This window comes from Oratosquilla oratoria, chromosome 7, assembly GCF_046742065.1.
Source record: "Oratosquilla oratoria isolate Oo_2021 chromosome 7, ASM4674206v1, whole genome shotgun sequence".
NCBI classification, from domain to species: Eukaryota; Metazoa; Arthropoda; class Malacostraca; order Stomatopoda; family Squillidae; genus Oratosquilla; species Oratosquilla oratoria.
In genome coordinates, this window is record NC_134783.1 from 34,836,001 (window position 1) to 34,980,179 (window position 144,179).

The 144,179-nt window shown below is 39.8% G+C and overlaps 6 protein-coding genes across 10 annotated transcripts in view; 3 read left to right on the forward strand and 3 right to left on the reverse strand.

Moving 5' to 3' along the window:
• Nucleotides 1–8,906, forward strand: part of LOC143026785 (serine/threonine-protein phosphatase PP1-gamma catalytic subunit B-like) — a 22,659-nt gene extending 13,753 nt beyond the window's left edge. Inside the window, exons 6-7 of the mRNA XM_076187558.1 lie at nt 1–52; nt 354–8,906. The exon at nt 1–52 is cut by the window's left edge and continues 92 nt beyond it. Coding sequence (XP_076043673.1) covers nt 1–52; nt 354–386 — 85 coding nt within the window. The 3' untranslated portion in view covers nt 387–8,906. The remainder of the gene's footprint in view (nt 53–353) is intronic.
• Nucleotides 8,907–12,339: 3,433 nt separating this feature from the next.
• LOC143027053 (endoplasmic reticulum membrane protein complex subunit 7-like) lies at nt 12,340–26,550 on the reverse strand. The gene is made up of 3 exons (XM_076187944.1): nt 26,249–26,550; nt 16,872–17,034; nt 12,340–16,478 (listed from the first exon to the last, which is right to left on the reverse strand). Exons 1-3 carry the CDS (start codon nt 26,458–26,460, stop codon nt 16,167–16,169), a joined length of 687 nt encoding a protein of 228 aa, XP_076044059.1. The 5' UTR covers nt 26,461–26,550; the 3' UTR covers nt 12,340–16,166.
• A 5,075-nt stretch (nt 26,551–31,625) lies between these two features.
• Nucleotides 31,626–61,178, forward strand: LOC143027055 (lambda-crystallin-like). Of its 3 annotated transcripts, XM_076187947.1 has the most exons (11): nt 31,658–31,752; nt 31,818–31,874; nt 38,802–38,883; nt 40,528–40,633; nt 41,117–41,199; nt 41,988–42,113; nt 45,451–45,608; nt 45,706–45,848; nt 57,833–57,975; nt 58,200–58,332; nt 60,307–61,178. In XM_076187947.1, the coding sequence occupies exons 3-10, from the start codon at nt 38,827–38,829 to the stop codon at nt 58,275–58,277; spliced, it is 894 nt and encodes a 297-aa protein (XP_076044062.1). In that variant the 5' UTR covers nt 31,658–31,752; nt 31,818–31,874; nt 38,802–38,826; the 3' UTR covers nt 58,278–58,332; nt 60,307–61,178. The 3 variants fall into 3 exon arrangements, with proteins under 3 accessions (XP_076044061.1, XP_076044060.1, XP_076044062.1); XM_076187946.1 differs by lacking the exon at nt 31,818–31,874 and having other exon boundaries at nt 31,626–31,752; nt 60,304–61,178; XM_076187945.1 differs by lacking the exon at nt 31,818–31,874 and having other exon boundaries at nt 31,626–31,752.
• Nucleotides 61,179–72,221: 11,043 nt separating this feature from the next.
• On the forward strand, nt 72,222–107,823 carry LOC143027056 (lambda-crystallin-like). 3 transcript variants are annotated; one of them, XM_076187949.1, is made up of 10 exons: nt 72,222–72,422; nt 87,793–87,874; nt 89,147–89,252; nt 89,756–89,838; nt 90,636–90,761; nt 100,428–100,585; nt 100,676–100,818; nt 104,746–104,888; nt 105,123–105,254; nt 106,478–107,823. In XM_076187949.1, the coding sequence occupies exons 2-9, from the start codon at nt 87,818–87,820 to the stop codon at nt 105,198–105,200; spliced, it is 894 nt and encodes a 297-aa protein (XP_076044064.1). In that variant the 5' UTR covers nt 72,222–72,422; nt 87,793–87,817; the 3' UTR covers nt 105,201–105,254; nt 106,478–107,823. The 3 variants fall into 3 exon arrangements, with proteins under 3 accessions (XP_076044064.1, XP_076044063.1, XP_076044065.1); XM_076187948.1 differs by lacking the exon at nt 72,222–72,422 and adding an exon at nt 82,791–82,920; XM_076187950.1 differs by lacking the exons at nt 72,222–72,422; nt 87,793–87,874 and adding an exon at nt 82,827–82,920.
• A 23,806-nt stretch (nt 107,824–131,629) lies between these two features.
• Nucleotides 131,630–132,860, reverse strand: LOC143026914 (uncharacterized). The gene has a single exon (XM_076187698.1). It carries the CDS (start codon nt 132,804–132,806, stop codon nt 131,631–131,633), a length of 1,176 nt encoding a protein of 391 aa, XP_076043813.1. The 5' UTR covers nt 132,807–132,860; the 3' UTR covers nt 131,630.
• Nucleotides 132,861–136,783: 3,923 nt separating this feature from the next.
• LOC143027057 (arylalkylamine N-acetyltransferase-like 2) overlaps nt 136,784–144,179 on the reverse strand; it is a 39,096-nt gene continuing 31,700 nt past the window's right edge. Inside the window, exons 4-5 of the mRNA XM_076187951.1 lie at nt 141,012–141,158; nt 136,784–140,850 (exon numbers count right to left, since the gene is read on the reverse strand). Coding sequence (XP_076044066.1) covers nt 140,587–140,850; nt 141,012–141,158 — 411 coding nt within the window. The 3' untranslated portion in view covers nt 136,784–140,586. The remainder of the gene's footprint in view (nt 140,851–141,011; nt 141,159–144,179) is intronic.

The following is a 144,179-nucleotide window of genomic DNA, read 5'->3' on the forward strand; positions in this document are numbered from 1 at the left end:
GGCTGTGATGGCAGTTAGCGAAGACCTGACCTGCTGGTTTAGCATTTTACCGGTAAGACACCTGGACCTTGAAATGATCATCGATTTAACGTTCGTTCATTGCTTACATTTTTTTTTTTCTTAGCTCAATCGTAGAAATAAAGAACTTTGATCAAGTTTTAAAGCTTCAAATTAAAGATTATTTGAGATTGTTTTCTTGCATAACACATGAAACCCATGTAAAGAATCAACAGATGTAGATGATATGAACAGTCCTCTAAGAAATATCAAGTGCATTCTGCTATACTGTACTTAAAAATACAAGAAATTCGTGAGCTCGGTATTAATGACGTTTTCCTTTTTTATTCTTTCAGCCTGACAGAAGGCGTGTTTACATCAAGAAGTGAAATTCTTGGTGGTGATTTGTTGGGATTTGCTCCTTGTGCTGCATGTTGTCCCAAGGTGTGCAGTCTTGTGCTGCTGCCTTGGGGAGCTTTCGGCACCATCAGTCAGTATTGAGCCGGCCAGTCTATTCAGTGTACCAGTTGTCAGTGTAAATGTGGGACTGAATGTAGTAAATGCAGAGGAACGGTAGATTAACAAAGAAGATGTAATTAGGAATAGGAGAATAATTTTATCATGACCAAGTATTGTGATGCAATAAACGGTCAAATGGAGATTTACCGAATCTTGACAGTGTCAACAAGAAGCAACAAGCCAGCACCTTTGCAGCCTCCGCCCGTCTCGACGTAGTCAAGATCTCATCCTCAAAGGTTCCTCGCCGATTGTGTTCAGTGCAATTGGCTTTTCTTTCAGTACGTTGGACGGTCTGCCAGCCTCACGCCACCAACCAAAGAATTATTCCGTGGTCATGGCTTCCGCTGCAGTAGCAGTCTGTCTTATCTGTTAGTTCATCATCAGTATTGGGAAGATTGGATTGCGCACCAACGACTTAATCCTGTGCATCCTGAACGTCAGTCGAAGACACGTGGAGGGTAAGGATAAGCTGGCAAGGGCGAGGAGTAGGAGTAGGAGTAGGAGGAGTAAGGACGAATGAGTGAAGGAGCGAGCTGTGTAGAGAAGAAGCATCCGTCAGGTGAGGTCGCTGCGAGTCTGTACAAGAACACAACAAAAAAGCACACTATATAATCAACAACAACGTACAGCCTCGCTGGCCACGATGGGACTGCACCTTCTGCGTGCATCACACACCCATTCATCGGTTTTATATGTTACCATTTCGCCTTGTATGTATGTACAGCCCACGCACATGCATTCACATGTATACAAACACACGAACACACGCGTCTGTGCACGTGCAATAAAAAACACACACACCAACACACAAACAGTAAAACATTATTGGAAATATTAGACGTTACCTCGGGGCCTGGTGGAATCTTAGATTGAATACGTAAGGAATGCAGAAACAAACTTGCAGAGATTCAAAATCACTAGACGAAAGAATAATACCTCAAGTCTGGAAAAGAACTAATAGAGTACTAATCAATAAAAGATAAAATAAAGATAAGAAACTGAGCTACAGACTAGTGTCACGGATCTGCATAATAGATGAATAATTTGAAAGAATTGTTAAAAATATGTGGGTAATCATAATTGTTAAATTGTAGAAGATAGATCCTGAAGAGAAGGATAGTTTTGTGGATAATCAACTCTGTTTCAAAACTGGAAAATCATGTATATTAAATATGATTAATTTTTATATATACCAAAAGCTTTTCCCCCTTACAAGGGAGGTAGCCAAAGTCAAAGGCATAAATCCACTCCCACCCATTTTAATTTATACTCAAGAGTTGTTAATGTGTTACAGGAGAAAGAGGATTATGAATATTTGGACCTAGAGAAGGTATTTGACTAGAATCTCACAATTGAACTTCGCGGAAGGTATAGCATATTAGAATACTCAGAGTCCCACAGGGTTCTGTTGTGGCACCTGTAATGTTCTTGATATATGTAAATGACATTATGAAAGGTACTACAGCCTATGTTAACATGCTTTGAAATTTTGTAAAGAGCGCGAGAAGTGTAAAAGATATGGGAGACTTAAGTTTCAAATACAAGATCTGAACAATACAATACATGGAGCCAACCGTGGAAAATGAACATTAACGTCAAAAACAATAATAATTATTGGAATGGGATGAAGGTTAGAAAAATATAATTATCTAATTACTTTGTGTGAAATGAATAATTTAGAAAACCAAAACAAGAGAAAAATATGAGTGATTTTTTATTCCTTGTCATCTGACAAATATAAGTAAAATCGTGGATGAAACATACAGATTTGACAAACATAAAATTGTTTTTTTTTTCAATACATGGACGAGATGATGAAAGGAAAAAAAATCATAGAATGCTTTATCCACCCTAGACGGGAAAATGCATCAGTGATCTTCGATAAGGTAACATGTATAAACAAGATTGAGACAATAGAGAGATCAGAGACCAAATTGGTTCCCAGTGCTGATGGGGTAATCAAGTGTTCAGTGTCTCGCATTGTGGGTCCAAACCCCACATTTCTCTCCGATCCCCAGCATTGACTGTTACCTGGCCCATCAGTCCAAGTGCATTGAACAAAGGTGACGGCTTCGACCGCAGCTACGCGGCTCCAGGCTTACGAGTAGGTTCCTTGCCTTACCTTTGCAGATAAAACGTTCGAAGAGGGACAGAAACGAATAGACATGTCACCACTGAAAGAAAGAAGAGAGACAAAGGCGACTTGATGGTGGCGTTCAGGTCATTAAAGGGAACAGGTAAGACCAAGAAAGAAGATATTTATGTGTTGGGATGGGAGAGGCATGTAAAGAAAGGATGTCAAAACACAACTCTTCGTACAGATGTGTCAACTTCTGAAATAGTTTAGATGACATAGTCTAAGTTGAAACCATAAACGAATAAAAAAATACGTATAATCGTTGAAAAAAGCGACAGGACCCCTCGAGTGTTGCCCCTTTCTTTTAAATCACAACTGAACAACCACAGTAATGTGAATGCACACAAATACATGCGTACACACACGCATACAAACACACACACACACACAAATGCACATGCACATGCATACACAGCTTTCCATTCAGTTGCATAAACTTTGTTGAAAATTTAAAACAGAAAATAATTGAATAAAATTATAAATTAATTTAAAGCCAAGTTTGGCATATGGAGACTAAGAAAAGGGCACCCCCAAATATTCTTCTCCTTTCAATTACGATTAGGTGAAATTGGGTAAAAAAAAAGCACACACACAAGCACACATGCACACAAGCACACATGGAAACACACACACAAACACACAAACGTTTTTATGTTCATGAAAAACGAAATTCAAGAGGAATGCCAATAGTACTGCATATGATACAGGGGCAGAGAGAGAGAGGAAGATGCAAAATATAATAGGAAGAGAAAGAGGAGGAGAATAATAAAGGGGGTGTGCAGTTGCTGAAGAGAGATCTAGCGGTGTTAAAGTATGTTACACAAAAGAGCAACATTTGGCGTCCGAGGCGGGATGGGAAGTAGTGCGCGACAGAGGAAAGGAGGAGGGAGATTCCTTGCCTTGGGTAAGTAATGGAGAGGATAAGGAAGGGAGAATTGATAGGAAACAAAGAGAGCAGTTAGAAATAATGTGAAATCTAACCGCTCTCATTCTAAGAAGAGATCAGAGATGGAGGGAGGAATTCTAATCCTAGAATAGAGTAGATAAAAGGGAGAAAGTAGGACGGAACTGTGGGAAAAGAAGAACGCTTGTCTAAGGATGTCAGGAAACAGTTTTTCGAACGAATGTGTCAAATCTTGGAATAGTTTAGAAGATGACAGAATCCAAGCTGAAAACATAAACGAAATCAAAAGTACGTATGATAGTTGCTCAAGTCTGAAGCGAGATGTGAGGAACTCACAAAGGCTTCGTAAATCAAAAGTGAATCAGGTCTGGAGTAACAAGTAGTATCATCTGGACAGATGTTCTTGAGTGGTGATGTTTAGAAAGAAAGAGGGAAATCTTTGGGAATTAGTACATTAATTTTCCCCAGTAGGGAACAGGGTATTAGTGAGGCATTTGTTTTCGGGAAGCTGACGGAAAGAAAGAGGAAATCATGGAGAAAGGTAAATACTTGAATAGAGTGAAGAAGGTTACACAGGCTAATAGGAAAGTGAGAATAAGGAAAAAGACACTACAAGCTAAGTTTCGGAAGCAGTCAAATAGCAGAGTTTATATATATATATATATATATATATATATATATATATATATATATATATATATATATATATATATACAAATAGGTTATACAACGACTCTCGATTCTAGAGGAATTTGCCTGATAGGAACAAACCACTGCAGTGGAAGAGAAAACGGTGTAAACAAAAACGATAAAAGGTAAAGAAATTAAGCAATGATCAGGACTTTTTTGCTAGAGTAATATATTTCTTATTTTTTTCTTAGATTCGCACGAAAACTATTCTCCCTACCTAATTTCCCATGTTTTGAAATCCTGCTCCGAGGGTAAAAGGTTCCTTATGACTATTCTCTCGTAAAATATCAGTTAAAATATAAACATTGGCAATTCGCACCCGCCAAATGTAGCTCAAGCTCAATTCATCAAACACAGCCTAATTCTCTGACCCATCTCTCTCCCACTCAACCTCTTTGTCCCTCTGCTCACCCACAACACATTTCTCGGCTGAATCCGAAACACCACTATAGAATAGAAACTCGTCTTCTCTTCCTAAACAACAAACCATCTGTCTCCACAGATCTCCCTCACATACATATGCATATGCAAACACTTATATACATACATGTATGCATGTACGAACTTAAATAAAAACACACGCATACATTTGTTTGCTACATATCTATATGAACAGTACATATTTGTGTGCATGTGTGTATTTGTTACACATGAGAATACATGCGCACAATAAGTGTGTATGTTTGTGCGCGTGCGGAAACCTAGTCGTCGAAAGCTTCTTTATATTGCATAATGACTTTTTCAGGTCTAGTGTTTTTTTGTAATATTCTTTCACTTGCCAAAGCGTCAAGGAGAACGTGTAATAGTTTGCATCGGCGTATGAAAATGATTATTGAGACTAAGACTGTGCAAATGCCAAACTTGCTAAACGCTGCATGGGTAGATCATTCTGATCTTGAGTCTACCTGTCCACCTGTAATTATGAGTGAAATTATTTGTTATAAACTAGTAAGCATAATTAAAAAAAGATGGACAGATCAACCCCGGGCATGTTTCTCAATTATAATTAAGTTGTGACCTTGTCTTGCGTTGGCCACAACTCTCCATCCAGTACAAATACTATTAGATTAAGAGTGTGAATCAGATGAGGCTGTATACACATAGGTTGCTTGTGGAAAACAAGGTGATGGTGGTTGCATTTTGTGCAGCGTCCAGTAGAAGTAGGGGCATAGTTGACAACGACATTAGGCGCTACGATGACCACCCAAAACTGCGTGTATCGGAGCTGCGTCGTCACAGCACCCTACACGGCAACAGTCGCCTCGCCCCACCCCCCGACCTCACCCCTACCCCTGCAACTTCTTCCGGCCGCCATGCCGAATCTTTTCGGCGGGAAGATCGGTCTGTATGTGAGTAGTCCTTGCGCGCCATGCAGAGTTGTGTCACAGTTGACGATGGACGGATTAGGTTGGAACCAAAAGGATCGCCGCAAAGGCTGCCTGTAGGTCGGCGCCAGATTTCGTGTTGGAGTCAGGCAGCAAAGATGGTTACAGTTTCATGTACTTTTAGACAGTCGGCTCATCACCAAGTTGAAGCCTTCGCCCTCGTCTTCGGAAAGTTCTCATTCTTTCCTCTAGCCCCACCCATCCCCTACTCAACTCCCTCAACAATGGTCATCGATTCGCAGCCACCTGTTCTCCTCACAACCACCCAGGATCTTCCCACATTCTACAGAAATTTTTGGTCAATGATTGTCATCTTTACCTCGACATCGGCCGCATCTCCTCCTGTATTTCCTCACTTCTTGAGCGCTACCCACAAGTTGGGTCGAATGCCTTTGATGTAGGAAGACGGGGTTTTGCATGCGGCTCAGACCAGCCCAATATATTTTCAGTATTTATAGACCATGAGTACTCTACACTGCAAATGCTACTTGTGGATATGGTGTCCCTTAGTGTGGCTTCTTCAAGGGTACAACAAAATTATTCTGTTTCCTTTACCTCTCGTCAACCCTCAGTAAAAAAATATGTATACACAATTTATATTTTTGAGTCCCTTCCCCCCCCCCCCCCCATCTCTCTCTCCACTGGACCCGTTTTCTTTACCAACGCCTCCAGAGAGCCGCTCACCCCCGCCCCACTTTTTCCGGCGCTTGCCAGAGGCACGGCAGCCTCTAACTCCGCCACTCCCCGCGTGTACGTTGCTCATGCCGATTTAGAAAAACTTTGGCCGCCAAGTAGTCAGGCAGCGTAGCCAGTGTGCTTCTTTGCCAGCAATCACCGTTAGCTACAGGAGAATTTGTATGCTATTTTTGTCATAAACCAATCGTGAGCTGAACTGTAGTAATAGCATATTTTTGCATATTTGTTTCATAGATTTTGTGTACTGTCATGATAGGATACTACCTACTGATTTACCTGGATAGCGTAATCATTAATCTTAAGTTTAGTTATGCCATACTGATTAGGAAGCAGGTGTTTTCATGAGGCATCGCTTGCGCTCCGTCATATGTCTAAGGGCAGTCAGTGTGTCATCCACGGGGTTGCAGCACCATTTGCCAATGGGTCACTCACCTAACACCCCCATAAGGCTTGTGTCGAATGCTTGTGCGTCCCACGGACTAGCATTTTTTTTACTTACGTCTTGTGCCAATATTTATCGTGCACGGACAGACAAGTATTTTCTCGTGTGCCAATATCTATTGCGAGAGCTGTTATTGGAGTGTCGGCCTGTCATCATTCACCACCCACACCAATCCTCGTGCGCACTGACCTCGACATTCCTAAGTACCAAAAATTTCCCCTTCTTCATCATTTTCCGTGACATTTTCGTTCACTAGCACGTCTCACCTTTCCTTCGTCATGTGTGCGTCTTCATCGTTCACGCGTGCATGTTTTCTCATGACCATCTCACCCTCACACGTTCCTTATGTACCCCCAAAACTTTTTGCATTTTTTATACATCCAATCTCATTGTGTACCCCGTTTCCTACACCTACCACCATTGTCGTTTTCACTGTCTAGCTCACATCCACACCACCATCACACGTTTGCCATGCTTGTCTTGTCCTGACTCCCCTTCCCTCTCGTATCTTGCCTTGGCACAGCAGCCTTGCCAACCATCTAGCTGCAATCCTCACTTGCCAAGACTATGTTTGCTGTCCTTTTGAGCTTACGTAGTTTGGCTATGGCCTCGAGCTTGACTTGGCCTGCGTTTGAGTAGCCTTGGTGTAGCGTAGCGCACTCGCCACGCGCACAAGTCCAGCAGCTAGTATGCAAATCGTTGTTGCATTGGCGGATCGCCTCAATACTCTGCCTTCCTTGTTCTCAATCACATTTTTCTGCCAGGGTGATAACTGTGCTCACTTGTCAGATGCAAGTGTATGTAAATGTATTTTAGTCTTTACACTTAAACTAGTAGCATTTGAAGCATTCCATTCTCTTCAGTCTGACAGCAAAATTATTGCATCCTGCTGTCGCGTATTCATTCCGCTGCGATGTACATAGTATGCAGTCACGCACATACATATGATCATGTCAACATTTCAATGCTTTTGTACACATTCACATTTCATGACTTAAGCTAAAAAGTTTACTTGTCTTGCTGACTGAGGTTCATTATGACTTTGAAAGTGAAGAAACAAGGTTGCACAGTTTGTTCGAAATAAAATAAAATAAAATCCGCCTATGAAAAGTAGTAAGACTTTCTTACAAAAAAATAGCGCCTCGTATCCAGGACAGTAAATCCTACAGTGTGCCCAGAACTCAGTGCACAGCTTCTCTGTCAATGCTGTAGGAACGGTGACCCATTGACCAAGTCCTTTTCTTACTCGTGTAAAGTGGTTGAACAAATCACGCATGTCATTATGCACACGCATGCTGGCCTCCCTCTGTCTTATCACACATTTGCAAACTCGGGTCAGGATGATAAAATGTTTAGCACTTCTGATACCCACTGTTGTCCGACATTAGCAACATTCTAAGCACTGTCTAATTACCCGAGTGAGTGAAACTTGCAGGGGCGATATGACGCCACCTGACATGGCTGCACCGCTGTCGACATCACCTCGGGATCCGCTGACGTACGTTGTACCCACGTTGATCACTCAATCTGCACTGCACAGTCTTTGAAAATAATGGATGTCCCACTTTCAATTCAAGTGTTTGTACGGGCCTAGCTGCTGCTAAAATTCCTCAAGTGATTGTTGCCTTTAATTTTTCACTTTAAAAAATTAATACAGAAAAGGGTATGGGCTTCAGACTGGACACCATTGAGCTTTCGTTACTCTGTGGTGTACGGCAGTTTCATGCTCTACCGTATATTTTTGTCCATCATCGTTATCACCTAAGTATGCGCGACGATCTCTCCCACTCCCTGTCCTTTCCCAACGGCCTCGTGGTCACAGTTCGGTTTCTCCTTCATCTACCCGTCACCCTCTCCCGTGTTTCTAGCACACTCCATGCGACGTATGCTGCTGCTGCTGCGCCAGCACCATCCTGCGTCTGTCCAGGACGTTGCCGTTCTGTACTCTTCTGCTATTGGTCGTACCAAGTTAGTTTGCTTTGTACTTCACATCTCATGTTTGTACATTTGTATATGTAGCAGAGACTTGTGTACATAGTATACAGTAACTTGTAATAATTGTACGGATGTGGTCAAGTCAGAGAGCTTAGTATGACAGTATGTAGTTTGGTAGCCGAATAAAAAAATTGCACCCTCGATGTTGGTTTCATTTCCCCTTAATCGAGTGACTGACTCGCTAACCTTTGACACCATGGCATGGCTAGGTCACGTGAAAGAATTACAGGGATTATGAAAAACGGGTCCTGTGAACCACTTCACGACTAACCTAGGATTTTGGAACACAGCTATCTCAAACTACAAGAGAAGAAGCAGCGTAGATGTAAGGTATCTGGATATCCAAGTCCCGCCCATGGCTGAAAATTAGAACATCACTGCACTACAACTCCGGTGGGCTAGGGATTGTGTGTTCGTCTGTGTAAGTTCGCAGCATTACCCACAGATCGGGCCATATATGAGCTCTGAACTCTCATACTAGAATAGCTGTCGATGACGAGTCCACCACGTGTTCCAAGACCGCGGTGAATCCCTCAAGCTTTTACACACACACACACACACACACATGAACTTTTTAGCTGACGATGCCAAATTACTCAAGAGAGTGAAAACAGAGGAAGATTGCAGATCGCTGTAGGATGACCTGGATAAAGTATGGGAATGGAGCCGGAAATATGAAATGAATTTCAACATCAAGAAATGTAGCATAATGGAATTTGGAAGAGGCAAAAATAGAGTTTCGGAAAAATATACGATTAGAAACAGTAGTCAAAAAATAAACTCAAGAGAGGAACCTAGGAGTAATCATCTCAAGTGACTTGACACCTGACAAACATGTAAATACGTTATTTGGAGAGACCTACAACTTATTAAGATAAATGAAAGTGGCCTTCGACTACATGGATGAGGAGATGGTTAAGAAAATAATCATTACATTGATAAGACCGAAACTAGAATATGCTATATCAATGTGGGCATCTAGCACAAAGAAAAATACAAGAAAATTAGAAAGAATCCAAAGAGCAGCGACAAAAATGGCACCCACACTATCAAATTTGACATATGAACAAAGATTGGAAAAATTACAGTTGTCAACACTGGGGCAGAGAAGGGAAAGAGGCGATTTGTTGACCATTTTCAGAATTATGAAAGGGATGGAAGTTCTCGATAGAGATGACCTATTAAATTGGGACAAGAGAGAAACAAGAGGACACGAAAACACACTAAAGAAAGACAGTTACGGAAGAGATCTGAAAACCAATAGTTTCCCACACAGAGTGATCAATGTCTGGAACAAATTGAACACTGAAACAGTGAATGCCAGAACTATACACGATTTCAAGAATAAACTAGACGTGGAGAGATACGAAAACGGGTTACAGCGAGCATAGCTCCAGTCCCGTAAAATACAACTAGGTAAATACACACAAACAAACACACACACACAGGACCCATTGAGCGTTGCTCCTTTCCTGTATACTATACCACATTTAGGTGAACACACATACACACACTTCAGTGTTGGCCGTCAGACAGCAAAGAAGTTTCCAAAGCGCCTGGGTGCAATTAAAAGGTCGAAGAACAATACAAGAATCCCGTCAAATGGTATACTGAGCGATAGTTAAGATCAAAATAGGTGATATACGACTCAGTGTTGCGAGTGATTAATAAAAGTAGTGATTGTCAAAAAATACAACAAAGCAGGGAGGATGATATAGAAATAAGTGGTAATACAGCGTAGCGAAGGAAACAATATAGAATTAACAAAAGGTAAGTGAGAATTACGTTACAAACATGGAAACTGGAAGAGTCCAAATCGGTTGTTGACGACGGAGAGCTACAGGACAACAGATCTGGCATATTACAATTAGAATTTGAGCAGATTATATGAACAAATGGTTGTGACACTGTATGGGGCGGAGACTTGGAATTTAAGAGAGGCAGAAAGGAGAAGCTTGAGTGTGTTTGAGATGAAGTATCTGAGAAGTATGGTGGGGTTACAAATTTGGATAGAGTGAGAAATGAGAACTGGAGTGGAAAGGGAGATGGCAGATAGGGCTTATGAAACCTTATTGGGATGGTTTGGGCACATGAAAAGAATGAGTGAAAAGCAGAGGTGGGTGGAGTGAACTTGTAGGGAAAACCATGGATGGGATGCAAGGAGCTTTGGGCAAGAGGGAATGTCTTTTGAGCAAGGAAGAAGGCAGGTGATAGGTGGAGTGGTGAGCTGTTGTGTATGGATATTTTGACACAGCCCAAAGGGAATTCCATCTTCTCTATTTTCCACATGAGGGGACAAGGAGGGAGGGTTGCTGTGTAAGTGAAGTGGCCCTGCTTGGGATGTGATCTGTCTCACTGCATTGCTTCCAACACAGGTAGTGGGCAGGAGACAGTGATGAACCTTCATCCACGAGGAGCTAAGATGAGTGGGAAACAATGGGTGGTGGATGGAAGTGGAATGGGTGGGAGTAGGAGCATGCCTTGGCTGCCTACATAGATACAAAAATTGTGTATATACACAATAGATATACACACCACCAATGATCGGTACTTTTATGTGGTGATCCTGCAAGATGGACAGTGAAGCTGCCAATTTTCCAAACCCATCAACCCCCTCACCTCCATCAGGAGGTGCATCCCTAAGAGTATGACACACGGTCTCCAGACTGGGCCCCAAGATCTGTCAACTTTCTTACTTTTTCCACACGAAGGGAGATGACAACTAACAACTGCACCCCTTCCAGCCAGTGACATGGAAACATTGTCAGCCACTGTAGGACTGCAGGTTTTTCACTTTGTGAAATTTGAGGCAACAATATACATACACATGTATATGGGAGGTAGCCAGGCAAGGCATGAATCCACTCCCATTCACCAACTCATTTTATCTCCTCATAGATGAATGATCATCCTGGTCTCCTGCTCACTGCCTGGATCAGAAGTGATACAGCAAGACACATTGAGTGGAAAATAGAGAAGGGGAGAAATCCCTTGGGCTTGTGTCAAAATATTATCCATACATATCCATTCACCACTTACACCTATGCCTTCCTTCCCCTCATGTTCAAAGGCCTTTTCACCCCATCAATCCTCATTTTTGGTCGTCCCCGAAGTTCACTCAACCCATCTATTTCCGTGCTCTTTTTGTTAACCTTCTATTATTCATTCCATGTGCCCTAACCATATAGACACACACACATACTCATTTACAGTATATCTTAACATCATGAACTTCCCTCTCAGAGAGGGCAAGTCAGTGCCACCTTATGGAAGGCTTTTTGAAACAGGAATTTAATGTAGTACTGTATGTCCTTACTATGAACTTGCTGCCAAAGCAGAGCTTGATCCACCTCCACATAACAGTGCTTTAAACTACTTGACCAGCAACTATCCAGTATGTGCACACATATTGGGAGAGATTTAGAGGTAAAGGAAAGGCATTGTACGCACATTATTTTCATTTTAACTTCTGAATGCTAATATACCAATATAAAGGCTACTTCAAACCACAAAATATTTCATTTCACTTGTACTTGATTTTAGAAAGAACTAAAGTGAATAAAAAAGACTAAAGTCACAATCACAATTTAATCAGAGCATAGAATAAAGTCAGCACTCTATAATTATAAAGCAAATTCATTGGTTATGATCTCAGTCAACCACCTAAAACTGTGACAGCATATAACAAGAGGGAATATATCTATGGTCATATACAGAAACAAACAATGACAACTTCCCACAAAAAGTTCTTTTACATGTGAACATACACACTTCAAGTGCTACAGATCATTTTACAATAAAGATACTGAAATATGGCATCATACATTGTAACATCACACTCAAGACAAATATTTGCATTCCTTTGGAACTCTTCCCTGTAAGCACCTTTTCTTGAAACAATATAAACTACTTGGTTGGAACTACATTTTTTTTTTTTTTTTTTTACTACAATTCAGGATTACTACAAATTTTGCAGTTCTTTTGGCCAAGGGAAATGTTTGTGGACACCCATTAACTTTGGAAGAAAACTCATGTGCAAAACAGTTTAGTATATTTTTTCATCACTGCTTGATTTAACCAATATTTAGTACATACTGAACTCCAGTGCGCAAGTCTACAAGTGACATAAAAAGTTACCATTCTTCCTTTTTTCTTGATAGAGGATATTACATCAAATTATTTACCTGTAATAATTTTAATCACTTCCACTATCTTATTGCAATCCATAATCAGTTTATTCTACACTCATAAGTTCTTTTTATGACCACTGCCACATCTGTTCTATTAAGCTTTATGGTCTTGATATAATCTGTATTGTATTTTGATTACTCTTAAATGTCAGTTAACCAAAAGGATGTGTAACAACAACGAAAGGTCATTAATTTAAATCAAACTTAGGTGACACAAAACTTATGAAAATACCCTGCAATAAAACAAAGGTTATTAATGAATACTCCCTACTTCAAAAACCATGAAAATCCTATTCCAAATCTTGGTTTTTAAAAAGATAAAGACTTCCATGTACAGCATCAAACTGTCTATATACAGCACCTCCTTTTCATTTTCTTCTTGGGTCTTGAATATCTTTATGCATCATATTCAATACCAGCAGTGTAAGCAAATTCCTTTTAATTTTTTCTTTTTGGGTCTTAGAGACATCATATCTTAATAAATTTGGGATCTGATTTTCTTTTTTTTCTATATTCAATACCTGCAGTGCATGTCCTGGATTGCCTTAGAGTACTATTTCATCTCAAAAGAATGAAGTTCAGAGTACAGTAAATAGTTGGTCCAATACTTTGACAAACCTGGCTTACCAATTCCCTGCAAAATAATGAATTCTAAAAAAAAAAAAAAAAAAAAAAAAAAAAATATATATATATATATATATATATATATATATATATATATATATATATATATACACACACACAATAATAAATTCAGTTTCAATAACCAGATCCTACCTGTGACCTAGTATCCTACAGCAGGAAGTACTTCAACTTTATGTAAAATGACTAGTTCCCTGTACATTTTCAAATAATCCATTATTCACCAATGAAAGTAATCAAATACTTTTGTATCCCATCATCTTTGTACTATTAAAGATGTAAAGTTCCTACACCATCACCACTGAAGTCTTGTATGACATGAGGAAAAAAAAAAATCTTTGGTACCACTCCCAGAATCCTCTACTTCTGAGAACTACCAAATTCATCTTCTGATACTGTCATGTAGAAAGGGAGTAGAGAACAAGGCAAAATTCAAAACATATTTCTGCATGGCTGAAAAAGTGATTACTAATCATGGTAGTACTTAACACACATGCTTTGTATAATTTACAAAAATAAAAAATGTATATAAAAAAGAAAAAAAATAATAATAATAAAAAATTCAAATCTTTGCTCTGATAAACATCAGCAGCTAAAAAGGTGTCAAAATCTGGAAATAACATCTGAGGCCAACTACTCTCAGGGTATGAGCTAAGGAGCAGAAGATATGCTCATGCTATCTCAGGTTTCACTAACTGGAAACCTGTGGCTAACAGTAGCCATCAAGGGTCTTTAGACCCTTCCAGATATCTCTAGGAAGAAAGACTTCCGTTTCTGATTATTAGTGTAGGTCTGTTTCTATGTCCCCCAGCTGATAGGGGAGCTGTCACCAACTGTTAGACCACAAGTGAAAATGCTGAAGAAAACTTAAGTCGACAGAAAGACCTTGGGTCACCTAGAAAAACCTTACAATGAAATGGTTCATACAGCAATGTTTATGAGACTGGATTAAAAAATGTTGCTTAGTTTCACTGACTGAAAACATACAACCCCATGGTGGCTGGCAAGGGGCCTTTAGGGTCTCCAAAAGATCCGAGAAAAAAAATAAAGGACTAATATACATGTTGTCCTAGAACGAGTTTCTATGTCACCTGCCTACAGTAGTTGGAGTTGCTGAACAATCACATTTATCACCTCTCCTTATGTGAAAAGGTAAAGAAAAGAGATCATGGGCTGAACAAGGGTTGAACATCTGGATGGAAATGCGGATGTTTACAAGTTTTGAAAATGGGTGGCAGAGATAATTCTTTCCAACATCCTTCTTGTAAAATCACCTCATACAGGTACCCACCATTGATCCCAAGAGACTGAATATGTATGGGGAGAAGTAAACTGCTCGGAGTATTGAATAAAATTAATAATAAATAAATAACCAAATAAAGGAATGGCATATGAAAAACTTGCATAACAGACAGTGATTTGGATCTGAGGTGGTTTTAAAAAATGGATGTACTATATTTCATGGTGGGCTCTTCACCTTCTTTAGTATTTAAATGGATGGAACTTTTAAATCATCCTATGACCAATTCAGAGCAGTGAAATTATGGTGAAAGACTGAGAGCTGTCTGAATATCAAGTGCTTATCATTGATATATGTTACTGGGAGATAGTAGTATACTACATAATTAATAATCTATGGAGAGATTTGTGAAACAAGTAAAAGACAAGAACAAATGTCAAAAACAAGGAAAAGGATAAAAACCAATAGAATTTCAAATCAGGAACAATACATATATTTAGATCCTTGGAGGCTCATAAAATGGTATATGTAGGAATGGCAAAAGAAATGGAACACACGACAGATAGGTGGCAGGAGCACTCAGCATTGATGATGGTTATGAAGACAATAGTGCTGCATGGCAATGAACTGTTGACATTATATGTAGTAAAATCACTGGATAGTGTAGAAATATGTGTGGAGTAAGGAAAATGGACAATGTACAAAATTGGGGGGTGGGAGTTAAGAGAAAAATACAGAGGTGTATAAAATTATGATGAAATGAACTAAACTCTGATAAGGTGGTTTGGACATGGAGAAAATGAAAGGGGGCAAGAAATTCAAAGGTGCAGCACAAGTGTATAGATAGTAAAAGACATGATATAAATGTGGGGTAGGCAAACACTATGAAGTACAAATGAAAATACTAAGGGGAGGAAAAGAAACGGGTTGACAAGAGAAAGACTGTATATAGGATGGATTATGACCTACAATGGGAGGAATTAAGTAACTGGGAATGAAGAGTTTATTATTATTATTACTTTATTTATCTATTTTTTTTTTTTTTACTCTTACTGGTGAGGAAAATGGCCCCATCCATCCCTGTTACTGTTTTCTGGGTTAAGAAGACCACCCTCACTGAGGATGGATTTGGCTACCCCCCCACCTTATGCAGGAGAGATGCCAAGGATGAGAAAACAAAACAATATATACATATATATATATTTAACCCCCTTTCTGTATCTTTCTCCCACAAAGAGTCAAGGCATACTTTGACTCAATCACCCACCCCCTTACAAGGGAGAAAAGGCTATTGGTATATACATACATATATCTATATGCAAAGCACACTCAATTTCTATAATTTCCACTATCTTTCTTTTTCCCTGTCTTTGCCTTCTTTGATTGTTGTTGACTTCCACCTGCAAATAGTGAAGTCATGATCTCCGAGAGTTCTGGGGTGTCCATTTTTGGCATCTGTAGCTGTTCCATCTCTTTGCGGGTCTCAGGATCATTAAGACGTGGAAGAACCATCATGAGGAGGAGAGGCAGTACAGTGACCAGAACCATTGGGTTCATGAGGAAGTCTGTTAGACGCCACTGTTCACGCTGCACAAAGTAGCGATATGGACCAGATGCTTTTAGACGCAATGGGTAAGCCACCTGAGAGAAACATAAATATGCATTTACTTCATACATTCCATTCATTCCTTCAATGCTATTACTAAATTTAAAGTTCATTCACAACATTCATAGGTAAGCCTTACATCACAGCTTAAAAACATAGGGGTAAATGTGGCTTACATTATTCTGGTTTACTAGGGTAAGTCTGGAAAAGGTATGAAGTTTCATGACCTAAAGGTCAGCTGGCTCCTTAACATCTAAAAACAAAATCTTGGCAAACAACACTAACTGCATTTATCATATTCATAAATCTATATGAAAAACAGTCCTATCTGTTAAATACTGACACTAAGCACCATAAATCTGATAAGAGCACATACTATAACAGCAGGATTCATAAAAAAAAAAATACTGAAACTTTAACTGACTTACCGGGGTGACCTGTGATGTTTGAATGTTGTTGAGGACTCTAGCTCTCATTTTTCCTTTTGAATTTATATCTACCCTGACAGGTTCAAACATAAAGGTAGGGTTCATCACTTGAACTACATAAGAACCTGAGGGTACATTGTTGATGACAAAACTTCCATCTTCTCTGTTGGGAATAAAGGTAAAAATTTATGTTATAAACTGTATTTATACAATATCATTTCTACCATTATACTGGTAGTTGTTATGGGCAATGGTAAATCAGCACTTATATACTTGAACAATTTCACACCACCAAGAACATATAAATAAACTAGCAAATAGAAATAACCTCCTCAGAAAACTAACCCACACTAGTTGGGGAGCAGATCCCAAAACTAAAACAAACAACTTTGGCATTATGCTACTCCACTGCAAAATATAGCTCACCAGCTCAGGCAAGGTCATGCCACACACACAAAGTTTTTCCAGAACTGAACAAATAATGCACATTAAAAGCAACACCCCTACCAGCTTTATACAGACTAGCTGGTATTGCACTGCCCTGCATCTGATGAGATACCAAAGCAAGAATCAAAAGACACAAACAACTATATTATCCCAGTACCCATCATATGGACATCAGTAAGACGACTACAATCTTATAAATGTTTCATAACAATGGAGGACCCAGAGCAAACAGGTGGCCTACAGAGGGGAAACGTGGAGGAAGAGTGACCACTCTCCATCCAATGAGGTGCTATCAAGACCAAATGAAAGCCTATCCAGCAGAACAACTCTCATCATGAAAGATTGGATAACTCTAAACAGAGCAAGAGCTAAAGTCAGCAAAACTGGAGAGAATTTCCACAAGTGGGGACTTGTCACCAGTGCTGGGTGTCCCAGTGACAAAATATCCAAGGCTCTGGACCATCCTCCATGGGTGCCCACAGGGACCCTTATGCTCAGACGTAGAAACACCTGAAGGAAGTAAACGACATTGCTTTCCTATGGATATAGTAATGGTGTGATAAGATACGATGATTGTACATTATCTTATACTTTACATATTGATTCAGTTAGTCAAGGGTAGGTCCACATGAGGGCACAATTTTCTTTTATTTTGGGAGTGTCAGTGTCCTGTGTCATGAGTTTTATTTTGTGGAGTATTCAAAGTTTGGATGGGTGGAGGATGGGTCCATGACTTAATTAGCTACCTCCCTTTTAAGGGGAAAGAAACCTTCTGGTATAGATTTATTAGTTAGGAGTCCTAATTTTTTGTAAGAAGCTGTGAAAGATAGATATTGGTATTTTACATCCAATCAATCCAACTGTGGAAGAAATACAGTCAAGTTCATGGAAAGATCTTGGGCCTGGTGTAGAGACAGAGTGAGATGAAGGTGAGGTGGATTGATGAATTTTGAAAATGGCCAGCAGGGAGATGATTTTCTCTGCCATACATCTTGCATGACCAGTAACAGATACACACCAATCACTGGTCTCACTTCTATATAATCAATCTGTTGTCCTAGGTCTCTCCTCTAGGAGACACATGGCTCCCAGGTAACCAGCAATGGCCAATGGACAGTTCCATAAATCACTCAAAGAAGAAATATTGTGTTATTGCCTGGGTATGGCTCAGGTAGGGAAGTGTAAGATGAGGTATTCAGCATCCTCTGTGTGATGGTTGTATCTGGGGCAATTTGTTTTTGTGGCCATGCATTAAGAACAACAACAGAATTCATCAAAACTAACCCAATAGTTCTACACGCAGAAACCAAAATCCTTCACATAGGATGTCATATGAAAATGATAGGTACACACCTCTATGCTAGAGCCCTCAATTCCACTCATCCATCCCATTACATCACAAAGCACCATCAGCTAAACATCACAAAAATGCACACCAGCAGTTTACCGTTCACATATATAACCTACTATCTGCACCATATAACACATCCACACAAAAAGTCATGACCAGATCTGAAAAACAGCTTTCAAAACAGACTAAGTCAATAGTTCACAAACCCCTCCAAGACATCAGCACCATGGAAAAATTCCTTAAGAAGTAAGACAGCATCTAGCTCCTATCCAGTAACACCATGCATGAATTTGAGTCAAAGTATGTTAGAAAATTAGAGAATAGGAGACAAGACCCAAAAAACATTGCTCCTTCCTGTATAATACAATTAGGTAAATAAATACCACAAAATAGGTCTGGCCACAGATTCAAACTGCCCTAAATACAACCACCACACAGAAGACAATGAGCACCTCATCCTACACTGGTTCCAGAGCCATAGAGACTGACACATACTTAAACAATTAGAACTGTCTGCTCTGGTAAAAAGAAGTCTTTCTGTGCGAGGTCTATAAACTCTCATGTTTGAGACAAGTGAAGGACACCTGAAAGTAATTGAATAATGTGAACTATAATTGTAAAATACCAGAAATGATTGTTTACATAATTACACTATGCCACTTTCTGCAACATACCATTCCAGGAACCATACCATGTTATAAGCAATTGTGAGCTGACATACCATTCTCAAATAATTTAGCAATGCTCCACAAATAATTAGATAACTACCATATATACTCATGTATAAGCAGTTTTCATGTATAGTGTGACCCCACATATTTTTTGGTAAAGAAGCTGATTTTTTCATATATCTTAGGTAGAATACAATTCCAATTTTTGAACATTACTAATAGGCCTACCATAGATGAAATTTACAATGCTGGTCATCATTCTAGATATATTTCATTACAAATAAATGTACATTCTTTTTTTGTACAAAGGTACGGTAAATATTCAGAAGTGCACACCTACACAATATAGCAATAGAAAATGATTAAGTTTGTCAATTATAATACATCAATGTAATATGTGATTTTCTTGGTGGAAATCAATAACAAAAAATTTGCTCAAACTGAATTATTAACAAAGCCGCGGTCGTTGAATGATACGCCATGTCTGTTTTGATAGATGCCGAGGTTGAAGAAATGAAAGGATAAATTTGTCTCTTCTAACCTAACCTAACTACCTATGTAACTTAACCTATATTTAGTAATTTGGTACCTCAAATTCTAAAGATTATCCAAGTCATTGTCAAGGATGCTGACAGCCTGATTATTATTGTACCTTGGGCAATTAACAGAGGACAGCAGAACCCTTGGTCCACAACATGAAAGCCATCATCTAACTGACAGTGACTGGAATGGACAGACAGACAACATGGCATCTCAACTGTATCCTAGCGGTTTCGTTTGTTACTAGCTTTGCTTGTAGCAGGGTTTTTTGTTATCTATTTCTGCCAAGAAAATTGCATCTTATGTTCATGTATTACAATTTACAAAATTATTATCTAATTTTCTAATGCTATATCGCATAGGTGTGCACAATTAAAATAATACCACATACCCCAAAATAGTCAGAAAAACTACTTAAAAATTCTGATACGAATGAAGATTTGATGTACTTTTGGTCACCAAAAATGCATGAATCTTAGAAAAACTTTCAAAAACATTACCTGCGTACAGTGCAACCCCCTATTTTTCAAGTAAAAAAATTAATCATAAAAATATTCACTATACATGAATATATATAGTATTCTTTCCAAACCCCTACATAAATGGTGCTCAATGGTCAAAACCACAAATAAAATAATTCTAAAATTCTTGTACTTGAAGATCAGGAAACATTCTCTGATCAGATCAAATACAGAAAATATGAAACTCAAACACAATGCAGTGGTCCCATCCAGTAACCTGATATGCTACCCTGTCTCCTCCCATGCTCAACAGCAAATTAAATTACCCTTGCAAGGTAAAATTCCAATAGCATGCAAATACGGATATCAAACATGAAACTTGCATTATCCAATGTCTCCTAACCCAACCATTCTAGAGAAAAAAATTACCTTTCATGTGCAAAAGTGAAAAATGTGTTTAATACTGGAACAGAACTGCATATTCAGACTAAAGTAATTTGGAGTTTAAATTATAAAATTGATTGTTGATAATTTATCTGGTATTTTATGAAACTGAATGGGAATCCTGGAAATTCCATCTGCAATCACAATTACCTCTCTCATCCCTCTAGTGACTTAGAAAATAATATTCTATGCCATCCTAAATATTTACAATTCATGTCATGTTTAGCAAGGGAGCAATAATAGGGATGGACAATTCCAGTTTTACAGTAGCTGCCCAGTGGGATCCTTTGGAGCAACTCATGGTTGCCTGCAGGTGAAATCTGGGTGTCCCAGGCACGTGGGCAAATTGTCCAACCCTGGATATGGGAAGTATATCATGTTGCAAGATAGGACTATTATACTCCAGGAGTGCCATACTGCATTAGTATTGGTCCACTGATACAGTCTGAATGACCCAGATGTACATGCATAAACCAAGGCTTTTTCCCCCTTACAAGGGAGGTAGCCAAAAAGAAAAGGCATAAAATCATTCCCACACATTTCATCCCTAAATACACTCCACTCCCCTCCACCCTCCCTCTTATCTTAGCACCTCCTGGATGACGGGTCATCCCTGCACCCTGTCCACTGCCCTGGGTCAGAGGCAGTGTTGCAAGGCACAGCACATCCAAAGCAAGGCTGCTTCATTAAATTGGCGACCCCCCTCTCCGTCTCCCCATGTAGAAAAGGAGAAGACAGGGAGAAATCCCTTCGGGCTGCATCAAATTTTGCTCACACATACTACCTCACCCCCCATCCCCCAACCCATTCCACCTCATGCATCACAACATCATCCATATACAACCATTCTCCATTCACCCCTGTCTTCTGTCCTCTCCCATCCTTCCTCCAGATGTAGTTTGAATAAAAAAAGTCTATTTGCTCATCATCTGGGTAAAATTGATTATTCACTCCTTTTTTTTATAAAGTCAGGTCATTCTGACACACTGCATTATGACTGGCTATTATGGCACATGTGCAGTGAAATGAAGTGAACTGGGAGCAAAACATCACCTTTGGGTAATTACAAGGATGTTTGCCAGTATAATTTTTTTTTAAATCACTACCAACGTTAATATCGATAAGAATTGCAGCTGTGAGACCAGCAACATCTTTACAATATACCAAAACACTCATCTCAATTTTTTAAAAATCACTACCAACTTTACTATTAATTTGTGGTACTTATATATAGGGTTCAGAATACTCAGAATGATAAGTGATAGTTGATGATATAGCTAAGAATTGCTGCTGTGAGACCTAACCTAATCTAACCTAACTCTTAGGAAATAATGAGGTAAATTTTTGGAACTGTACACCTACATGATATAGCAATAGAAAATTTAATATTCATTTTGTAGTTTATAATACACCAACATAATATATATTTTTCTTAGTGTAAATCAATAACAGAAAAACTTGCTAAGAGCAATACAGTAACAAATGGAGCCATGACAACTGCTTGAGACTTCATCTTCATTTTGACAGATGCAAAGGTCACTGAATTTAAAGTATGACAAATCTGTCTAACCTAACCTGCATTTAGTAAAGCAGTACAGTGAGTCCCCGTCATATGGTACATATGTGTTCCTGAAAACCTTACCGCAAATTTAAATTACCGTATACCGAACCCAAGTTTCGACTTATGGCTGATGTACCTTCTCCCTGCTCTTTCCTCTTCAAAATATCTAGTTTTACCTCCAAAACACGAGCGGATACCGTATGATCTATATCCGTGTATTTTTCTTACAATAAATAGAATCAAGGGTAGTATTTACCAAATACCGTAACTGTGAATTTACTGGATAAAGAATTACCATATAAGGAGGACTCACTGTACCTGTAATTCTAGAGGTATTCAGGGTCATTGTTGCTAGGGATGTTGACAGCCGGTTTTGGCATCCGATCAGATTGTGGGGTGTAGAGGAGTTTCATAGCTTGAAGAACATGAAACTCAGCTCCATAACACTGTTTTAAAAATATGTAGCATGGTAACGTCATTTGGTAAGATAGAACACCGGGTACACAACATCAACGCCATTGTCAAACTGTCATTGACAAACCTGGACAGATGACACCATTTGATCTTGAACCTATCGTCATAGCTCCATTCAGTTGTGTATTTGCTTTTGCCATGTTTTTTTTTCTGCCCAGAAATATATTATGTTGATGTTTTATGATTTACAAAGTGAATATTTGTCTATTGCTACATCACGTAGGTGTGCACTTCTAAAAAAAAAAAAAAATTATAATTAATTCATTTTAGAAGTGCACACCTATGTGATATAGCAATAGAAAGTTAATTATTAATTTTGTAAATTATAATACATCAATGTAATATGCAATTTTCTAGGTAGAAATCAATAACAAAAAAGTTGCTAAAACCCACTTACTAACAAATGAAGTTGCAGCACTTGAATGATACACCATCTTTGTTTTGACAGATGCCAAGGTCGGAGAAATGAAAGGATGATAAATTCATCTATTCTAATCTAACCTATCCTATATTAAGTAATTTGGTACATCAAATTCTAAAGATTATCTGGGTTGTCGTCATCATCACATGCCGACGGCCTGATTATTATTGTACCTCAGGGAATTAACAGATGATGGCAGAACCCTATGTTCTCTCATAAAGTCCAAGGAAGCCCTATTGTCTTTGTAACAGCACTTATCAATGTCACCTGGAGTTGGTGAACACCCGGTCCACAACGTGAAAGCCATCGTCTGACAGTGACTCGACTGGACAAACAACACCATGGCATCTGTAGCTAGGTCAATATGAAAATGGAATTCCTGATATTTGAGCTGAAGTAGTTCTCATGGGATGGAAAAAGTCGCTATGAGTATAATGCAATTTGATTTATCCATCTAGCTGTCCTAGTTCTCGAGATATTGCATTTTGAATGGAATTAAATCGGGCCTATTTTGTCCGAGGAAATCGGGCCGAAACGTGCGGTCTGACTGATCGCCGATCAAACGTAAACAATGACGGTTTTTACTGACAGGCACAATTTTATATAAAAAATTAGCATATGGTTGCATTATTTGACCTATTTTCTATAAGATGTGTGATTTCCATGTAATTTGATCATATAATTACGTTTTTATCCTCTGCAAAATTACCCACCACAGCTACGAATACCGTAAAATTACATGAAAATCACACATTTTAAAGAAAATAATTTGAATAATTCAATTATATGCAAGGTATTACGCTAATAACCCAATAGTAACAAACTTAATAGTGTAGTTTGATCCATACCACCAGTGATCATAGATAGCGGGCAGGACGAATCGTAGCTGTGGTCCGTAATATTACGGAGGATGAAAACGTAACTTCTCTTCGATCAAATTACATGAAAATCACACATTTTAAAGGAAATATTTAAAATAATTCAACTATAAGTCTATTACACTAATAACATAATAGTAAGAAACTTAATAGAGTGAAGTTTGGTCCATATCACCAGTGATAGATAAGATGGCGGGATGGATGTTGATGTTGTTATCCGATAATCCGACCCGATAGAAAAAAAAACTAATTTTAACAACCAATTTCTCAGCTCTACCGTAACATACTGACTTTATTTTGGTATTAGAATAATCCACGATACTAGTAGTTTTGGTTAATTATGGTCAGTTGCCCGCACAATAAATTTGTTAGCTCATTTTTTACGTTGAAACATATACCAATTTTTGATATACTGCTGAATGCAGGCCGCCATGTTTATCTAATGTTTTTATTGACCGACATGTAACTGATGATGTGAATGTTTGAAATTTATTACGATCGTAGTAAATACACTCACGCAACATTTTTATTAATTAAATTTCCCGCGGTATGTAAATTTGGCCGTTTGAACGGCGTGCGCATAAAATGACGCGCTATTGTGCTCGTCATCGACGGTGGCGCCTCTGGTGGTGTTTGACCTACCTAGCATCTGGACCGTATCCTAGTCTAGTGGCTTTGTTCACTAGATTTGCTTGTAGCAAGTTTTTTTGTTATTTCCGCCAAAAGAATTACACATTATGTTCATGTATTACAATTCATAAAATTAATGTTTAATTTTCGGTAAATCTTTAGTTTCGACCAAGGGAGGAATATAGCAATAGAAAATTAAATGTTAATTTTGTAAATTAAAATGTATCAACGTAATATGCAATTTTGTGTGCGGAAATGAAAATAAAAATACCTTGCTACAAACTAAATATGCTAATGAACGAAGTCAGTAGCATAGGATCGGGACGCCATGTTTGTTATGGTAGATGCCGACGTCGAAGAAATGAAAGGATGATAAATTCATCTAAGGTAAACTAAACTAAACTAACCTAACCTGTAAATCTTTAGTTTCGACCATGGGAGGAATATAGCAATAGAAAATTAAATATTAATTTGCATACTCCATAAGCTCAGAGAGTGGTTAAAAAGCCCACCAACGTCTCTCACCATGACGACAACAAGGACAAGCCGGATGATATCTAATTTACAGGTAATGATTTATTAAACACAGGTTAGGTTTGTTTAGTTTAGTTTAGTTTATCTTAGACGAATTTATCATCCTTTCATTTATTCGACGTCGGCATCTACCATAACAAACATGGCGTACCATTCGTCGTACACAACTTCGTTTCTAAAGAAATGTTTTAGCACCTGTTTGTTTGTCATTTCCACATACAAAATTGCATATTACGTTGATACATTTTAATTTACAAAATTAATATTTAATTTTCTATTGCTATATTCCTCCCATGGTTGAAACTAAAGATTTACCTAATTTTCTAATGCTATACCACATAGCCATAGGTGTGCACAACTAATACCAATGATAATATTCATCTTAATATGAAAAAAAAAAAAAAAAATGCCATGACTATCAATTTGTGGTAAATATGTATGGGGGTGCAAAAGAGGTGATGACAGCCATATACTCGCAAACATCATAAAAACTTCTTTTGCTTTACAATATCCCCACAAAATAAGTAGTTTGTATTTTTACTTCCTTGGATGGGTATTTAAGAATTTTCGTCTCATTCGCACAGCAGGTTAGGTTAGGAAATTACTAGTTTCTGCCACTGCCCGCCCCCACCCACTAGAATCCCCATTTCCCCAAGCTCATTGTTACTTGTAGTGGAGGGAGGGGGAGGACCTCAGAAAATACTGAGTAAAATGAAACTTCACAAATTCCCTTGGATATTATTAGTTTGTAATTCCTTATATGGATTTAATCAATACATTCTTGAAAAAAGTAGTAGGAATAAATGGTCCTGGGAAACCCTGTAAGTTGTGAATATGTCATATGATGATGATCCGAAGATTTCGAAATATCACGAAATAATTGAAAAAATACGTTCAGAGGTAAACAACAATGTACTAGAACGATGAAAATTACTAAATTCATACTTTTCACATATCCTAGTTACCTGAGGAAGCCGTAATTTCCTGCATTAATGAATACTTTCGTTGTTGCAAACCAATCAGCAGGCCCTACGGAAGAAGAATCGGGTCGTACCACACGACCTTCTATTTTGTATCGTCCACCTCCAGAGCCTCCTAAGTCTTCATCTCCTTCTCCTCTAGTACTTTGGAGAAGCAGTAAGCCAAGAAATAATACTATGAAGTCTTTACAACCCATATTTGGATTGGTGTTTGACGTTGGCAATCACAAGGCACTATCTCGACACCTCTCTCCAATGTTGACTTCGTCGAGAAATGGCAGCTGATCACGCAAGACTCGAAAGAAGTAATCGTACAATAAAGATAAAGTGTCGTTTCTCACAGATACATTCTGTACATTTTATTCGCTCTTATTGTATAACACCTTACCACTACATCTTTATAAACTGTTTCTATTTACTCTCATAAATTCTTCAAAATTTAATTATTCAAAGTGGCTGTTCTTGAATGTGACGAGTAGTATATTTTCTTGGTAGCTTTGCGAGAGGAGGGGGGGGGGTATTTTTGCTTTATAGATAATATCTTGTTCCTGTGTCTCCCCAACTTTTTCAAACCTCTCAAATTCTTATAAAATTCTTACGCTGATTCATATTCCGTTGCCTGTTGTGGTAAATCCTTCCGCGTGTCCATAACTCTGTACGGGAGTACATTATTTATGTTTAATATTGTTCTTGTTTTGTAGATCTTAAAAGAAAATATCATTAAGGTCTGTTGCAGCTGGAACATTCATAGACTATGATCCGCCTCATACAGGGTGTCCCAACAATATATATTAAAAAATGTAACCTTGTCAAGTCCATTGGTCCACGTTATTATCAGTTCCATTTGAAAAATGGTGGTCATCAATTTCAAACCGATGACAAAACCATTTTCCAGTCACAGTTGATGATAACGAATTGATTTGGCAATGTTACGAAATATTTCAAAGAGTGAGTACGTCTGTATATATTTGGGGGTTTCCTCCGGGTAACATCGTTGCAGTGACACCGTGGCCACCGTCTTATTTCATGTATGATCTGTTTCGGACCATCTGCAAGATTTTGCATGTTTAAGTTACAAGCAAGTGATCGATTTCATTTGCCATTTCCTATGTTGTTATACAAAATCCAGCGATATGCGTTTCGTCCCTAGAATCAGAAACCAGGAACACTCAGCAGTTTGAGGTGAGGAGCCTACGGCAGGAGGCGCTGAATAGCTGTGGCCGAAGCTTTGGCTATTGAGCCAAATAGCTAAAGGCCAGGGTTGGGAACTGGGGAGGAGCGCGGGTTTCGAACGCACAATTAATCAACTGCGAGACCAGCACGCTTCTGATTACGCCACCAATGCACACTATAATTAGTTAAATAAATACATACATACATACATGCATATATATATATATACATATATATATATATATATATATACATATACCAAAGGGTTTTCCCCCTTATAAGCGAGGTAGCCAAAAACAAAGGCATAAAAAACACTCCCACCCATTCCATCCCCATTACACTCCTCTACCCTCCACCCTCTTCCCTCCCTCTTATCTTGGCACCTCCTGGATGACGGGTCATCCCTGTAACTCGCCCACTGCCCTGGGTCAGAAGCAGTGTTACAAGACACAGCACATCCATAGCAAGGCCGCTTCATTAAATAAACAAACAAATAGATAAATAAATAAATAAATAAAATAATATTTCTAGTTCCAAAGCAATGGAGACTGACACAAATAGGCAGTGTTGTCACGGACCTCTGGTAAACCCAATTGTCTTATCGTGTGAGGTACATACGTAATTATTTCCTTCTGACACATAAATTTCACTGGAAACCATTGATGGACGTTTTCATAAAATTGGGTGGTTTGTATCACCTTTAAACCGTCCTCACTTCAGCTCAGATGTTGGCCCAATACGGGGGGGGGGGGGCTTATGGAATGCACGTTTCTCACAGGTAGTTTGATTCCGTTTTTCTGAGGGTTCTTCTCTACCTGGCGAATCTCAGCCTCTCCCTGTCATCTGCAGTATTCTTTTTTTTAATTACCTTATGGTCATGATATTGGTCTTTAGAATCCAGTAGCTTCCTGTGGAGAGGAAGTGTCACACGTCCCGGAGTATGGGTGGGGGTGTTCGGGAAGCAGAAGGAAAGGTAATACACCAAATACTGTTTATTATGTTAGGTACACGAGAAATGGGGAGTTCAGAGTTGATGGTGGAATAAGGGAGAGTTTTGAAAAGTATGAAAAAATATCGGAATACACGCCTATTTATATTCAGTTCTTGTTTTATGGAGAGAATCTGCAAACTACGGTTGTAACAACGTTCAGCAGGAACTCTACTGTTGGAACCATACTCATCTAGCGCTTCTCTCGCCTTTGAACTAGCTTAATAGGATTATTTATCCAAATTAACCATATCAGTGAACAATTTATAAATGGTCTGGAGGCAAAGAGGGTGAAGCTGCGTCAACTTGGGGATACTTGAAATCGACGTCAACGGTTTACATGACGGAGTGGGAATGCGAACGTCATTGCTTATCGAATGCGTTGTTCGCACATGTAACACATATTTTACAAGCGCTGTTGAGTGAAGGAATCAAGTAAATGTCTTGGGGGAATAAAAAGTTTCATGAAAAATAAGTATCTGGGGCAATGGTGGATCGGGTGGGGGGAACTGAGGGGCTAAAGCCCCACACCCACAAATTTGTTCTCTCAGTACCTCGTTGTAGAGGTCGTGAAACCTATCACGTGTACACTGGTATATAGCAGAAAGCAGTATTACAGTGGCAGAAGTATATTCAATACATGATTGAGGGTAATTTTTTTAAATGTAAGATTAAATATTACTTTTGCCTAATATTCTGAAAAAAACTAAAGTGAGAACATATACTTTAATTTATATTCAAAAACATCGCATTCGTGCTATAGAGTACATCTCTTTAAAAAACTCATCTATATTTAGAAGATTCAAGTGAGCACACACACATCCCCTCCAAGCGTCATCTACGTTTGCAAAATTCAGGTTAGTCTCCCCGCCCTGATTTTTATCCTGGACCCGTCACTGATCTGGGGATGGATGCAACAGGAAGTTACAAAAGGGTAATTGTGCAAACGATACTATGAGACAGAGACCTGGAATTCAAAGGAAGGAAAAAAATTGAATGTGTTTGAGATGAATTGCTTGAGAAGTATGGTGGGTGTTACTAGGGTGGATGGAATGAAAGATGAGATGAGGAGGAGATCCGAATTAGAAAAGGAGCTGGCAAATAGGGTTAATGACAGAATACTAGGATGGTTTGGGCACATGGAAAGATGAGTAAACAAAGACTAGTCAAGAGGGGGGGGGGCGAGAATGAGATGAACAGCCGGGGTGGAGGGCGGTTTGGTTAAACGGGGAATTAGTGTTGAACAGGTAAGGGAGAAGGAAGGAGATGGGAATGGAGAACAGTTGTGATTGGACAATAAATTTAAGCGGATCGAAAGGATTTCTCTCTCTCGCTCTTTTTTTTTTTTTTTGCACGAGGGCACGGGTAGGGAGGACTCTCGGATCACATGAAGAATCGTTTCCCCAGATTTCAACAGGGTGACAATTCTTTATGTGGGCTATCCTAGGGTGACGATTCTTCATATGGGCCATCCTGGGTTTACGATTTTTCGGTTGTATAAGTTGATGACAATAAGCATAACCCTCATTCAACCTAACCAAGCCTAATCTTTATTCCACTGCTGATATTCGGCGTACCGGGGTGGCAATTCTTCAGGTGGGATCTCATGGGGTGATGATTCTTCATGTGGGAGTTCTGGGGCTATAATTGTTCATGTGACCCGGATTGCCTTGTAAATGAAACTGTAGGATCATTCTGTGGATATGCTTTGTCTCGTTGCATTGCTTCTGACATGGGCAGAGGGCGGGGGGGATGGGGGGATGACCCTACATCCACGAGGTGCTAAGATTACAAATGGGAGAGGGATGGGTGTGGGTGGGAGCATGCCTTTGCTGGCTACCTATCTCATAAGAGAGAGGAAGCCTTATATACAAAGGAGTAGTGCCAGTGAAACGCAATAAGACTAGATCCAGGAGATTGAAATAATGAAGCCTTTACAAAATATGTCGCTTAAGAGTTTTCGCCAACATTTGTGCTTATTACTTTAATGTTTTAACCATAAATAAGGAACGATGATACAGCTGTTGACGTGAATTCCCTATGCGCATGAGCTGTAATGGTATCCTCGGCAATCGAAATTGTAATTTCGAACTATGTGTTATTTCTTTATCAGTATTTGATGTATTTGATTAATTGCCAAATAAAATTATTATTATTATTATTATTATTATTATTATTATTATTATTATTATTATTATCATTATTATTATCTATAATTGTGGCATAACTAAATATATATGACGAAATGCGTAACAGTAACAGTTACATTTACTGTTTGTAAAACTTGCTCAAATTAGCAGTTTTGCGGTTGCCATAAGGACGGCACCATCACATTTTAGGACTTGGCGACTGTCATATACCGTTTTGCAGGAAATGGGACATTCCTATACGAAACTGCTTCTTAGAAAACCAAAGAGTACGACTTTCTGAAAAATACCACATATTTTTTCGGGTTAGCAAGTACGTTATTTTTCCCCTCTGCTGGGAATTAAGACACGTCCTTATACTGAAACTTTGGTTCTTTCCAAAAACGTAATTCTGTGGGCAATTTGTTTTTGTATTTTTTCGCTCCTTGAAATATGTTGATCAACAAATAAAATAACATTGAATAAAATAAACGAAATAGAATATAGTAAGATAAAAAACATTTGAGCTCTGTGAAGTTTGTTCATAAACCTAATTATTACTGTACAAACAAATAACAAAAGGCCCTTTCCATCTTTCAAGGGAGAAAGGGTATTGCATATCCTAGACATACATCTAACCTAACATGAATTCCATTCTTTGCTTACTTTAAAGTAGAATAACAAAGTGCGAAATCATATACAGACTAGAACCATTCTAGTTTATTGATTCTCACGTTTTTTCTGTTATATTGATACTACTGCTATCTCAGCTCTTAGTATATATGTACTGTATTACTATTTAGTTGTCTCTGGCCGGGAGTTTGCATATATGTTTAATAACTTTTACATTCCCGAATACTCGCCTTCCATATGCAGTAATATAGGCTTACCCTTATATTCATCAATCTATACTTAACATAAAAATACGCAATTTAGAAGTTTGGACATAACAACTAAACCAGATAAAGTAAACGTAAAATTACGTTTTAAACATCAAATTAACATATAAATATATATTTCTGAAAGATATCTGTAGCGTAACTTATCTTATCGGACACATTTATTCTATATATAATTGTAGTGTTCGTGTTCAGCTGCGACACTTGCACCTGAGTCAGTTGAAGCTGTGGAACGACGGAGGAACACGAGAATAACAATATAATAATCATGTCTAAGTCCGAGAAGATTGGCGTATTGGGCAGGTAAGAACATAATTTGATTGTAATTTGTATAGTTGTTATGAGTTTTTAATATTTTCATTCTGTAGGATCACAGCCGTCGTTGCTTGCCCACTTGAGTAGTCTGGAGGCACCCTGGAGGTTAGGCAAGTATTGGTAATTCTGTACAATATCACCGCAACAATAATAATTTCCTACCGACTGTTACTAAGGAAAAACATGCCGGCAGGAGACCTTTTGGTCCATAACTAGGTCAGATGCGGAAAAAATAAAATAGATAAATGAATAAAATAAATAAATAATTATAAATAATAAATAAAATGTAAATGATATATAGATAGAGAAACAAAAGAAAACAAACAGGTAGTTAATAATAACTAACAAAATACAGACACTAAAGCATATTTCTTATCTATAAACGAATCTTAAAACTTGGTGCATTGCAGTACTGCCTCTGCAGGAAGCTTTTTCCATTCATTTTGTACACTGTCGGCGAAGTTATTCCTACACTTTTCCAAATTAAACCAACTTCGTAACAGTTTAAGACGATTATTTCTTGTTTGATTCGCAGTGTGAAAGTTTCGTAATTTTTTGTTGTAAGTTCCATTTAGAATATTTAAAACCTGTATCAAATGACCCCTGAGTCTACACTTTTATTAGGGAAAATAAATTAAAATGTTTTAGTAATTTCCTTATGATTTGTTACTGATATTTGAAATCAGTTTTATGGCTCGCCGTAGTGCCGTTTCCAATCTGCCAATGCGATTCTTTGGTAATACGGATACAGAATATTGCAAATGTGGACGAACTAACGATTTATACAGCTTATTAATGACAGATTGACTTTTAAAACCAAAAGATGGCGCAATCAGTTTTAGAACCTTATTTGCTTTCTCCAAGGCGGAAATATACTGCTTAGATGATTTGGGATCACCAGTGATACGCCGAGATCCTTCTCACGATCCAATTTTGTTAACAACTTTCCAAATAACTTGTAATCGTACATATTTTTATTTTTACCTTTGTGCATGACCTTACATTTACTCGTTAAACTTACATTTCTCCTGTGGTTGCCACAGGGGAATAAAATGTGAAATACACGAAAGCTCTTGGGAATTTCGTGTTTCTTGTTTTCCTTACTGGTTACCACCAAATTATTGGATCACGTGACAAGTTTGTGATTTATTTGCATATATATATAATTATATATATATATATATATATATATATATATATATATATATATATATATATATATATATATATATATAATTAAAGGGAATTGTGGTTGATAAAAATGTATACACGTTCACTGGGACCCATTCAGTGTTGTACAAATACTTTCACAGTGGAGATGGGTTGCACGCAAAGTTTCGTGTACGTGTAATTCGAGCATACAAATATATAAGAAAAGTTGCCCTACATCTTTTTTGATGGCACAATCGGTAAAGTCACTATCACTGGTCACGTGCTAGCGGAGGTTCGAGTCCTTGGCTATACCACGTTTCAATTTCTGCATGTTGGCCTCTATAAGTCTCTCAATGTTGATGGCTTATAATTAAAGTGACTTGTGGTTTATAAAAATGTATATCTGTCCACTGGGACCCATTCACTGTTGCACACACACACACACGCGCGCGCGCACACACACACACATACACACACACACACGTATATATATATATATATATATATATATATATATATATATATATATATATATATATCAATAAATCAAATCAGCCATCTTGAGTTCAAAGGCATTCATAGCATTCCATGATTTACACGACCGCGCCAACTTCTGCCTCATCACTCTTGCAAACTTCTCAATATCGTCTCTCCACGCTTCCCATCTCGCGGCGTCTACTCAATAACACACTTGCTCATCAGTGGTGCAACATCAGTCCTTCGCACTAACTTACCTGCCCAATTCCACTTATTTTACCACCTTCACAATATCTTTCACTCCAGTCTGCTCTCTCACCCAACTTGCTCTCTTTCGGTCTCTCAGCGTTATTCCCATCGTTGGCCTCTCCATTCTCCTCTGCGCAGTACTTAGCTTTGTTTCCATCGCCTTCGTCAGTTTCCAAGTCTCACACCCGTAGATTATTGCTGGCAGAATGCATTGATTGTAAACTTTACGTTTCAAGCATTAAGGTAGAGAGCCGCTCAGGATTTTATTGTACTTACCAAACACTTTCCAACCAATTGCAATACGTCTTTTTATTTCGTTATCATGATCTTTTGTCACGTTCACCATCAGGCCTGAATTGTTATACTCTTCAACTTCTTCAAGACTCTCACCATCGATTATAATCTCTTTACTTTGAACTTTCGTGTTGAGCATTACTTTGGTTTTGGTCTTATTCATTTTAAACCTACTTTGAGACTTTCCTTGTTGATCACTCATCATATCTTGCAAGTCTTCTGCTCTCTCTGAAATAAGAGTAATGTCATCCGCAAATCATAGGTGGTTCAAATATTCGCCATTAATCTTCAAACATTTCTCTTCCCAACTCAACCTTCTAAAAGGATCTTCCAAGCAAGCTGTAAATAATTTTGATGAAATTATATCGCCTTGTCGTATTCCTTTCTCGATCTTGACCTTTTTCTGCATCTTTATATAGTCGAATTATAGCGGTTCCTTTCGCATAAATCTTTTCTAAAACCCTTATCTGCTTGTTTGTACCCTGATTGCGTAGCGAGTTTAGTATTGCTATTTGTTCTACTGAGTCAAAGGCCTTCTCGCAATCTACAAAAGCTAAACAGAGAGGTATATTGTATTCTGTCCTTTTCTCGCTTAGTTGGTTCATCGCCTGCAAATGGTCTAGCGCCGAGTATCCGCTTCTAAAGCCTGCCTGTTTTCTCGGTTGGTTTCAATCTAGAACTTGACTTAGTCTATCTGTAAGGATCTAGGAGAATACTTTATGTACATTTGATAGCAAGCTAATCGGTCGATAGTTACTAAGGTCTTGGTCTCCTTTTTTATGAAGCAATATCACTATAGCATTGCACCACGATTAAGAAACGCTTTCTTGACGTAAGCTGGTGTACAACTGAGCTAGCTTAATATGAACTTCTTTTCCTGCGCCTTTCAACAGATCTATCGATATGCCATCTTTCCAAGGTGCTTTTCCTCGTTTCATGTTTTTAGAGCAAAATCTACTTTGTAATCTCAGGTGCACTACTAACGTCTACAGATGAATTTACTGACTCAACTACAGTCTTCGACGAGTAAAGCTCTTGGTAAAATTCTACTCTTTTTACCATTCTGTCCCAGCATTTAATTATTCATCCATTTCTATCTTTCAAACATATAGTTTGGTGTTTTCCTAAAGCATGTCTGCGCTCGGTTCCTTTAATACTTTTACTTTTCCGAATATTTTATTGTTTAGACAAATGGAAAGTGAAACGCTTGAAGTACTTATAAGCGTTCACAGTTTTTATTTCACAGGATCAGATTAGAACACACTAGCCACTTATACCCCTCCCAAGGACTCGCTTTCGAATCGCTAATCGCGTCACCCTAGCATGGAATGGCGTGCCCAAACGGTTGCTTACAATAAATTTTATAATTATTCCTTGCACACAGAAATCATGTTGTCTAGTTCTTCCATTAAACTCTCCAGCCTGTGGTTTTCTGAGAAAGTTCTTATGTTGTAAGTATAGATCTTCATTTTCTTCATGTTGTTTAATGTCCAAGACTTGGATCTGCTTGGACAGTGCTTACTCACATTCGGTGGCACACTGCCCGTAAGCACATGAGGCAATGCGGTTGGACCTTTAGGAGACGATGATCCAACAGGAACGCCTGGTTTTGTTTTGTTTGTACTGTTCATGTTTGCTATGAAGGGCTTTTGGCAGTAATCTCACCTCCATGCCAACTAGTTTCTGGTGAGATATTTCTCTGGTGTCACCTTATTATATTTGATGAGGCCGTATGTATCTATAAGGTTCCCAATGGTCCACGTCGTCATTATGACGGTACCTCATATATATCTTCAGATTGACCTCTCATTAACGGACACCGCATTAACGGATATCGGATGCAACGGACAAAATCCGCTGGTCCGGTCCGACAGTCTAAATTTCACGGGTAGGGTGAATGCGTCCGTTAGTTCGGCGTTTGTCCGCTGAGTGGCTGATGACGTGATGGCGCGCACTTTGTTTTGTTTACTAGTTAACAAGATCGTGATCGGTGTGGACGTTTATTAGCTGTGTTTGCGGTATTTTCGCAAACCCAAGATGTCGGAGGTGCGCCAGGCTATTGACACGCTCATATCTTACGTTGATCTATCTGCCAACGGTGACGTTCAGGCTTATTATGAACATTTGCGCACTTTAAGAGAATTATTGATTCGTGAACAGTATCAGAAAGGGAAACATTAATATGTATGTACGTATACTATGATTTTATAGAACTTAAGAGGTGATCTCCCCCACAATACACAAAAAAAAAAAAAAAAAAAAACACTCCAAATCAACGGGACATTCACATCAACGGACACCGTTACCCCTCTTTTAGTCCGTTAATGAGAGGTCAATCTGTATGGGGAATTCCCTTGTTCGCTAGCAGGGACGAATCATATTTTCATGAATTTGGCGGCATGTGTTATTGTGAACGACGATTCATACCAACATAATTTCTAATATTTCTGTTATTATTTGCGTGAAATTTAGGTAGTGAGGCAGACTTTTCTGGTGACAGTGAATCGAAGAAAAGGAAAGCAATCACCATGTAAAGTAAAAGTTCTTATTTAGGCTGGATCTGACCAACGCCGAAAATCTGTATACGATGTTGCGTAGGAATAGAACTGCGTTGTCCTGACCTTCTGCATTTAATTATAGGACTAAGATTCGAAACATTAAGTCGTCTGTGCCTCCTGTCTAGCTAAGAATCATGTTGAGTAAATACCGACTTTGTAAAGAGAATCTTTGGTACTAAGTGCAGTCGGAGAATGATGAGAGGTTTTGTCGGACAACTTTAAATCAAACGAGCGTCTACTCTGAGAATTAAGCCCTGTTGACATGATAGTTCGGGACATGTTATCATGGTCTAACGGTTCGACAGACACGTGTGAAAGTGTGAACGGGATATTTAGGGTTTAACCAACGTGTCCGACAACCAAATACCCCGTTCACACGTTCACACATCACTTTAAACACGTGTCTTTCGAACTGCGTTCGACGAACCGTTATAGACCGTGTAAACCCCCTCATACTTGTAATGATAGTAAAAATGCTAATAATAACAACAGTGATAAAAATAATAATGATAGTAGTAGTAGTAATGGTAATGATAAGTATATTAATAATGATTACAGTAGTAGTATGATAAAGAGAATAGTGATAATGCGTAATAAACTAATATGCTGGCACACCGAAATAGTGAATACATTTCTAACGTTGAATTTGCAGTACCAGGAAAGGTTTCCGCATAGTAGAAGCGAGTCAAGAAAACATTCAGTTAATCTCCAGGCTTAAGCTTTTAAGCCTTTGTATTATTCGAAATAGCCGATTAGTTACAACATACTCCAAGCAACATGAAATACTAACCAGGTTCATTCTTCAAGGTAGCAAAACAATTGGCGGAGGAAGACAAGTTGCAGGGTTTCTCATTTCTCACAAAGAACATAAAAAAATTGAACATCTTCCTCACATTACAACTATTATAAGACATTTTACCTCAATACAGAAATTTGCCAAGTGTGTGTGTGTGTGTGTGTGTTGGGTGGGAGCGGGTGGGGGTACTGCTTACCCTCCGAAGTTAAGTCCGAACTCTCAGGACTAGTTCGCTTGTCTTGGGACGAGAAAGTTTCTTACAGTAGTTAGTCGCAGTAGATGTCCCGGAAGAGGCCTTTACCAGGCCTGTACATCCCGCTCAGAACTCTGCTACTATTGTGGCAGCAGTGGCATCGGCATGTGCGGAAATTTGTTGATATTGTATTTTTGCTTTAAAATTTAAATATAGCTCCTGACCCTTCCATGTTTTGTCGAAGTTGTTCAAATTCATCAATTGATGTGCGTTTGCAGATGGTAGTTGCTGACGATTCTGTCAAAAGAAAACAGCATGTGGGGAAGGAGCCTTTATTAGTTCGACGTTTCGATTGTGAGAGCATTATATGGTGTATTACATATGCACCCTAATAAGCGAAACGTTGTACCACCAATGGCTCCGTCCTCATATGATGTTTTTTCATTATTTTGCATTTTCGCTCAGTCTAAAATACTGCAGAGGACCTACTACTTTGAAATCACACTACATCGTTTTAGTTCACCTTTCGATACTTCCTTCTTCATACCTTCTACTAAGTATCCAACACCCTTCTCCACTTTGTTGGTAGATAGATCAGCGTGCATCCTCTACAAGCACTATGAACTGCCTAGGAACAGACCACCCGCTCGTGCATGATCGCTCTTTGTGGGAGGGGGAGAGATGTCTGTTGGGAAATGAAATGATGGTCGTGTATGAAAGGGAGCTATTGCCCCTGAGCACTAACATCTCACAGAGAAATAGGTAACACCCCTATGATTCTCGATCTGCTGACCGCGAACGCTACTGTGTTCTGGCAGTTTTACCATTGTGGAGCAAGACATCGCTCATGAGTACTGACTCTTTGTAGGCGTAAGTCTACTATTTTCAATGTGAGACCATTCATCAGTTAATAGTGATGAACCTACTTCAGGAGACACGTACTAGATGGGGCCGAAGCCGTCACCTTTACCCTTTCATGCGCTTGTTAAAAACAACTTTGTATTTTGTGTGTAAATACAGGTAGTGACTTTTACCATAGCTTAAGCGTGTTTGTAAACTGTGGTAAAATACACTACCTGTATGCACAGAGTAGGCTGTTGCCGGTTACCTAAGGGCCGCGGGTCTTTGCAAGTGAGACCAGGGAACAATAGATTGATTGTGTGTGTATATACAGAGTACTAATTTTAATGTAGAAATATATATATAGATTCTAATGTAGCTCTTGACTTATCTTATTTCATATGGTATTTTTTATGTGGCTTTATTAAGAAATGTTACTTACATCACTTGATTTAATAATAAAAACTATCTTCTGCAGTGGTCTCATTGGAAGGAGTTGGGCAATGCTGTTTGCTGGTGTTGGATACCAGGTTTACTTGTATGACATCAAAGAATCACAGGTATAGTTATCCATGTTTGATTGTATAGTCATATTTGATCCAAGTGATAAATTTCATTTTAAGATAGATATGTTTTCATGACCATAGAAGATCCAGTAATGTTGTAAAAGAAAAATGAAGGATGCATATGTAGTGGTATTTGTTTATTTATTTATCTATATTTATGTGTATTTTTTTTAGTGGAATTCCATTCAACAGTTACAATTCATCTCCAAGTAGTCTATACCAGATGATCAGACCTATCTTTAGCAACACTTTATCAAAACTGCCCTCAATGTACTTTTAATGTACCAAAAGTAGTATTTAAGTAGACAAGATAAGGTTGACAAATTTGCTATGCATGTATGGATGTCATTTGTGTTTGATTCTTCCAGAGATGATTGTTTCAAATAGCATATATGTAGTAGAGAGGAGCAAAAATGGTCAGTATGATACAGCCTTTTTTTAGCATCTTATGTGTGCAGGAATAGCTCAATAATCTATACCTGTGCCAATATTCCATCAAGTTCTGGATATATCAGATGGTACTGTAGACCAGACCATCAGAATTTGGGGTTTTAGCTGGATGATGAAATATGGGTTGACTTTTGTAATTGCTGTTGTTCAGTTCTTAGATTTTGCAAATTTGAAGTTTATGTTAGAGAAATAGTTGTTAAGGATGTTGCACTGTTGTTCCGATGATAGTACATATATTATTCTAGGTTATTCTTATATCCTTTTTTTGTGTTCTTCAGATTTGTTTGGTCACCATTAGTTCCTGTGTTATTTCTCTTAGTTTCTCTTCATGTAACTTGGTTAGAGACTTCTTTGTTTAATAGTTACATTTGCTCCTAATACAGTGAATGGTTTCCTGAAGGTCACAGGTCTTGTGCAAGAGAGAAATGAAACAAGATATCAATCTTTTCCTTTACTCTTGATGTTAGGCTCTTTCCTTTAATACTGTTTCTACTGTTTATTAATAAGATGGTCTCTAGTGTATAGTTTGGGAAATATGTTTATTTTTCTGTAGTCTCAGGTCATGTCTGATGAATTGTGTTTATGATATGTTCTGTAGCTCAATCTGTAGATATGAACTAGTCTTTGAAGTGGTGAGGGTAAACCAACTTTGGCTGTTGGGTCATGCTGTGGAGTGTTGTGTATTGCTGCATTACTTCTGACCCAGGTAGTGGGTGGAAGTCAGGGATGACCCTTCATTCACAAGGAACTAAGATAAAAAGGGAACAAAGGGTGTGGAATGGGTGAAGGGTAGGTGAATGCCTTGAATAGCTACCTTCCTTGTAAGGGGGAAGAAGCCATTTGGTATATACCATATAGAGTATTTCTTATTGAGCATTGTATTTATCTTGTGATTCAGCTGTATGTGGGTGTCCTTTTTCCTCTGTAGCATCTCATGTAGGCTTCTCACAACAATGCTGTGATGTGGCAAGTATTGTCAGATTAATCTTCATGTCAAGCAAAAGGAATAATGGCTTTAAAACTGGTGAACTGCAGATTATATATGTGGTAAATTGATATTAATTGCATTATTGCTTTATTTTTATTTTACAGTAAGCTTTATATAAGTATATAATTCTTATACACTAATATAAAGTTTACTGTAAAATAAAAATAAAGCAATAATCAATGTTACATTTCTAATCTCAGGTTACAGAAGCACTTGCTGATATCAAGAAGCAGTTAGAGAACTTGGAGGCATCAGGTATGCTACGTGGAAGCACCTCTGCCCTTGAGCAGTTCAAGTGTATCAAAGGTAGAGTATTGTATGATTTTTTCTACTTTTACTTCCAATTACTTATCTGCTAGTAATAAACAGGGAAAGATATTTCAGTTATGGATACCTGCTTGTTGTGTTCCTGCAAAATGGACAGCAAAGAGACCTGTGAACTTCTTCACCTCCATCTTAAGGTGCAGCACTGAGGGCCTGATACTCAATCTCCAGACTGGGCTCAAGCTCTTTATTATCTTCAGCTGTATTGCTTCTATCTTTTCCCATATGGAGAGGTGACAGCTAGCAACTGCACAGCCAGTGATATAGAAATAGTCTTACATTAATTCAGCACAGGCAACAAGCCAAAGTTTCTTCCCAGAAAGATTTATGGGGGGTCCTGAGGACCATTAGCAGTGACTGTGGTATTTTGGTTTTCCAGTCAGTGAAACTTGAAGCAACAATTATTATATAATTCCAGAGAGCTCTTCCTTTTCTCAATAAATGACATAGTTATATCTTTTACAGGTGTGAGTAACATGGCAGAATGTGTAGCCAATGCTAAACATGTACAGGAATGTGTACCAGAAAATCTAGATCTCAAAATAAAGGTACTGCACTGTATTTAGAGGAAAATTTATATTTGAGGGAGGGGTGAAATCAGCAAAAGAGGAGAGGGTAAAGGGTGTAGATAGACAAAAGCTAATGAAATTGAAGGTAATAAGGGGAAGGTGGCTTGGGTATTTTAGAGATTTGTTAAATGTGGAGGTTAGGGAGGGTGTGACAATGCATTCTTGATCATGCCGCCTCTGCAACAATAGTATTGCCATTGGTGCACTCTACATATCTGTATCAACAGGTAGGATATTGGATTCAATGAATTTTTATTTATTTATTTTTATTATTTTTTACTTATATTTTCTTTTTCTTTTTTTAATAACTAGCATTTTCTTGTGGATAATATCATGCTGAAAATGTAGAGTTATAGACTTGGGAAAGGAGAGATAGGAGCAGTGGCAGATTGTGAAGTGGGTGGTAAAGGAAAGATTTAAGGAGGCTAGCAGAGGGGAAAGAATAGAATTTAGAAATTATCGTTATTCATATTTAAATAGAAATTATTGTAATCTCCAATAGGAAAAGAAAGCAGCATGACTGGTCTATAGGGGTTGTCACTTAAATTCCTGAAGTATTGCCTAAAACTTAAGCTGTCAACACTCAGTATGGGGAATAGTTACAGTGAGGTAGTAAATGTATAAAGTATGCAGGAACTTAATAATGTGGGAAAAAAGGACATGCTGAAAAGTTAGGTAATGAAGAAAACAGGCTAGATCAACTTGCCATAATAGTAAATGATTTATAGACTGCTAGACATGTGTTGAAATTATGTTTGTGTTTTCAGGTGTTCAAGGAATTAGATAAGCTAGCTGGCCCAGACACAGTCCTCAGTTCATCTACATCTTGTCTCTTGCCATCCAAATTTACAGATGGTCTTGCACATAAGGAGAACTGTATTGTTTGCCATCCAGTAAGTCAGTTACATAATTGTTTATTGGATACACTCAAAGCCTGATGATTAGTAATCAAATAATGCAAACAGTCTGATCCACAAAATGTTGAGAGTTCATGAATCATTAATAAAAGAAACTGTAGGTAGGTTTTTATTTTAAAATTAACTAGTACATATATATCACCATATCATATATTAATTAGTGCATATATACCACAAGGGTGATATATATCTATCTATTTATCTATCTCTATACCATTAAGCCTCTTCCATCTTATAAGGGAGATAGCCAGCCAAGGCATGCACCTTCAGTGCCCCTGACTCAGGCCACTCCCATCCATCACTCATTACCCTTTCATCTTAGCCTCTTGTACTCCTTAGCTCCTGAGATATTCTTGTACAGGTATGTACAGGGTTTGAAATGTAATAGAAGAGGAAAAAGGCTTGGGAATGTAGATAAAAGACAACCTGTCACCTGACAGACACATCAGCAGAATTGTGGGAGAGACATGGACAACTGCAGAAGATTAAAGTGGCATTCCACTGTATGGATGAAGAGATGATTAAAAATCTCATCAAAACACTAATACATCCAAGACTGGAATATACATGAGGGGGAGTGAGTGGGGGATGGGGGGTGAGGGAGTATGTATGGGAAGTAAGTTGACGCAGCCCGAAGGGATTTCTCCCTGTCTTCTCCTTTTCTGCATGAGGGGACAGAGGGGGGGGGAGGGGGTTGCTGATTTATAGAAGCGGTCTTGCTGTGGATGTGCTGTGTCTTGCTACACTGCTTCTGACCCAGGGCAGTGGACAAGATACAGGGATGACCCATCATCCAGGGGGTACCAAGATAAGAGAGAGAGAAGAGGGTAGAGTGGAGTGGAATATGTAGGGGATGGAAGGGGTGAGAGTGGTTTCTATGCCTTTGATTTTTGGGGAAAAAAGCCTTTGGTATATGTATGATATGTGTATGCACTATGGTCTCCACACAGAGTGAAGGATATAAGCAAGATTGAAAGAATACAAAGGGCAGTAACCAAACTGGTCCCCAGCCTGGTAGATAAACCATAGGAGAAAAGACTAAGAGTACTGGGTCTGCCAACTTTGAAATATCAGAGAGAAAGAGGTGATATGATTACAGTATTCAGATCACTAAATGGGATAAATTGCATTGATAGAAGAGATCTCCTGATTAAAAATGGTAGGGCTTTAAGAGATCATGGGAGTGAACTTAGAAAGACAACATGGTGAAAGGATGTGAAAAAATACATTTTTCCATATACCATCACAATCAATAAGTAAGGAGAAAATGTCAGGAAAGATACTATTTATTTTCATAAGCTTACAGAACTTTGTCTCCTTCAAAATAATTGCCTCTCACATTTACACACTTCTGCATGCGTCTCTCCCAATCCTGGAAGACCTCCTCAAAGTCCTTTTTCAGTAGTCCCTTCAGGTAACTTTCCGATGCCTCTTTCAGCTCCTAGGTCAGGGCTGTAGGGTGGGTGTTGTACCACTTTCATTCCCCTGTCAGCTATCCAGGTGGTCACCAGCATTGACTTGTGGCATGGGGCATTGTCCTGGTGGAACCACCACCGACCACTCCTCCACTGCTGAGGCCTATTCTTTCTCATCTTCTACCTGAACCTTTTCAGAACAGTAAGGTAATATTCCTTATTGATGGTTTGACCCTGAGGAACCCATTCAACGTGAATGAGCCCCTGGGAGTCAAAGAAAGGAATGACCATGGCCTTCTCTTGCGACCTGCTCATCTTTGCCTTTTTGGGTCTGGGGGAGGTCGCGTGCTTCCACTGAGCACTCTGACATTTGCTCTCAGGGTCATTGGTACCCAACTTTCATCGCAAGTCACTACCTTATTCAGGAAACCTGAATCAGCCTCTATCATTTCGAGAATGTCAGTGCAACATTCCACATGAAACTGCCTCTGGTCGTCGGAGAGGATCTTTGGCACGAACTTGGCACAGACTTTGTGGAGCTTCAGATCTTCGGTCAGAACTGTCTCTACTGTGCCAATACTAATACCAACAGCTTCAGTTATCATCCTCACATATATTCGATGGTCTTGCATCACTAACCTTTGCACTTCCTCAATGTTTTCCTCTTTGCGTGCACTTTTTGGTGCTCCAGATCTGGGTTCATCCTTAACCTGTTCATTTCCATCAGAAAATCTGTTAAACCACCAATAGAAACTTGCTTGGCTCATCTCTTCATCCCCATAGGCCTCCTTTAATATTCCATAAGCTTCTTGTTTGGTTTTCTTAAGTTTAATACAAAATTTGATGGCGTAACATTGCTCCATGTTTCGCTGCATCTTGACATGTGTTCATAGATCAGCAAACCGAATCAGACTGGTTCCACCAGGTTTACTGCTGCGCTCATACCTACAAATATAGAAAGTTGCCAGTTATTCATTTTATAGAATATATGTATGTGTACTTCACCATGAAGTAGTATTTTGATCAAATCATATTTAATGTCTCGCCTGACATTTTCTCATTACTTATTGAACATACCTTGTAGATGCATAAATATATGGCATAGCTTAGGTGACATAGCCCAAGCTCAAACAATACACGAGTTCAAATCTAAATATGATGATTGGAAATCAAAGATATAGATTAAGCTGAAACCGTACATGAATTTGACTCTAGGTATATTAGAAAATTAGAGAATAGGAGACAGAACCCAACAAGTGTTGCAACTTTCCTGTATACTACAATTAAGTAAATACCTGTTTCTGAGTTTGGTGCATTTTACTTATTCCATCATGATTCCTGGACTTCAGCTTTTTTTGTATATTATGTATATATATATATATATATATATATATATATATATATATATATATATATATATATATATATATCTATGCACACATATAAAGGAAGGGAAAAGACAGAAGATAGGGGTGAATGGAGAATGGTTATGTATGAATGATGCTGTCTGTGTGGAATAGAAGGGAGAGGTTGGAGGATGGGTGTTAGAAAGTGGTTATGTGTGAATGATATTTTGACACAGCCTGAAGGGATTCCTCCCTGTCTTCTCTTTTTCTACCTTGTTACCAAGGGAATGGGAGAGAGGCAGGGATGACCCATCATCCAGGAGGAGCCAAGAAAAGAGGAAGGGAGGGGTGATGAATGGGAGTGGAGTATGTGGGGATGAAATGGGTGGGAATGGATTTATGCCTTTTGACTTTGGCTATCTCCCTTGTAAGGGGGAAAAACCCTTGGTATATGTATATATATATATGTATTTATATATATATATATATATATACACACACACACACATATATACATATATTTATGATTGTTTATAATTTTACTTTTTTCAGGTGAACCCTCCATACTATGTACCCTTAGTAGAAATAGTGCCTGCTCCATGGACATTAAAGTCTGTAGTAACTAGGACTCGCCAAATTATGGAAGAAATTGGACAGTCTCCTGTTACATTTTCCAAAGAAATTCCTGGTTTTGGTCTCAACCGGATTCAGTAAGTATTTTTTTTCTCTTCTTTATGATTTTTATTTCTTTTAATATATTGGTTGGACTGTGGTTAAGTTTTGAGATTTATTCAAACCTATTTGCAGATATACTATTCTTAATGAATGCTGGCATTTAGTGAACAGTGGGATTCTGAGTGCTGCTGATGTTGATACTGTAATGAGTGAAGGATTGGGACCAAGATATGCTTGGATGGGTCCATTGGAGACTGCTCATCTTAATGCTGAAGGTAATGTTGATGACTTTAAGTACGGTAATAGAATTCTTTAGTCATTACATAATAATGTGCTTTGCACACAGGAAACAAATTGTTTTTATATAGAAAAGAATAGCACATTTATTCAATTTTCACATCTTCCACTCTGTCAGCCAATCTTAATACTCCAACAACAACCCTCAGATATAAGTCCCACAGAGACCCTCCCACACCAGACAAGAACCACACTACCATGCCTGTGCTTAGGGCTGTACTAACACAGAGTAGATTTGGCCACAGATTTAAACTGCCCCAGATGCAACCACCATATAGAAAACACAAAGCACCTCATACTACCATGCCCCATAGTAACAATCCACAGACAACAACAAAGTATCTCCTCTCAAAGTGACACATGGTCCCACACTGAGGCTGTTGCCAGTTTCCTCAAGGCTGCTGGTTACCTTGGAGCTATAGGTCTCTTGCAAGAGAGACTTGAGACAATAGATTGATTGATTGATACTGCTGACTCAGTATATTACACACCATGCAAGTAAAAGATGAAGTGCAAGTAGTTATCAAAATGATGAAAGTAGGTAAGGCACTTGTGTTACATGGGTGTCATGCAGAATGTGAAGAAGGGACATACAGTAATAGTGGACTGGCTAGTGAGGTTGTTTAGTATGATATGTCTAAGGGAGGGTAGAGTGCCATAGGATTGGAGGAGTGCCTGTAGAGTTCCACTTTACAAAGGAAAGGGGGACAAATGTGAGTGTATTAGTTTCAGAGGGATCAGTTTGTTGAGTGTTGTTGTTGTTGTTGTCGTTCCCTAGACTGTCTGTCCGAGCAGTCCCGTCTCCCCAAGGAATGCCATAGCCGAAACTGGGTTTTCCCACAAATCCTTTATAGAGCGTATGTTGTGTTGTTTGCGTGCATGATTGTGTATAATGCAGTCTTCCATTATGTGTTGTATGGTATGGGGTGAAGTGTTACATCCTGGGCAGCTGTTCACAATGCGGTCATCCAGCCTCTTCTGGTAGCTTAGAAGTGCTGGGTGGTGACCGCACCGCAGTCTGGCCAAGTGGACTCTGTCCTTTCGTGGGAGAGAGGATTCAGAAGGGTGGATATCAGGGGGTCTGGCATGCAGCAGTGTGTTGTCTTTCAGTGTATTAATGGAGCGGTGAGTGATATGATTATGAATATGTTTCCGGAGGCTGGTATTTGGTGGTTGTGGAGGAAGAGAAGAGTGTATCTGTGCGTGATAAAGGTCTTTGGGTGTTGTTTTAATGTTTCTTGGTGTGTGTGGGTGTTCTGCTATGTAGTGTAGCGGGTGTAATGTGTTTGTGGTGGCTGCGGCAAGTGTTTGTGTGCCTCTCATGTCGAGGTGGTCCTTGACTTTGAGGACTTTTGTTTCATGGTGTAAATGGTCTGTAGGTGTTGTATTTGTGCAGCCTGTAATTGTTTTTAGGGCTTTGTTTTGTATGATTTGAAGGGTGTTGTGGTGTGTCTCACTGAGATTAGGAGCCCATGCAGGACTCGCATAATTCAACACTGAGCGTATGCATTGTTTGTATATTGTTATATTAGTTTCTTTGTTTTGTCCAAATGTTGTTCCAGTGATTGACTTAAGTGCGTTAAGTCGGGTGTGCATTTGTTTTTTATGTTTGTGATGTGTTGTTTGAAAGACATGGATGTATCGTATGTTACACCAAGAATTTTCGGTGTGTTTGTGTGTGGTATTAGAGTGTTGTTGATGTAGAGATGAGGTATGTATTTGTGTTCTTTTGTCCAGTTGGTGAGAAGTGTTGCTGTAGATTTGGTTGGAGCTATTTTGAGTCTGTTTGTGATGAACCATGTGTTGAGTGTGTCAAGGTATGGCTGGATTATTTCTGCAGCTTTGTCTGTGTTACGATGTGTGCATGTGATTGTTATGTCGTCTGCGTAGGAAGAGATTTGTATTTCTGAGGTGTCTGGCGTGGGTAAGTCATGCATGTGTAGATTAAATAGTGTGGGAGATAGAACTGAGCCCTGTGGTACTCCGTTCTTAATGTGTCTGATGTGCGATGATTGGCCATTATATGACACGTAAGCATTCCTACCTGCCAGATAATTGGCCAGCCATCTTTTGGTGTTATTGTGCATGTCTGTGTTATATATTTTATTTGTTAGGTTGTGGCGGGGGATAGCATCAAAAGCTTTACTAATGTCTAATGTTATAAGAAGTGTTCTTTGGTGGGGCCTATCTGAATTGATGCCATCTAAAATTCTTTGTGTGAGGTTTGTCAGAAGAGTGTTTGTGGAGTGTAGTGGCCTAAAACCGTGTTGTGAGTCAGCAAGGGGAATATGTGGTGTGACAAGTTTAAGTATTAGGCGTTCAATGACTTTAGAGGGGGTGCAGAGAAGTGTGATTGGGCGGTGCGATGTTGGGATTGTTGGGTCTTTGTTCGGTTTTGGAATGGTGATTATTTTACCATGCTTCCAGATGTCGGGTATAGTGTTGTGTGAATAGCTGTAGTTTGCAATGTTTGTGAGTGCGTGTATACCTTGTGGTCCAATGTGTTTTAGGTGGATGTTGCTTATGTTATCAGGGCCACAGGCAGATGAGTGCTTGAGACTATGTATTATGATTTTTGTCTGACTGGCTATGAAGGGTGTATAGTCTGAGTCTGTGGGAAAGTCTTTCTTACGTCGAATGGTGCGTCGGTCGTCAGGGTGAGAGAAGTGAGATGGCTTGTCTGTGCAAAATGACGTATGAGTGCGTTTGCTTCTCTGTTTGAGGGTAGATTATCTGTTGTTGTGATTATTGCTGCGTGAGAGCGTGTAGTGTTACTGTTGGATAGTGTAATGCTGTTGAGTGTTTTGTACAATTTGCTGGTGTTTGTTTTGTGATCAAGTGTATTGATAAAGTTTTGCCAATTTTGTGTTTTTTGTTCATGTATTTTATTGGCAATCACAGTGTTTAGTGTTTGTATTTGGTCTGCTATGTTTTGAGGGATAGGTGTAGGGGTATTGTGTTTAAGTGTGTCACGTTGTCTGATGAGGCCTTGGATTTCTGGTGTGAAGTTGGGGTTGTGTGATTTTCTGTTGCCTCTAGGGATGTATCTCTTGTCTGCGTTTTGTATGATTGTATTAAAAGTGTGCACAGCATTGTTTATGTTTGTGATTGGTGTACTGTTAAGTGTATCAAAATGTTGTTCTGTCTCTTCAGTAAAAGCTTCCCAGTTAGCTCTCTTGTAATTGGTGTAAGTGTGTCTATGGCCAACTGGGGTGCATCTTGTTTTGGTGGTGATGATGATTGGAAGGTGGTCAGAGCCAAGGGTTCCGACCACTCTCCATGATGTTGTTGGGGTTAGGCAGGGGGAGCAAAAGGTGATATCAGGAGAGGAGGGAGTGTAGAGGGCATGGTGTGGAATATGTGTATGATTATGTGTGTTGTTCATGATAGTCAATGAGTCAAACTGAGTCTGTATATCAAGCCCTCTGTCTGTGTCAGGGTTGTCGACATATCAGGCAGACGACTTGGCGTTGAAGTCTCCACCCATGATCAGGTTGGGGATTGAGGCTAGTTGGCTAAAATGAGGCCTGAAGGTGTCTGGAACTGTGGGGGATAATTGGGGGGGAATGTACATGTTAACTATTGTCAGTGTTGAATTGTTGCCTGTGCGGATTCAAATGGATTGGATTTCTGTTGTGTTATCTGTGGTAGGGAGGAGAATTTTGGTTGTGGCACTTGTGTCCACAAAACAGATGGAGTGGTGGATCAGGGGGATGAGTCCACCGCCATAGCCATCAGTCCGGTCTGATGGTGGTGTAACTATGAAATGATGGTGTTTTGTGTGAGTGTCTTAGTTTTGTTTCTTGTAAAATCGCAAAGTGTATGTTGTGTTGTTTAAGAAAGTGTTCAAGTTCATGTTTTTTCGTGTTAATACCGTCAATGTCGTGTTGTAATATGTTGATGTTGTGTGTTTTGTATGTGTTGTATGTTGCCGTTTGGGGTTGAGGTTGGGGTGGTAGTGGGGAAGGTGTAGGATCTGACTCAGAGGGAGGGAAAGGAGAGATCGGGGACAAAGGAAAGGGAGTACTAATTGGGGGTAAGGGCAAAGGGAAATTGGGAGTGGGTAAGGGTGCTGGCTGTGGTTGGGGAGGTGGGAGTGGGGTTACTGGAGGGCAGGTAGAACATGTCCAAATGTTTGTGTATTGGTTTATGTCAGCAAGTGTTGTACAAGTGAGGTGGGCCCAGTTTTTGCACATGTTACACTGAACTGACCCCTTTGTCTGTCTGCTCGAAGTAATGGGTTTAGAGCATGTTGGGCATGTGTATTTTATGGTGGGCCCAGGATTGCTGTCTACATCTCCAGCTAAAAGTAGAAGAAGAGGGGTGATCGCCGGAAAATCACCCCTCGGTGCAGAAAAAATGTAATATTGCATGTTGGGAAAAAGGATTGTGGTACTCCCCAAGGTAGGCGTAGCTCCTCTTGGGGATCGGTGCCACCTGCGTAGAGCTGATGGCCAGGGGTGGTTGCTGCCGTTTGGCCCCCAACTCTTGGGGTTGGGGGGTGGTCCCACAACGTAGACGCTGCAGCTCCAGTTTGTTGAAGTTTGTTGAGTGTAGTTGGGAAGGCTTATGGACGGATTTTAACTGAGAGGATTAGGAGAGGAACAGAGGGAGTAATTGGTGTGGAACAGTGTGGGTTTAGGAAAGGTAGGGGTTGTGTAGATCAGATTTTTGTGGTAAGACAGACTTGTGAGAAACCTTAGCAAAATGTGAGGATGTATTTTGGGCCTTTATAGATTTGGAAAAGGCTTATGACAGGGTAAACAGAAAGGCACTGTGAGAGGTTTTGCAGATATATAAGATTGGGGGAAAGCTGTTAAGGGCAGTCAAGAGTTTTTAATGATAGTAGTAGAGTAGTGTGGAAGGCAGAGGTAGAAGGAGTGAACATGAGGGCATGACCAAGGATGGGATGGATGGAGTAAAAAGGGCATTGGGAAAGGTGAATATCTGTTGAGGAAGGAAGGGAGAAGACAGAAGATGGGGTGAGTGTAGAATGGTTGTATATGGATGATGTTGTGATGCATGGAAGAGAGTGGGTGGGGAAGGGGGGGAGGGAGTATGTATTTACCTAGTTGTATTTTGCAGGAAGGGGAGCTATGCTCGTGGTGTCCCGCCTTTGTATCTCGCAGTGTCTTGTTTGCTTTTAAACTCATGAATGGTTTTTGCACATACAGTTTCCTTATCCAGTTTGTTCCAAGTGTCCAATACTCTATGTGGAAAACTATTTTTCTTCAGTTCTCTTCTGTAGCTATGTTTTTTTATTTTCTTTCCATGCCCTCTTGTGTTTCTCTTGTCCCAGTTTAGTAAGTCCTCTCTATCGAGTATCTCTGTGCCTTTCATGATTCTGTAGATGGTCAGTAGGTCACCTCTCTCTCTTCTTTGCTCCAGCATCGGTAATTCCAGTTTAGCCAATCTCTCCTCATATGATAGGTTTGCAAGTGGAGGTACCATTTTTGTTGCTGCTCTTTGGATTCTTTCTATTTTCTTTATATTCTTTTTGGTACTGGGTGACCACAGTTTCACCGCATACTCTAGTCTAGGCCTTATCAATGTAACCAATATTTTTTTATCATGTCTTCGTCCAAGTATGCAAATGCCACTTTTATTGATCTTAGCAAGTTGTAAGTCTCCCCGACAATTTTGTTAATCTGTTTATCATAGGACAAGTCGTTTGTGATAATTACCCCCCAAATCTTTTTCAGATCTTACCTTCTTTACCTCCTTGGTTCCCATTGTATATTATCCTGATATTCTGTTTTTGCTTTTTCCAAACTCCATTATGCTACACTTCTTAGTATTAAAGTCCACTTCCCATTTCTGACTCCAGTTCCATACCTTATTCAGGTCTTCCTGCAGTGCTTCACAGTCCTTATCAGTTTCTACTTTCCTTAACAGTTTGGCATCGTCTGCAAAGAAGCTCCTGTAACAATTCACATCCTCGTCCATGTCATTCACATAAATAGCAAACATTATTGGTGCCCAAACAGGTCCTTGTGGTACTCCACTGATCACCTCTTTCCAATCTGAATATTTTTCTCTGAGCACTACTCTCATCTTTCTATCAGGAAGTCCTCCATCCATTTTAGTAGGTTCCCTTGTATTCCTCCTATGTGTTTCAGTTTTTTTAGTAATTTTCTGTGTGGTACTTTGTCAAAAGCTTTTTGCAAGTCTAGGAATGCACAATCAGCCCATCCATTTCTTTCTTGCACTATGTCTATTAGTCTTGAGTAGAAGCATATTAAGTTTGTGGTGCATGATCTTCCTTGTCTGAACCCAAATTGTCTTGGGTTTATTATATTGTTGTCTTCCAAATGTTTTACCCATCTATTCTTGATGATTTTCTCACAGATTTTGGCTATAGTGCTTGTTAGTGATACTGGCCTATAGTTGGTGGGTTCTTCCTTGTTTCCTCCTTTATATATTGGTACAATGTTAGCATTTTTCCAGTCATTAGGTATCTTTCCTTCTATGAGTGAGCTATTTATTATGTTGTGTATTTTGTCCATTAGTTCTTCTTTGCATTCCTTTAGAATCCAATTTGCAATACCATCCGGGTCATGTGATTTTCTGACGTCGAGTTTTTATTGGTGTTCTGATATTTCTTTTTGTGTTGTTGTAAACTCACTCATGTGGGGAGATTGCTTGTTATTATCTTCGTCCCAATTTTGTATTTTCTCTCTGGTGAAGACAGATTTAAAGTGATTGTTCATGACTTAGGCCATTTCTAATTCTTCTGTGTATTCTATATTTCCTTGGCGTAGTTTCACCATTTCCTGTTTGTTTTTAAGTTAACCATTCACATATCAATAGAATAGTTTGGGTTGATCTTTGGATTTATCTGTAATATCCTTTTCATGGTTCCTTTTCTCCTCTCTTCTCATATTAACATACTCATTTCTATAGTTTATATAAATTTGCCATTTGCTAGGTTTTTTGTCTTTTCTCCACCTTTTCCAAGCTTTGTCCCTTCTGTCTTTTGCCTCACTGCATCTTTTGTTGAACCAATATTTAATGTACTCTCTCGCTTTTGTCTTGGTACATGCCTGTTTACCCCTTCATTGTAATTTTCCATCAATATATTCCATTTCTCATCCACTGTTGTCTCTTCCATATAGAATTTTTCCCAGTTTGCATTCCGGAAGAATATCTTTAGTTTTGTAAAGTCCGTTTTGTTGTACATCAATCTTCCTTTCCTATGCTTTTCATTTCTCTCCATGTCTATTTCTTCCTTTAGTACAGTTTCAATGAGTATATGGTCACTCTTTCCAATTGGTGTCTTGTAATGGATTTTGTCCACAATTTCAGGTTCTATTGTAAATATTAAATCTAGTTTTGACGGCTCTTCATTACTTCTGTACCTGGTGTTTTCACTGACCCATTGGGTCATTGTGTATTCCATGGTCATGTCTAGCAGTACATTACCCCACAAGTCGTCTCCTCCTCACACTGTCATGTTATCCCAACAAATTTCTTTGCAATTGAAGTCCCCCATAATTACCAGATTACCCCTGCCCATTAGTATCTCATTTAGTGATTTCCTTGTATCTTCTAGCATTTTCGTATGATCGTTCTCTTGCCAATCGTTCGTTTTTGTGGGCACATAGGTCACCACAAACTTTCTAATTTTCATATTTTTGCCTTCGGATTTTATCATGATCTGTTCAACATTACCTTTGCCCTCTGCAATTTTTGTCACATTTAAGTCTTTCTTGGCCAAGAACATGATTCCTCCTCCCTGTTTCTTGTCCCTGTTTTTAATCATGTAATTATATAGACCTTGTCCAATATCAATGGATGGTATTTCACCTCTTAGTTTAGTCTCTACAATTCCCATAATGTCTGGTTTTTCTTCTAACAGGTAATCGTTGAGTTTGTTCAGACCTGAAATTAATCCGTCAATGTTAGTATAGGCCTTTTTTAATTTTCTTCTTCCTCCATTATTTTTTCTGTCTTTGTTTTTTCGTTTTGATGTGCCATTTTCTCAATCTCATGTCGATTACTCTTCAATGGAATTCCTTGCTTTCTGTCTCCATTCTCATCAAGTTTTTTTCCTTTGCTTCTTCTCTTAGTGACTTTTCTTTTTCTAATTCCTCAGTATTCATTTCTCTTTTTATCTATATCTTATTGTACTTTTCACTCTTTGCCAAGTTGCCTACTTTTTCAGATATGTCTTCTACTACCATCTGTGACCTTAATTTTATCTTTAGAGGTCGATTCCTATCCTTAGAATAGCGACCGATTCTATATGTCTCGTCCAGGTCTTTGCATGCATCTCGTGCTTCCCCCCTGAATTTCATTTAGGATTTCTACTGCTGTAATTTTTCTTCTTTTTCTCTCATGTACCTTGCCAATCCCTGTTTTTCTTTTAGTCCATATACCACAATACATTTTTTCCTATCTACTGTATCTCTGACCCAATTAGCTTTTTCATTAATCACTTGGATAATTGTGTCTTTTGCATTATCCTGCATTTGCTGCTTGACTATTTCTTTGAAAGCAATTTCCTTATTTTCAGTGTTTTCCTTCCACTTAATTTTCTGAATACTTTCCTCACCTAGGTTCTCTTCAATTTTTTCCGTCATTTCTTGTATTTTATTGTTCACTCTTTCTTTAAGTTTTCGCTATTGTTATTATCATTAATTCTTTTCGTTATCATTCTTCAGCTCATTTATATCCCTTTTCATTTCTTTAATCTCATTTGTAAGATCCAAGTTGGTTTTTCTTATGTCAGAAATTTCATGATTCGCTTGTGCTAAGCAGTCCATTAGTCCAATGATATCCTTTCTTAAGTCCATAATTTCATTCTCCCACCGAATCCTATTTTTGCTCATATCCCTCTCTATCTCTAATAATAATCCACTTAAGTTCCTGATTTCATATTTACTAAATCCTGGAAAATCTTTGTCGTTGATACATGTGGTTCAGGGATGTTTGTTTACATCGCAGTTTGATGCCAGATGGCTCTGGTTTGTGATTGGCTTTTGAGTCGTTGTTTTCTTTCATTTTCGCTAATTCCGTGTTAATACAATTGACTAGCACTGCAGAGATATCATTTCGGACACTCACGATCACTCTCCACCCCTACAATACAAACCAGGTTTCCTTTTTCATCGTAAATCCTCTTCTTCTTGGTCCCGCGACAACGATGACAACGACAGAGGTGTTTACGGCGTGAATGCGAGTGTGTGTGAATGATATTTTGATGCAACCCAAAGGGATTTCACCCCATCTCTTTTACTGTATGATGGGATGGAGATGGGGGGGGGGCATCGATTAAATGAAGTAGCCTTGCTGTGGATGTGCTGTGTCTTGCTACATTGCTTCTGATCTAGGGCAGTGGGTGAGATGCAGGGATGACCTGTCATCCAGGAGCCAAGAGGGAGGGAGGGGGTGATTGGGTGTGCAGTATGTGGGAATGGAATGGGTGGGAGTGGTGTTTATGCCTCTGTTTTTTGGCTACCTCCCTTGTAATGGGGAAAAAGATGGTATATGTATGTGTTAGAATTGGAAATGGAGAGAGTGAGCGGTTTGCGGTTAAGTTGGGACTGTGTCAGGAATGTGTCATGTCATCATGACTGTTCACTGTGTACATGGACGGGATGGTACAGGAGGTAAATGTGATGGTAATGGGCAGGGGATTGGAGATGGTTTAAAAAAATGGAGAAAAGTGGGATGTGAACTAGTTGTTGTTTGCTGATGACACTGTGGTTGTGGCAGGATCAGAGAGGATTAAGGGAGTTAATGACAGAGTTTGGGAAGGTATGCAGTAGGAGAAAGTTGAAGGTAATTGTGGGTAAAAACAAGATGAGGTGTGCAAGGAGAGAGAATGTCAGTGAGTTGGAAGTGAGTCTTAAAGGAAAGAGGCTGGAGGAAGTGGATTGCTTTAGATATTTGGGGACACATGTAGCTGGAAAGGAATAAATGGAGGTAGAGGTGAATTGTAGATTGAGAGAACCAAGTAAAAACCTTGGGGGATTAAAAAATATCATGAGAAATAGACATTTGGGAAAGGATGCTAAGAGGAGATTGTATGAAGGGATGATTGTGCCAACAGATTTGTATGGGGCAGAGACTTGGAATTTAAGAAAGGCAATTTGAATGTCTTTGAGATCAAATGTCTGAGAATTGTGGTAGGGATTACTAGGTTGGATAGAGTGAGAAACAAGGAGGTAAGGAGGAGAGCAGGAGTGAAAAAGGAGATGACAGATAGCACTGATGAAAGAGTATTAGGATGGTTTGGACATACAGAAAAAATGAGTGAGGAAAGATTAGTAAAAGAGCTGTGGAATGCAGAGGTACAGGGAGTGAATTTAAGGGGACGACTAAGGATGAGATGGATGGGTCGGGTGAAGGAGGCGTTGAGCAAAAGGGGAATGTCTGTTGAGCAAGGAAGGGAGGCAGCAGGAGATAGGGATGAGTGGAGAGTGGATGTGTATAGATGATACTGTTATGCAAGGAAGGGAGTGGCAGGGGATAGGGGGTTAGGAGGTTTCACCATGGTCTTTGGATCACATGTTGGACTCATGATCGACAGTTATTTCCCTCCTGGAAGAGAGCTCTGAGCTTGTATGACCGATTTATGGGTAATGCTGTGACCTTACACACACACACACCCCCAACTCCCGCCCACGAGAGTTTGAGTAACAACTTGAAGCGCAGCAATACTGAAATTATTTCAGCCCTGGGCAGGATTCAAACCCAGACCGCCATAGTGACAGTCAGAGACTCTACCAACTGCGCCACCGAGTCGTGTTTGTGTGCTTATGTGTGAATGATATTTTGATGCAGGTTAAAGGGATTTCTCCCCATCTTTTTGCTGCATGAGGGGATGGAGAGAGGGAGTCGCCAATTAAGTAAAGTGGGTTTGCTCTGGATGTACTGTGTCTTGCTACATTGCTTCTGATCCAGGGCAGTGGGCAGGATACAGGGATGACCCATTATCCATGAGGAGCTGAGATGAGAGGGAGGAAAAGGAAGTGGAGGGGAATGGAATGGATGGGTGTAGATACATGACTTTGACTTGGCTACCTCTCTTATGAGGAGAAAAAAGCTCATGGTATATGGTTTAACGTCATACACTCCCCCCCCCCCCTATTGTTAGGCTAGGACGGTGTCCCTCACAGAGTGCTTTGTAGTTAGATAGATAGAATTTCCTTATCCTCCACTGATGCATGTGTATCCAGTACAGTTCTGATTATCTGGCTATCATGGGACTTTTACATTGCCACTAAATCAAATATGCTGCTGTTTCAATTCATGATCTTTAAAAAAGCATAAAACTACACAAAATCCATTTAATTTCATACCTAAATCTCACAAATAACATAAATACACATGATAACAAAGTACAGTTGCCTCATGATCTGCTGAATGATGTTCACCACTGATTTCCATCTTCATGATACCATAACAAGTCTTAAAGTTGCACAGCCATCCAATAGAGAAGTTACATATTTCTTACCCTTGTTTGCAACTTTGCAATAATTTCATTTGTCTCATACATGGCAGATGGTATATGAACATACAAGTCCATCCTTGTCTGAAAGCAAATTAATTATCTGCCAAGAACCCATTCCTAAATACTTTCTCCATTACTCACAGTTCTCTCCCAGTATTTGTTTCACCTGCTCATAACAAAATAATAGGGGCTTAATTGGGTGGACTTTGGTTTTACTTAATATATACACACACACACACATATATGTATATGTACATATATATATATATATATATATATATATATATATATATATATATATATATATATATATATATATATATATATAATTTTTTTTTTTTTTTTTTTTCTGAGATTGAAAAATCCTTATTTAACTTTGAAATTACCTGATCTAATCCAAATGAGTAAATCACTCAAATGGTGCTGTAGAATGACATTAAGATACCAGTTGACATTTGTTAGAGATAATAGCATAGTATCATTAGTTGTTCTTTTCTTCTGTAGGGATGGAGAACTATTGTGCTCGGTATGGTAAGGGCATGTCAGCTGTAGGGCATACCTTTGGTCCAATACCCTCTTGGACTGTAGACGATGCTAAAGAAATAAGTTCCCAGATGGATCAATCCATACCATTGGACACCCTGCAGGTTAGTACCCTTACAAATTCTATAGAATATTTCCATTACTATATTTGGTATCTTGAGTAATAATAATTACTTTGTGATACAATTTTTGTAGGTTTAGTAATGAATTTATTTTATATCATGATTTTCAATTTGGTTTTCTTGGATGCACTGTATTTATTTTTCAATAAAATTTTTGGTGATTTTAAAATGACACTACTGGTTTACTCCTTTGATTATAATGGAAGAATCGACGTGATTGGAGGGATGAGCGATTGGCGTCACTGGCTAAATTAAAGAATGACATGAAAGCTAAAGACCAGTAGGATGTCAAGTTTTCTTCCCACATTCTTATTTAGAAGAAATATTACATCATGTTGTGTAAGTGATAGCATTTCTAATTTTTATCCTAGTTTTGTGCTAACATTTAGTCACAGTCAAGATGCATACTCTTTAATAATGAGCACTGTATCTTCAGGATATATTTCTAGCACAAAATTGATAGTGAAAACTCCGTATTCTTTTATTGACAAATTATTGTCAGTAATTTAGCAGGAATAAATCCTTCTTACTCAGTCAACCCAATTGTAACAGTGTAGATTTGGGAAAGGTAGCAAATGTGTGGATCAGATTTTTGTAGTGAGGAAGATACATACATACATACATATACCAAGGCTTTTTCCCCCTCCCAAGGGAGGTAGCCAAAAAGGGAAAGGCATAAAAACACTCCCACCCATTTCATCCCTAAAAACACTCCACACCCCTCCCACCCTTCCTCTCATCTGAGCACCTCCTGGATGACGGGTCATCCCTGCACCCTGCCCACCGCCCTGGGTCAGAAGCAGTGTCGCAAGACACAGTACATCCACAGCAAGGCCGCTTCATTTAATCGGCGACCCCCCCTCTCCGTCCCCCTTTGCATATAGGGCGAGGACGGGGAGAAATCCCTTCGGGCTGCGTCAAAATTTACTCACACATACTACCCCACCCCCCACCCCCCCGCCCATTCCTCCTCATGCAGTCACAACATCATCCACATACAACCATTCTCCACTCACCTCTGTCTTCCGTCCTCTCCCTTCCTTCCTCAACAGACATTCCCCTCTTCCCCAAAGCCCCCTTCACCCCATCCATCCACCTCATCCTAGGACGTCCCCTCATGTTCACTCCCCCCACATCTGCCTTCCATACCTCTTTTACTAGTCTTTCTTCACTCATTCTTTCCATGTGTCCAAACCATCCTAATATTCTTTCATCAACCCTATCTCCCAAATCCTTTTTCACCCCTGTTCTTTTCCTCACCTCCTCATTTCTCACTCTATCTAGCCTAGTAACCCCCACCATACTTCTCAGACACCTCATCTCAAACACATTCAAACTCCTTCTCTCTTCTTCTCTTATGTTCCACGTTTCTGCCCCATACAGTGCTGTTGGCACAATCACTCCTTCATACAGTCTCCTCTTCGCATCCATTCCCAAATGTCTATTTCTCATTACACTCTTTAAACCACCAAGGCATTTACTCGCTTCTCTCAATCTACATTCTACCTCCACCTTCACTCCACCTTTTCCTGCTACACTTGCACCCAAGTATCTAAAACTATCCACTTCCTCCAGTCGCTCTCCCTTAATGTTCACTTCCAGTCTACTGCCACTTTCACCCCTTGTACATCTCATATATTTTGGCCAAGAATAGCCTTCCCAACTACACTCAACAAACTGATCCTTCTGAAACTACTACACTCACACTTGTCCCCCTTTCCCTTGTAAAGTGGAACTATACAGGCACTCCTCCAGTCTTCCAATACTCTGCCCTCTTTTAAACAAACATTAAACCTCACCAGCCAGCCCACTATCACTGTACCTCCCTTGGTATATGTATATATTTTGGCAAAATATAAGGATTTCTTTTTTTTTGGCTTTTATGGATCTGGAGAAGGCTTTTGTCAAGGTTAAAAGTAAGGAATTTCTGGGAGGAGTTGCAGATGTATGGCATAAGGAGGAATTTGTTAAGGGCAGTCAAATTTTTTTTACATGTGTATTGGAGTTTGTGGTAGGGTTGGAAATGGTAAGAGTGAGTGGTTTGAGGTGAAGGTAGGGCTGTGTCAGGGTTGTGTAATATCACCATGGTTATTCACTGTGTAAATGGATGAGGTGGCACAGGTGGTAAATGTGTGGGCAATTGAAGATAGGGGTAAGAAGCTTTTTGGTATGTAGATAGAAATAGAAATTTGTATTGAGCCTGGAAGGCACATACAGGTGACCACACTAATCAATCTCATTTTAAACATACATTTTGTCTTATTTGATAATTTTATTTCACACTACTGGCATTAATTATTTCTTATCCAGCAGATGCTCCAATTGGATGGTTAACATTTCCCATCCAAGGATTTTTTTTTCCACAGCATAAAAGATCCTTATGAAATCAGGAATACAGTATATATTTGTACAATAAAAATCATTAATTAAAATACTTTGTGTATAGATCAACTCTTGGTTTTTTAGGGTAATAAAACAGTCAGTTATAGTAAAGCACCACATTTTATGGTTTACAATCTCATTTCAGAAAACTTGGTCAAAATCATCCCATGTGATATAAGATTAATAATAATAATAATAACAATAATAAGTTTATTTGGCAAAGAATCAGTATACATGAAGTGCTGATAATGACAAGAACACATTGTTTGAAATAATAATTGCAATTGCCGAGGATAACACAAAAAAGTATGTAAGCTTATTTCCATTGTGGTCCTCAAGATCAGTAAGCCTGAAGCATGAAGCATTAAAATCGAAATGTTTATAATTTGACATTATTGTAATTTATAGTCAAACATGCAAAATAATTCTGTTGCCCTATATATTTCCTTTAAAGTATCTTTTTATAATCAAGTGGGACAGAATATTGTAATTCAAAAATAGTGCATAGAATGTAAGAATTGCTCTTTGCCCTTCTCTTCATGCAGAGATTTCATCCCAGTGAAACAATTATTTGTTTGTAAATTGACCCCTGATTGACAGCTGAGAATTTTACCTCAAAACTCGACCTATATACAAGTACTGAAGATGCTGAACTTGCTGCATACAGTAGTTTTTATTTTATTTATCTATTTAGTTATAAACATTTTAATTGATTATGGACATGAAACCATGTATCTTTTACATTTATTATTCTTTATTTTTCTTCTTGCAAAGTTCTTCAAATAAAGGTATATTTAATTTAACTACAATATTTTTACAGTTCCTTTAATTTGTTGGTTGAGAAATATTACAGAGGAAACATTTAAATTGGACTGTTATAAGAAGAAAAAGTCCTATATGTTTCCCATGGTATTCTGCATCTCTAGTAATTCTCAGTATTTCATATATAAAATAGAAGTGGTATAATGTATATTCTGTGATTTAATTGTTACGCTGGACAAACAAGTAAAGAACAGTGAAAGGGTAAAAACAAGACCAGTATTAAAACAGGATTTTTGTATATGTTAGAATTAATAATCATGTAGTTCATTAGGACAACACCAAGAAAATATAACTACCAACTTGGCTGTAGAAAGAAACATTACTGAATCATGTTACATTAAGAAATCCTTTGATAGTAATATGAATGATTACTTGGGATTGTATAAGTTAGATGATTGCAATCAATCAGTCTTTTACCCCTGGTCTCTTTTTGTAGATGACTTGCAACCTTCAGGTAACCAGCAACATCCATTGTGGGCTCCACAAGTTACTCAGAGATGATTTAATAATTTCATAAAGTGGGGTGGAAAGGGTGTTGGTAGGTAGGGTTGATAAAAGAGTATTGGGATGATTTGGACACATGGAAAGATTGAGTGAAGAAAGACCAGTACAAGAGGTGTGGAAGACAGAGGTGGAAGGAGTGAACATGAGGGTCAACCTAGGATGAGATGGATGGATGGAGTAAAAGGGGCTTTGGGAAAGAGGGGAATGTCTGTTGAGGAAGGACAGAAGATAGGGGTGAATGGAGAATGGTTGTGTATGGATGATGCTGTGATGCATGAGGGGGAGTGGGTGGGGATGAGGGAGCATGTATGAGAAATAAATTGACACAGCCCATAGGGATTTCTCCCCGTCTTTTCCTTTTCTGCATGAGGGGACGGAGAATTAATGAAGCGGCCTTGATGTGGATGTGCTGTGTTTTGCAACACTGCTTCTGACTCAGGGCAGAGGACAAGATGCAGGGATGACCCATCATCCAGGAGGTGCCAAGATAAGAGGGAGGGAAGTAGAGTATGTAGGGGATGGAATGGGTGGGAGTGGTTTCTATGCCTTTGTTTTTTGGTTACTTCCTGTGTAAGGGGGAAAAGGCCTTTGGTATATGTTTATATGTATGTATAAAGTTGTAAATAATTCAATGAGCAAAAGAGATCCTGGGTTAGCTCTAGGTCATTATTCCAACCCAGATTGTGTGAAATCACTGTGTGACTTCCCCAAGTTCCATGACTTCTCTCTTGCCATTTAATTTTTTGGCTCTTTGTAATATTTCTGTATCCCCCAACAGAATATACAAACCAGACCACCTGTATGTACAACCATACTTAATCACTTCAGTACAGGTCCTGGAGCCGCAGCATCTACGTTGTGGGACCAGCCCCCAACCCCAAGAGTTGGGGGCCAAACAGTGGCAACCAACCCTGGCCACTGGCTCTATGCAGGTGGCACCGATCCCCAAGAGAAGCTACGACTGCCTTGGGGAGTACCACAATCCTTTTTTCAACATGCACTGTTATGTTTTTTCTATAAAGGATTTGTGGGAAAACCCAGTTTCGGCTGTGGCATTCCTTGGGTAAGACGCCAGCACTGGCATCCTTGTGTACCCACTCATGCTTCATGATGCCAATGTAGGCATCATTGTACTAAAGTGGTCATAATATGTGAATCATCTTTCAACAGCATTTATCTCTGAATGTAGGATTTACAGTGTATCTTACAAGTGTGTTACAACATTTAATTCACCTGGATATACAGGTAAACGTCGACTTACGATGGCATTAGGTTTCGATAGAGCCATCGTAAGACGATTTCATCGTAAGTCGATCCCCAATTTGTGTATCACTCTGTTCCGTGGTCACTGTACCTAGCTTACTTGTATATTAAACACCAGAGATACTGAATATAGCCTATTAAACATGTACAGTAGTTTATTTAATTGTTTTTATCCTTTTTACCATATTCAAACACTATAATATGTATTTTCAGTACGGAACTTAAATCTCGCGAGCAGCAGCCAATGCCTGCGTACGATGTGACGTAATAATACTCGCATCATAAAATATAGTCACCGCTTATATCGATCGTTCTCTCTTTCACCCGCGAATTTTGAAAACCACAGAGAATGGGATTCAGGCCACATTTGAGAGAATGTAAAAACACAGGGGCGACTACAATAAATATAATCAAGACGCCGATATGGCAGCGTCGCGAATCCACTTGCTCCTCATGACGCCTACGTGTGCGGCACCGTATGGAAGGGGTTAAATTATCATGTCGTCGTCGTCGCCGTCGTCATCGTAAAGTCGAACAATCGTAAGTCGATGTTTACCTGTATATGAAGGAGAAATAAGAAAAGATAAAGTGCAAGTAGTTTTGAAAATGATGAGAGCAGGTTGTTGTTGTTGTTGTCGTTCCCTAGACTGTCTGTCCGAGCAGTCCCGTCTCCCCAAGGAAGGCCACAGCCGAAACTGGGTTTTCCCACAAATCCTTTATAGAGTGTATGTTGTGTTGTTTGCGTGCATGATTGTGTATAATGCAGTTTTCCATTATGTGTTGTATGGTATGGGGTGAAGTGTTACATCCTGGGCAGCTGTTCACAACACGGTCGTCCAGCCTCTTCTGGTAGCTTAGAAGTGCTGGGTGGTGACCGCATCGCAGTCTGGCCAAGTGGACTCTGTCCTTACGTGGGAGAGAGGATTCAGAAGGGTGGATATCAGGGGGTCTGGCATGCAGCAGTGTGTTGTCTTTCAGTGTGTTAATGGAGCGGTGAGTGATATGATTATGAATATGTTTCCGGAGGCTGGTATTTGGTGGTTGTGGAGGAAGAGAAGAGAGTATCTGTGCGTAATAAAGGACTTTGGGTGTAGTTTTAATGTTTCTTGGTGTGTGTGGGTGTTCTGCTATGTAGTGTAGCGGGTGTGATGTGTTTGTGGTGGCTGCAGCAAGTGTTTGTGTGCCTCTCATGTCGAGGTGGTCCTTGACTTTGAGGACTTTTGTTTCATGGTGTAAATGGTCTGTAGGTGTTGTATTTGTGCAGCCTGTAATTGTTTTTAGGGCTTTGTTTTGTATGATTTGAAGGGTGTTGTGGTGTGTCTCACTGAGATTAGGAGCCCATGCAGGACTCGCATAATTCATCACTGAGCGTATGCATTGTTTGTATATTGTTATATTAGTTTCTTTGTTTTGTCCAAATGTTGTTCCAGTGATTGACTTAAGTGCGTTAAGTCTAGGTGTGCATTTGTTTTTTATGTTTGTGAGGTGTTGTTTGAAAGACATGGATATGTTACACCAAGAATTTTCGGTGTGTTTGTGTGTGGTATTAGAGTGTTGTTGATGTAGAGATGAGGTATGTATTTGTGTTCTTTTGTCCAGTTGGTGAGAAGTGTTGCTGTAGATTTGGTTGGAGCTATTTTGAGTCTGTTTGTGATGAACCATGTGTTGAGTGTGTCAAGGTAAGGCTGGATTATTTCTGCAGCTTTGTCTGTGTTACGATGTGTGCATGTGATTGTTATGTCGTCTGCGTAGGAAGAGATTTGTATTTCTGAGGTGTCTGGTGTGGGTAAGTCATGCATGTATAGATTAAATAATGTGGGGGGTAGAACTGAGCCCTGTGGTACTCCGTTCTTAATGTTTCTGATGTGCGATGATTGGCCATTATATGACACATGAGCATTCCTGCCTGCCAGATAATTGGCCAGCCATCTTTTGGTGTTATTGTGCATGTCTGTGTTATATATTTTATTTGTTAGGTTGTGGCGGGGGATAGCATCAAAAGCTTTACTAATGTCCAATGTTATAAGAAGTGTTCTGTGGTGGGGCCTATCTGAATTGATGCCATCTAAAATTCTTTGTGTGAGGTTTGTCAGAAGAGTGTTTGTGGAGTGTAGTGGCCTAAAACCGTGTTGTGAGTCAGCAAGGGGAATATATGGTGTGACAAGTTTAAGTAATAGACGTTCAATGACTTTAGAGGGGGTGCAGAGAAGTGTGATTGGGCGGTGCGATGTTGGGATTGTTGGGTCTTTGTTCGGTTTTGGAATGGTGATTATTTTACCATGCTTCCAGATGTCGGGTATAGTGTTGTGTGAATAGCTGTAGTTTGCAATGTTTGTGAGTGCGTGTATACCTTGTGGTCCAATGTGTTTTAGGTGGATGTTGCTTATGTTATCAGGGCCACAGGCAGATGAGTGCTTGAGATTATGCATTATGAGTTTTGTCTGACTGTCTATGAAGGGTGTATAGTCTGAGTCTGTGGGAAAGTCTTTCTTACGTCGAATGGTGCGTCGGTCGTCAGGGTGAGATGTAAGATGGCTCGTCTGTGCAAAATGACGTATGAGTGCGTTTGCTTGTTGTCTGTTTGAGGGTAGATTATCTGTTGTTGTGATTATTGCTGCGTGAGAGCGTGTAGTGTTAGTGTTGGATAGTGTGATGCTGTTGAGTGTTTTGTACAATTTGCTGGTGTTTGTTTTGTGATCAAGTGTATTGATAAAGTTTTGCCAATTTTGTGTTTTTTGTTCATGTATTTTATTGGCAATCACAGTGTTTAGTGTTTGTATTTGGTCTGCTATGTTTTGAGGGATAGGTGTGGGGGTATCGTGTTTAAGTGTGTCAAGTTGTCTGATGAGGCCTTGGATTTCTGGTGTGAAGTTGGGGTTGTGTGATTTTCTGTTGCCTCTAGGGATGTATCTCTTGTCTGCGTTTTGTATGATTGTATTAAAAGCGTGCACAGCATTGTTTATGTTTGTGATTGGTGTACTGTTAAGTGTTTCAAAATGTTGTTCTGTCTCTTCAGTAAAGGCTTCCCAGTTAGCTCTCTTGTAATTGGTGTAAGTGTGTCTGTGGCCAGCTGGGGTGCATCTTGTTTTGGTGGTGATGATGATTGGAAGGTGGTCAGAGCCAAGGGCTCCGACCACTCTCCATGATGTTGTTGGGGTTAGGCAGGGGGAGCAGTAGGTGGTGTCAGGAGAGGAGGGAGTGTAGAGGGGGTGGTATGGGAGATGTGTATGAGTATGGGTGTTGTTCATGATAGTCAATGAGTCGAAATCAGTCTGTATATCAAGCCCTCTGTCTGTGTCAGGGTTGTCGACATACCAGGCAGACGACTTGGCGTTGAAGTCACCACCCATGATCAGGTTGGGGATTGAGGTTAGTTGGCTAAGTTGAGGTCTGAAGGTGTTTGGAACTGTGGGGGATGATTGGGGGGGAATGTACATGTTAACTATTGTCAGTGTTGAATTGTTGCCTGTGCGGATACGAATGGATTGGGTTTCTGTTGTGTTATCTGTGGTAGGGAGGAGAATTTTGGTTGTGGCACTTGTGTCCACAAAACAGATGGAGTGGTGGATCAGGGTGATGAGTCCACCGCCATTGCCGTCAGTCCGGTCTTGTCTGATGGTGGTGTAATTATGAAATGATGGTGTTTTGTGTGAGTGTCTTAGTTTTGTTTCTTGTAAAATCGCAATGTGTATGTTGTGTTGTTTAAGAAAGTGTTCAAGTTCATGTTTTTTAGTGTTAATACCGTCAATGTTGTGTTGTAATATATTGATGTTGTGTGTTTTGTATGTTGCCGTTTGGGGTTGAGGTTGGGGTGGTAGTGGGGAAGGTGTAGGATCTGGGTCAGAGGTGGGGAAAGGAGAGATCGGGGACAAAGGAAGGGGAGTACTAATCGGGGGTAAGGGCAAAGGGAAATTGGGAGTGGGTAAGGGTGTTGGCTGTGGTTGGGGAGGTGGGAGTGGGGTTACTGGAGGGCAGGTAGAACATGTCCAAGTGTTTGTGTATTGGTTTGTGTCAGCAAGTGTTGTACAAGTGAGGTGGGCCCAGTTTTTGCACATATTGCACTGAACTGAGCCCTTTGTCTGTCTGCTCGAAGTAATGGGTTTAGAGCATGTTGGGCATGTGTATTTTGTGGTGGGCCCAGGATTGCTCTCTACATCTCCGGCTAAAAGTAGAAGAAGAGGGGTGATCGCCGGAAAATCACCCCTCAATGCAGAAAAAACGTAACATTGTATGTTGGAAAAAAGTATTGTGGTACTCCCCCAGGTAGGCGTAGCTCCTCCTTGGGGATCGGTGCCATCTGCGTAGAGCTGATGGCCAGGGGTGGTTGCTGCTGATTGGCCCCCAACTCTTGGGGTTGGGGGGTGGTCCCACGACGTAGACGTTGCAGCTCCAGGACCTGAGAGCAGGTAGGGCACCTGGGTTAGATGGGTGTCATGCAGAGTGTCTGAAGATGGGAGGTTCAGTGATAGTGGAGTAGCTAGTTAGGTCGTTTAATGTGTGTCTAAGGGAGGCTAGAGTACCAAAAGGCTGGAGGAGTGCAAGTATAGTTCCGCTTTACAAGGTAAAGGGGGACAAATGTAAGTGTAGTAGTTTTAGAATGATCAGTTTGTGAAGTGTAGTTGGGACAGCATATGAGAGGGTTTTAATTGAGAGGATTAGGAGAGGAACAGAGGGAGTGAATGGTGAAGAACAATGTAGGTTTAGGAAAGGTAGGGGTTGCATGGGTGAGATTTTTGTGGTAAGGCAGATATGTTGAAAGCTTTAGTTAGTGAGGATGTTTTTTTTTTGGGCCTTTATAGATTTGGAAAAAGCTTATGACAAAGTTGACAGAAAGGTACTGTGGGAGGTTTTGCAGATATATGAGATTTAGGGAAAGCTATTAAGGGCAGTCAAGAGTTTTTACAATAATAGTAGAACTTGTGTTAAAATTAGAAATGGAGAGAGCATGTGGTTTGAGGTAAAGGTGGGTCAGCGATAGGAATGTGTCATGTCAACCATGGCTGTTCAATGTGTACATAAATGGAGTGGTGTCGGAAATAAATGTGAGGGTAATAGGCAGGGGACTGGAGATGATTAAAGAAAATGGAAAGAAGTGGGAAGTGAGCCAGTTGTTGTTAGCTGATGACACTGCACTTTTTGGTAGTGTTAAAGCAGGGATTAAGGGAGTCAGTACCAGAGTTTGGTAGGGTATGCAACAGGAGAAAGTTTAAGGTAAATGTGGGTAAAAGTAAGGTGTTGAGATGTACTTTACAAAGGGGGAGGATGGCAATGAGTTGGAAGTAAGTCTTAAAGGAGAGAGGCTGGAAGAAGTAGGTAGCTTTAGGTATTTGGGGTCACATGTGACAGGAAAAGGAAGAGTTGCTGTGGAAGTCATGAGGAATAGGCATCTGGGAATGGATGCAGAGATTATATGGAAGGCTGATTGCATTGATGGTATTGTATGGGGCAGAAATATGGATTTTAAGAGAGGCAGAGAGGGAAAGCTTAAATGTGTTTGAGATAAAATACCTGAGAAGTATGGTAGGGGTTACAAGGTTAGATAGAGTGAGAAATGAGAAAGTGAGGAGGAGAGCTGGGATGGAAAAGGAGATGACAGCGCTGATGAAAGAGTATTGGGATGGTTTGGACACATGGAAAGACTGAAGAAATACTAGTAAAAGAGGTATGGAAGGCAGAAGTGGATGGAGTGAACTTCAGGGGACAACCAAGGATTAGATGGATGGATGGGGAAAAAAGGATTTTAAGTTAAAGGGGAAAGTCTGTTGAGCAAGGAAAGCGTTATCAGCACCAGGACACTTCATCACTTCATGTGTGAAGGGAACAGCTTTCAAAAGCCCTTCAGCCAGGCACCCAGGATAGCTTGCCAGGCCTACTTTATGGCCCCGAAGATGACCACTAGGGAGGAAAAGCTCCAGGGTGCCAGGCAGTCTCACCAACCAGAGTGGTGTCTTGCTACGTGAAGCTAGACGTCCTGATGCATAGACGGCTGGGAAATTTCATGCCTTGGACCTCCAGAGAAACCATCACAATGTTCTCTGAATTTCCTATATATTTCTTTGTGGCAACCCCTTGAGGGTGCCACCTTTTTCTGTAGAATTGTTAGGGATGTCTGGCAACCTCAGGAGTTTTCCTAATGACTTGCCAGCAGTTTTTGTAGAAGAGAGTTGACCATTAAACTGGTTAAAAGAAGAAGAGTTTGGTTCCCCTCTACATATAGAGACGTACAACCTTCAACAAAAGAAGGTAGGAGATAGGGGTGAGTGGAATATGGCTGTGTATTGCTGATACTGTGATGTAAGGGAGGGGATGGAGAAGGGTAGGGAGTGGTTATGTAGGAATGATATTTTGACGCAATCCAAAGGGATTTCTCTCGTTCTCTTTTTCTGCATGAAGGGATGGAGAGGGGGTTCACCGATAAAATGAGTCTGCTTTGCTGTGAATGCACTGTGTCATGTTGCATTGCTTTTGACCCAGGGCAGTAGGCGGGATACAGGGATGACCCATCATCCATGAGGAGCTAAGATGAGAGAGAAGAAAGGGTGGATGGGAGTGGAATAAGGCGGAAGTACTTGGCTTTTGACTTTGCTTCCCTTTGTGTGTTTATGACAGCAAATTATATGCTTGAAAGATAGAAATTGAAGAATAATTAGATGCACAGACAGAATGGTAAAAAGAGTAGAAGAAATTTACTAAGAGCTTTACTGGTTGAAGACTGTAGTTGAGTCAGTAAATTCATCTGTAGACATTAGTAGTGTACCAGAGATTACAAAGGAAGAATTTGCTCTAAAATAAACCAGGAAAAGAACCTAGGAAGATGGTATATTGATAGATCTGTTGAAAGACGCAGGGAAAGAAGTTCATATTAAGTTGGCTCAGTTGTACACCCAGTGCTTATGTCAAAAAATCGTTCCTGAATCGTGGTGCAGTGCTATAGTGATTTTGTTTAAAAAAAAAAATAAAAGGAGACCAAGAGGACCTTAGTAACTATCAACTGATTAGCTTGCTATCAAATGTACATAAAGTATTCTCCAAGATTCTTACAAATAAACTAATTCAAGTTTTAGATGGAAACCAAGAGAACAGGCAGGCTTTAGGAGTGAATATTCGACTCTAGACTATTTGCAGGCGATGAACCAACTAATCAAGAAAATGACAGAATACAATATACCTCTCTGTTTAGCTTATGTAGATTATGAGAAGGCCTTTGACTCGATAGAACAAATAGCAATACTAAACTCGTTACGCAATCAGGGTACAAATGAACAGATCATAAGGGTTTTAGAAAATATTTATGCGAAAGGCACCACTATAATTTGACTACATACAAATACAAAAAAGATTAAGATTGAGAAAGGAGTATGGCAAGGTGATACCATTTCACCCAAATTATTTACTGCTTGTTTGGAACAGATTTTCAGAAGATTGAGTTGGGAAGAGATTTGAAGATTAATAGAGAATATTTGAACCACCTAAGATTTGCGGATGACATTATTCTTATTTCAGGAAGAGCAGAAGACTTGAAAGATATGCTGAGTGATCTGAACAAGGAAATTCTCAAAGTAGGTTTAAAAATGAATAAGAGTAAAACCAATGTAATGTTCAACACGAAAGTTCAAAGTAAAGAGATTATAATCGATGGTGAGTCTTGAAGAAGTTGAAGAATATAATTATTTAGGCCGAATGGTGAAAATAACCAAAGACCATGATAATGAAATCAAAAGATTGGTTGGAAAGTGGTAAATATAATAAAATCCTGAGATGCTCTCTACCTTTATGTTTGAAATGTAAAGTTTACAATCATTGCATTCTGCCAGCAATAATCTATGGGTGTGAGACTTAGAAACAGACGAAGGCAATGGAAAGAAAGCTAAGGACTGCACAGAGGAGAATGGAGAGATCATTTATGGGAATAACGCTGAGAGACCAAAAGAGAGCAAGTTGGGTGAGAGAGAAGACTAGAGTGAAAGATATTGTGGAGGCGGTACAAGAGAGGAAGTGGAATTGGGTAGGTAAGCTGGTGCGAAGGGCTGATGAGAGATGGAGCAAGTGTCAGTGTGTTACTGAGTGGACGCCGCGAGATGGGAAGATGGGAGACCAGACAGGTGGAGAGATGAGATAGATTTGTAGGAGTGACGTGGCAAAGGTTGGCGCTGTCGTGTGAATCATGGAATGCTATGAAGGCGTTTGTTCAGCAGTGGACTCAGGATGGCTGATTTGATATATATATATATATATATATATATATATATATATACATACATTATATACATATATATGTATATATGTAGAGAGAGAGAGAGAGAGAGAAACTACACCATCTCATCTTGACGTAGACTGGTGCACCCATGACCCAATTGGGAAAGGTGCTACGCAGGTCAGTTTTTCACCAGATCCTGATTAGTACGCTGACATTTGGACTTTCGGTTTGCAGTGCACGTGTTTACGCTCTTTGTTTTTACCTGTTTTTTCCATTAACGCTCTTCGTACTCATTGCTTTGTATTCTGGAACTAGCTGTTACTTGTTTGGGAGGTTTCATCCATAGTAAAATGCTAGTAAATCAGAAGTATGGATGACATAGTATCCATCTTGTTGAGGGTCACGTCGTTGATGAATTGATTTCTTGGTGAATCCAACGCTGTCTTTAAATTTCGACATAAATTATTGACGCTAGTGAATAATTGATAAACATTATATAGTGGAAAAGACTCTATCATGATATATGAAATATACTCTTCATATACAATTGCAATTAGCTGCCAAATGCAGCAAAAGAATGTTGATTTTGTTAGCATACTTCCGTGCGTTTGACTATGTTTGGCAGCAAGTAATCAATCATTAGACGAGTACAAATACCACCCTGTAGGTATATTTTAGTGGTATCTCATATTTAATGGTAATTATCTAAAAATAAACAATTACGTAAAACATATTATTGACAATTTTTTCACGTCGACTTTACACCGAGAACTTGGTGGGTGTGCAAATCACTTGGAACTCTAAACTCACCTAGTAGAGAGAGTGACAATTGTTTATGGATTAGCAGCCGACGTTATGATTTTGACACGCCAGGCATATATCAAGGGTAGATTTTTTTGGCAATTTGACTTGGAGTTGGTAGTGTGTGTGTTACAAAGACAACTAATTTTTTCTCTATGAATTGGAAGGACACCTTGGTGGGTACAGACCCTGAATGGGTGTGTGTGTGTGCCTCCGCTGCACCTCCGTCCATGTCGCGGGCAGTGCAGTGAATGCTGGTTGGTAGTGGTAGTTTAGTAGAGGCGACGAGAGTCCGAGACTCATGTACTGTAGAAAGTCAGCGTGGCAAGGATGACTGTATATATACAAGTGTGAATATCATAAGTGTGGAAAGTCAATAATGCAGAGTCAAATGAAGAAATGATGCAGGTAGTGATGAGGAGAGAAAGCGGGCTAGGGGAAGAAGGAGAGACCCGAGGCGGTAAGTAATTCCAGTGTTTCTTGCTTACGTCAATATTAAATTTGACTATACTATAGTCAAATTTATTCTTGTGGATGTGTTGTGTGGTACAGGTTGTACGTTTTAGTATAGGGAATAAAGTAGGACATATGATGTTGACATCATTTAAAGATGCATAACGGAAAACTTAGCATATCGGAGTGTCATAGACGGTCTTAAAAAACAACGTTGGAGAGACAATAGATTTCATTGGTTACACATAATCTTTTTGTTATAAAGTAATTTATATATCAGATAGGATGTTACCCAGTTAGTAGAAAGCGTTGGTTTACATGTCCTCAAGAAGTGTGAAAGAAAATGAAAGAGAAAGATAACAGATTTTGAGTCATTCAGAAAAAAAAATTCGGGTGCATAAATAGAATCCTGCCAAAGGAAAGGGTAGCAAAAGAGAAAAAGTGACGATTGGTATATAAACAAAATGAAAGACGAAGAAATTTGGGGTTTGAATCATTTTATTACGCTCAAAGAGCGGCAAGCCTAGTACATAGGTAATTAGCTATTTACATGCGGATCGTGACTCATAGGACACGCTGTTCGACTGAGGTGGCAATTCGTACAAAATTTCAGAGGTTGGGACACAGTGGTGGAAGACACGGTATATAATCAGTGGTAATAACAGCATGTATAAAACAATCACAGTCAACAGTATATACAAAACAAAAGTATGTACAATATCACAGTCATGATATAAGAGACAAGATCATACATGAGAATTATTACGTCGTACAGCGATAGTTAGCACCCACCAAAGTGTGGGTGACGTAAGAGTAGTGTTTCTAAATGGTTATCGGCAAGCAAGTATTTACATACATCAATGACAGACTCTCTATGGGGGATTAAATCTGTTACTGCAGGGCATTCAAGGCAATAATGCTGAAGGTTATTTGCATTGGGCAAGTCACACAGTTTACAGGAAGAAAATTGAGGCATGTCTCTTGTCTCGCTCACCTGCCACACTGGTCTGTAGCCTAATCTAAGTCGAGCAGATACCACATTATGTCTTCTAACTAAGAGTCCTCGGCGGCGATATTTGTGGGGGCGATTGGCAAAGTGATCATAGTGCTGAATGGTCACACTCGAAGGTCGTTCGATATTCCTACGGTGAACGATAGGCAAATGAGCTGCAGCACGAATTTTGCGTCTGTAGAATGAGAGGGAACCAGGTGAAGCGTCAGTTGTAGGTGAGGGCTGTTCGCAGGCTGCCTTGGCGAGTAGGTCCACTGTCTCGTTGCTAGTTATTCCTACGTGAGAAGGGATCCACAGGAAGTGAATAACAAGGGAGTGCTCAAGGGCTGTGGCTAACTGAAATAGAATGAGAGTTACTAGGTTATGGGATTCTGATTTTTGGGAGGACAAGGCACGGAGAGCAGATTGAGAGTCACAGATAATTAGGCCATTACTACCAATACGTAGCAGTAGATTGACAGCATCCAGGAGTCCGTGGAGCTCGCAGGAAGTTGAGCTAAGGAAACCTGGTAGTCGGCGTCCAATCCAGCCTCCATGGGGTGGAACCATACTAGGCGAGTAGATGGCACAGCCCGTGTTTCCGTCCGGTTGCAGTGACCCGTCTGTGTATATTGTATGAACAGCTGGGAGGGAAGAGGTCACTTTGGCGATGGTTTTCTAGAGCTAGTTGCTTCTGTAGTAGGGGCAGGTCACTCTTGCATGTTGGTGTATAGGTGACGGCGGGGAGCGGAACCTTCCAGGGGGGCGGATTGTGAACAATTTCTTGTCTAGGAATATGAAATCCTATACTCTGTAGGTTTGTGCAAATGGTTCTAATAAGGGCGCAACCACCAGGTTGGTGTCGGGGTCGAGGTGCGGTGGGGTCGAGAGACGTTGTGATGACAGTCGAGTAGTGTGGGCTAATATGTGGGGTGTGTAATCATTTAACAGTGAAATATGTTACGTTAGCGTCAGAGGGGATAGATGTAGTTCCTGTAGCATGTTGGCAACCCGAGTAGAGATTGGGCAACCTAGTATGAGCCGCATAGCTTTATTTTGAAATTTATCGAGGGGGTTCAATGCTGATTTAGGTAGTTGACATAAGGCAGGAGAGAGATAATCGATGACTGAACGGATAAATGTTACGTATATATTTCTTGCCACTGCTATGGAGATCCCAGCAGCGTTGTTGGTAAGCCACTGAAGAGGTGTTAGGCGTTGTTGTAGTCGAGTCAATACGTCATCAACAAGTGGATGAATACGCTGCCGTACGGGGGTGGGGGGGGTGACGCGGACGGGCGCTCCCAGGTAGATATACTGCGTGCAGAGTGGTATAACGCTGGTACCTACTAGGAAAGCAGGGAGTGTTCGTGGCTTACGGGGAGAGAAGATCCTGCACTTTTCGGGGGATATGATGAGACCACATGAAGATGAGTGTTCATAAAACGAGTGCAGAAAGAGCTGTAGATCCTCATAGGAGGTCGAAAGAATGAAAAGATCGTATGCATAACATGTAACGTGGGTCCAAGGGACATCAGGGAGTAGAGAGAGAAGGCGATGCATGAGGACATTGAATAAAAATGGACTGAGGACACTCCCTGTGGGGTGCCAAGGTCAAATCTCCTGGTAGCACTAATAGCCCCTTTATAGAGTACACGAGACGATCTGTTGCTCAGGTATCCTTGCACCCATCTCAAGAGATTCCCTTTGATATTAAAATCTACAAGCTGATCGAGGATGATATCCTTGTTTGCAATGTCAAACGCACTTTTGAGATCTAGAAAGGCCACAATACTGGTAGGGGAGAGGCGGGTGTATAATTCATAGAGACAGTGATGTGTGCTGCGGTGGGGCAGAAAACCATAGAGCCTAGTGGAGAGTTTGTCGTGGAGGCGGAACATGAGGCGGTTGAGAAGAATACGCTCCAGCACTTTGCTAAAGCAGGACGTGAGGGAAATGGGTCGGAATTTGTCGGAACCGGGTTTAGGAATTGGAACAATGAGACTGGTCGTCCAGGCTTGTGGAACATATCCATATCGTAGGCAGAGATTATAGAGACGGAGGAGGGGGTCACTTGGTACTTTTAGGAGAAGGCGGAGGACTGAGTACGTGATACCATCATCACCCGGAGCTGTCGACCTACTGCTGGCAAGAGCACGGCATAATTCGGATTTTGTTATGGGTATATTGTCCTCCTCATGTGGTTCTAGCATAGCTGCGGACAGACGAAGAGTGCGATGTAACGAATGAGTGGAGAGGGACTCTCTAATATGCGCTGGGAGATTACGAACACTGGATTGTTCAGACCAATCCTCTATGAGGGCCTGTGCGTAATGAGATGGGCTATGGTGAAGACCAATGGGTGTCTTCTTTCGGATCACCTTCTTAATAAGTCTCCACATGGTTCCCACGCTCGTCTGTTGGTTGATGCCATTAGTGAATTGGTTCCAGGCGTCAGTGTGTGCACACTGTTGTATGGTTACCAAGGCGGAACTTGATTCTTGGTATTGCCGTAGAGTGTCGGGGTTAGGAGATCTCTGATATGCAAGGCCGTCTGCTTCTGCCTGTCTTTCTGCTGTTAGTATACGGTCGTTGAGCATCCAAGGCTGTACTCTCGTCTGGCGTTTGATATTTGGCCTACGTACATAACGATCGAAAAAGTTGTGTGTGCAGGTGACAAGAGAGTTGTATAACTTTTCAGGAGATTCAACATTAAACTTGGGGAGGTGTGCAGATACGAAGGAGACGTAGTTGGGAGAATACTTTGGGGGGATACTGATTCGCGTGCGTTGGTAAGCTGGAGTAGGCATCACTGGGACTGAATACCGAAGGCAGAGAGCGAGGTGATCTGAGAAGAGGACAGGCACCGAAAAGCACTTGACGTTGGTAGGCACGAGTCCACATGTAAGTATGTGATCGAGGGTACCCCCCCGAGCGTGCGTTGCACCACCAGTGTTCCAGCGAGTTAGATGGTTGTGATGTATAAAGTCGACTAGCCGGGTTCCGCTACGATTTACAGTGTCCGATTGGTCACCTAGGGTAGGGTGTCTAGCATTAAAATCGCCCATGTATATCATACCACGAGTTGTGGGAGTAGGAAGAGCTGCAGTATTCAGCTTACCATGGGCAGAATAAACGTTACAGAGGCGAATTGTACCACTTCCTAGTGCAACCTCAATAAGTTGGTAAGTCGTGTCATTGTCTTCGGAAGTGCCGAGTGGTCGATGCTGGACGGTGGAGTGTACATAAGTAAGGAGCCCATTTCGAATGTGGTGAACATATGGAATATAACCACTAAGGGATGGGGCTGCCCCCCCACCAGTGGGACGTCCAACAAAAGCTTCTTGGATAAAGATGACGTTCGGTTGATGATGGTTGACGTAGGCCCTGAGTGCAGCAACCTTCGCGGGTGTGGTTATACCACAGGCATTCCAAGAGAGGATGTGTAGCTGTGCGTTGTTATTGAACGTTATTTCTGTTCTTTCGGAGGCCAGGTGAGACGATAGTAGAGGATCGGGCACTACCTCCTGTTGGTCCTCGGGAGGGGGCGTCCACTGTGATGGCAATCATTTTCTCGAGGCGAGTAGCGAGTGAGTCAAATTTAACAGTAAGTGCAGAGGTTGACGCGATGTTAGCCTGCTGGGCATCCACGAGCGATTTGAGTGTTGCATCGTTAACCGATAGTCGTGTAGACAAGGAGTCAAAGGCGGCCATAAGGGAATCAAAGCGAGCTTCGATGCTATCAAATCGAGTTTCAATAATTGCAACACGATTTGTAAGGGAGACACACTGAGACTTGAGAGATTCTACGGCCTCTTGGAGCGTAATGATCTGCCGAGAGGCGGCAGCGGTGGATGGCGGCGATGGTGGCGGTGGGGGTGGAGTTTGGGTACTCGGAGCCAAGCGTACTCGTTTGGTACATCCATGCCACACATTAACTCCGGGCATTTCCACTGCGATTTGTCTGGTGTAGGTGGTTTTGGTGAGTCTGTCGATGATGCCGAGGTAGAGGTAGGTACTGTGGTTGCTGTAGGACTACGATGAGGGCAGGAACGCGAGTCATGTTCAGCTGAACACCATGCACACTTTTCATGGGCATTGCAATACCGAGAGATATGACCAATACCCCAACATTTGAAGCACCATGGTTTTTCGTCAGGCATTTTGCGGAGTTCACATGGTGGTAGGCAAGGAAGGAAGGAAAAGTTAATGTGGGATGGGGGCGGGTTAGGTAGGCTCCATGTAATTACAAGTCTGTTGATGGGTACCTTATTCTGCAGGAAACGGCGTACAGTATATACCCCTGTTAGCTCCTTAGCTAAAGTTGGTTCAATATCTACAGGATATCGTGTGATGAGATATGTGGGGAACTTGTGCGGTCTATCTACAGAATCTTGTATATCAAGAGATAACGATAATCGCCCCATCCTTGACCTTATCTATGATGTCCTGTCGGCGTCTCGATATGTAGACATAACTTGATGTGACAGCTGACATTTTGACCTCGGCTAGTTCTCGATTAAGACCAAACATTCTTACGACTTCAGAAAGCCATCGCAGTTTCTCATTAATTCTTGGGTTCCCTCTGAATTGTAGTTTGACATACTCGGAACGGGGGGCAAAGGCAAGAGAAGTAGATGAAGGTGGGGGTGGGGGTGGGGGAGGTGCATTCTGCGTAGCAGGTCGTGATGGAATGGGTATGGTAGCATCTTGTAGAGGCAGAGCCTTGTCACTCTTGGTGGCCTTGGCAGCGGGAGATGTCTCTTCGCTATTGGCATCGGAATCGCTATCTATAGGGCGCTTTGCGGAAGCGTTGGTGAAGTCCATAGGCTGGGGAGATGGATTGACAGGTGTCATTTGTCGGTGATCGTGATAATCGAGACGAGGCCAGTTTTTCAGTGACAGGTCGTCATCCTCACTTAATGCAAGATCCATCTCAACATTTGCAAGGGAGCCGGGACCTGTGTATTCCATTTTACGAGGCAAGTTTGCAGTATTTGTGACTTGAGCAATTTTACCAGGTGAGTGATGTGGCCATGATGTGGGTACCTGTGTCAAACATCTCGCACTGCGCATGCGCAGATGTGAGGAATTCGATCAGGGAGGCCCTCCCCGAGTATAAATCACTATTTCGGCTAAGTTCCACAATAATCAAGTTCACTGATAACACTGTACGATGCACTGGGTTTTAACACGGCCTCCGGCCAACTCCGAATAATAGGAACACCGTATATCTTGCGAAAAACGGGGGTCAGTAGCAGAGCTTATCCAAGCAACCGCCACCTACCGTGTCCAACCGTGAAGTCCGAAATTTGGGGGGAAAAGGCAATGAGGAAAGTAAAGGGAGGTGGACAGAAATCGGAAAGAAAAGAAATAATGCATTGAGAAGGAATCCCAGAAGAAGGGACAAGGTTTGGGAAAAAGGAACGTATGTGTTTATCTTGAAAGGATGTTAATTCTATAACTGCTTCAATACGAGACTCTTTGACATGCCTGCACCAAGTGGTTTTTGTTCATCTCGTTCATCACCTCAACAATGGCAGTCTTTAATGAAGCTATGTTATTATGAGGATGTCGGTTACTTTCTCTTTCAACAACGCTCCAGACGTAGTAATCCATAGGTGAGTTTAGAGGCCACATGTTTGGGGTTACATGATCGTAAAGATTAATTATCTGGCATCCATTCTTGAGTCGCCTGGGCTTTGTGAAAATGTGCTGCGTCTAACTGAAAGATATACGGTCTTCCATTGCGTACTTTATCTATCCAAGGCTTGACAACTGTTTCCAGCACTACAGTGTATTCAGCAGCATTAACCCTAGGTAACCGGCGTGCGTTACAAGCAATGGTCGAATGTCATTTGCGATTTGGGACGGCTCGTAGAAACTTCAGGCGTATGAAGTTATCGTCGACACCGAGTTGCTTCCCGATGGTTTTGAGTTCTCGGAGGAAGGTCGTTGGCTTATCGTATATGATGTTGTTTTGGAGTACCAAGGCATCGAAGAGTTCCGGCGGAGACCTGGTAAGGACGTCGATCAGCGCCTTCTGAAGTGGTCGTAGTCGCCGGAGTTAACGACATCGTCGTCAAGCTGGTTGAGCACTGGAACGGTAGTTCGCGAGTGCATGGTTGAACTTTGTTAGGGAGACAGATATGTTGGCTAGTGCAAATTGTGCCTCTAGCAACGAAAACCGTCTTGCTGGCGATGCCTCATCGAATGGTGGGGGTTGAACAGCGACGGCGGCCGAAGCCGTGGAATGCGTGGGGGAAGAAGTGCTTGCTGCTGCTGTCGTTGAAATGGCTACAGTGGTTGTAGGCGGAGTAGAGGTATTCATGGTGTCGTTGTCGGACCTTCCCCGGTATACGTGTTGCGTGTAGATTTTAGGTTTGCCGTTAACAATGCCGCGCACTCCGATTAACTCTTGCGCACATTGAAGTTCGTAAATACGTAGTTACATGCGCGTGACTAAGTCACAGTTTATGCACAGGCACTCAACCACGTAATCTGTATGACCCTAAATCACTTAGTTACGAAGCACTTAGGTATTAGGGTCACTTGGGCACCAAGTAACTCCAGGGTCACCATTTGTGGTTAAGTGCAAACACTGGTTGAAAGATTAGGGAATTTATTTCGTAGGTCTACACGCAATCACGGTAAGAAGGAATCTGCCCCCAGGCGATGCTTGGGGCCCTATAGTAGACGCAACGAAAAATGGCCGCTAAGGCGGGGTTAGGGAATTTCCCGGTGTCGCCACATCTCCACAGATAACACGGCTCGCCCATCCGCCCGCTCTCTCTCTCTTTATATATATATATATATATATACATATATATATATATATATATATATATATATATATATATATATATATATATATATATATATATATATATATATATATATATAATGTATTCATCCATGGCGAGAACGTGCGTGTGGATGCAATGCTTTCTGGATGAAGTGTTGGGGCGTGGCCAGAGAAGGGATGGAGTAGCAACGTCGCTCTCTCTCGCTCATATGCCATGTCCACGACTCGAGGAAACGAAACCTTTGAATAGAAAACATTGCTTTGATTTTTACCTCAGTGGTGGTGTGTGACAAAAAAAAATTATAATTATATGTGGCAACATTATGAAATTATGAAATAAGATTCAAAATAAAATAAAATTATAAAATAATTATATGTGGCAACACAGGGGGAATCCCCGTGCTCCGCCCTAACGGCCAGTTTTCGATGCACCGAGTATAGCCAGGATATGGGCACGCTTCCGTGACCCACTTTCCTGATACTCTGTTGCCAGGTAAAACCCGTAGGCAGAATAATACAGACAAACACATATAGGCATATACATAAAAATATACAGAAAGTAATAGACCGCCATTCCAGGTTCCGATAGTGCGCGAATGCCTTGTAGGGCATGCGCTAGTACTCTTTCCTGATCACATAACTTCTTACTGGGAAGCTTTGTGACAACGAGGGTTGCAGGTATCGACAGCCATGGTGGTGGGGGCTTGAACTCTGGGTGTGGAGAGTCCCTACCCTTCTCAAGGAGAGTGCTGGTGAGCCTGAAGAAGTCCAGGATCCCAGCCACCTGTGATAACCAGGTATCGGAGTGGATAAGAGTATCCACCCATCCCAGAGCTGTCACAAGGCTCTGACTCAGCTCAGTTATCCTGGGGCTCTTGACTATCTTGGCAAGAAAGTCGACCTCCAGCCTTCTGACCCGTGATATTAATGAAGGCAATGAAGCCTCCATTTGGAGGTTAACGATCTTAGTCCAAGGTTGAGCTCCCAGGATAATCCTTGCTGCGGCATTTTGGCAAGGCTCCAGGTCTTCAAGCTTGGCAGTCGCCACATTTATGAGAGCTGGGGCGGCGTAGTCCACCAAACTGCGGACTGCGTGCACATAGAATGTGCGAAGGACCCGATGCGTGGCACCAAGTGCTTTCCCCGTCATTGCTCTCATAACTGTAGTTCTTGCCTTCAGTCTCTCCTTGAGATAGGTTAGTTCCTTCTGAAAGGTGAGCCTCTCATCAATCCAGACCCCCAGGTACTGACACTGGTAAACCCAGTCCAGCCTAAGGTCCTGGATGGTGAGGTGCTTCCCTTCTTTCCAGAGTCTCAATGCCATGGCCTTCGATTTTATAGGGGAGATCTTTAACCCTAACCTGCAACATTCCGGCAAGACTCCGTCCTTTTAAAGGAGGCTGGCGGCTTCGCCAAGGTTCCCGGAGAGCTTTCCCGAGTTTCTGATTAGCTGCTGGCTGTAGATGGCCGAGACGTCTTGCTAACCACGGCGAGTATATAAGCCTAGCTCGAGTTGTGTGACGGCCAGTCTGGTTTTGACCAGCGACGTGTCACCATACTCTTCTGTAGACCATGAAGGAGGCAAATCTATTTTTTCAGTCTTTCCTCCTAACTCAGGTTCTTCAGACCAAGAATCATCCTTGTAGCCCTTCTTTGAACATTTTCAATAGTTCATATATATATATAAATATATATATATATTCTCCATTCTGATGCAGGACATGTACAGCCTGAAAGAAAAGTACCAATTGATAATTATCTATTTTGCTGTAAATCAACAAAAATATGCATTTTTACATAGTCTATTGTATATTTATATTTGGTTACATGTATCCTTGTACCGTCCCACATTGGAACACGGAAGGGCATGCAAATCCTATATATCTTCTTCATTCGATGAGAAGTCACGTATTGCAAGAATGTAAACAACAGTTGTGCGCCCTTTTGGTTTGTCTGCTATCAGGCACTTAGATCATGCTATTTGGGTAAAATAAGGACTATAAAATGCTAGAAACGTGCATATTAGTGTTCTAACTTCTAAGTTATATTTTCATACATGAAATAAGAAATTCAAAACCTCAGCCAGGCTCAACAAAAACAATATTTTGTCTCGGTGTTGTTTCTACAACTATCTTAGTTGCCTAATTCTCACTAAAACCTTTTTTCTTTTCTTATTTTTTACCACTGCCGTCTCAGCTCTTAGCGCACATGTACTGTATAACCGTTTAGTTGTCGTCTCTGGCCGGGAGATGGCATAGGTGTTTAGATAACTATGTTCCCTAATAATCGTCTTTCATGTGCCGCAATGTACCCTTTATTAGATTCAAGTCAACCTATACCTAAACAACAAAATTAATGATAAAGAAATTTGTATATTACGACTAAATCAGAAAAAGTAAACATAAAATTACCTTCTACACATAAAATTTAATTAAACTATATATATATATATATATATATATATATATATATACATATATATATATATATACATATATCTATATATATATATATATATATATATATATATATATATATACACACACAAGGATATGTGTAGCATAACTTTATCTTTTTGTCACATTTCTTTTCAAAAATGTAGTTTGCGTGTTCAAGCACTTTCACTTGAAGCAGTGGGACAACTGAGAAACCCGAGAATAACAATACCATAATCATGTCAAAGTCCGAGAAGATTGGCGTACTGGGCAGGTAAGAACATTAATTGATATTGCAGGATGGTGATATGTAATATGTATAGTTATCATGAGTTTTTAACATCTTCATTTTGTGAAATCACAACCGAAGTTGCTTGCCCACTTGTATAGTCTGGAGGTTAGGTAAGTACTGGTAAATCTGTACAATATATCCCCAGCGATTCGAACAGTTTTGTGTATGTGTGTGTGTATATATATATATATATATATATATATATATATATATATATATATATATATATATATATATGAAATAACTAGGTGGGGAAGGGTAAATGAAAGAAGATAGGTTGGGAATAAATTTATTGTCCTAATATTGAGACCACCAGGCCTTTGAAGGAAACCATGGTGGTCGCAACGTTATGACAAGAAAGTATAATGACAACAGTGATAAAGAATAATAATGATAGTATTTCTAACGTTGAATTTGCAGTAACAGGAAAGGTTTCCGCATAGTGGAAGCGAGTCAAGAAAACATTCAATTAAGCTCCAAGCATTCCCTAGTAGCTAGCTACGTAGCTACGCTACTGTACAGCCCTAGATTGGTGGAGGTGTGCCAATTGGATACACACTTTTCGCGCTTAAATTTTCGCGGGCTTTTTTGTCCATAATAATGCTTATGTGGTAACTTTTATTGTTTGAGTTATCAGTACTGATTATATATTTTCTTTTAAGGGTGTTTTGACCCCATCTGCATATATAATATAGCCCCTATAAGGTAGTGTGTATCCAATTGGCACAGTTCCCACCGTTTACGTTACGCTTGTTGACATCGGATGGGAAAAGTCAAATCATTATATATCTTCACATGGTAGCTTAGAAACAAAAATTTTGTATTGTATAGGTAGAAAAAAACACTATAATTGTATACACAACTCTATAATAAAGAAGGAATTGTCATTATGAAGTTTTTTCAATTTTATTTTAGGTTGTCGAAACCAAAAATGAAACGTACTATATAGTACACTGAAGATGAGTTAGCACAGCATGTAAACTCTCATGAGTTTCAACGTGGTTGTGATAATACGGCGGTGACAATAAATGAAAGTAATATAACCATCGTGACTGTAAATGAGGGTTCTAGGAGAGAGTGCCATGTTGGCACAGTGCTCGCAACATCACCTCTTTATAGTTTTTGCGTCGCCAGAGACATTTATTGAATGCTTAGAAGGTCCTCATAGGGATTTGAGTGCTGTCATTACATCCTGTCTTCCCCTCCCCCTCTAAATTCCACATCCGGTTACCTCCTCTCCCTCAGTACATAGGCCTACGCACCAATCCCCCCCTCCCCCTCTCACACTCCACTTCCGTCTCTATGTAAGTGCAATTTCATACAAAGAATATATTTTTCACATAGAAACACAATTTCATAAAAGAAAAATAATTATATGCATCATTTTTACACATTACACATAAAAAATCATTTCCAAAATCACCCATTTTCATTTAGTCAGGACGAAGTTTTTTTTTTTTGTACAATTGAGGTTTTAAAGGTTTTGTGTGAGATGAATTGACATATGTAGGTCATTGTTATAATGGTTTTTTTTACCAAGTTCCTCTTATATTAGGCTCAGGAACACGTAATCTCAATCCTTTGATTTTCTGTCAAAGTTTTTTTCAATTGTTCATAGTTGTCATTTTTTATTTTGGAATTACGTTAATTTTGTATTAGCAGGACTCTACGAACCCTATATTTATATTATAGTAACTTTAAATGGACAAAAAACACACGCATATATTTTATTTTAATTTTTTATTCTGTGTATGCATTTGGATACATGCCCACTGGAATCGCCAGCGCGCGCCACCTCCACCAATCTAGGGTAAGTCTGCCCTAAATAGCCGATTAACAACATACTCTAAGCAACATAATCCGCTGGGTGCGGTGGAAGAGACGTTATAGTAAGGTTTCTCATTTCTCACAAAGAATATCTAAGAAATTGAATATCTTCCTCACATTACAGCCATTATAAGACATTTTGCCTCAATACAGAAATTTACGAAGTGTGTATGTGTGTCTTGGATGGGAGGAGGTGGAGTACTGCCCACCCTCCGAAGTTGAGTCCGAAGAACTCTCAGGACTAGTTCGCTCGTCTAGGGACGAGAAAGTTTCTTACAGTAGTTAGTGGCAGTAGACGTTCCAGAAGAGGCCTTTATCAGGCCTGTACATCCCGCTCAGAACTCTGCTACTATTGTGGCAGCAGTGGCGTCGGCATGTGCGGATTTTTTTTTATATTGTATATTTACCTTATAATTGAAATATAGCTCCTGACCCTTCCATGCTTTGTCCAAGTGTGTTCAAATTCATCATTTGATGTGCGTATGCAAATTGCAGTTGCTGACGATTCTGTCAAAAGAAAACAGCATGTGAGGACGAAGCCTTTATTATTAATGTTCGACGTTTCGGTTAGAGCATTACAAATGTACCTGCACGCAAGATCTAAGGATATAAGGTCTAACCACTTCCGACCGAATTTCGAGGGAGTTGGCGCAGCGGGCCCGTGAACGTCACCTGGCTGTTCAAAGTGGGGTTCTCGGGTCCTATAGCTGTCAGTTGAAGCTGGTGCGTCGTTCGAGAATGACGTTGCTTTCGCTCGCACCGCTCCACGCATTTAGTTATATTCTGACAAATATTATATAATATATATATATAAAATATTATAGTTCCTGTCTATATATACGAATATATAATATATATAATATATATATATAAAATATTATAGTTCCTGTCTTCCTTGGCGTTTCACAGTTTTCTTCAGTGTTTCACAAAGAGAAAACGGACCCAGCCAAATGATGTCAGAAGCTGCGCACAATAATTCAAACGGTCTGACCTGTATATTTAGACCTTGCCTGCACGTACCCTAAGAAGCGAAACGTCGTACCACCGTCTTCATGTGGCTCCGTCTTCATGTGGTGTTTTTACATTATTTTGCATTTTCACCCAGTCTAAATACTGCAAAGGACCTACTACCTGCAGTCACACTACATCGTTTTAGTTCACCTTTGGCTATATACTTCCTTCATGCCTTCATGTACTACTAAGTATCCAACTCCCTTCTCTTTGTTGGTAGATAGATCAGCGTGCGTTGTCTATCAGCACTATGAACTGCTTAGGAACTGACCACCCGCTTGTGCGTGATAGGTTTTATATGGGAGGGGGAGAGAAGTCTGTAGGAAAATGAAATGATGGTCGTGTATGAAAGGGGGCTATTGCCCCTGAGTAGCAACATCTCACAGAGAAATAGGGTTACCGCTAAAAGCGTCCTTTTTACACACCTGTCATTTTATTGGTGTTCAAACTATGTGTAATTGCCCACACCGTCCTGAAGTATAGGTCATTTTTGTAATTAATTCATCAATTTGCAATTGAGTAATATGTGCAATGTTCTTTTAATATGTTGGTACTCAAAATTTGGTCTCAATCCTATGTCATACAAACATTTTGAAAGTACTAGCAAGTCTATAATAATGTTTATATGTAATATATGTACTGATTGGTATTACTCATGACTGTTCTAGTCCCCTAACCTGTATGTGTAGAATAACAGTCTAATGAGGACCACATGGTTTTTTGTTATCCTCAGCAGTTGTAATTGTAACTAATTTCGAACTACGTATTTTTCTTTGTCTGTATTTGATATATTTGATTTATTGCCAAATAAACTTATTATTAATATTATTATTGTTGTTGTTGTTGTACTAGTGCTAGAGCCCCCCCCCCACACACACACACACACGGTCACGAAACCCGATCCCATGAAAGTGGGTGCGATGGCCCAGACGATCCCGAAATATGGATGGGTTAGGGAGAGGTGGGTCCAAGAAATAAAAAAGGCATGGCTAATTGTTATTCATTTAAGCAGGCAGCCAAACATAATTACAGTTCCATATATATATCAGGCCTCTCCTTGTTGTTTAACAGCCTATTACAGTACTTTGATTCTCGATCTGTTGCTCGCGAACACTACTGTTGTAGTGGTTTGGTTCGAACAAGCCAGGGAAAATGAAATTCACTTTGGTCTCTTATTCTAATCTCTTTGGTAAAACCACAAGTAATAGCCACTGGTTAGTGGATCTGATCAGTCGTAGCTGGACGGTGAGCCTAACGTCAGAGGCGGTGGCGGCTGATGACGGCGAGGCTCGATGGAACTGCTACAAGACTGGACGAGATATTGTTGCTGCTGCCGTGGCTATTACCATTCTGTCCTGACTAGCCGCCGCTGCCCTATTTAAGGGTCGCTCGCGGCTCAGCGTAGTTGGCAAGAGAGGTCGCTAGCCGCTCGAGAACCATTTGCTGGCTCCTGATTGGCTAGCTCATATTCACCTCTTGCCAACTATGGGAAGTGTGTGACCGCCTGTGGCTGCGTCACTACACTGTGTTCTGGCCATCGCTCATGAGTACTGACTCTTTCTAGGCATAAATCTGATCCTTTCAATGTGAGACTATCCATCTGTTAATAGTGATGAACCTGCGTCAGGAGACACGAACTAGATGCAGCCGAGGCCGTCACCTTTGCCCATTTATGCGCTTGTTTTCAACTTTGTATTTTGTGTATAAATACAAGTAGTGACTTTTACCATAGCTTAAGCATGTTTGTAAACTATGGTAAAATACACTACCTGTATGCACAGAGGAGGCTGTTGCCGGTTACCAGAAGGCCGCGGGTCTTTGCAAATGAGACCAGGGAACAATAGATTAAGCGTGTGTATATACAGAGTACTAATTTAGATGTAGAAATATATATATATATATATGTTCTAATGCAGATCTTGACTTATTATCTTATTTCATGTGTTATTTTTATGTGGCTTCATTAAAAATGTTACTTACTTCACTTGATTTAATAATAAAAACTATCATCTGCAGTGGTCTCATTGGAAGGAGTTGGGCAATGCTGTTTGCTAGTGCTGGATACCAAGTTTACTTGTATGACATCAAAGAATCACAGGTATAGTTATCCATGTTTGATTATATAGTTATATTTGATCCAAGTGATAAATTTAATTTTAAGATAGATATGTTTTCATGACCATTGAAGATCCAGTAATGTTGTAAAAGAAAAATGAAGGATGCATATGTAGTTCTATTTGTTTATTTATTGATCTATTTATTTATGTCTATTTATTTAATTTTGTTATTTTATATATATATATATATATATATATATATAATTTTTTTTTTTTTTTTTTAGTGTGAAATTCCATTCAACAGTTACAATTCATCTCCAAGTAGTCTGTGCTGGATGATGAAACCTATCTTTAGCAGCGCTTTATCAAAACTGCCCTCATTGTACTTAATGTACCAGAAGTAATGTTTAGGTAGACAAGACAAGGTTGACAAATTTGCGATGTATGAATGGCATTTGTGTTTGATTCTTCCAGGAATGATTGTTTCCACTATTATATATATATATATATATATATATATATATATATATATATATATATATATATATGTATATATATATATATATAGTAGAGAGAAGCAAGAATGGTCACAGGTTTTGCACAAGAGAGAATTGAAAAAAGATATTCTATTCCTTTACTTTTGATGTTAGGCTCTTTCCTTTGTTTATTAATAAGATGGTCTCTAGTGTATAGTTTAGGATATATGTATATATTTTTTCTGTAGTCTCAGGTCATGTCTTAAGAATTGTGTTTGTGATATGTTCTGTAGATATGAACTAGTCTGTGTAAAAATAACTATTGTTTTACTGCATCTATTTTGTTTATGTTTTTCTTTTTGAATTGGTGGGAGTAAACCAACTTTGACTGTTGGGTCATGCTGTGGAGTGTTGTATATTACTGCATTACTTCTGACCCAGGTAGTGTGTGTGTGGTGGTGGGGGGGGGGGCGCAGGGATGCCCCTTCATCCACAAGGAACTAAGATAAAAAGGGAACAAATGGGTGTGGGATGGGTGAATGGTAGATGAATGCCTTGAGTAGCTACCTTCCTTGTAACGGGGAAGAGGCCATTTGGTACATACTATATAGAGTATTTCTTATTGAGCATTGTATTTATTTTGTGATTCAGCTGTATGTGGGTGTCCTTTTTCCTTTGTAGCATCTCATGCAGGCTTCTCACAACAATGTTGTGATGTGGCAAGTATTGTCAGATTAATCTTCATATTATGCAAAAGGAACAGTGGATTTAAAACTGGTGAACTGCAGATTATATATAATGACCAAAATTTGATCAATGTTACATTTCTAATCTCAGGTTACAGAAGCATTTGATGATATCAAGAAGCAATTAGAGAACTTGGAGGCATCAGGTATGGTACGTGGAAGCACCTCTGCCCTTGAGCAGTTCAAGTGTATCAAAGGTAGAGTACTGTATGATTTTTTCTACTTTTGCTTCCAATTACTTATCTACTAGTAATAAACAGGAAAAGATATTTCAGTTATGGATACCTGCTTGTTGTGTTCCTGCAAAATGGACAGCAAAGAGAATCATCTCTCTAGTGCCCATTTTCAAAACCTGTCAACTTCCTCACCTCCATGGTGCAACACTGAGGGCCTGACAATCAATCTTCAGACTGGGCCCAAGCTCTTTTATGTCTTCAGCTGTATTCTTCTACCTTTTCCCTTATGGAGAGGTAACAGCTAGCAACCGCACAGCCAGTGATATAGAAATAGTCTTACATTAATTCAGCACAGGCAACAGCCCTAAGTTTCTTTCCAGTGAGATTTATGGGGGGTCCTGAGGACCACAAGCAGTGACTGTGGTATTTTAGGTTTCCAGTCAGTGAAACTTAAAGCAACAATTATTGTATAATTCCAGAGCTCTTCCTTTTCTCATTAAATGACATAGTTATATCTTTTACAGGTGTGAGTAGCATGGCAGAATGTGTAGCCAATGCTAAGCATGTACAGGAATGTGTACCAGAAAATCTAGATCTCAAAATAAAGGTACTGCACTGTTTAGAGGAAAACTTATATTTGAGGGAGGGGTGAAATAAGCTAGAGGAGAGGGTAAAGAGTGCAGATGGGCAAAAGATAATGAAATTGAAAGTGATAAGGGGAAGATGGCTTGGGTGTTTTAAGAGGTTTGTTAAATGTGGAGGTTAGGGAGGTGTGTGACAATGCATTCTTGATCATGCCTCCTCTGCAACAACCGTATTGCCATTGGTGCACTCTACACATCTGTACCAACAGGTAGGATATTGAGCTCAGTGGATTTTTATCTATTTATCTTTATTATTTTTTATCTATATTTTCTTTTTCTTTTCTCAATAACTGTCAATTTCTTGTGGATAATATCATGCCAAAAAAGTAGAGTTATAGACTTGGGAAAGGAGAGATAGGAGGGATAGGAGCAGTGGCAGATTGTGAAGTGGGTGGTAAAGGAGAGATTTAAGGAGGCTAGCAGAGGGGAAAGATAGTAGAATTTAGTAATTATCGTTATTCATCTTTAAATAGAAATTATTGTAATCTCCAATAGGAAAACAAAGCAGCATGACTGGTCTATAGGGGTTATCACTTAAATTCCTGAAGTATTGCCTAAAACTTAAGCTGTCAACACCCACTATGGGGAACAGTTACAGTGAGGTAGTAAATATATAAAGTATGCAGGAACTTAACAATGTGGGAAAAAAGGACATGCTGAAGAGTTAGGTAATGAAGAAAACAGGCTAGGTAAACCTGCCATAATAGTAAATGATATATAGACTGCTAGACATGTGTTGAAATTATGTTTGTGTTTTCAGGTGTTCAAGGAATTAGATAAGCTAGTTGGCCCAGACACAGTCCTCAGTTCATCTACATCTTCTCTCTTGCCATCCAAATTTACATATGGTCTTGCACATAAGGAGAACTGCATTGTTTCCCATCCAGTAAGTCAGTTATGTAATTGTATATTAGATACACTCAAAGCCTGATGATTAATAATCAAATAATGTAAACAATCTGATCCACAAAATGTTGAGTGTTCATGAATCATTATATACATACATATACCGAAGGCTTTTTTCCCCCTTATTCGGGAGGTAGCCAAAAGACAAAGGCATAGAAACCACTCCCACCCAATCCATCACCTACATACTCCACTCCCCTCCACCCTCTTTAGTCCCTCTTATCTTGGCACCTCCTGGATGATTGGTCATCCCTGCATCTTGTCCAGTGCCCTGGGTCAGAAGTAGTGTCGCAAGACACAGCACATCCACAGCAAGGCCGTTTCATGAATTCAGTGACCCCCCCCTCTCCATCCCCTTATGCAGAAAAGGAGAAGACAGGGAGAACTCCCTTTGGGCTGCATCAATTTATTTTTCATATGAATTCCCTCACCCCCATTCCCCCTTCCATTCCCCCTCTTTGCATCACAGCATCATTCACACACAACCATTCTCCATTCACCCCTATCTTCTGTCCTCTCCCGTCCTTCCTCAACAGATATTGCCCTCTTTCCCAGTGCCCCTTTTACCCCATCCATCCATCTCATCTTAGGTCTCCCCCTCATATTCACTCCTACCTCTGCCTTCCACACCTCTTTTACCAATCTTTCTTCATTGATTCTTTCCATGTGTCCAAACCATCCTCTTTCATCAACCAAATCTCTTAACTCCGTTTCCACCCCCGTTCTCCTCCTCACCTCCTCATTTCTCACTCTATCTAGCCTAGTAACCCCTATCATACTTTTCAGGTATTTCATCTCAAACATATTCAAACTCCTTCTCTCTTCCTCTCTTATGTTCCATGTCTCTGCCCCATACAGTGCTGTCGGAACAATCACTCCTTCATACAATCTTCTCTTAGCATCCATTACCAGATGTCTATTTCTCACTACACTTTTTAATCCCCCAAGGCATTTACTCACTTCTCTCAATCTACATTCTACCTCCATTACCACTCCTCCCTTTTCTGCCACATTCGCACCCAAGTATCTAAAACTATCCACTTCCTCCAGTCTCTCTCCCTTAATACTCACTTCCAGTCTGCTGCCACTTTCTCCCCTTGTACATCATATTACCTTACTTTTACCCACATTTATCTTCAACTTCCTTCTATCACACACCTTCCCAAACTCTGTCACTAACTTCCTCAATCCCTCCTCTGATCCTGCTACAAGCACAGTGTCGTCAGCAAACAACAACTGGCTTATCTCCCACTTTTCTCCATGTTCTTTAACCATCTCCAATCCCTGACCCACTACCCTTGTATTTACCTCATCCATGTATAAATTGAACAGCCAGGGCAACATAACACATCCCTGATGAAGTCCCATCTCTACCTCAAACCACTCACTCTCTCCATATCTGATTCTAACACAAGCTCTACTACTCATATAAAAACTCTTGACTGCTCTTAACAGCTTTCCTCCTATCCCATATATCTGTAAAACCTCTCACAGTGCCTTCCTGTCTACCCTCTCATAAGCCTTTTTGAAATCCATAAAAGCCCAAAATATCCTTACCTTTTCCTAAAGCTTTCACACATATCTGTCTTACCACAAAAATCTGATTTACGCAACCCCTACCTGTCCTAAACCCACACTGTTCCTCACCAATTACTCCCTCTGTTACTCTCCTAATTCTCTCAATCAAGGCCCTCCTATAAGCATTCACAACTACACTTAACAAACTGATCCCTCTGAAACTACTACACTCACACTTGTCCCCTTTTCCCTTGTAAAGTGGAACTAAACAGACACTCCTCCAGTCCTCTGGTACTCTACCCTCTCTCCAGCAAAAATTAATTAACCTCACCAGCCAGTCCACCAGCACTGTACCTCCTTTTGTAGACATTCTGCATAATACCCATCCAACCCAGGTGCCTTACCTGCTCTCATCATCTTAACAACTGCCTTCATATCATCTTTCCTTATTTCTCCTCCATTTTCCTAACTCATCACAGTCATTTTCTTAGTGCTTCCCACTGTAACTACCTTTCCCTCCCTATCCTACTACATATTTAGCAACTCCCTTTAAATACTCTGCCCATCTTTCTCTTACTGCCTTCTGTTTCATTATCATCTCTCCATCTGCGCCTTTTACCTGTTCTTCTGTACTTGATTTGCCTCCTCCTCCTTTCTTAGTTTCTTTCCAAAACATCTTTTTATTACTTTAGTTATTTTTTTTATACTTTTACCCCATTTCATATTTGCTGTCCTCTTTGCCTCCTTTATCTCATGCTTTACTACTCCTCTCTTTTCTTTGTACCTATTTTGTAATCAATCTGTGATTGCTCATTTCTTCTCCTCTACAATCTTCTTTGCTTCCTCGTCCCTCTACTCACTACCCTTCCTTCTATTTCCTCCCTTCCTCCTTGTTCCACACACAATATTTGCACACCTTGTGACTCCCTCCTTGAACTATCTCCATTTCTCCTCCACGCCTAGTTCTAATCTTTCACTCTCTCCCACTCCCCTCTCAGCTTCTTGTACTCCTTTTCTTTCTCATTTGAGCAGTTCACTTTAAGCACCTCCCTACCCTCTGTCCTTTTCCTCTCTCTCCTTCTATCCTCCACTCTCAACTCACCTTCCACCAGAAAAGGATCTGATATTCCTCCACTCTCTCCCCTTAGAACATGTATGTCCTTAAGGGAGTGTCACATATCTTTATAGAGTAGGTGAATTTTTTTTTTAAATATGTGTTTAATGAATATATGTATAAATACCCCTTACATTAGTGTGTAATTCCTCAGGGTATTGTGTTCCTCCCATGTATGTATAAAACATAGTGAATATTTAATGAAGATATAGTGAGTTGTACTGAAGCTCTAATTACTTAATGGAAAATCCTTCCACATCATTCAGCTTGGTATGAAATGAAAGCTTGGAGTCTGGGGAACAAATCTTATTGAATACATTTTTTATACTAATACCTCTGATTTTTTTTTTTATTAATTTGTTTCTCTGAATAATTAAAAAATGCTGCAAAATTCAGGTTTCATAAATAAAAAAAATCAAATTTCTTTTATTTTTTACTGTATGAAACAATGAAACAAAAATTACAAAAATCCATAAAGAGCAACCGAAGATATTACAATAGAAAGAACAAAAACATAAACTTTACAGGATGGGGGATTTAAGTTTCACAACCATTTTTTGCGATTGTTTGATGGTTGCGATGCATAGCAAATCTCCAATTTCCTCTTGGATGATGAGGTGTGAGGTGAGGGTGAGTGGTGTGGCAAGGGTGGAGGAGATGTAAGATGGGCGTGGCTAGTAAATGCTTGCAGAGTGCTGGGAGCAGCTGTGCTGTTTTTCTCCTCTTTCTTTTTCCTTCTTGTTTCTATTTCAGGCACTCACGAGCCCTCTCTATATTCTGTCACTTTACTCTCTTGTTTCTTGTTAATTTTTCCATGATCACGGCAACAATACAGTGCGAGGAATCAAAACTGTTGCGTACGGTGAGAGCGCCAGGAGCGATGTCACCTTACTTTGACCTTTGCAAGAGTACTGGTACCCTGTCCACTGTCCTTGTGGGGTATGCTGGTGGGAGGAGTTGCCAAATATCTCCATAAACACTTGAAGAAACCTCCTTCCACTCTACCACATGCTTACCTATCTCATCATTTACTAGTATAGCCACCCCTTCTCTCCCATGTCCTCTCTTCAGTCCTAAAATCCTCCCAGTTACAGTCCCAAACGCAAACTCGCCCCTCCCTTTCAATTTGGTTTCACTCAGTACCAACTCATCCATCTCTCTTCTCACAAACGTATTGCCTATATCTTCCATATTACTTTCATCTGTACCACATCTCCCTTCCCACATTAACCTTGAAGAAACCTCCTTCCACTCCACCACATACCTATCTCTTCATTTACTAGTATAGCCACACCTTCTCTCCCTTGTCCTCTCTTCACTCCTGAAAGCCTCCCATTTACACTTCCAATCTCAAACTCGCCCCTCCCTTTCAACTTAATTTCACTCAATGCCAACATATCCAGCTTTCTTCTCACTAACATACTGCCTATCTCTTCCATTTTACTTTCATCTGTACCACATCCTTGCACATTAAAAGACCCAAACATTAGGGTACTGGTTGGAAAACTCCTCCCAGATCCTCTTATGCCTTTGCTTTTTTTTAGGAATGTCCCCTTTGGGGCTACTGGGAGAAGGATGCCTAGTCCTATCCCTGTCCCATTTTTGTCACCTTATACGATTCAAGTGGAAATACTTGGTGACAGTATTCTTTTCCCCCACCACAGGGTTTGGCATACTGAAAACAATGATATTCAGAGATGTGGTACAGGACAGTAACAAGAGTGGGAGGACAACATAACAGAAGGATAGTCACAGTATAATAAAATATCATAATTTTTCTTTGAATAGAGATTTCCTCTACCTCAGACAAAATGACGTGTGGCTCTGGTCCATAGGGGCGCCCCATATAGACCCTAAAGTATAAGCTGCATGCTACTTAGCAGCTTTTAACCCCACAGTAACATGCAGATGGGAGGGCTTTAAGAGATTATAGAAGTGAATTTAGAAAGACCACATCAAAAGGATGTGAAGAAATACATTTTTCCATATAGATGCATAAATATGTGGAAAAGCTTAGAAGGTGACATAGCCCAAGCTCAAACAATACATGAATTCAAATCTAAATGCGATGATTGAAATTCAGAGATATAAATTAAGCTGGAACCATACATGAATTTGAGTCTAGGTATGTTAGAAAGTTAGAGAATAGGAGACAGAACCCAACAAGTAAATTTGTTAAGTATCAGAGTTATTAAAAAGATTTAACGTAAAGGTAGTTTTTAAAAATGATAGTACAGTAAAACATAAACTCATCAACAATAGTATTGAAATTGAAAAAGGATGCATTTATAAAATTCCTTGCAAAATGTGTAATCAATTTTACATAGGTCAAACTGCCAAACCCTTAAACATTAGAATTGAACAACATAAGAAAAATGTTAGGTATGGTAATAATTCGAGTGGTATTTTCAAACATATTGAATTAAATAATCATCCAACTGATTGGGATAATGCCCAGCCAATCTATTATACCAACAACATTATAGCAAGAAATTTAATAGAGTGTAGTTTGATTCATACCACCAGTAATCAAAATACCAATCTACACAAAGGCTTATACAAACTAGTTAATTTTATTTGTCAAGAAATTAGTAAGATGATATCAGGTAAATTGTAACCCATCGACAATGTGACCCTGGCGACTGTGACCTGATGTCGCCCCACCATCATAAGTTAATTGACAATGACCTTCCGCCCTCCAGGGGTAATTGGCTGCCACCCTTATTCTGTCCTTGTTCCTTTGTTTCATGTATATATTATCTATGCATTTTTATTACTTTGTACTTGTTGCACTGAAGATGTAATATACGAAAGCGCTCTGCTTCGTTAGTTTCCTTTTTCCAAGTGGTCTACTTTGGATAAGTGAACACACGTACCTGTGTTCTTATTAGCATGTATATGTATATATATATGTATATACAGGTCGTCGACTTACGACCTATGCGACTTACGACTGATCGACTTTACGACCACGAGATAGTGCAATGATATTTAACATTTAATAGAGTAACAGAATTTTAATGTTATGCCTGGCAGTGCAGTACAATTACTTTGCACGCCGCGAGACGCAAGTGCGATAGTATTGGCAGGCTGCCGGCAGCGTCAGCATTTCAGCCAGCTAAATATTCTTTCATTTTGTTTGTTTGAAGTAAAATGTTTCCTAATTTTGCATTGCATTTTGTATTTTCATATATTTTGCAATTAATAAAATGTAACAGCAAAACTATTTTTTTATGCCTAGGCTAGTTTGTTGCCGATAAAATATGTTCGGTACGGTACGTAAACGAAAAGAATGTGTTTTTAAATAAAATTTTACCTTACATTTTTTTTTTATATATGTTTTGCAATTAATAAAATGTAACTAATTTTTTTTTATGCTTAGTCTGTTGTCGATAATAATACATATGTTCGGTACAGCATTTTGTATTTTTATGTGTTGCGATTATAAAATGTAACAGTAAAATTTGTTTATGCCTAGTCTATTGTCGTTAACGATATTTTCGGTATACTACGTAAACGAAAAGAATGTGTTTTGAAATAGAAATTTTCCTAATTGTGCCTTGCAATGATTTTAATTTTAACAAACAATAAAGTATTTGTAGGTCAAAGATGACAGGACTTTATTCAGTATCCGTTGGCCTAGGCTACGTTTCCGAACGAAAATTATAAAAAAAAAAGTTAAGGAATATTAAAGAACGTAGCTCAAAGATAATACGATTTTATTCAGTATGCATACGTTTCCTAAGGAAAGTCTGGTGGTAAAATAATAAAAATGTTAAAAAATACAGTATATAGTATTATAGGTCAGAGATTATAGGATTTTATTCAGTATGCTTAGGCCTAAGCTACGTTTCCCAAAGAAAATCATATAAAATTATGAAAAGGTTATAAATATTATACAACATAGTTCAAAGATGCTAAGATTATTTCAGTATGCAAAATATACAATATATATACAGTAACAAAAATAATATATAAAGGGTAATATATACTGTATATGTAATATATAAAGTCCGACTTGCGTCCAGATCGACTTACGACCTGTCTGTCGGAACCGAACTCGGTCGTAAGTCGACGACAACCTGTATATATATATATATATATATATATATATATGTATATATATAATGTATATATATGTATGTATATATATATATATATATATATTGCTATAGTTGGGCAGCAGATCCTCTTTTAGGCAGATATAATTGAAATTTTCAGCAGTTTCTGCATTCATGAGTTTTTTGCTGACATTTTCAACTTTTCTTGTGCTGGCACACTGTGTCGTGTTAAGTTCTCTAATTACCTGGCCAAATAGCATTGGTGGTATAGGTAAAGGCATGGGAATTATCTTCTTAATTTTTATGCAGAGCTTTCGCCTAACAGTTAGGCATCTTCAGTGCTAATGAGTACAGTGTGTGGGGGATGATTATATATACACAATACGCAGATCACAAACACTTCATTGCTGATCCTAGAAGCCTTATACATAAAAGATAAAAACCCTACCATGAACAGACAGACTAAGGACCCATTCATTATCCCCACATCAAAAAACATTGAGCTCCTCTTTAGGTTCACGGCCACTTGGCCTGTGGGCGGCGCTATGCGCCGTACTTCCTGATTGCTTAACTGGATCAGCACTGAAGCTGGTGCAAATTTCAATTATATATACCCGGTATATATATATATATATATATATATATATATATATATATATATATATATATATATATATATATATATATATATACATATGAATTTCTTCGCAAATGACACAAAAATACTAAAGAAAGTAAGAACAGAGGAAGATTGTGAATCATTACAGTTAGACCTAGACAAAATCTGGAAATGGGCTCAAAAGTGGGAAGTAAACTTCAATATCAAGAAGTGTAGTATAATGGAGTTTAAAAAAAGAAAAAATAGAATATCAAGAAATTATAAAATTGGTGAAGAAGTCAAAAAAGTGAACTTTGAAAGAGACATTGGAGTAATAATCAGCAAAGACATGACACCGGACAAACATATCAATAAAATAGTCGGAGAAACCTTCAACCTATTAAGGTTAACGAAAGTGGCATTTGACTATTTGGATGAGGAAATTATTGAAAAAATGTTAGTTCCACTAATAAGACCAAAACTGGAGTATGCAGCAACACTATGGACACCCAGTACTAAAAAGAATATAAAGAAATTAGAAAGAATACAAAGAGCAACAACAAAGTTGGCACCAACTCTCTCCAAATTAACATATGAACAAAGATTGTCCAAATTGAAACTACCCACTCTGGAACAAAGAAGAGAAAGAGGAGATCTACCGACTATTTATAGAATCATGAAAGGAATGGAAATCCTAGATAGAGATGATGTATTAAAATGGTACAACAAAAAAACAAGAGGACATGAAACTCAAAAAAGCTATTTATAGAAGACATCTGAAAAAAAAAAATAGCTTCCCACATAGAGTGGTGGATACCTGGAATAAATTAGATAAGGAAACAGTGTGTGCAAACACTATTCAAGATTTTAAGAAAAAACTTGATGCTGCGAGATACAAAGACGGGTCACCACGAGCATAGCTCCCTTCTCATATAATACAACTAGGTAAATACATACATATACCAAAGGCTCTTTCCCCCTTACAAGGGAGGTAGCCAAAAAACAAAGGCATAAAAATCACTCCCACCCATTCCATCCCTAACATACTCCACTCCCATCCACCCCCTTCCCTACCTCTTATCTTGGCACCTCCTGGATGACAGGTCATCCCTGCATCTTGCCCACTGCCCTGGGTTAGAGGCAGGGTCACAAGACAGCACATCCACAGCAAAGCCGCTTCATTAAATCAGTGACCCCCCCTCTCTGTTCCATCATGAAGAAAATGAGAAGATGGGGAGAAATCCCTTTGGGCTGCGTGAATTTATTTTTTTCACACATACTCCTTCACCCCCATTCCCCACCCACTCCCCCCTCATGCATCACAGCATCATCCATACACAACCATTCTACATTCACCCCTATCTTCTGTCCTCTCTTGTCCTTCCTCAACAGACATTCCCTTCTTCCCCAATGCCCCTTTTACCCCATCCATCCATCTCATCCTAGGTTGCCCCCTCATGTTCACTCCTTCTGCCTCTGCCTTTCACACCTCTTTTACTAATCTTTCTTCATTCATTCTTTCCATGTGTCCAAACCATCCCAATACTCTTTCATCATTACAGAGTGACCTGAACAAAGTCTGTCTCAGAATGGAGCAAGAAATGGGAAGTAGAATTTAACATCAAGAAATGCAGTATAACTGAATTTGGGAAAAGCAAGAATAGAATATCAGGACATTATAAAATTGACAAAAAAGAAGTAAAGAAAATGAATTCTGAAAAGGACCTAGGAGTAATCATCACCAAAGACATGGCTCCAGATGAACATATAAACAAAATAGTTGGAGAAACATACAATTTGTTGAGATCAATAAAGGTGGCTTTAAAATACCTGGATGAGGAAATGATGAAAAAAATATTACTAACACTGATAAGGCCAAAATTGGAATATGCAGCAATAATATGGTCACCTAGTACAAAAAAGAATACAAGAAAATTAGAAAGAATACAAAGAGCAATGACAGATGGCCCCAACACTTTTAAACTTAACATATGAACAAAGATTGGCTGAACTGGAATTGCCGACCCTGGAACAAAGAAGAGAACGAGGGGACCTACTAACCATCTACAGGATTATGAAAGGCAAGGAACTCCTTGATAGAGAGGACTTATTAAAGTGGGACAGAGGAAAAACAAGAGGACATGCAAAGAAACTCAAAAAGGATAGATACAGAAGAGACCTGAAAAAGAATAGCTTCCAACACAGAGTGATAAATATCTGGAACAAAGTGGACAAAAAGATAGTGTGTTGCGAGATACAAAAATGGGTCACCATGAGCATAGCTCACCATCCTGTAAAATACAACTGGGTAAATACAACCAGATAAATACATTTAAACTCATTTTAATTTTCCAGGTGAACCCTCCATACTATGTACCTGTAGTAGAAATAGTACCTGCTCCATGGACATTGAAGTCTGTAGTAACTAAAACTCGCCAACTTATGGAAGAAATTGGACAATCTCCTGTTACATTTTCCAAAGAAATTCCTGGTTTTGGTATAAACCGTATTCAGTAAGTTTTTTTTTTCTATCATTTTTATTTCCTTTAATATATGCGTTGGACTGTAGTTAAGTTTTGAAATTTATTCAAACCTATTTGCAGATGTGCTATTCCTAACGAATGCTGGCATTTAGTGAACAATGGGTATGTGAGTGCAGCTGATGTTGATACTATGATGAGTGAAGGATTGGGAACAAGATATGCTTGGATAGGTCCATTGGAAACTTGTCATCTTAATGCTGAAGGTAATGTTGATGACTTTAAGTAATAGAATTCTTTAGTCATTACATAATAATGTGCTTTGCACACAGGAAACAAATTGTTTTAATATAGAAAAGAATAGCTTACTTATTCAATTTTCAGGTCTTCCACTCTGTCAATCAGTCTTAATATTCCAACTACAACCCTCAGATATAAGTCCCACAGAAAAGACCTTCCCACACCAGACAAGAACCACATTGCCATACCTGTACTTAGGATTGTGCTAACACAGAATAGGTTTGGCCACAGATTAAAATGACCCCAGATGCAACCACCATATAGAAAACACAAAACACCTCATACTACTGTGCCCCATAGTAACAATCCCTAGACAACAACACAATATCTTTCAGAGGGATCAGTTTGTTGAGTGTAGTTGTCAAGGCTTAAAGGAGGGTTTTGATTGAGAGGATTAGGAAAGGAACTGAGGGAGTAATAAGTGTAGAACAGTGTGAGTTGTGGATCCGATTTTTGTGGTAAAACAGATATGTGAGAAACCTTAGCAAAAGATGAGGATGGATTTTGGGCCTTTATGGATTTTGGAAAATTCGTATGACAGTGTAGACAGAAAGGCACTATGGGATGTTATGCAGATATATGGGATTGGGGGGAAAGCTGTTAAGGGCAGTCAAGATAGTAGTAGTAGAGTAGTGAAGAAAGATTAGTAAATAGGTGCAAAAGGCAGAGGTGGAGGGAGTGAACATGAGGGGGCAACCAAGGATGGGATAGATGGATGGGGTATTGGGAAAGAGGGGATTGTCTGTTGAGGAAGGAAAGTAGAAGACAGAATATAGGGGTGAGGATAGAATGGTTGTGTATGGATAATGTTGTGATGTATGGAAGGGAGTGGGTGGGGGATGGGGGGGTTAGAGAGTATGTGTGAATGATATTTTAACAAAGCTCAAAAGGGGTTTCTCCCCATTTCTTTTTCTGCATGAGGGGATGGAGAGAGGTGGGGGGGCCACATATTAAATGAAGCGGCCTTGCTATGGATGTGTTGTGTCTTGCTACATTGCCTCTGATCCAGGGCAGTGGGCGGGATGCAAGGATGTCCCATCATCCAGGAGGAACCAAGATAAGATGGAGGGAAGGGGGTCAATGAGAGTGGAGTATGTGGGGATGGAATTGGTAGGAGTGGATTTTATGTCTTTGTTTTTGACTATCTCCCATGTAAGGGGGAAAAATGTTCGTATACGTATGTGTATATAGTAGAGTCTGTGTTAGAATTGGAAATGGAGAGAGTGAGTAGTTTGAGGTAAAGTTGGGACTGTGTCAGGGATGTGTCATGTCACCATGACTGTTCAATGTATACATGGATCAGGTGATACAGGAGGTAAATGTGAGGGTAATGGGTAGGGGATGGGAAATGGTTAAAGAAAATGTAGAAAAGTAGGATGTGAATTATTTGTTGTTTGCTGATGACACTGCAGTTATGGTAGGAGTGGTAAGGAGTCAGCTGAGTTTGGGAAGGTATGCAGTAGGAGAAAGTTGAAGGTAATTGTAGGTAAAACCAAGGTGATGAGGTATGCAAGGAGAGAGATGTCAGTGAGTTGGAAGTGAGTCTTAAAGGAGAGAGGCTGGAGGAAGTGGATAGCTTTAGATATTTGAGGGTGCATGTGGCTGGAAAGGGAGGAATGGAGGTAGAGGTGAATTGTAGATTGAGAGAAGCAAATAAATGCCTTGGGGGATTAAAAGGTGTCATGAGTAATAGACATCTGGGAATGGATGCTAAGAGGAGATTGTATGAAGGGATGATTGTGCAGACAGATTTGTGTGGGACAGATTTGGAATTTAAGAAAGGCAGAAAGGAAATGTTTGAATATGTTTGAGATAAAATGTTTGAGAATTATGGTAGGGGTTACTAGGTTGGGTAGAGTGAGAAACAAGGAGGTGAAGAGGAGAGCAGGAGTGGAAAAAGAGGTGGCAGAGAGCACTGTTGAAAGAGTATTAGGATAGTTTGGACACATGGAAATAATGAGCAAAGAAAGATTAGTATAAAAGTTGTGGAATGCTGAAGTACAGGGAGTGAATTTAAGGGGATAACAAAGGATGAGATGGATGGATGGGATGAAGGAGGTGTTGAGCAAAAGGGGAATGTCTGTTGAGCAAGGAAGGGAGGCAGCAGGAGATAGGGATGAGTGTAGAGTGGCTGTGTATAGATGATACTGTTATGCAAGGAAGGAAATGGCAGGGGATAGGGGGTGCTTATGTGTGAATATTTTGATGCAGCTCAAAGAGATTTCTACCTATCTTTTTTTCTGCATGAGGGGATAGAGAGGGGTAGTATCCGTTTAAGTAAAGTGGCCTTACTGTGGATGTACTGTGTCTTATTACATTGCTTATGATACAGGGATGAGCCATCATCCATGAGGAGCTGAGATGAGAGGGAGGAAAACGTAGTAGAGGGGAGTGGAATAGATGGGTGTAGATACATGTCTTTGACTTGGCAACTTCTCTTATAAGGGGGAAAAGCTCTTGGTATAAAGATAGGATTTCTTATGCTACGCTGATGCATGTGTGAATATACAGTACAGTTATGATTATCCAGCTGTCATGGGACTTTTCCATTGCCGCTAAATCAAATATGCCATTGTTTTGGGTCATATCCTTTAAAAAGGATAAACCTACCCAAAATTCATTTAATTTCCTACCTAAACCTCACAAATAATATAAACACAAAAACAAAGTACAACTGGCTCATGATCTGCTGAATGATGCTCACCAATGATTTCCAGCTTTCTGATGCCATGACAAGTCCTAAATTTGCACAGCCATCTGATGTATAAGTTACATTCATTTTCAATCTCCAAATTTGCCCATAGCTTCTTGGCCTTCTCAATGAGCACAGGCCCAGTGACAGGATTACCTTCAGAGCGTTCAACAGTAAACCAAACGTAGAGATTCCGATCCAATTCATCAAGCTTATGTCTCTTCAACGACTTCCTCTTGTCAATTACTGATGTAGGGACTTCTGTATTAGCAACAAAAGACAGGAGCTTGTCTTTCTGTTTCTTGTTTCTGCATCAATGAACTCACACTGAATTCTGCCATCAACTTCATGCAGCTCTCTTCCTTCTCCATCCATTTTACGAGCTCAGTCTTCTTTGGGAGCATGAGAACAAAGTGCTTCCTCTTCCCCATGGTCTTATTCTGCAGTGAAGCCATGGTGAGATACAGTAGCTAGCACAGACACGCCAATGTAAACAGATAAAGAGGAGATCGTAATACAATGGATGCAACAGGTAATATGGCAGCAAAGCAGAAGGCTGTTCTCAATAGTTCGGATGACTGCCACTACAGTGTTGACACTCTACCCGCGTAGTTCAGCTGCCTAGAGTGTGCATGTAATTCACATATTGGCATTGTCACGTATTGATATTTATATTTAATCTTATTGATAGGGGTTGATAAAAGTTGCCGTTATATCAGGATTGCTCTATCAGACACCGGATAATTGGAACTTCACTGTACATGTATGTAGTAGGCCATAAATGTGTTCACATCAGTGTGTGTCTTTGTATCTATAGGTGAAATTACATATTTCTTACCCTTGTTTGCAACTTTGCAATAATTACATTTGTCTCATACATGGCAGATAGAATATGAACATACAAGTCCCTCCTTGTCCAAAAGCAAATTAATTATCTGCCAAGAACCCATTCCTAGATACTTTTTCCATCACGAAATTCTCTCCCAGACTTTGCTTCACCTGCTCATTACAAAATAATAGGGGCTTTGGGTAGGCTTTGATTTTACTTTTTTTTTCTGAGATTGAAAAATCCTTTTTTAACTTTGAAATTACCTGATCTAATCCAAATGAGTAAGTTGCTCAAATGATACTGTAGAATGACATTAAGATAACAGTTGACATTCATTAGAGGTATCATTAATTGTTCTTTTTTTTTCTGTAGGGATGGAGAACTTTTGTGCACGGTATGGTAAGGGCATGTCAGCTGTAGGGCACACCTTTGGTCCAATACCCTCTTGGACTGTAGAAGACACTAAAGAACTAAGTTCCCAGATGGATCAACGCATACCATTGGACACCCTGCAGGTTAATACCTGTACAAATTCTGTACAATATTTTTATTACTATATTTGGTATCCTGAGTAATAATAATTACTTTGTGATACAATTTTTGTAGGTTGATTTAGGTTAAGTAATAAATTTATTTTATATCATGATTTTCAGTTTTGTTTTCTTGGATGCACTGTATTTATTTTTCAATAAAATTTTTAGTGGTTTTAGAATGACACTGATGGTTTACTCCTTTGATTATAATGGAAGAATCGTCGTGATTGGAGGAATGAGCGATTGGCATCACTGGCTAAATTAAAGAAAGACATGAAAGCTAAAGACCAGTAAGATGTCAAGTTTTCTTCCCACCTTCCATTTAGAAGAAATATCACATCATATTGTGTAAGTGATAATACTTCTAATTTCTATCCTAGTTTTGTGCCAGCATTAAGTTATAGTCAAGGTGCATGCTCTTTAATAATGAATAATGTATCTTTAGGATATATTTCTAGCACAAAATTAATAGTGAAAATTCAGTATTCTTTTATTGACAAATTATTGTCAGTAATTTAGTTGGAATAAATCCTTCTTACTCAGTCAACCAATGTTAACAGTGTAGATTGGGAAAGGTAGCAAATGTGTAGACCAGATTTTTGTAGTGAGGAAGATATACAAAAATATTGTGGCAAAAGATTAGGATATTTTTTTGGCTTTTATGGATCTGGATGAAATAAGACTGAAATGCTTGATGGCAAATTCCAAGCTTTATTCATCAAATACCAGGGTATCATATCTGTAACAGAGAGACAGTCAAAACAAAATACTACCGACAATCACACAACACGGCATTAACATAGTAATGTACATAACAGACAACGCATAACAGACAAAACAAAATAAATACAGACAATCATACAAAACAGTATTAACACAATACATAACACAAAACAGAACAACATAAAAGAAACACTCACGCACATTAACAGTAGGAAGCAGTTTGGTATGCAGGACCTAGACCGACCGTGTCACCATGGTGAATAACGATACATAGCTTTGTCAGATGCAAAAATGGTAGTGTTAATGAGAGTTGCCAACAACTAATTACTATCACACTGGAGAAGGATTTTGTTAGGGCTGACAATAAGAAATTTGTGGGAGGAGTTGCAAATGTATGGCATAGGGAGGAAGTTGTTAAGGGCAGTAAATTTTTTTTACATGAGTATTGGAGTTTGTGGTAGGGTTGGAAATGGTAAGAGTGAGTGGTTTGAGGTGAAGGTAGGGCTGTGTCAGGGTTGAATAATATCACTGGTTATTCACTGTGTAAATGGATGGGGTGGCATAGGTGGTAAATGTGAGGGCAATTGAAGATAGGGGTAAGAAGCTTTTTGGTATATAGATGATGATGGTGATTTGGTTTAATGTCACAAACTCCCCCCTATTGGGATGCTAGGATGGTGCCACCCCCAGTGGTTGCCTTTGGGGATGTATATAGATAGAAATAGAAATTTATATTGAGCCTGGAAAGTACATACAGGTGACCACACTAATCTGCCTCATTTTAAGCATACCTTATTTGACAGTTTTATTTCACACTACTGGTATTAATTATTTCTCTTATCCAACAGATGCTCCAATTCGATGGTAAAAATTTCCCATGCAAGGATTTTTTTTCACAGTATAAAAGATCCTTTCTTATGAAATCAAGAATACAGTATATACTTGTACATAAGAAATCATTAATTGAAATATTTTGTGTGGAGGTCAACCCCTGTTTTTTTAGGGTAATAAAACAATCAATTATAGTAAAGCACCACATTTTATGAATGGGAGAGGACAGAAGACAGGGGTGAATGGAGAATGGTTGTATATGGATGATGCTGTGATGCATGAGGTAGATAGGGTGGTGGATGAGGGGTGAGGGAGTATGTGTGAGAAATAATTTGACATAGCCCGAAGGGGTTTCTCCCCGTTTTTTCCTTTACTGCATGAGGGGATGGAGAGGGGGGTTGCCAATTTAATGAAGTGGCCTTGCTGTGGATGTGCTGTGTCTTGTGATGCTGCATCTGATCCAGGGCAGTGGGCGAGATGCAGGGATGACCAGGAGGTGCCAAGATAAGAGGGAGAGAAGAGGGTAGAGGGGAGTGGAGTGTGATAGGGATGGAAGGGGTGGGAGTGGTTTTTATGCCTTTGTTTCTTGGCTACCTCCCTTGTAAGGGGGAAAAGAGCCTTTGGTATATGTATGTATGTACAAATTCACTTCAGAAAACTTGGTAAGAATCATCCTATGCAATGTAAGATTAAAGATCAGTGAGCCTGAAGCATGAAGCATTAAAATCCAAATGTTTATCATCTGACATTGTTGTAATTTATACTCAAACATGCAAAGTCATTCTGTTGCCCTGTATATTTCCATTAAAGTATCTTTTTATAGTCAACTGGGACAGAATATTGTTGTAATTCAAAAATAGTGCATAGAATGTAAGAATTGCTCTTTGTCCTTCTCTTCATGTAGAAATTTCAACCCAGTGAAAGTAATACTCATGTAAATTGACCCCTGATTGACAACTGAGAATTTGACCAATACACAAGTACTGGTATATAGTACACAGTAATAATACCAGCCTCAGAAGATGCTGAACTTGCTTCATACAGTAATTTTTATTTTGTTTATCTATTTAATTATAAACATTTTCATTAACTATGGACATGAAACCATGTAGATTTTACATTTATTATTTATTATTTTTCTTCTTCCAAAGTTCTTCAAATAAAGGTGTATTTAATCTAACTACAATATTTTTCTAGTTCCTCTAATTTGTTGGTTGAGGAATATTACAGAGGAAACTTATAAATTGGACAGTTATAAGAACAGAAGGGTATCTACATGTATCCTACATTCTTCTGTATATTTAGTAATTCTCATACATACATACATACATATGCCAAGGCTTTTTCCCCCTTACAAGGGAGGTAGCCAAAAAGGAAAAGGCATAAAATCATTCCCACCTATTCCATCCCTGAATACACTCCACTCCCCTCCACCCTCCCTCTTATCTTAGCACCTCCTGGATGACAGGTCATCTCTGCACCTTGTCCACTGCCCTGGGTCAGAAGCAGTGTCGCAAGACACAGCACATCCACAGCAAGGCCACTTCATTAAATTGGCAACCCCCCCTCTCCATCCCCCCATGTATAAAAGGAGAAGACAAGGAGAAATCCTTTCGGGCTGTGTCAAATTTTGCTCACACATACTACCCCATCCCCCCACCCATCCCACCTCATGCATCACAACATCATCCATATACAGCCTTTCTCCATCCACCTCATCCTAGGACGTCCCCTCATGTTCACTCCCTCCACATCTGCCTTCCATACCTCTTTTACTAGTCTTTCTTCACTCATTCTTTCCATGTCTCCAAACCATCCTAATACTCTTTCATCAACCCTATCTCCCAACTCCCTTTCCACCCCTGTTCTCCTCCTCACCTCCTCATTTCTCACACTATCTAGCCTAGTAACCCCCATCATACTTCTCAGACACCTCATCTCAAACACATTCAAACTCCTTCTCCCTCTCTTATGTTCCATGTTTCTGCCCCATACAGTGCTGTTGGCACAATCACTCCTAATTCTCAGTATCTGATCAATAAAATAGAATTGGTATAATTTATATTCTGGGATTTTGAACTAGGAGTGTCAATTGGGCTTTTTCCTATTCATTCTTGTGAGTGACCTTGTTTTCCCCCACCTTTTGTTTATCCACATTATGTCCTATGTATGGTGTGGGTTTTTTATTAGATTTGTAGGTCACCTTTTGGGATTTTGAATGAGGAGTGTCAATCAGGTTTTTTTCTATTCATTCTCTTGAGTGACCTTGTTTCCCCCCACCTTTTTGTTTTTCCACATTACGTTCTATGTATGGTGTGGGTTTTGTTGTTTAGGTTTGTAGGTCACCTTTTGGGATTTTGAGTGTTAGTGTGTCAAATAGGCTTTAATCAAATTTTGTTCCTGTGTGTGATCTTTAATTACCTTTGTTTTCTCCCTCTGAATTTAATCCACATTACACAGTTTTTGTTTAGGTTTGTAGGTCACCTTTTGGGATTTTGAATGTTGGTGTGTCAAATAGGCTTTTACCAAACTTCGTTCCCATGAGTGATCTTTAATTATCTTTGTTTTCTCCCACTGAGTTTATCCACATTACATGTAATCTAAGTGTTGTTTAAGGGTTATTATGTCTCACGTGATTTTCTTGTCTTCTGGTTTGAAGCTATATTAGAATGAATACTTAATCGTTCTGTTACCGAAAGTGCTTTCGTTGTTATTGTTTTGTTGTTGTAAATAAAATTTTAAAGTGAAACACTCTTTTCGTTCCTGGAGAAAAAAAATTAAATGAAATTTAAATATTTCTCCTCCATTCATAACACTGGACAAAAAAGTAAAGAACAGTGTAAGGGTAAAAGAAGAACTATATTAGAACAGGATTTTTATATATTTTAGAGTTATTAATCATGTAATTGCTTAGGACAAAATCAAGGAAATATAACTCCTAACTTGGTTGTAGACGCAGCCCTAAGGGATTTCTCCCCGTCCTCGCCTTATATGCAAAGGGGGACGGAGAGGGGGGGTCGCCGATTAAATGAAGCGGCCTTGCTGTGGATGTACTGTGTCTTGCGACACTGCTTCTGACCCAGGGCGGTGGGCAGGGTGCAGGGATGACCCGTCATCCAGGAGGTGCTCAGATGAGAGGAAGGGTGGGAGGGGTGTGGAGTGTATTTAGGGATGAAATGGGTGGGAGTGTTTTTATGCCTTTCCCTTTTTGGCTACCTCCCTTGGAAGGGGGAAAAAGCCTTGGTATATATATGTATGTATGTAACTTGGTTGTAGAAAGAAACATTATTGTGTCATGTTACATTAAGAATTCCTTTTGATTATAATATGGTTAAAGAAAATGTGGGAGATAAACCAGTTGTTGTTTGCTCTTGTAGCAGGATCAAAGGGGGCATTGAGGAAGTTAGTGACAGAGTTTAGGAAAGTGTGCAAAAGAAGGAAATAGAAGATAAATGTGGGTAAAAGTAAGGTGGTGAGATGTACAAGGGGAGAAAGTGTCAGCAGACTGGAAGTGAGTATTAACCCCTTGAGTACCGCATGTGTGTTTTGTGACACCTGCGTGTCACGGCTGAGTGCACCCGCCAGGAACAGAGCATGCTCCCCGTGACACACACATGTCACAGTTATAAGCTGTGTGTATTGAGGGCTCTCAAGGCCTTGGTTTCTGAGTTATTTCTACCCACGTGGTGGCAAGTGTCTGTGTTTACAAACATAAGGCTCCAGCCATTCGTGGGACGGTTTGAAATGTTTGTTTACGTAAGGTTGACGGGTCGGTAATGAAGGGGTTAAGGGAGAAAGACTGGAGGAAGTGGATAGTTTTAGATACTTGGGTGCAAATGCGGCGGGAAAGGGAGGAGTGTATGTGGAGGTAGATTGAGAGAAGTAAGTAAATGCCTTGGGGAATTAAAATGTGTAACAAGAAATAGACATTTGGGATTGGATGCTAAGAGGAAATTTTACGAAGGAGTGATTGTGTTGACAGCACTGTATGGGGCAGAAACATGGGGCATTAGAGAGGAGTTTGAATTGATTTGAGATGAGGTTTCTGAGAAGTATGAAAGGGGTTACTAGACTGGATAGAGTGAGAAATGAGGAGGTGAGGAGGAGACCGTAGGGGGAAAGTTGGATGATAGGGTTGATTAAAGAATATTGGGATGGTTTGGAGACTGAAAAGAATGAGTGAAGGAAAATTAGTAAAAGAGGTGGAAGGAGTGAACATGAGGGGGTGACCAAGGACGAAATGGATGGGGTAAAAGGGGCATTGGGAAAGAAGGGAATGTCTGTTGAGGAAGGACAAGAGAAGACAGAAAATGAGAGGGGGGATTTGCCAATTAAGTGAATCAGCTTTGCTGTGGATGTCATGTGTCTTGCTGTATTACTTCTGACCCAGGGCAGTAGGCAGGACACAGGAATGATCTGTCATCCATAAGGAGCTAAGATGAGAGAGAAGAAAGGGTGGTAGATGGGAGTGGAATAAGGTAGGAGTACTTACCTTTTGACTTGGCTACCTCCCTTGAAAGGGAGGAAAATCCCTTTGTGTATGCATATATATATATATATATATATATATATATATATATATATGTATATATATATATATATATATATATATATATATATATATATATATATAAATATATATTTACCTAGTTGTATTTTACAGGAAGAGAACTATGCTCACAGTGGCCCATTTTTATATCTTTCAGTATCCAGTTTGATCTTAAATTCTTGTATAGTTTTTGCACTCACTGTTTCCTCATTCAATTTGTTCCAGATATCCACCACTCAGTGTGGGAAGCTATTCTTTTCCAGATCTCTTCTGTAACTATCCTTTTTACGTTTCTTTTCATGTCCTCTTGTTTTTCTTTTATCCCACTTTAATAAATAATCTCTATCAAGGACTTCCATTCCTTTCATAATTTTGTAGATGGGTAGTAGATCTCCTCTTTATCTTCTTTGTTCCAGAGTTGGTAGTTCAAGTTTGGCCAGTCTTTGTTCATATGTCAATTTGGAAAGTGTTGGTGCCATCTTTGTTGTTGCTCTTTGAATTCTTTCTAATTTCTTTATGTTCTTTTTAGTACTGGGTGTCCATAGTGTCGCTGCATACTCCAATCTTGGTCTTATCAATGTAACTAATATTTTCTTTACCATTTCTTCATCCAAGTAGCCAAGGCCACTTTCATTGATCTTAGTAAATTAAAAAGTTCTCTGACTATTCTTTACAAAGGATTACAAAGACGGAGCATGCCAACAGGAGACCTTTTGGCCCATAACTAAGTCGGATGCGGAAAAAATTATAGAAATGATAAATAGATAAAAATATATAAATAATATTATAATGATATAAATAATAATAAATAGGTATAGTTAAATAATAAACAGGTAAATAGTAAATAATAATAAATTGACAGATAACTAATAATAAATGAAAATCAAGGAAATAGCAATAAACAAACAAATAATAGCAAACAAACAAACAAATATAAAATAAATGGCAGTCATTACCGTATCTTGCTTAGGTGTTTATCTAAATGAATCTTAAAGCTTTGAATTAAACTACATTGCACTGCTTCTGTAGGAAGTTCATTCTATGTAGTTCAGTTTGAAGCTTTAAGATTCATTTAGATAAATACCTAAGCAAGATGCTGTAATGACTTGATATGTTTGATGGTCCCTTTCTGAGTTTACTTTTTTTAACTTTCTTTGTACCAATTTTATATTGTGTGTGTGTATTTGCCTAGTTGTATTTACCTAGTTGTATTATATTGGAAGGTAGCTATGTTCATAGTGACCCATCTTTATATCTTTCAACATCAAGTTTGTTCTTAAATTCTTGAATAGTATTTGCACACACTGTTGCCTCATCTAATTTATTCCAGATATCCACCACTCTGTGTGGGAAGCTTTTCTTTTTCAGATCTCTTCTATAATTATCCTTTTTGAGTTTCTTTTCATGTGCTCTTGTTTTTCTCTTGTCCCACATCTCTCTATCTAGAACTTCCATTCCTTTCATTATTCTGCAAATAGTCAATAGATCTCCTCTTTCTCTTTGTTCCAGGGTTGGTAGTTCCAATTTGGACAAACTTTGTTTGTATGTCAATTTGGAGAGTGTTGGTTATCGCTCTTTGCATTCTTTCAAATTTCTTTATATTCTTTTTAGTACTGGGTGTCCATAGTGTAGCAGCATACTCCAATCTTGGTCGTATCAGTGTGACTAATATTTTCTTTACCATTTCCTCATCCATATAGTCAAATGCCACTTTTATCAACCTTAGTAAATTGAAGGTTTCACCAAAAATTTTGTTGATGTGCTTGTCTGGTGACATGTCTTTGCTGATAATCATTCCTAGGTCCCTTTCTGAGCCCACTTTTTTGACTTCTTCATCAATTTTGTATTTCCTAGATAGTCTATTTTTACTTTTTCCAAACTCCATTGTACTACATTTTTTTATGTTAAAGTTCACTTCCCACTTTTGACTCCATTTCCAGACTTTATCTGTGTCTTTCTGTAGTGATTCACAATCTTCCTCAGTCTGTACTTTCTTTACTATTTTTGCATCATCTGCAAAGAAGTTCATATAACATTCCACACCTTCATCCATGTCACTTATGTACATGGCAAACATGATCGGAGCCAATACCAAACCTTGCGGGACACCACTTATCATTACTTTCCAGGTCGAGTATATGTATGTACATATACGTGGTACTTGTTTAGTGACTACACCATCTCATCATGACGTAGACTGACGCGCTCATGACCAACTTGGGAAATGTGCTGTGCATGGCAGTTTTCATCAGATCCTGTTTAGTATGCTGACATTTTGATTTAACTTTCTGCAGTGCATGTGTTTACACTGTTTTTACCTGAATTTTTCCATTAATGCTCCTCCTACTCAGTGATTTGTATTCAGCAGCTAGTTGTTGCTTGTTTGGTAGGTTTCATCCATAGTAAAATGATAGTGAATCAGAGGTATGGATGACATAGTATCCATTTTGTTGTGGGTCACAGCATTGATGAATTGCTTCCTTGGTGGATCCAATGCTATTTCTATTTAAATTTCAACATAAATGGATAAACATTGTAAAATGGAAAAGAGTTCATCATGATATATGAAGTATACTCTTCGTATACAAATTGCAATTAGCACCCAAGTACAGCAAAAGAAATTTGATTTTGTTAGCATAGTTCCTCCTGTGCATTCAAATACATTTGGCAGCAAGTAATCAAATATTCAATCAATCAATCAAATCAGCCATCCTGAATCCACTGCTGAACAAAGGCCTCCCTCATAGCATTCCATGCTTCACACTACCACACCCATCTTTGCCACGTCACTCCTGCAAACCTCTCAATGTCCTCTCTCCACCTTCTGTCTGGTGTCCCTCTTCCACGCTTCCCATTTCGCAGCATCCACTCAGTAACACACCTGCTCCATCAATCATCAGCCATTCACACTAACCTACCTGCCCAATTCCACTTCCTCTGTGCCGTTACGAGAGGTAACGGGGCTTTTTTATATGTCCGTGTATCCCCATGTTTACATATCTTTTTGTCGTAAGGCTCGTTTCCCCTCGGAAGAGGTTTTCAAGTTTGTTTTTCGTAATGTTTAATTTAAGTATGCTGCGAGCAGAAGCTTCGTCTGCTTAAGAATACTATCGTTGTAAGTTGTCTGCAAGCTGTGCTGCAATATAGAATCTCATTATTTTTAAAAAGTTCACTTTAAGAATTAGACTTAAGAAGGTGTGTAAGAACCGGTTGCGGTGGTGTGATGTCACGTCACGCCTCCAGCCAGTGTGGTTTGAAACGCCTTCAGTTGTATACCCGCTCCCTTCGCGGCCTACTCGGTGAGTTTTGAGCCGAATTTAGTTTTAGATCTGGTATATTGTTTCTTGTATGTCATAATGAATTTAGCCTTAAGCTGCTCGTATTTCATGTTCAGATTATTTGTAATTCTGTATAAAAGCTGTTAGTAACGAGCGTCGCTCTGGATTGTTTTACAGTTTTTCATCTACTACTACTTCTACTCTTCCTCCCAATTACTGTCCGCTGCCATAGTTTCAATGGCAGCACCTGTTGTGTGAAGATGAGAAAGTCGTGTTTTCTATTGCCAATAAACGTTAGCGACGAGCACTCCGTGGATTCTTAACCCCGCGTTGTTTACGTTACGTAACGCCAGAAAAGAGGGCACTCGTTACGCTAACCCCCTATGCGTAGCAGAGTAATCTGTGATGCCACAATGAAAAACGATGGCCATTGGCGCTCTCTGCCAAGAAAATCGCTTTCGTGAAGAGGTGAATGAAAAGAGCCGCTGCGAAGGAGTTAAAAGTTAGCCATGCAGTATGCCAAGTCCATCTTGAGGATATGGCCAGACCACGCCCTGCACGCCGTTGCCACGTCTAGATTCCCCTCGTCGTCACCACATGAACTTGATGTGCCGCCTTCCTGGCATAAGTTGCGTGTGTGTGCTTGGGTGTAGTGGCGCAAGTTAAGTGTAGTGATCTTGTGTCGTCTTAGTGATCGTATCGGCGCGCGAGTGTGATGTGGCAACAACGTATGGTTGCCAAGTCCCAACAGTGTTTACATAACACCTCGTCGCAGTTAAGCATGTGTTTTTCCTTTGAAGGCAAGCTACCTTGCCTAAAATCCTGTCATATGTTAATATAAGCATGCGACTAATGTGCATTTTTAGATTGAACCAAATGTAGGGTTTAATCTGTTGTTGTCTACCTCAATAGTCGTATAGTTAGGAGTGTGGTAACGTACTCCGTGGTTTTCGATTAAGTTCGAGTTTTCCTTGTCTTCTTTATCATATTACTGTCTTGTCTCTCACTGTTTCTCTCGCTTGGCAATATGTCTTCCAACCACAGTATAGATGAAGGACCCGTCTCCGGTAGGGTCAGAGTCCTCACGGCTGAAGGGCAAGAGGCCTTTCAGAGAGCGTCTGAGCAGCATGAAGAGAGGGTAAAGGCGAGTAGAGAAGGAGTACAAGCCTTATTGGAAGAACCGAATCATAGTCCTTGGTTGTATAAGGCCCATGCTGCGTACCAGGATACTGTAAAAAGGTATCTGGAATTCTTAATGCGTGAACGTACTTCAGAAAGTCTGGCTCGTGCTGAATCAGTGAAGCACGAAGACAGGGATTTTCAGGCATCTTTTCGTCAGGTAATCAGTAACTATGCTTCCTCTTCCTCAGTTGAAGTCACGGAAGAGGAACACCACACTGAACCGTTTTTACAAGATGACCCGAAGTCCAATCAAGTTCCTTTATCCCTCGTCGACCACTCTGAGTTTTGTATGCCCCCTTCCATGAAGGGCAGTTCAAGAAGGTCGGTTAGGTCAGGTCGTTCCAGTAGCACCAGTGTTAGTGTTGCAAGGAAGCAACGAGCCAAGGTGGAGACCGCTCGTATCAGAGTCAAGTTTGCCGAACAGGAGGGTCAGCTTATGAAAGAGCAGGCTGAAATGCAGGCCAAGTTCAAAGTTATGACACAGCAAAAGGAGTTGGAAGAAGCCGAAGCCGAACTTAGGCACTTAGGACCCGACGATGATTGGGAAACATGCAGTGACTGGGACCAATTAAAAGGTACAGTCGCTACCCGCACCCAACTATATGTGGAGCAACAGGGTGGTATAGTCGATGTTTCCACTAGTCAGAAGGATCTGGTAGGCTTGAATCCTGAAAGCCCTGTTTTCAAGCCCTGTTCTGATTTCAGAGTTAACTCACAGCCTGCTAACAATGTTCCATTCAGTTTTGAACCTCGTATCGAAAAGGTAAAGGTGAGGTCTGTGCAACCTGCGCAGCAACCTGTTGCTAACCATGTTTCTTATGTGTCACCACCTGTAGTAAAACCTCCTCGGAGTGCATCTCCTAGATTGGGGACAACCTCCAATTCTGCCGATTTGAGCAAGTTCTTCTTGCGGAAGGATTTACTTCTTAGCAGGCTGTCTACGTTTGATGATACTGCGGAAGACTATGCTGTTTGGAAAGAGAGTTTCAAGGAAGTCGTGCAAGAGTTAGGCACCTCATGTAAGGAGGAAATAGACCTGTTAGTTAAGTACCTAGGTCCTGAGTCTAAAGAATGGGCCCGTACAACTAGAAACTCAAATGCCAAGAATCCAATCCTGGCGTGCAGTAGAATTTGGGAGCGCTTGGATGACAGGTTTGCTGCCCCTTCGATCATTGAGACTTCAATTAAAAAGAAGCTCGCCAACTTCTCTAGGATTTCACCTAGAGACACCTTAAGGTTATACGACCTGTGTGACATTCTGTACCAGATAGAAGCCTTGAAGGCTAACCCTGTATACAGTACACTGTTTGCATATTATGACGCCTCGTCAGGCATCAATCCCATTGTCGCAAAACTTCCACCCTGTATACAGAAAGCGTGGACTGGCAGAGCCATGAACTACAAGACTGCTCACGGTGTGCCGTACCCACCTTTCTCCTTCTTCATTGAGTTTGTGAAGGAGATGGCAAGGGTCGAGAATGATCCATGTTTCTCTTATCAAAGCCTTGGAGCCGATGGTTTTGTGAAACCAGAGAAGCCACCTCCCTCTAAGTTTCCTCAAGTGCGTGTGAAGAAGACTGACACCATGTTGTCCAGTGGCAGTAAGTCGACCACGGGCGCTGACAGGTCTGTTGGCGCCGCTAGTCCTACCGAGCAAAGAAAGGCAGAAAAGGGAGATTTTTGCGTCTACCATGATGCCTACGTACACCATTTGGATTTCTGCAGGGCTTTTCGCACCATGTCAGTGAGCGAGAGGAAGGTTTTCTTAAACGATAAAGGAGTGTGCAACAGATGTTGCAAAGGTAACCATCCTCCTTCCAGCTGCAAAGAGAGAACTTTCTGCAAACTCTGTAAGGCCCATACTCATGTGACTGCCTTACATCACGATGAACCCAGGTCGAAGAGGAGTTCGACTCAAGCGGTTACACAGCATGGAAGGGAGGTTGCTCAAGATAAAACACCTCGCTCCCCTGTAGTCAATCAAGTGCCGCTTCCAAATGTTCTTACCCCCGTAGTAAAGACTCAGGGAGGGGAGGATGCTGCGGTCAATTCCAAATGTACCTTGATATGCAGTAACCCCACCTCCATGAGTAAGTCCTGCGCCAAGACCTTCTTGGTAAAGGTCTATCCTGAAAGTAAGCCAGAGCTCGGAGTGTGGTGTTATGCCATCCTAGACGATCAGTGCAATTGCTCTTTAGCAAGGTCTGAGTTTTTCGATTTGTTTGACAAGCTGAGCAAACGGGTTTCATATCGTCTAGCTACCTGTGCAGGTGTAACGGGCGCTTCTGGGCGCACCACCAAAAATTACACCATCGTGTCTTGGCATAACTCACAAGAGGTACATATCCCTCAGTTAGTGGAATGCGACAGCATTCCCAATGTAAGAGAAGAGATACCCACCCCCGCCATAGCTCGTGGTTATCCCCATCTGTCCGATCTGGCCGAATGTATTCCACCTCTGGTTCCTGAAGCTGAGATTCTACTCATCATTGGTCGAGATGTGCCTTCAGCTCATTACATTTTTGACCAGAGAATTGGACCTGTCAATGCCCCTCTAGCTCAAAAGACCAGTCTGGGTTGGGCAATCATTGGGGAAGTGTGTCTCCATGGCACTTGTAGGCCTCCTGTCATTAGCAGTTTCAAAACATCCTTTGTACATGATAGACGTCCCTCTATAGTCGCACCATGTGGTAACCAGATTCATGTTTCTGAAGTAAAGGATGATTTGACAAGGCTGCCCTGTCGATTGAAGACAGGAAGTTCTTGGATGTTATGAACTCAGAGTTCCGCAAGGATCAAAGTGGTCATTGGGTCGCGCCACTGCCTTTCCGTCCCAATGTTGTAGCCACCAGTAATAATAGAGACTTTGTGTGGCACCGCACACTGTCTCTCCATCGTAGCCTCAGCACAAAGCCTGAAAAACGTCAGCATATGATGGCCTTCATGCAAAAGATGTTAGATCGTGGGCATGCTGAGGTTGCACCACCATTGAAGTCTGATCAGAAGTGCTGGTATCTTCCATTGTTTGGGGTGTACCACCCTAAGAAACCTGACAAGATCAGGGTTGTGTTCGACTCTTCTGCCAAATCCAGAGAGTTCTCCCTAAATGATATGCTGATGTCAGGTCCTGATATGACAAACAGTATTCTCGGGATTCTTCTACGTTTCCGTCAGGAAGCTGTAGCAGTGGCAGCTGATGTAGAACAGATGTTCTACAATTTCAAAGTGAAGACTGAGCAAAGAGATTATCTCAGATTCTTCTGGTACAAGAATAATGACCCTGATGAAAGGTTGATTGAGTATAGGATGACTGTTCACGTTTTTGGGAACACGCCATCTCCCGCCATTGCCACCTATGGCTTGCGTAAGTCTGTAGAAAATGCCTCTCCTGAAGTTCGCTATTTCATAGAGAACAATTTCTACGTGGATGATGGGTTAGCATCTCTGCCAGATGCGGAGACTGCTTACAAGTTAATCCAAGACTCTAAGTCAGCACTCCAAGAAGGAGGACGCCTGCGCTTGCACAAGATCACTTCCAACAGTAAGGAAGTGCTGGAAAAGTTTGCCACCAGTGAGCTGGCTGATAACCTTCAGGAGCTGAACCTAACTTCTGACTCTATGCCCATGCAGTCTAGCCTGGGCCTCTTATGGGACATCCAAAGAGACGTTTTCGTCTATAAGTTCATGGATTCAGACAAGCCTTCGACAAAAAGAGGGATACTGTCTGTTGTAAATAGTCTGTTTGACCCCATGGGATTCTTAGCTCCAGTAATAATAGTGGGAAAACTACTCCTAAGAGAGATAACCAATCTAAAGTGTGGTTGGGATGAACCCATACCAGCTAAGATCCATACCAAATGGTCCAGATGGCTAACGTCCTTAAGGGACCTCAAGGACATAAGCATCAATCGTCAGTTTGCTAGTATTTCTTTGTCTCAAGCTCACAGGATAGAGCTTCATACCTTTTCAGATGCTCCCAGAGTAGCAGTAGGAGCTGTATCATATCTTAAGGTTTTCAGTGATACCAAAAGCTACCAGGTGTGTTTTGTGAGGGGACAAGCTAAAGTAGCTCCCAACCATGGTCATACTATTCCCAGGTTAGAGTTGTGTGCTGCAGTGATGGCAGTTAATCTCAGCAATTCCATCTCGGATTGCTTGGACAAACCCTTAGACGCAAGGCATTTCTATTCTGACAGCATGATTGTCTTGGGCTATATTCATAATGAAAGGCGTAGATTTCATGTCTACGTGAGTAACAGAGTAGACCACATTAGGTCGTCCACCGAACCTAACCAATGGCATTATGTACCTACAGATTGTAATCCAGCAGACCTGGCTACCCGTGGTCTTGAAATAACCGACCTAAATCAGAGTGATTGGTTGTCAGGTCCCTCAAGCTTATTTGAGGATGTTGTATCCACCAGTGGAAGTTTTCCTCTTGTAAGCCCTGAGACAGATAAAGAAGTAAAGGTATCAGACTACACAATTGAGTCTGAACCCCTTGTTAGTGCAAACAAAAGAAATTTAGAGCCTGCAATTGCGTCATTAGCTCAGAGTTACTCTAATTTCTCCTGTTGGAGGAGAATTGTAAGAGCGGTAGCTCTCCTTAAGCATATAGCCCGTTCTTTCAAACAAGGTAACAAGTATTGTTCAGGTTGGCATATGTGCAACAAACATAAGTCACCCGATCAACTAGAAGATGCAGCTGATTTCATTGTTCAGACATACCAAAAGGATTATTTCTCGTCTGCCATGACTAAATTGCAAGGTGAAGTTTGTTTACCTCCTTCCAGTCCCATTGCATCTCTGTCTCCTTATTTAGACCAGAAGGGCCTACTTCGTGTAGGAGGCAGGTTGAGTCAAGGCGGTGATATACTGGGTATGCTTGCAAGGCCTATTATTATTCCAAAGGAATCCCATTTAGGCTTGTTGTTGATCCGTCACTACCATGAGACAGTGCACCACCAAGGGAGAGTGATTACAGAAGGAGCCGTCCGTACAGGTGGTTTCTGGATTTTGGGAGGAAAACGTACCATTTCTAAGGTCATTTCCAAATGCGTCACCTGTAAAAGGGTAAGAGGTAAGGTGTGTGTTCAGAAGATGGGAGACTTACCCGTCGATAGACTTACTCCCAATCCGCCATTTTCCTATGTAGGAGTTGACCTTTTTGGCCCCTGGCATATAAAAACTCGGCGCACTAGAAGTTCCTTCCTCGAAAGTAAAAGATGGGGCGTTCTGTTCACCTGTCTTGTTTCCAGAGCTATCCACATAGAGACTGTAGAAGAATTGAGTACTTCTTCCTTCATTAATGCCTTAAAGAGATTCATCTGTATTCGTGGCCCAGTTAAGATGATACGTTCTGACAGAGGCACGAACTTTGTAGGTGCTGTCAAAGCACTGAACTTGCTTGCCATTACCGATGAAGGTGGTGATGTCAATAGTTTCTTGTCAAGTCAAGGTTGCACTTGGTTGTTTAACCCTCCTCATGCTTCTCACATGGGTGGAGCATGGGAGCGTATGGTGGGGATAGTCCGCAACATCATGAATGTGATACTGACTAACCATCACCCCAAGGCATTAACACATGAGGTGTTAGTAACCTTCTTTGCAGAAGTATGTAAGATCGTGAATTCCAGACCTTTAGTTCCTGTTTCCTCGGACCCTAGTAGTCCTTTCATTTTGTCTCCGTCCATCCTTCTCACTCAGAAAACTGATATTCCTGTAACTCTTCCTGAAGAGATAGATATTAAGGCAGTATACAAATCTCAATGGAAGCATGTCCATCACCTTGCTGAGGAATTCTGGAAGAGATGGAAGAAAGAGTATCTTTCCTCTTTGCAACCCAGAAGAAAGTGGGTCAATTCCTCTCCAAATGTAAAGGTGGATGATGTAGTGTTGGTAAAAAATCAAGAGTGTCCCCAAGGACAGTGGCCCTTGGGTATTGTAAACAAAGTATTCCCTGGCAAGGATGATTTAGTCAGGAAGGTCCAAGTAAGAGTTGTGGTAAACAACAAAGCCCATGAATATGTAAGACCCATTTCTGAGCTTGTGTTGCTAGGTCAATAGATTTGGTAATTTTCCCCCTAGAAAATTAGGAAGGGAGTGTGCCGTTACGAGAGGTAACGGGGCTTTTTTATATGTCCGTGTATCCCCATGTTTACATATCTTTTTGTCGTAAGGCTCGTTTCCCCTCGGAAGAGGTTTTCAAGTTTGTTTTTCGTAATGTTTAATTTAAGTATGCTGCGAGCAGAAGCTTCGTCTGCTTAAGAATACTATCGTTGTAAGTTGTCTGCAAGCTGTGCTGCAAGATAGCATCTCATTATTTGTACAATGTTCACTTTAAGAATTAGACTTAAGAAGGTGTGTAAGAACCGGTTGCGGTGGTGTGATGTCACGTCACGCCTCCAGCCAGTGTGGTTTGAAACGCCTTCAGTTGTATACCCGCTCCCTTCGCGGCCTACTCGGTGAGTTTTGAGCCGAATTTAGTTTTAGATCTGGTATATTGTTTCTTGTATGTCATGTGTCATAATGAATTTAGCCTTAAGCTGCTCGTATTTCATGTTCAGATTATTTGTAATTCTGTATAAAAGCTGTTAGTAACGAGCGTCGCTCTGGATTGTTTTACAGTTTTTCATCTACTACTACTTCTACTCTTCCTCCCAATTACTGTCCGCTGCCATAGTTTCAATGGCAGCACCTGTTGTATGAAGATGAGAAAGTCGTGTTTTCTATTGCCAATAAACGTTAGCGACGAGCACTCCGTGGATTCTTAACCCCGCGTTGTTTACGTTACGTAACGCCAGAAAAGAAGGCACTCGTTACGCTAACCCCCTATGCGTAGCAGAGTAATCTGTGATGCCACTTCCTCTCTTATTCTGCTTCCATGATATCTTTCACTCTAGTCTGCTCTCTCACCCAACTTGCTCTTTTTCAGTCTCTCAGCATTATTCCCATCATTGATCTCTCCATTCTCCTCAGTGCACTCCTTAGCTTTGTTTTCATTGCCTTCGTCAGTTTCCCAGTTACACACACATCGATTACTGCCGGCAGAATACATTGATTGTAAACTTTACATTTCAAACATAAAGGTAGAGAGCCTCTCAGGATTTTATTATACTTACCAAACACTTTCCAACCAATTGTGATACATCTTTTTATTTCATTATCATGATCTTTTGTCACTAAATAAATATACTCTTCAGCTTCTTCAAGACTCTCACCATCAATTATAATCTCTTGACTTTGAACTTTCATGATGAACATTACTTTAGTTTTACTCTTATTCATTTTTAAACCTACTTTGAGACTTTCCTTGTTCAGATCACTTAGCATATTTTGCAAGTCTTCTGCTCTTTGTGAAATAAGAATAATGTCATCCACAGATCTTAGATGGTTCAGATATTCACCATTAATCTTCAACTCAACCCTCTGAAAATCTCTTTCAATCAAGCTGGAAATAATTTGGGTGAAATAGTATTGCCTTACTGTACTCCTTTCTCAATCTTGATCTTTTCTTTATCTTTATGTAGTCAAATTATAGTGGTAGCTTTCTTATAAATATTTTCTAAAACCCTTATGATCTGTTTGTTTGTACCCTGCTTGTGTAACGAGTTTAGTATTGCTATTTGTTCTACTGAGTCAAAGGCCTTCTCATAATCTACAAAAGCTAAACAGAGAGGTGCATTGCATTTTGTGATTTTCTAAATTAGTTGGTTCATTGCATGCAAATGGTCTAGAGTTGAATATCCACTCCTTAAGCCTGCTTGTTCTCTCATTTAGTTTCCATCTAAAACTTGACTTAGTTTATTTGCAAGGATCTTGGAGAATACTTTATATAAATTTGATAGCAAGCTAATCGGTCAATAGTTACTAAGGCCCTTCTGGTCTCCTCTTTTATGAAGCAAAATCACTTTGGCATTGCACTACAATTCAGGAATGCTTTCTTGATGTAAGTACTGGGTGTACAACTGAGGTTAATATGAACTATTTTCCCTGCATATTTCAAGAGATCTATCAATATTACATCTTCCCCAGGTGCTTTTCCTCGTTTCACATTTTTAGAGCAAATTCTACTTCTTCCTTTGTAATCTCTGGTACACTACTAACATCCAGAGATGAATTTACTGACTCAACTACGGTCTTCAATGAGTAAAGCTCTTGGTAAAATTCTACTCTTTTTACCATTGTATCTCGGCATTTAATAATTTCTCCATTTCTGTCTTCCAAACATATCATTTGCTGTCTTCCTAAAGCATGTCTGTGCTTGGTCCCTTTAATGCTTTTACCTTTTCTGAATAGTTTCCTCTATTTCATCCATGTCTCTCTTTTTTTTCTCTGATCTCTGCCTTTTGTACAAAGTAGACTTCATATTAGGAAATGAGAGCAAGAGAGTTGACAATATTATGGTCATAAATAAAGTCAACATAGGTAGTGACCATAGAATGGTAGATTGGACAGCTAAATTAAAATTTCAGAGCCGAGAGAAATAAACTAGTTTTGAGAAAGAAAATAAGCCTTGCAAATATTAAGGATAAGAAAAAAATTCAGTTAGAAATAAAAAATACGAGGGTTGTTCCAAAAGTAATGCCTCCTATTTTTTTATTCCGCTCGAAGGGACCCGAGGGGATTGCAAATTGCATTGTTATGATGACTGAACTTATGCACTCATGACCTGAAAGTTTCATCTCTCTGTTGCACATGATGATGGTGTGACTCTAACAAAGCAATCCCTGTGATGGACATGCATCAGAAGCAGAGATGCGTCATTGAATTCCTCCATGCAGAAAAAATTGAACTAATAACATTCACCGGCGCCTGATGAACGTTTACGAAGCCAATGCAGTTGATGTCAGTACAGTTAGGAAATGGGTTCGTCGATTTCAGAGTGGCGACAAAGATATGAGTGACAAAGTGCGCTCCAGACGCCCATGCACAGCCACCACCCTGGAAAACAAAGTGCACCTTGATCAACTTTGACTGTTATGTTGAAATGTTGACCAAGCTGAAGGCCCGGATTGCCTGTGTAAGGCCAGAGAAAAGGGAAAATTCCGTTTGCAACACAACAACGCAAGGTCACACACAAGTTTGAAGACCACGGAATATGTGACAAAGTTAGGATGGACCGTGCTGTCTCACCTACCATATAGTCCCGACCTGGCACCATCAGACTTCCACTTGTTCGGACCTCTGAAGGATGCATTATGTGGGCAGCATTTCCCCAACAACAACGCCATAATCGCAGCCATGAGAAAATGGACCACCTCGGCAGGTGCTGACTTTTATGACTGAAGCACCAAGGCTCTCGTTCATCGCTAGCAAAAGTGTATTGAGAATGGTGGTGACTATGTAGAAAAATAAATTCTGGAACACAAAAGATCGCTCATTTTAATGATGCCCCTTCTGCCTTCATAGGTCTTCAACTTTTTGAGTTAAAAAATAGAAGGCATTACTTTTGGAATGACCCTCATAGATTCGAAGCTCTAAGAATAACAAGGACACCGTTGAAGATATGAATTTGAATTTAGTGAATATCATTAGGGAATCAGCAGAGAAAGTAGGAAATACAAAAAGTATTAGAGAAAACAAATACTCCAAAGCTACAAATGACCTAATTAAAAGAAGAAGGACCATGCAGACTGAAAGCAGGAGAGACAAAATAGAAAGAGTAGAATTAAACAAGCTTATCAGTCAAAGGTTAGAGAAGTATAATAAGCACCCTGTATCTCATATATAATGGTAATTATGTAAAAAAAATATATACAATTATGTAAAACATATTATTGCTCATTTTTTTCACTTCGGCTTTACACCTAGAACTTGGTGGATGTGCATTAATCATTTGGTTAACTCACCTGGAAGAGACACCAAGCAGTGACACAATTGTTTCTGGATTAGCAGCCCAACTTGTGAATTTGACATGTCAGCCATATATTAAGGGTATATTTTTTGGCAGTTTGACTTAGGGCTGGTAGTATGTGTTACGAAAACAACCCATTTTTTTTTCCTATGGATTGGAGGGACACCTTGGTTGGTACAGACCTTGAATGATGGTGCATGTACTCCTCCAGTCCCTCCAGGACCCCCATCCATGTCTCAGGCAGTGCAATAAATGCTGGTTAAAGTGATAATTGATGCTGTTTGGTGTTGGGGGTGGTAGAGGCAGCAAGGCCCATGTACTATAGAGATTCAGCATGGCAAGGATGGCTATATATGTACAAATGTGATTATCATAAGTGTGTAAGGTCAATACTGCAGAGTCAAATGAAGAAATGATCCAGGTTAAGTGTTGAGGAGACAGAAAGCAGGCTAGGGAAAGGAGAGACCCAAGGCTGTAAATAATCCCAGTGTTTCATGCATACATCAAGAATAAATTGTACTATAGAGAACCCCTGAGAAAATTATAATCATACTGGGGCCATGAATGATGATATTTGTGATGGCCTTCCTCTGTCTATAGTGATGAGGCACTTATCAATCCATTTCCTCATTAGGTTTTTGAAGGGAAATGCACATTATACTGTATCCTTTTCTCGATTGAACTATTTTTCAGACATGACCTAGATTAAGTGTACCTTTACTTTCTATATGAAAATAATCTGAACAAATTTTTATTTGTTTTTTAATATCTAAACAAATTTCAAAATTGATTATCATATGAAATTAGTTATCCAGTGTTTGTTCTCCAATTTATCCAATATTAGCATCCTGTAGCTTAATGTATATCCCTACACCCTGCTCATACTTGATAAGTAATATACATACATATGCCAAAGTTGTTTTTTTCCCTTACAAAGGAGGTAGCCAAAAAACAAAGGCATAAAAACCACTTTCACCCATTCCATCCCCATACACTTCACCTCCATCCAGCCCCCTCCCTCCTTTTCTTGGCTCTTTCCTGATGATGGGTCATCCTTGTGTCTTGCCTACTGCCGGGTCAGAAGCAGTTTCGTAACACACAGCACATCCACAGCAAGGCTGCTTCATTAAATCGGTGACCCCCCTCCGTCCCCTCATGCTGAGATGGAGAAGACAGGGAGAAATCCCTTCGAACTGTGTCAATTTATTTTCCATACATACTCCCCCACCCCCATCCCCACCCACTCCCCTTCATGCATAACAACATCAGCCATACACAGCCACTCTCCATTCACCCTTATCTTGTGTCCTGTCCTGTCCTTCCTCAACAGACATTCCCTTCTTTCCCAATGCCCCTTTTACCCAATCCATCCATCTCATCCTTGGTCGCCCCCTCATGTTCACCCCTTCCACCTCTCCCTTCCATACCTCTTTTACTAATCTTTCTTCACTCATTCTTTCCATGTGTCCAAACCATCCCAATACTCTTTCATCAACCCTATCTCCCAACTTCGTTTCCACCCAAGTTCTTCTCCTCACCTCCTCGTTTCTCACTCTATCCAGCCTAGTAACCCCTATCATACTTCTCAGGTGCTTCATCTGAAACATATTCAAACTCCTCTCTTCCTTTTGTATGTTCCATGTTTCTACCCCATACAGTGCTGTCAGCACAATCAGTCCTTCATACAATCACCTCTTAGCATCCATTACCAAATGTCTATTTCTCATTACACTTTTTAATCCCCCAAAGCATTTACTTGCTTCTCTCAATCTACATTTTACCTCCACCTCCACTCCTCCCTTTCCTGCTACATTCACACCCAAGTACCTAAAACTATCTATTTCCTCCAGCCTCTCTCCCTTAATACTCAATTCCAGTCTGCTGCCACTCTCTCCCCTTGTACATCTCGTCACCTTACTTTTATCCACATTTATCTTCAGCTTACACACACCTTCCCAAACTCTGTCACTAACTTCCTCAATCCCTTCTCTGATCCTGCTACAAGCGCAGTGTCGTCAACAAACAACAACTTTCTTATCTCCCACTTTTCTCCATTTTCTTAACCATCTCCAATCCCTGACCCACTACCCTTGCATTTACCTCTCACACCACCCCATCCATGTATAAATTGAACAGTCAAAGTGACATAACACATCCCTGATGATGTCCCACCTTTACCTCAAACCACTCACTCTCTCCATTTCTGATTCTAACACAAGCTCCACTAATGACTGCTCTAAGAGGCTTTCCTCCTATCCCATATACCTGCAATACCTCCCACAGTGCCTTCCAGTCTACCCTGCCATAAGCCTTTTCCAAATCCATAAAAGCCAAAAAAAAAATCCTTACCTTTCTTAAAGCTTTCTCACATATCTGTCTTACCACAAAAATCTGATCTACACAAACCCTGCCTGTCCTAAACCCACACCACACTGTTCCTCACCAATTACTTCCTCTATTCCCCTCTTAAACCTCTTATTATTAGGAATCATATTAGGGACTGTATTAGCATTAGTTACCGCAGTCGCTCCGGATAAGGAAATCGGTATATGTGTATCGTCCCGAGAGGGGAGCATCCGAAACGTGGTGAGTACAAAACTAAGACAATTTCCTCTCAAGCATCTGAATTAGTCAAAAAACTAAAGCAGTCTCCTCTCTCAAACATCTAAATTAGTCAAAATCCCTACTACCTTACGAACCTGCGAAAGTTTCAGATGCAGGGTGGCAAGGCAGTATTTCAAAAACTCGTCTATTAGTCGCATGTGTGTCTTTAGAAATAGACAAGACAAAGACTCCCAACGGATCAAGGCTCTGAAGGAGCAGTGTGACTCACTGAAGGGGAAATATGAAGCCCTTGTAGAAATATTGAAGACGAAATATGAAGCCCTCGTAGAATTCGTGACCGAGAACTTGGGGACAGTCCCACAATTGCTGGCACCGATACACTCGAGTGAAAATGCGGTCCCCAAAAATGGGATTCCTGCTTCACAGGATAGTCCCCAACCTGCAACATAGGCACCGATACACTCGCGTAAAAATGCGGTCCCCAAAAATGACATTCCTGCTTCACAGGAGTCACCAACCTGCACTACAGGAAACCTCTCCACCCGCTACACGGGATGGGGGATGGCAAATGGTCAATAAAGGTGCCAAACCCCGCCGGAAGGCACAGGTATCAACAGGACGCACCGCCTCCAATAGATTTAAAATTTTAGATCTAGCCAAGGAGGACGAGCTTGAAACTCGTCTAGTCGGGGACTCCATAGTTAGGCACCAATCCGAAGAGTTCTGTGATCGTTCTTCAAATGGCCGCAGAAGGTGTTATATGTATAGAAGTGCCGGACTCGATGACATTGCCGAGTCCTGTGACGTCACAAAATACGCGGACTCGAATACGGTATTCATAAGCCATGCCGGTACGAATGACCATCGAGTCAATGCGATCAGAAGAATTCATTGAAAAGTACCGGAGTACAATCAGGAAATATAAAGGAAAAGTTCCTGGGAAAAACCTTGTAATTTCAGGGATCCTTCCCAGATTCAAGAGAAGGGGAAAATATTTCGACATCGATAGATTCTACAACATAGCATTCGGGTGAACAACAGAGTAAAATCCCTCTGTGAAAAGGAAAAAGTGCACTTCGTCAATTTCTGGGACAACTTCTACTTCGATAAAACTCTGTTTGAGGAAGACGGTCTCCACTTGAATGTGGCCGGAGCAGCAAGGTTAGGTAGGCTGCTCAACAGCAGCCTGACCGACATCGGAAGAAAAAACTACTCAGCGGAGCCCCCATCAACACCTCCGTAATAGAGCAAAAAAGAAAAGTGACAGATATCAATCTGTTACGTTAATGCTCGCAGCGTACGAAACAAATTCGAAGATCTAGAAATTCTTGGAGCGACAGGTAACTTTCACGTAATAGGAGTAACAGAAACATGGTTGGACACATCAAGTTGAGATTTTATTGTGGAATACTGTTTGCCGGGCTACACAATTTGCAGTTGCGAAAGAGAAAATAGAATAGGTGTTGGAGTAATCTTGTATATCCATAACTCCCTCCAACCATCACTGTTAAAAACAGAGGCAGTAACAAATGTTGATATATTGTTTGTTGAAATTAAAAACAATTGCAGTAAATCTAAAGTAATGATTGGACTTGTTTATAGACCACCGGGTCAGCTGCTGGAAAATGATGAAAAATTATTCGATTTAATCGTAGAAACTAACCAACGCTGCGAGACAGTCATCATGGGAGACTTTAACTTACCGGTTAAGAGATGGGGCGAGGATTTGAATTCGCATACAGGACGAGACTTGTATAGTAACTTACTGGAAAGTGACTTCCACCAATGCGTAAACAGCCCTACTCGAGAAAATAATATCCTTGATCTAATATTTTCAACAACAGAGAATCTTGAAAACGAAGTAAATGTCGGCCCAATATTCAGTACTAGCGATCATCGTATCATCACATTCAAAATAAAAATGGAAGCTAGTTTATCTAAAATCAGCAAAGAAAAAGTACCCGCCAATTTTAATAGACTCCGATCATTACTAGAATAATCATTACTATGAGGAATGTAAATCTGTTGATATAATTTATCTAGATTTTCAGAAGGCATTCGATAAAATTCCCCACAAACGATTGCTCGACAAATTAAAAACGCACAGTATTTCTGGCAGTATCCACAACTGGATTAAAGATTGGCTCTCTGAGCGAAAACAGAGAGTTGTAATTAACGGGGCCTCATCTAGCTGGCTCGACGTTAAAAGTGGCGTGCCGCAAGGATCAGTTTTGGGGCCCGTTTTGTTCTTAATATAAATGATCTAGACGACGGCCTCCTCTCCAAAGTATCAAAATTTGCTGATGACACAAAAATTACCGGTAAAGTAACAACCACCAAAGAGAAAGAAACTCTACAATCCGATCTAGACAGATTATCAAGCTGGGCTGGCAAGTGGCAAATGTTTAACGTTAACAAATATAAAGTCATGCACATTGGAAGTAACATGATCACATCCAATACCTAATGAATGGCGAAATACTGGATTCAGTAACCAAAGAAAAAGATGTAGGGGTTTTAATATCAAATGACTTGAAGCCAAGTCAACATTGCTCAGAAGTTTTTAAAACAGCAAATAAATTGGTTGGTTTCATCGGAAGAGTCTTCGAAAATAAATCAGAACAAATATTGCTAAACTTCTATAATTCCGTGGTCAGTCCCCATCTCGAATACTGTGTACAATTTTGGTCCCCATACTACCAGAAACATATTAATAAACTAGAAAGAGTGCAACGGAGAATGACCAAAATGATACCACGGCTGAGAAATCTGCCGTATGAAGAAAGACTTGAAAGTCTAAACGTATTTTTATTTTCAAAAAGAAGAATGCGAGGAGATTTGATTGAGGTTTTTAAAATGCTCAAAGGCTTTCACAACATCAATGTCAAAGATTACTTCATATTTGACCAATCAAATACATGAAGACGTCATGATTTTAAAGTAATTGGCAAAATATTTTCTTCAAATGAAAGTAAGCACTTCGTATATCGGAGTGTCTTAGACGGTCTTAGAAAACGACGTTGGAGAGAGTATAGATATTTCATTGGTTACACATAATCTTTTTGTAATAAAATAATTTATATATCAGATTTGATACCACCCAGTTAGTGGAAAGCGTTAGTTTACGTGTCCACATGAAGTGTGAAAGAAAATGAAAGAGAAGGAAGACAACATATTTTGAGTCATTCAGAAAAAAAAAATGAGTACATAAATAGAATCCTGCCTAATGAAAGTGGTAGCAAAATAGAAAAAGGGACGATTGGTATGTAAACAAAATGAAAGACAAATTACTGAAGTACATGAGACTTACCGTAGGTTAGTTGAGATGTGCTTCTGGTTTTGTGAAGCAAATCAATTCTGCATTCATATGAGATACGCTTCGCCCAGCCGGTCCAACAGTCTTTGAATAATACGAGCACCCACATGATAACCTGGAACTTGATTGTTTTGTAATGGAGAGATTCCCAGTTGGTTATGTGTAAGGGGAGGAGAGGAGGGCATATGAATGCTTACCCTTCAGCAGAATTGATTTGCTTCATAAAACCAGAAGCACATCTCAACTAACCTACGGTAAGTCTCATGTACTTCAGTGATTTTATATCAGCAAATCATAATTCTACTGAGGGTTTGCAAACATAGGAGATTTTGAAGACATGTGGGTGTCGTGCCTCAGAAGTTCTTAGGCAGGTGAAGTTGGGGCCGTTCCCCAATTCTTCCCTTTCAAATTTAGTGTGCCCAAGCTAATCCAGTACTGCATCTTGGAATGGGTCTCCCTCCTGTACAATTTCCTTGTAGTGTTTGGCAAAGGTCGATTCTCTTGACCATCCAGCTTTGGACATGATGTGGTGTATAGGTACGGACATGGATCTAGCTTGAGAGGCAGCAGCCGAGCGGACACTGCTCACTGTGTATTTGGTAGAGTCAATTCCAGAGATAGTAAGTACATGCTTGATCCATCTTGCAATTATGTCTCTTGATACCGGCTTGTGCGGTTTGATGAAGCTTATGAGGAGTCTTCCATCCTTCTTCCCTGTCTCGTCTCGGAGGTGTTTCGTTTTTTCCAGATATGTGCGCAAAGTCCTGCATACACACAAACTTTCGTCCTTAGTGTAGGGAAAGAACTTCACAGACTGAATGTTAAATCCAGGGCGACATTGTTTAATGTTGTCCCCTAACCAGACTGAAATAGCTTCTTCCTTTATGTTTATATTCTTGAGTACTAGTAAGTGTAGGGTCTGAACTCTGGCAGCTTGTGTAAGTGCCATCAGCATTACTAGTTTGAGTGTAAGTTCTTTCAGTGGGAGAGACTGTAAGGGTTCCAACTGCTTCAGTTTTGTTAATACAGGTTTGACATCCCAGGTGTCCTTATATCTAGGCATTGAAGGCCTCAGGTTGAAAACTCCCCTCATTAACCTGATGACTAGGGGATGGTTGCCTGCCCTGCATCCGTCCACAACTATCCCCAGCAAGGATAGGGCCCCCCTTGCCGTGTTAATACTGTTGTAACCCACACCTCTGTGGAAAGTTTCTGTTAAGAAGTTTATGACGTCAGTTACAATGGGAGTAGTGGGATTGATGTCCCGTCTATGACAAAATTGTGCCCACCTGTTGATATGTGATCTGTATTGTTTGCTAGTTCCGGGTTTCCATGATGCCAAGATAAGGTCCGTACCTTTTTCAGATATGCCTCGTTCTCGCAGGCTTTCCCGGAAAGTAGACAGGCCATCAATCTGGTATGGGACATGATGGGATGTTCTTCCGTCGACAGGGGCCACACCAGCACTTTCTTTCTCCTCATTATGATTCTTGGATCTTCTACGAGCAGCCTGAGTAGTGCTCCCATCCAGGGCTGTGATGTCCAAAATGGAACGATCATCCAACCTCTGGCCCCTTCTGCTCTTAACTTCTGCAGGCATCTAGCAATCAGGGAGAAAGGGAGGAAAATGTAGATGAAACCTAATGTTGCCCAATTAAGGTTGAATGCATCACAATAATTTGATTCTGGGTCTGGCCTCCAGGAGCAAAACTGGGGTTCTTGTTTGTTCAACCTAGATGCAAATAGATCAATGTTGGGTGTGCCAAAAATGATGCTTAATTTCTTTAAAAAATTCTCATCCAACTTCCATTCATGTCTGTCATTGAAGTTCCTGGATGCTGTATCAGCTAAAGTATTATCACTCCCAGGAATGTAGGAACATGTGATCCAGGCATCATTGTTTAGACACCAGTTCCAAATATCAGAGGAGACATTGTTACATGCTACCGACTTAGTGCCTCCCATTTCACTGATGTAGTTAACTGCTGTAGTGTTGTCACAGAAAACTTTGATGTGCTTTCCTCTGACCTCATTTGCAAAAGATTTTAATGTAAGGAGCACAGCTATGAGTTCCCGGGTATTAATGTGAAGCTTCTTTTCCTCTGACGTCCATCTTCCATTGACTGACTGATGATTTATGCAGCCACCCCAACCTAAGTCTGAAGCATCTGAGTATAAGACAATTTCAGGAGTTGGGTGAATTATTCACCTATGTTGGGTCTCAACATGTTTGATCCATCAAGTCAGGTCCGTTTTCATTTCGTCGGTGATCAACATTTTATCCTCAAAGTTCCCATAACTCCTTCGCAATGCTGTAATCTTTGCCGATTCAAGGTGACGATAGTGTAACTTTCCAAGTTCCACAGCTGGGAAGGCAGCAACTAGAAGCCCGATCACCCTGGCTACTTCTCTGATTTTGTCACTAGTCTAGCTATTAGTTGTTTACATCCAAGTAGAATTCTTTCTTTCCTACGTATTGGTAAGGTAACAATCTTTTTGTCCGAGTCAATGACATTGCCAAGGTATTCGATACTTTTAGTGGGTTCTTGTCTTCCCACTTCCAAACTTCCATGCGCCTGGCTACCAGGATGGAAAGGGGGATTTGGCTGTGATTTTGCTTTTGAGTTTTTCCGCCTCTTCAATTTGTCTTGCGGATTGCGAGAGGTCATCCCCAAACAGAAAGCGTGACATGGGCACTTTGTCAGAGCATAGGTGTGAGTACTTTTGATTTATTTCCCGTTTGATGTTAAAACGGCGAACCAAGTTGTTACGGTAGTTGGCATGACCTAACAGTGCCAGAGCACCATCGATCATGCCCACCTCATGGGCCACCACAGCGTTACCTTCATCCTGGGCCACTTTGTCAAGCACCGAAAGTGATTTGATGATGATGGAAGCTGTCTTAGTTATATCTTTATTGACTTCCTTCATGCGTAAGTCTGCTTTTTTAGCGCCTCCAAATTTTGCATATTGCACTCAACTGGGGATAAAGCAGGGCAATTACCGGGCCTCTTGGTACTCTCGTCCTCCGCAATTTCTTTATAGGTGTCCTCCCTCATGCCGTGGTCAAATATTTGATTGACCATGTCTGCTACATGTTTGGCAACATGTCCGGAGACTTCTTCAACTGGGCCGAAAGCCTTAGAGGACTGCATCAAAATACTGCCAATAGGGAAATCTTCATGCAACTCACCTTCTTCACTGCTGCTTCCGTCGGAGATAAAACCCGAAAAGTTACCTGGAGAGGGCGTAACAGGCCCTGCTTCCTTTTTGGTTGTCTAGCACAGATTTCGCAACGTTAAAACAGAAGCCCATTTTCGTGAGTAATTCAATGGTAGAATTAATGCAATCATAGCATCCAGAAAGAGAAGCACTGCTCATGAGAGCGTCATCAATAAAGCTGGTGATGGTGAAGCCTTTTTCTCTTAAAGTAGCAAAGATAGGTTTCATGAGTTTGGTAGAAAGTCTGGGTCCTTCTGAGATTCCATTTGGGAGACAGGTGAACTGATAGACTTTGCCATACCATTGAAAGCAAAGGAATTTTTGCTGTTCGCTATTCTAATAGAGTAGTAGGCATGTTTAAGATCCACAGATGCCATATAGTCCCCTTCATTTATCAGTCTGATAGCTTGTTCAAAGTTCTCCATTTTAATATGGATATAGGGAATGTGCTTGTTTAATTTTTTGTTCCGCCAGGCTAAAGTCATATTCCACATTCTCAAAACACAGGTAACCGATATCATTGACATTAATATTCAAGTGACAATGTTTGACTATGTCTAGAATACTGTATATGTATCACTAGTGATTTTTTCCCACTCATGTACAAATCTGTGAAGGGAACCTTCCACAAGGTTGGTACTTGCCTGGTTTATTGTCGGGGAGTGCTGCGTCCCCTGCCTTTGCAGTTTTTTTAATCCAAGACCTGCCGAGCGTAGTAAGGCCTCTGGTCTACCCATGTCCTAGCCTCCGCTGTCCATAGGGTTGAACGCTTTTAGTTGATCCATATCACTCCTCAGTTCAGCGAGAGCTGAGGAGTCGTCATGTACTTGGAAAGCAGTACGTGACGTGGAGCCGTCGGGGGGCGGGGGGGGGGGGTTGCCATGTCTTTTAGATTTCGATGCGTAGCGCCAACGCGAGTATTTCTATCCCGATGGGAAGTACTGTTGCTTGACCTGCTTGATTTATGCTTGTATTTGCGAGTATGTTGGTTTGTTTCTCCTCCGTGAGAGGAGGCGCCCGACTTCCTGCTTGTGACCGACGGAGTCGTATGTACGTTGTCGTATTTACCTGATAATTTAGTGTGTTTCGTTAAAACTCAAAATGAGAGCGTCGTAAACGCTTATTAGATGATAAAATGAGCGTCGTAAACGCTTATTAATGATAAAATGAGCGTTGGAAACGCTTATTAGATGATGAAATGAGCGTCGTAAACGCTTATATTGCAAATTGAGCGTCGTAAACGCTTATATATTGCAAATTGAGCGTCGTAAACGCTTATATCATATTGCAAATTGAGCGTCGTAAACGCTTATATTGCAAATTGAGCGTCGTAAATGCTTATATTGCAAATTGAGCGTCGTAAACGCTTATATTATATTGCAAATTGAGCGTCGTAAACGCTATTATATTATATTGCAAATTGAGCGTCGTAAACGCTTATATTATATTGCAAATTGAGCGTCGTAAACGCTTATATTGCAAATTGAGCGTCGTAAACGCTTATATTATATTGCAAATTGAGCGTCGTAAACGCTTATATTATATTGCAAATTGAGCGTCGTAAACGCTTATATTGCAAATTGAGCGTCGTAAACGCTTATATTATATTGGAAATTGAGCGTCGTAAACGCTTAAATTATATTGCAAATTGAGCGTCGTAAACACTCGAATGCCAGGTCAAGCACTAGTAAGCAGGGAACGGTTGAAATCTACGTGCGACAGAGTAAACAATCTTGACGACCGTTCGGAAAGGCAGCGCGTAAGCAACTGTTGGACCGGTATCTCATGTTTGCGAACCCTCAGCAGAATTGTGATTTGCTGATATAAAATGAGCGAAAAAGAGGTAATGAGGAAAGTAAAAGTAGGTGGACAATAATTGGAAAGAAAAGAAATAATGCACTGAGAAATTAAATCGCAAAAGAAGGGACAAGGTTTAGGAAAAAGGAAGTTGTGTGTTTATCTTGAAAGTTAAAGAATATCATATAGACGAAGATGACGTTGGTGGGGTTGAAGGAAATGGGGGTTGGGAAATACTTGGTGAAAAGAAAAGGAGACTAGGGCAAGTGAAGATGACAGTAAGATGTTGAAAATGAGGAAAGTAGCGGTAAGAGGTGGGAAAATGGATAAGATGCGGATATAAGGAAATAGGAAAGATTGAGAAATGAGTGCAATGCATTTTTGAGAGGCACAGGAAGGTATAGATACCAAAGGTTCGTTTATTCCTTCAATTATGTACTTGCCTATAAATTTTGTGCACGTAGGTTCTTCATCGATCGAAAGTTCCGCTAGTATATTTTTCAAGTGTCGCCACGTTATTCATTGCGGTGTGGAGAAAAGGACAAAAAAAAGAATGTAGAAGAGTAATCCATTTATTGAATATATCAGGAAAAGTACATGAAGGAATATTAAGCTGGGTATGAGAGATCACAGGCGAAAAGGTTGGAGGCGAATGTGGGGGAGGAAAAGGAGAGAGGGAATGTGGAAATAAGAGGTAATTCCGAAAATCAATGAACAAAAATCAAAATAGAATGAAAATATCAATGTGTTGCATTCCCCAACCCTTTTTTTTGACAACCGTGGGAGAAGAATGGGATGATCATATTATTATTATTATTGTTAATATTATTATTGTTATTATTAATATTATTATCATTATTATCATCATTATTATTATTGTTATTATTATTATGTATTCAATTTATAACACACTATCGGAAAGTAAGATAGAAAAGTCTGTATATTTCGACCACTCTCTGTGGTCTTCTGTTGAAGAATTGTCACCTCAGAACGTCGACTTGAAGAACTGTCACCCCAACCAAAAACACCCGAAGAATCGTCACCCAATTTAGGTTAGGTTACGGTAGTTTAGAAACCCTAAGATAACCCACCTGAAGAATTGTCACCCCAGAATAGCCCACCTGAAGAATTATCACCCTGTCGAAGTCTGGGGTAACATTTCTTCAGGTGATTCGAATATTTTGTTTCATACCTTATTTTCCAATAGTGGGCTATAAGTTTAATTCTACCAATGTGCTACATTATTTTGATAATGTAGCACGCTGGTAGAATACTAGAATTAAGCTTATAACCCACTATTGGAAAATATGATAAGAAATATAAGATTCGGATCACCCTTTTTTTTTTTGGGGGGGGGGTTACCTCCCTTGTAAGGGGGAAAACATTTGGTATATATATATATATATATATATATATATATATATATATATATATATATATATTTATAAATATCACTTTGACAAAATGTTGTAGCACATATGTAATTATTAATTACATATGTGCTACAACATTATTACTAATTAATAATCGCGAAGAACCCATAGTTGGAATAAAAAGGAAACTTTAGAAGAATGTGTAACTTCTATATTTAGGCTAATAGCTATAGCCCTCTTCAGGAAAGTAATTTCCTGAAGAGGGGACAGGGTTCTGTCGTTATATCCGAAGATCCATTATAATAGAAGATCCGTTGTAACCGATGGAAATACCGGACAGATCCGTATTATCCAGAAATTTGCCCGGTATTAGAAATTAGTAGGATTAAAAATTACAGTAACCCCTCGATATAACGGACGATATGGGGACAAGGGCCTGTCGTTATATCCGAAGATCTGTTATAACCAAGGATTTCTCGCTATAACGGATTTTCCTCCGTTATAGCGAGGGTTTGTCCGGTCAGATTTTTTGTCCGTTATATTCGATATCCGTTATATCGAGATCCATTATATCCAGGGTTTATTATATATATATATATATATATATATATATATATATATATATATATATATATATTGTGTGTGTGTGCTTGCAATATCACCACAGGAGAGAAACTTGTAGACAGTGCTTCCGTGTATTCTCTTATGTGGTAATACTGCATAATTTGTTTCACGATTATGTGAAAATCCTGTATATATATATATATATATATATATATATATATGATCGCTAGCTCAGCTTTTTGTAATATCTTTTAGACATTCTATTAAGGTGTCTTAAGGTGGTCTTATTGTCTCTATTGAGATCTGAGATGATTTCTCCGAAGGAGGTCATCTGTGCTGCCAAGTCGCATTTTCGAGTCTCTTGACTCTTCTTTGGTGGCTTAGTATAGTGACTGTCTCTATGTTAGAGTTGCTATTGAACTGAAAATGTCAGATGGATGGTATTTAAGGACGAGAATAGCTGTGTTGTGTACTCGTTCTTGGTGTTGATAGGCTCGTCCGATCGGGTGAGCTCTCCCTGTGCTCGTATTGGCTTTGTCCGACAACAGATTTTCCTCCTCATTCTCGGAAACGCTAACAGGTCGGATGTCTGGATGTTTAAACTAGGGTTCATATCTTTGATTAATTAATAGCGCTTCCAATATCTCAATAGACAATAACACCTCCTTGAGACACAAAGAGAATGTCTTTAAAAAATACAAAAAGCAGAACTAGTAATCATATTTAACTCTATCTGTTTAAGAGAGAATCTCTGACCCATTTATACATATAATATATATATATGTGTATATATATGTATATATATATATATATATATATATATATATATATATTGTGATCTTATGTGGAGAATAGAATAGTACAGGGTGGAGACATATTTGAAACGAAAAATGTGGTGTTTCAGTGTATCATTTATGAAATACCCGTATGAATTAACAAATGGGAACCAACACTAAGGAAGTGTGAGGGGGGGAAATGAAAATTAAACTACTATTGTGGATGTGCTATCAACAAAATACATCGAAAGGAATAGTAGAAGTATGTAAGGAAATGAAAGTGAGTGTGGATTTTACTAAAAGTTAGACGCAACAAGTAGAGGAATGAGATGAAACCCAAAATTTATTATGTAGGAAGGATTGCGGTTTTTAGATATTTAACAGATGTAGCGACTATTGGAGATGTGTAGAAAGAAATTATTCAGATAATGTTTAAAAATAGTAACTGGTGCATTTAAAGGGAAAAAATAAATATTTTATCTAAAATAGTCATTTGTTAACTGAGACAAAATTAGGCTCTGTTAGTGTAACGTGAACCAGCCAAGTAAAGCGTCTACGTTGGGAACAGTCCTAGTGGGAATCGACAGTGGAATTGTTTTAAGGATTTGTATTATTTGGTTTACTTTATATAACTTTAGGGGAGTAAAGACCACTTCAAGTTTGAAAAAATAATAATTGTTAAAAGGTGGATGTGGAGGATTTTTTTCTTCTGAAATGGTATGGAGACATAGGGACGAATCAGCCTGGCTTAGACAAATCCTTTCCCACGTTTGTATACTCCATGGAAGACCAACACTACATAAGAATGTGATAAAAAAAAAATAAAGAACAAAAAAGTGAGTGTATATCAGGGGCGAAAGTGGAGGACGTGGAATGAGATGAGGGAGTAGAGAGAGGTATAGAGAGGGTGAACGACTGGGTTTGGATGCGTGACGGGGGAAGGGAAGAATATATTTATTTATCTATTTTTAAGGACTGAGGAAAATAGTCCCACTAATCTAATTTTGGTTCCATATATATACATGTATCAATCATATTTCTCAATTGAGAAGGTTTCTGCATTCCACAATTGATACAAGGTAACTTCGGTTCGTAACGGTTTCCCTGGTCATATGCAAGTCTGGTCTACTATATAGTGTGAACGTGCATTTGATTTATTATTCATGTGTTTGAATCGAATTCACATGCCCCAGGTTAAACCCAGAACTGAAATAAATTGATCACATTTGATTGTGCATTCATTTATCATTATTTCTTTTCATTTTCAACCCTTTTGCAGATTTTCAGTTGGTTGTGTCCATTTTTTTCCTGTCTTTGTAAGTAGTTTTTTCCTGTTGTATGTAGTTTTTTGCGTATGCTTTGATCCTTTCATTTTTCTTATTTGATTACTAATATATTATTGTAGATTTACTCTTTTATAGTATTTGTTCTCAAAATATTTACGGGAATGGGAGCTATGCTTGTGGTGTCCCGTCTTTGTATCTTGCAGTGTCTAGTTTGCTCTTAAATTCCTGTATGGTTTTTGCACATACTATTGTTTTGTCCATTTTGTGTGTGTGTTAGTGTTAGTGTGTGTGTGTGTGTGTGTGTGTGTGTGTGTGTGTGTGTGTGTGATCATATACATTATAGTCTATGTTTCTTTGATCTCTTATGGGTTAGGATTCTTGCTACATTTATCACCAGATGACTTCGTTCCTGGTTCCACAAGCCTCTTAGCCATTACTTTAGCAGATGGCGTGCCTAGCATTCTGTCCATGTCAAACACCCGTTCTCCAGCGATTTCGAAAGATTCATAATCCATTGTGTATTGGGATTCGTAGCCAAGTCGTTCTAGCATCTTCTGGGATGGAATTGCAGTGGCCTGTGCCGTGGCCAGCTCGCATCCCAACTCCTTTCCATTCCTTTCAGCAATCTAAGACAAAAAAGACAATTATTTTTAGTGACACCCACAATTTTTTTATTTGTTTTATTTGCCTATCAATTCTATTTTCTATTTGTTTATTTATTTATTTATTTATTTGTTTATTTATTTATTTATTCATTTATTTATTTATCTTCTTTTTGTAGACATACCTGAACAAGCTTTTTCCCTATGCCCCGTCCTGCATATTCTGCTGATACCGTTATCATAGCTAACTCAAGGATCTTGGTGACGTCATATTGTTCATAGAAGTCCACAGCTTCCTCCAGCACAGACAACACCGTGTGAAGTGTCTTCACCTTAAACAAACAATAAGAAATATATGATAATGCGTGTTTGTACATCCGATCACAAAGCAAATATGCATGTAATCCCAGTGTCATTGTCAATATATATTTGATCACAGTGGGATAAATCATATGTTTCTGTGTGCGATCACACTGCAGTAACATGCACGTGATCCCAGTGTGATTTACCATGGTCTCGGATCTCGCGTTCGACAGCTTCACGGACGAGAGCTCAGAGCTCGTATGACCGATCTATGGGTAATATTGTGACCTTGCACACACACACCCAACTCCCAGCCCACAAGAGTTGGAGTAACGACTCTGTTTTTTTTTTCTACAGTGGGCGGAATACAAACCCGGACCGTTGTGATAGCAGTTGCGATCGCTACCATCAAACCGTGTTTCATTGTTGATATATGTTTGATTAAAGTGGGATGATTTATGTTTCTGTGCGCGATCACATTGTATTAGAGGATGCATATTGGTATGTGATCATACAACTATCAATTAAGTTTGAAATTAACACAATAGTCGTCAGTCTGGTAGCCAGAAGAATAGGATAAGTGCCGACGAATGAAGGAATTAAATGGAGAGAGTCAGATAGTAGATGGAAATATAGACTCAATCACAGACGGGTAGAGTATCACTAGAAATAAGGACCCAAAACTATTCAGTAATAATAATTAAATAAGAAGAGAAAATGCATAACAAATTCAAAGAGAAAAACTACTGATTGAAGTCTTGGTTGTTCCTTTATTATTGATATTATTATTATTAATAATTATTATTATTATTATTATTATTATTATTATTATTATTATTATTATCATCATCATTATCATCATCATTTACTATTATAATACTGTGCGTCTGTTTTATAGCTGTCCTTTTGTCTCCACCCTGTATCCGCTGGTTTGTTTACACACTGGTTAAAGTATATTTTTAGTTAAGCGCCGTTTACCCGGCGCTGCTTTTATTGACTTTGGACAAGCGTCTTCATTCGTTAGCGACTAAAATCATGAATTCACAGCGTCTGTTTGACGCTGCAATAAAGTTAAACATGTTCAACTTTACCGCTTGCGTCTAGCGTTTCATTAGCGATTAAAAAATCTAGCGTCTAGCGTCATGCAAACTGGCCTTTACAATACAACATGTTTGTTCCAACTTCATTACATTTTTTCCTTTCGTGATTCTCTGATATCTGTACAGTTAAAGTATCCTATAATTATCAGTCTCTTATTCTTTTGGTTTGATTTGTTCTGTTACGTTTTGTGTTTTGATGTATTTACACAACTAATTGTGATGTACAGGAAAGGAGCTATGTTCAAATAGGCCTGTGTCTTGTCTTCCATCGATCAGACTTAGCTTTTCATTTTAGATTCTGGATTGGTCTAGTTCCATTTTTATGCTGCATTATTCAGATGGTGATGATGATACGGTTTAACGTCACACATTTCCCACTATCGGGAGGCTTTGTAGCGTGTAATGAACCATGCCCCTGGATTCGAACCGGTTTCAATTCGACCATCGCCGCAAGCAACGACGCCCTAACCCTCTCAGCCAGCGAACTACCTTTGCAATTAAGAAGTGTATAAATAAAAATCATTGACCCTGCTGGCACATTACCCCAGTATTCACCAACAGGTTAAAACTATGGAGAGGACACTGCGACGACAACATAGCCCATAATGAATTATTTTCACTGAGCGATCAATGAATTAAAGAATAACATTACGCTAAATATAATAAGTTAAGGGTCAGAATAAGAAATTTACACATTTTATTTTAAAACTCCAAGCAGAGTTAATAAGAAAGCATTTCCGACCATTCCCACGAAATATTTTTGCTTGAACTTGAACTTGAACAAACTTGAACTTGAACTTGAACTTGAACAAATAAAAATTCAACTCCGAAAAAAAAAAATCGTCTGCACTTCGAAAACAAGTTCGGGAATCCCCGGAAGTGTGACGTTGTTCACACTCCACTGTTGCATCTATCGAATAGCTGTGAGATTTTTTTTATAAAGTCTTTTTCATTGTGTAGCTGCTGAGTGTAAAAATTGTTAAGGAATGTACCAACAAAAACAACACCGTCAATAATTTGGATATCCAAGCAGTAGGCACAAATCCAGTGTCTACCGATTTATTAAATATTTCAGTTAACTGGTTGCAGATTTCAGATCTACACTCCTTAAGCACTCTTGGAAAAATTTCATCTGGACCCGGGGATTTTGTAGCTTTAAGGCTTTCAATATGCTTGACTACTTCTTTACTAATGCTGATATTAGATAGACTACTTTCTTCATCCCCTCTGAAAATCGGATCGCAGTCAGGTACTTTATCTAACCTCTCATTAGTAACCACCAATAGAAAATAATTGTTAAACTTCTCACTCATTTTTCCCTCCGATTCTGTCATGACATTGTCATCGCTTTTAATTGGTCCTATTCTTTCTTTATTTTTTGTTCTATGGAGATGAAAGAAACCCTTTGGGTTGGATCTTACTTGACTGTCAACCTTAATTTCATAATTACGTTTCGCTGTGCGTGTTTTCCTTTTAACCAGCTTTGCCATTTCATTATATCTTGATCTAAGGTGTGATTCCTCGTTTTTTTTTTTTTTTTTTTTTTATACGTAAAGTCCTCTTTTAATTCCGATCTCATGTTTCAATCTGTCCGTTATCCACTTGGGAGTATTACTATTTTTCCGTATTGACTTCAGGGGGATAAATATATTTTGTGCATTAATAAATAATTAGATCAGTTAGATTCCTATACATTTCATTCAAATTGCTGACTTGTCTGGTGAGCCCCCGCCCCCAAGTGACCTGACCCAAGGTATGCATATTATCCTCCGTGACCCAACCCCTGGTCAGGTACCGAGACATGACCCCCCGTCGACAATGTCCGAAACGTCCGTATAACATTTCACATTCAATTTCAAATAGGATTTTATATTGTCAAAGTTTGCTCTCCTGAAGTCTGGTACTTGGACGTTATTCGTACTTTTTAATTCTTCCCAAATAATATTAAAT

Coding starts and splice junctions, on each gene's coding strand:
- LOC143027053 (XM_076187944.1), bottom strand. CDS start 26,460: ATGGGTTGTAAAGACTTCATAGTATTATTTCTTGGCTTACTGCTTCTC. Junction 17,035..26,248: donor GGAAATTACGGCTTCCTCAG/GTAACTAGGATA, acceptor TATTCCCAACAG/AGAAGATGGAAGTTTTGTCA. Junction 16,479..16,871: donor AAACATCACAGGTCACCCCG/GTAAGTCAGTTA, acceptor TGTTTCTCTCAG/GTGGCTTACCCATTGCGTCT.
- LOC143027055 (XM_076187946.1), top strand. CDS start 31,718: ATGTCTAAGTCCGAGAAGATTGGCGTATTGGGCAG. Junction 42,114..45,450: donor ACTGTATTGTTTGCCATCCA/GTAAGTCAGTTA, acceptor TACTTTTTTCAG/GTGAACCCTCCATACTATGT. Junction 45,609..45,705: donor TTTGGTCTCAACCGGATTCA/GTAAGTATTTTT, acceptor ACCTATTTGCAG/ATATACTATTCTTAATGAAT.
- LOC143027056 (XM_076187948.1), top strand. CDS start 82,886: ATGTCAAAGTCCGAGAAGATTGGCGTACTGGGCAG. Junction 89,253..89,755: donor GCAGTTCAAGTGTATCAAAG/GTAGAGTACTGT, acceptor TATCTTTTACAG/GTGTGAGTAGCATGGCAGAA. Junction 100,586..100,675: donor TTTGGTATAAACCGTATTCA/GTAAGTTTTTTT, acceptor ACCTATTTGCAG/ATGTGCTATTCCTAACGAAT.
- LOC143026914 (XM_076187698.1), bottom strand. CDS start 132,806: ATGCCTGCAGAAGTTAAGAGCAGAAGGGGCCAGAGGTTGGATGATCGT.